Source organism: Paramisgurnus dabryanus, chromosome 12 (genome assembly GCF_030506205.2).
Source record: "Paramisgurnus dabryanus chromosome 12, PD_genome_1.1, whole genome shotgun sequence".
NCBI lineage: Eukaryota > Metazoa > Chordata > Actinopteri > Cypriniformes > Cobitidae > Paramisgurnus > Paramisgurnus dabryanus.
This window is the reverse complement of record NC_133348.1, coordinates 23,123,368-23,258,057: the sequence shown is the minus strand read 5'-3', so window position 1 is coordinate 23,258,057 and position 134,690 is coordinate 23,123,368. Positions and strand designations below refer to the sequence as shown.

Genomic DNA, 134,690 nt, shown 5'->3' with positions numbered 1-134,690 from the left:
CTTGCAAAAAATTAATTTAATCACAACAATGTGTGAAAATTCTATAATGAACAAAAAAAAATGTATGAGAATAAAATGTCAAAGCAATAAAACAACAATTTATTAGACAATTAACGTTGCTTTTATCCAAAATGACTTGCATTGGATTCAATCTATACATTTTATCACTGTGTGTGTGTTCACTGTGAACCCATGATCTTTGTGGTGCAAACACAATGTTATACCTAAACCAAAGGGACACATGCAGTCAAACCACCTGTTTATTTATTTTTTATGTATCGCTTACAAGACTCAGACAGGGCAAAATCAAACATTAGGCCATAAAATCCAGAACATGTAAATCGAATCCAGTAAAATCATAGACATTAAACGCAAATCACAACAATCTCTGCACACATCCATATAGAAAGTCCCTTAATATAACAAAAACAATTCTGCAAGCAGCTAACTACAAACTACTTCAGCAACATTTATATCAAATAGCTTTTTTTTTCTCGCTTAAGTCTTTGCACCAGTAAAAGACAGATCACAGTGTTTTTGCCCCACAAAGGGCTTTTCGTTAAATATCATTTTCAAAAAGTACAAAATACATTAATGCAGAACCTATCCTATTACCACGCAAATTTTAAACATGACAAACGAAGATTTTGGCACACCTTTTGTTTTTTTTTTAGAAATTATGAATGGTAGTACATTGTGCAAAATGCAGATAAGCTAAATATCCTACAAGTCTCATCTCTATCCTGATTAGCTTACATTTATCATAGTGCAACACAGAGGTAGTTTGAAAAACTACCTGCTTCTTTTTATTAACACTTAGTTATGTCAATCTGCCAACATAATTGCATTTAACTACTTAACAAAGAAAACAGTAATGAGTAGGAAAACCAACAAACTCTAAAAGCAACTACTACTATTTCATCTCCCTTAAAATTTCTGTTTCTTATCCCACCACCTTAATAAAAATTCACTTAATGCAAATCCAAGTGCATAAAGCAAATACATTTCCTATTAAATAAACATTTTAAATTTAAAGGAAAAGCATGGGGATGCTAACATCTTTATTTCCTTGAACAATAGTTTGTTTTTAGATGACAAGAATCAAGTTATCACTGACAATTTTGCCAGAAGAGGGCACTATTGGTTCAGTCAGTTATTATTTCATTGATTGGGCTACCACTGTCCATTTGTATTATCATTCCCCATATTGCTTTTGGTATATTCAACTTTGGCATGGTACCATAAATACTGACTGAATACTACTGACTACAATTGGATTCGTGGCACTGGAAACCGGTCAGTGCTACATGTTTGATAACCTCTTAATGAGAAAAGTGACCCTTATGTCAAAATAAGAAAAGCTGCATATTTATTACAGGTGCTACAGTAAGGGCTGTGTTATCTCACTGTTGGAGAGATGAAGAGGTGGGAGCTGCCGCTGTGTCACCTGCTTTACAAAGATAAAAAGGAACCCGACCACGAGGGCGGAGCCAAGGATAGACCCCATAGCCCAGGCGTAAGAAGGCTCTTTGGGCACGGGTGGTACTGCTGGCTTTGGGGTTGATGTCTCCACTAAAAGGTCTTGCACGTTTGACAAAGAACCATTGTTGGGCAAGGGCTTAAGGCCGAGAATGTTGCACATGAGAGGGTAGAGGTCGATGGACGTCATGGAGGCCTTGGTGTAGTCGCAACGGAAAGCCGGTCCACGGGCAACAAAAACAGGTTGCATGCTGCGAAGGCTGTTGTTGTAACCATGGTTTCCCACTGTAAATAAGCATATATGCATTATATAACTGACTGTGATAGAAAGCGTGTTATCTCAATGCTTAGCAAACACAATAAATTGTTTAAAATACAATTACGCACACATAAAAGACCCATTTCTGTTTTGCATGACCGTCCATCCTTCTTTGACTTCTATTATCAGAGGCATTATCCTGACGTTGTGTCTGTAGTGATAGTGATCTGGAATCTCCTCCTTTTTATACACAACCATGTTCGGATTGGCGTTCTTCAATAAACTGTAGACTTCTTCAAGTTTGCCTAAATTAATAAAAAAAGATAATAGTCAATAAATTAACCAGCATATAACACCAATTTTAACAATGATGACCCTAATGCATAGTTACCTTCTTTAGGCAAAATGCCAACTACAGGGCTCTTGTCTATCCACGTGTAAAGATCGCGGCTAACATAGGTGTCCAGCTCAATGAGCTTATCATGTGATAACTGCGCCATTCCATGATCGCTTGTAACAATAAGATTGACCTTCTCATAAAGACCGGCTGTTTTGAGCTTTTCCCTGAGGAATCCCAGCTTCTCGTCGATATCTGCTATGACTACATCCATCAGTGGGCTCTCTGGACCCAAGTTATGGCCACTCTCATCCGGCTCCTCCCAGTACAAGACACCAAAATTGATAGCTTCTGGTCCCAAGAACCAGTCGATGAGTTTCTCAACCCGGCTCTCAAAGGGCATTGACGCATTATAAATCAAGTAATGCGTCGGGAACGTTCCACCAATCGCCACATCTGATCCAGGCCACATGGCAGCCCCGCTTTTCCGTCCGGCTTTCTGATTGGTCACCCACAACGGCACTGCCTCCTCCCACCACCACGCATCATACATTTCTGGCCCCTCCATGGAAAATGACCGGTTATGGACGGGGTCATACATTTCGTTGGCTACAATGCCGTGGGTTTCGGCATGCAATCCCGTCACTAAGGAGTAGTGGTTAGGGTAGGTCTTAGTGATGTAGGTGTTCTCCACTTGCTCCACCTGTACCCCTTCTTCCATCAGGGCACGAAAATTTGGCGTGGGCACTCGGTTCACATAATCCCACCGGAAGCCATCAAAGGACACCAGTAACAGCTTGCTCTGCTCGTCCTGCTGAGAGCGAGATGCCAGCAGTAGGAATAATAAGCAACATAGGAAGAAACTTCTCAACACTAGGGGGTCCAACATGATGTAAGATATTCTGTAAAAAGGGGACCTACAAAAAAACCCAAATGAATTAATTGCAAGCATGATGGTATTAAGCATTTTCTACCAGGTCAAATGTGAAATACTTAGTATGAATGTTTATTTTTATTTTTGCTGATAAAATACTAATATACTAAGTATAAAAAGCACATATTACTAGTATATTGGACATAAATGGTCATTTAGGGCTCAATGTAAAATTAAGAATACACTTATTATGCTAATATTCAATTTTGTATTAGATTTATGCATTTGACAGTCATTTACAGTGCCTAGCATGCTATGCATTTTATCAGTACTTGGGTTCTCTGCGATCGAACCTATTACATTTAGTGCATGCGCACTCGATCTACAGAACATGCAATAAGATAAAGGCTATAAAAAGTTTATTTTTTATAGTACACCTATGATTTTATACAAACAAATTCTGGTGTGCTGATGATATACAGAAAACGTTTAAAATAAATTGGAAAAATATAAAGAAAAGAAAATGTATAGTGTTTGAAAAATAGCCTACGCACGTTAAACTCATCTAAAATTAAGTAAAACACAAAACAGACGCATTTCTTTCAAATAAAACAGACCTAGTATGTTCGTTTTAGTCAAATGCTATCACAAACGCATTATTTATCCGAAATATATGATAAGCACTGCACTTCCGATTATTCATTTTATATATAGCCTACATCATATTTAGTCATGGCTGCCTGTGCATCGTACTTTCAGCCTGACTGCTCCGTTAACAGGTGCATTTCGCTAATACAAAACAGATTTACCAACACTATAAACAGTGATAGTTAAATCGCGAGTCAGATGAAACAAAACATCATTTAAATGTTACAATATTGCAGTGCGTCAGTGAACACGATGACATCATTCACAATGCAGTGCGTATATCTGCCTTTTGCATGCTATACCGCTCGCTCATTTGACTATTTTTATTTTAATCTACAAAACAATCCCAGTCAGATCAAAATGTATAAGATGTGTCATTAAAACTGAACCGCGAAATTCAGCGTTTAACGGAAGATGCTGCAAACGAACGAAACAAGTTAGCGCAGTGCACGGTGCATGACAACGCTGTATGTCTTGACGTTACATTATAAAAATGTCACTGATATGATAGAAAATGAGTGTCTAAAATAAGCAATGAATCGTTCATCTTACCTCTGTGGACAATTTCTGGCCTGGAAAAAAATAAACAGAGGGTTGAGCGAACACAGGAAGTCCCGCCCATTTCTCGCTCCCATAATCAACTCATTACAAAATGAGATGTCGAAAAACAAGTAAAACGTAAATTGATTGACAGATTCATTTATTGTTTATGTAATAGCTTGTAATATAGGCGTAATAGAGCTGCTGGGATATTTAAATGACATATCTAAAAATAGTAAGTGTAAATAAAAATACTCTACTGTTTTGCTTTACATAGTTTCAAAACTGTTTATATAAGCATTCATAATATTAAAGGCATACACTGCATTTAGAATTAGATAAAATTTAACATTATAAATGCTCGGCTTCATGTTGTCAGGTGAAAGTGACAACCTTCACCAGCAGAGGTCAGACAAACATAACAAACGCAGTTGAATTAATCCAATATAATATATTTTCAATGTCTATTAATAAACATCAGGATATATCACGGCAAAATTTGGTGCCCATCATTCATCCCTTTTAATTTCTTAAAACAAAAAATACATAACAAAAACGGACTTAATTTGCACTGCACTATAACGGGATGGAATAATATACTAATGCTATCTAATAGATTCACATGTTATTAAGTTCCTAAAATGTAAAATATTATTAATACAGGAGCACTACTAGTACATCCCATAACTTATTGTTACTGGCGATCCGGGTGATGCTGCTGTCCTCGAGGCTCTTAGTGGATTCTTTAGCGTCTCCACGGCAACCCCAACCTGACGTAACGCTCGCCCCTCCTCCATTCAAGCGTCTCATCTCATTGAAGAAACAAGTGTAGTGTAAAAGCACTGCTGATCTGCCGAGAGCCTAATAAACTACTATGAAGGTAATCCCGTCTTTAACTTTATTCATATTTTTTACTTAATAGTTTCGTTCTGTACGAAGTGGTCGACTTTCTGAACTCAACTAAATATTTTAATACAAAGAAAAAGTGTTTAGATAATATTTTTTTAGCACATTTGTACCGGCAACAGCTTAAGAGTGAGCTTTTAGCTGGTTGATACGTTTGTATATTTAGATCATTGCGGTTATTTATTTTATCTTAAATAAACATCTTTATATTATAATTTGTTGCATTTAATGGCCTTAAATACACCTATAATGAGTGCGGTTTAAAATAATCTTGTTTTTGTCAGTTTCGTGTACCTATATTGTCTTGACAGGTTGTTCAACACTCAAACAGGTTTACTTAAGCTGTATTTACAGAGTTAATCATTCTTGTGATAGATGATTAATTAATAAAGGTTTTGGTTGGGAATAAGAGGAAAAATACAACTGTTGCCATTACAACCGAAGAGCTTCAGTGAGAGATGGAAAAGACTGGTCATGAAATGAGACTCTGTCTGGATCGGTTCATTTTTATTCCAAATAGGATAACAGTTTTGTGCTGAGAGAACAAGATTTGTACTCCAGTAAATACAGTTCAGTTAACCACATCTAATTAGCCATGGACAGATTCTGTTACAAACTCTCTGTTTGGGCCAACAGCATTTAATATGTCTGGAAAATAGATATTTTCCCTTGCAATCTGCATTTTAAATAGGCTACTGCCTCACACAGCGTGGAAAGATACAGCTTTAAAGGGATAGTTCACAAAATAAGAAAAAAGAAACTTCTGCCCTCTTTCTTGTGTTAAACGCAAAGGATATTTTGATAAGAGTAACTGCACAGATGATGGTACTTATTGACTTTTACAGTAGGAAAAACAAATACTATGGAAATCAACTGCGTGCTTACCATCATTCATTAAAATATCTTCATTTGGTTTCAACAGAATAAAAGATCTTACAGGTTTACACAACATTAGGGTAAATTACGACAGGAGTTTTCATTAGGAAAAATGTGAATATCATATCTCGTCGCAAGTTATTTTGGAAAAACAACATGTAACCAAATGTAATTTTATTTTGGCTAGAAGTGAGTTACTCATCATGACTATATCAAGTCTATAGTTAACCCAGACAGTAATGACGGCTATTTGTTGCTGGGAAAGTCCCAGTCCAACACATATACACTCGAAAAACATTTGTTGGGTCATAGTTGAGTTATTAATGGAACGCTAGTTTTACGTTTGGTTAGCTTTGCCCATTTTAGACCAAATGTGTACCAATTTTTCCCAATTAAATATCATTAGATCTCAATAGGTCCACATATTGAGAAATGTGTTGGAATTTGTGTTTCTGAAAGGTATACAGTAAGAGTGGTCTGGGTTGAATGGTTCACGCTGTGAAATGAGTCACATTAACCCCGCCACACACAGAGCTTGAAAAGTAGAGGAGGTGGAGAATGAATGTTAAATGAGCCGAAACTTGAGGGTTTTGATTAGTCACAGGGGCCAAGGGGAGGTTAAACTGGTGCCAATTAAGTACCAGTGCTCTTCAACGTCTAAACCCTCTTATGGGCGGATGCATTCATAAAGCACCTGGGGTGATGAAATAAGGCAAGGCGATGCTCCAAACATCACACATACAGATCAAACAGAGATTTGTCTAGGAAAGTTTTCAAAGTTGGGTGGTCCTCAGACCATAATGGGGTGGATTCCGGGACAGGGTTTTTAGATTAATTCAGGGCTAGACCTTATATTAGGACATTTAAGTAGTTTTCACAAACATTCCTTACAAAAGAACAATAATGGCGTGGATCTTGAGATAAAACAATGGCACTGATATATATTGAAATATGTCAGTGCAAGATATTTTTAAATGAAGGCAGGTCAAACATGCATTTTAATCTGGGACTAAGATAAGATAGTGCTCCTGGAATACAGTATGGCCTCTTAATATGATGTTGTAATTAGTAGTTTTGATTATCATTATAATTTTGACTTTATAACGAAAGACTAAATCAGTGGCATTATATTCTTTAGTCATTGTCACAGGTTTGGCTGTTAGTGTGAGGTGACATTTCAGTTCTTAAAGCAGACAGCCCTTCAGTGCTGACTCATAGGCGCTGCTTGGTTGCTATGGCAACGAATAGTTTTCTCACATCCAATATGATACGAGACAGACGGAAAGTTTAAGCCATGATTTATTTCTCGTACACATAGATCTGGAGGTAGGTTATGCTTCACATTATATATGTATTTTATATCAAATCTAAAGAGCTTGGATGTTTGTCATAATAAAGTATTTTTAAATAGTTAAATGGATGGATGGATGAAGAAGCAACTGTGGAAGTCCTGTGGTTGCAGTGCATGTGCTAAAGAGGTGATACTGCTGGAAAAATGAAATGCCAATATCTTCATTGATTTATTTTATAGACCCACAGACGTGGCATCCTGCGAGCTTCAATCGGATCCAAAGGTCTACCACATCTTTATTGATCAAACAAGGCAATGAGATCGTATGACCACAGAAATTGATTTTCACAGTTTATTTTCGGCTACACCGTTCACTTCCTCAAAAGGCCATGGATGCCAGCTCAATACCTCAGATCAATATAGAGGATTATGATGGTCTCGAGGTGGCCCCAGATGATCACTTAAGAACGTTGAAAGCACTGACGGAGAAGCTAAGACTTGAAACCAGACGTCCATCCTATCTTGAGTGGAAGGCCCGTGTTGAAGCTCAAAACTCTAAAGGCTTAGCAGTTTCACAAGGGTCATCGGAGATGGAGAGAAGTGTTGGGCTGAAGTCCAGTGGAAAACCTCAGAGGAATATCACAAATGCAGGAAACAGCCTTACTACTAGAACCCTTGGGGAGTTTGGAAATATTGACGAAGCTCTTGTTTGGCTTAGAAAGGAACTGGTAAGTGAAACCTCATCTTTATTTGTTGACCATTTGGTGAGCATTGCAATTCATGTTAAAGTGAGCAGAAGGGATGCAGAGCAGATGGGTACGAGTCTGTTTCCTGTGTAATCACTTCGGTTCCACTCGGACATGCGGCTCATGGCATATTTGTAAGCACAGGTGTATGATAGCTGACGCAATTGGACTCCATTTGTTCCAGCAGAGCCCGCTTTCCATTGCTTTCGGCTTTGTGTATGTCCACAAACATTTGGGCATAGAAACTTGGATGCAACCATGTGAAACAGCAGGGACTTTTAAAGATCCTCTAAGCTCCATTTAAATGTAAAAAATTTAAAAAAAAAAAGATAGACATTTCAATAGGTTACTCAAATGGCCAATGGTAAAAAATCTACATAAGTTGTTACCTTACTTACTATATGATTTAATATCAATAGTTTGTTCTTTTGTCATTAGACACATACAAAGATTAAACAGCATTTCAACTGGATTTGCTGGTTATACTGTGAAAACTGCTAGTATTACTCGTGGACAGCTGTGCATACTGTGAACATGCCAGACAAGTTGACATTTCCCATTTCCAACCTCAAAGCTTTCCAGTCAATTTCAAGTCACAGTCAAATGTAAATAACATAAAATATTATTTGTAGATCATTAACAGGCAAAATTGGTCACAGTGGTTATTCACAAGTAGGAAATGGAGGAGCTGTCTGGAACGCACCATAAAGTCCAAAGTATTTTTCGGTTGTACGCTACATCTCACGCACAGTGAGCGTTTTTTCTTGTTTGGTTTCAGGGTGGGCAGTCTTTTATTTTTATTAACAAATAAATGAAGTATTATTCTTCATCAACCATAATGGAATTGCTTCCAAATTACATATTAACAATAACATACAAAAATGTTTGGAAAAGAATATTTTGAAAAATGGAAAGGGATAAAGAAATACATTTATGAGGTACATGTGTAGCAGCAACACATTTACAAGAAATTCTCTAAAACTTGTCATTTTTTGTTGATTCCCATTAAAGAGCACCTATTTCATTGCTAAAAGCAACGTTATTTTGTGTATTTTGTATAATACAATGTGTTTGCATGGTTCATGGTTTGCATTTTTTTTCCACACATTTTTTGTAGCTCCAAATAACTCTGTCTTCCTCAAACGCTTTGATTTTGTACAAAACTCATTGATCTGAAAAGCGCTGTGTCCCTGATTGGCCAGCAAATCTGTACGTTGTGATTGGCCTGAATACCTCTGGGGTCAGCCGCAAATGTGACGCTCCTTTTCATGTTTGAAAGATTTGATTACAATGCAATGCTAACAGGAGTTAACTTAAGGCTTTGAGTCGAAGCGGGAGGAATTATGATAATGTCGGTCTTTACTACATCACCAATCCCAGGAAGTAAACTGTTGCCTACAATCCGTGTGTTTGTTGTAGTCCAAGAAAAGAGATTTACGTTGGAAACGATAACTCGCATCATCGTTTACTTTGGGGTTTGTACCTTTTGCATATCGTTAACATGTACTAATACAAACTTACACACCAAAGGAAATGTAACCCCTCGTTCAGACAGACAGCGACGTTATCGCTGTGTGTCGCTTGTCTCTTTCAATGAGGCGTTTCTAAATCTTCTTGTCATAAACAAATGAGTACCATCCACGCCAGTAACTGATGAGAGAAGGGTGACGTGAACTCCACTGCTTTGTTCTCATTGGTAGTCGCTCCCGAAAGTCGCTCGACATTTGCATAAAGTTAAACTTTTCTTAACTTTCTCGCGTCGCTGGACACGCCCATACGGTCGCCAACGGTCACTGTCGCTTTATTAAAATTAAATATTAATTTCTACCTAGGGTTTTTTGTCCTTCTAGGAGTTTTTCCCACCGGGTTTTCTCCTAGGGGGTTTTTTAGTTCCAGGGAGAGTCAGCCAACTTTGGCTTAACTTAGCACTTTACTGTATACGTTACATTATTAATATGCTCGCTTACACGGTTTTTTATCCTTAGCCGCTATATTCTACTTCTTATAGTATGTATTGATTTTCAATGTTCTCCTCTACATCTACTCATGTAAAGCTGCTTTGCAACAATTAACAATTGTGAAAAGCGCTATATAACTAAAATTGAATTGAATGGACTCTATGCACGCTTAACTTCCGCGTTTGACTCAAGGCTGCTCTTCAGTTTCCGGTACGGGAGATTTAAAGTGACGGCAGAATCGCTAAATTTACTCGTTGTTTGCTGGATTTACCCAAATTTACAACCTGTGATGTGTGAAGAATTGTCCAGATGTGCAAACTCGAGAAAGGTTGCAAGTCGTCTTATCTCTGTAATCATTATGATATGTTCATCATACTAGCAGAGCTTACATTGTGCTGTTTTTATGATTCAGGATTAATGTCTTTGTAATGTTATCTTAAAGTGTCAGGTAAATTAAAAGACGTAAATGAAATCTCACTGCTATATGAGGAAAAAGCAACACGAACTGCAGCAGGACTTATATTAAATGTGACGTTTAATACCTTTTTTTTTTTTTGTATATTCACGTTGATTGTCAAAACATTTTTACTTGGATATTTTTGAGTCATATCTTGGAACTTTATAGGATATAAATAACAACGCAAAAAGAACTATTGACTATGGTAAAGTCCATTTAAGAAATCTATTCCATTATTTGTTTATTTCTTGTGCTGTTTGTTTATTTCTTGTGCTGTTTATTTTAATACCCTGTGTATTTAGTTTGTTGTGTGTGTGTTTTATTTTTCTCTGAAGTTATTCTTGTTATCATTGATATGAATTTTCTATTTGTCTTTTGCATTTGTTATTAATAAAGCATAAATGCGCAAAATACACGTTTTTTACTGTTTTAACATTTTGCTTGTATAACCACAGATGTTATCTTCGCTAGTACTGATGATAACAATTATACAAAATTCATAAGTATATCAACAACAGATGAATAGCACTGTTATCAGTGCAATTTCTATCTAAAACTAGTGTTAATGCAGATACAGGGTAGCAGTGTAGAAGTTGTCATGCTTGAGTCTAATGCTGTAAACACTATGACACACACCAGTGGTGGCTAGAAGTTCGGTTCTCCCGTCTATAAAAATATACTTTCATACGTTTAAATGTCATTATGGTATTAAATGTGAAGTATAAGTTATTTCTATGTAAATTAAACAACCATCAACAAAATTTGCAGTGTTATTTTGGCTATTGTGGCAACCAACGTTCCTGAATATCATTGAGCTCTATGACTGGCGGAAGTAGTCCAGCATCCTGAGATTTCACCGGAAATACGTCAAGCACCGCCGTGCATAGAGTCCATTGAATTGAATCGCTCGTGTCGCCGGAAGTCGCCAGGTTTCCATTGAAATGAATGAGATCGCGTCGCTCTGCTACTGCTTGTCGTTGGCTGTCTGAACGAGGGGTAAGACCGTAAATCAGACGATAGGTGCTCTTTAAGGATTTACCCACTGATTTATTTCTAGTAAAAAAAATTAAATTTGGTTGCCATTTTTTAAAATCATAACATATTTAAAGTCCCAGTTAACCAGAAATTGCGATCAACTTGACTTCCGCGTTGTGACGTATGAGTGCAATGGAAAAACATGGAAAAATAAGGAAATTAGCAGGCTTGGCTTGTGTTGTCCAATGTAAATTGATTGGACCCAGAAAAGTAGACATTTCATTCACTGAGAAACTCACAGCAGACTGACAGTTGGAGGGGGCGGGGTTATGGATGCTCCGCCCAAGATGTCTAACTGATGCAATCAAGAAAGTCCAGAAGTACATTTTCCGACTTTTAAGTTTATTAGAGCACATTCATTAAAAACAGACTTGCACAGATAAACTGTTTAAAATAAACACTGCAATATATATTTTGATTTCATGGGGACTTTAAACATTTTCCTCCTTTAAGGGGCGATTTCCCAGACAGGGATAAGCTTAAACCAGGACTAGGTCTTAGTTAAATTAGGACATTTAAGACCTTTTTAAAAGCATCATTTATAAATAAACATTACTGATGTGCATCTTCAGACACAACACTTGCACTGATATATTTTAAGATATGACAGAGCAAGTTGTTTTCGGTCAAGACAACACTAACATTTAAGTTAGTCTTGGACTAGGTTTAGGCCCTGTCTGGGAAACCGCCCCTAAATGTAATAACATATCTTTTACTGATGATTAAAATTTCATGTGACAATTAAAAATGAATTTACATCAGACAAAAGCGCACAGTAACTGAGTATTCCATTATCAGCCAATAGTGCGATCTACCAATGGACCGTTACATGCATGCACTGTGAGACATAACACAAGCATTCCCCAGCCTCAATACTTCGAGTAGCCCTTAGATTGATTCCTTTCTCTGTTATGAATCCATAGATGGAGATGCGTATTCAGGACCAGCAGTTGGCCCGCCAGCTCATGCGACTGCGTGGTGACATCCACAAACTCAAAGTCGAGCAGACATGTCACCTGCATCGGCGCATGCTCAATGATGCCACGTTTGGCCTGGAGGAACGTGACGAGCTTTCGGATCTTTTGTGTGATGGACCTGTCACTCCAGGATTTGGCCTCTCATCACCACTTCGTCTTATCGGTGTAACGAAGATGAACATCAACTCCAGACGGTTCTCACTTTGCTAGGGTACAAGTCGGTTTTACAATGCATGTAAAAAGATAGAGAGTACTAAAAAGAAGAGAGTACTATACCGGTTGAAGAAAGTAAATAACCAATCATTGACGCAACAAGTAACATGAATTGTGAGAGAACGTCATGTGCCTGTTATTCTATGTACTTGTGCCAGTAAAACCACTTGTATTGGTCCAATAAACAAAGGATAAACAATGTCTGAGCAATCACACATGGCTATATACCTTAGATACAATCCTTGTTGTGGTGATAACAGATCAACACTTCTGTTATGAATCCCTATGCCTTTAAACAGATATCTATATGGAGTAGATTAAGCAGTTACTCTGTCAGAAAAAACTGTACCTCTTCTGTCGCAAGGGTGGTACCTTTACAGGTATACAAAACATAATACAATGTCATAATACAATGTTGTACCTTTTGTAACCCCAACATTTAAGTGGTACAAAATTGGTCCTTAAAGGTACACAATAGGGTATAATATTGTACCCCAAAATGTACAGCATTTAAATCTGTTGTATACCCAATTAAGGTACAAAAATGAACCTTTGAGGGTACCTCCCCAATGACAAAAAGGCATTTTTTTGTGTACAAGCAAGCATTTAGTTTTACATTTGCTTTCACATTTAGCATTTCCACATAACTGAACTCTTAGGACTTTAAAGGGACAAATCTTTATATAGAAGAATATACTGTATATAACTCAGTATTACTTGGATACAGCAAAGTATATATACTTTCTATAAAATAATACATACCTGCACAAAGTTGTATGCTTATTGTATAACTGTGCCAATAACTACATACAAGCAAAAATGGTATGAGGAGTATTTTAAAGATTCGTATACTTGCAAAGTACAGTAAGGATGTTATTTTCAGTTTATCTATGGGAAAATACAAAAAACAAAGTGGTTTTATACAAATTCACCCATGTAATCTTATAATAAAGTTTTTTAAGTACATTGCCGTCGAGTTGGTCTGTTAGTATGGAAGTCGAGAGTCATCATTTTGCTTTGTGTACATTGAGCTGATGCAGATCTCTAAATATGTAGCCAATTACTTTAATTGGTTCCATTTAGTGCAATCTGGGACTTTGTAACAACGTCTTTGTAGCTCTGCGTTATTTAAATGGCATGTTGCAGTAAACAAATGGTCCGACATATGTGCGCAAACACTACAATAATACAGGACGTAGCCTATCTTATCTCTGGGTTTTTAGATGTCTGTTTGATAATCACAGCAGCGTAATATTATGGCTCATTGGATTTTGTTTAACCATTTAAGAGCTTTATAAAAGCAATTATATTTAATGGTGATAATATAATGAGTGAAAAACGCACAGAAAGACCTCAGAGAAATGTGACTCTGCCTGTAAAATCCAGGTTAAAGTCTCAATCTAATGTTGTAGAAGATAAGGAGCATCAAAGTTTGATTTCAATCGTTAACATGACCTTACTTAGTCAGTATTTAAAATATCAAAGTTTTATGTTCACAGAATGTTGTTTATATTATGTAGGATGATTTTTATGAAGAAAACAGTAAATCACAAAAATATCTAGCTAGGATTTCACAGGCAGGGTCACAAATGTCTTGCCATTCTCCTTCATTCTTTAAAGGATGGAGTGAAACCAGCTCTGCAACAAAAGCTGAATGGGGGTGTTTTCAACCCAAGTCTTTCAAAAAGGTAATGTTTCACATCCCTTCCCAATAACACAGTTTCGCGCAGGGCCGAAACCATAACAATCCTTATTTAGACACAATATGCAAACTGTGTCACAATTAGCCGTTTTAATACTCCAGAAAATCTTTTTTTACAAGACACCTTCCATTCTGAGCTATTGTTTGCCACACATTTCCTCTTTATGTCTTTATGACTTTATGTCTATGCATCATTGTCTCCAATGCAGCTGTCTTATCCTAATAACATCTAACATGACATACGCTCCCAGCTCCTTGTTAGCTCGGGTTCAGGGTACTGACCTATGGCACCCTTTGTGTGTCCCTACAGCAGTGTCTTTTGTCAGGTCGGGCTCCTTAGCTACAGTAAGGAATGAGGGTCTTAGGCATTCATGCATCCTGGAATCACAAGTATGTGCTTTGTGAATGTGGAGGCCAGACAGCAGCGTCTATCAGCAGCCAAGGTTTGTCTTTCTCCGTGTTGCCTTCGAGAGCCAAGTTATAAATGAACAACGCTGCTGAAGCCAATACTTTCTGCTTGAATACATTTCTGGCACAGTAGTTTTGATGATCGCCAATGGGAGAGGGTAATAAATAACAATGTAATTTGTATGTAAAGAGTTTCCATGTGGTAATATTATTGCACTTATCTTATCTAAAACAAGACCTTCACTTGCAGGTCACCAGAAGAGTTCACTGGGCAGTGGCTCAGAGGAAAGTCCACTAATAAGGGAGAAGGACATCACTGTATGATACATTTAATCCTCCTTATCGTTCCGTGATAGATAAATGGAGCGGGCTTATTCCTGTTAGGGATGCCGGTTACGTGCTATTAATGTTAATGAATCCTTTCCTAATTTTCTTGCAGATTGTGTATTTACACATGATGTTACAGTTGTAAAAGTGATTTCTAAACAAATAACATCTGCACGAGCATGCAGGGACAAACTTGATAAGTAGAACAAGGATGTTAAGGATTAATAGGGAATTATTATGCAGTGCAATCTGTAATACTGCTGTGGAGTGCCACCTGCTGGTAAACATCATGTTTATCTTATTGATAGGAATTGAGGAGCAAAATGTGTTAGCTTGTTTAAGATGATTTACATAAAACACGCAGTTTCTGCTTATCTCATATTAATCTTGAGTACTATACTATCTTGAGTATTATAAAACGGTTAGTTCCAATCCTTGATGCTGATTGGTCAATAGGTGTGCTTTATTCACAATTAGCAACCACACGTATCGTTTTTTTTTTTTTTTTTTGAGCTTTCATGCATATTACACATTGGAACGCATTTTTGTTCATGGTCAGGGACTATTTTTTCTAGCGGAAAGAATGCTTTTTATTGATTTAACTTCATTAAAGTTGCACTTATATTTTTTTTACTTTAATATTGTGTGGTAACCGTTTTATAAAAGCAATGAGGTACTTGAGGCAAGTGCTGTATCGTGAAAAAGTAACGGCTGAAGGGGTTGCAGGCGATACAGCACAGCCTCTCGTACCTTATTGCTTACGTATTGCATCCCTCATATATTCAAAGTGTCTTTAGTTTTATCAGATTTATAAAAGACAGATTAACTATATCGATTTTTACCAAATAAGCCCCAAGCTCCTGGAGGCGTAGCGTGGGTGCAGCGAGTCATGAGCAAGCAACACACAAAACATGAATAACTTATGGGTGTCATTTACATTACATGTAACGTTATATACGCGCTGGTTGACAACAAAGCACAGACGTTTAAAGCAGTTTTACTTACCGCCTGGCGTCTGTGAACCATGACGCGGTTGTGGCAGCCCCTTTCAATGAATTCCAGCGTTAAACAATCACACACACACATAGACCCTTTTACTGTTTGTACACAATGATGACGTGGCAGCGTATGCGCGCGCATTTAGGCAACGGTAAAAATCAGCAGTGAAGCAACACAGACAAGAGAAAGTTATTTAAAAAGTTGACTTTATCAACTTATGGTGTACTATAGTGGAGAGGATAGAAGACGTTAGCAGATGGCGAAAAATAAAGTTGCCAGATACATATATACGTATATTATATTAGTGCAACCAAACGCAACAACCAGACATTTTGATGCTGGGAAACCGTTTTAATAAACTTTCTGATTTGCTAACAAGTTAGAACCAATGGGGAATAACAGCTCTTCTGTTGCCGAAATGCGCGCGCAGGCTATTTGATCACGTGAGCTGTAAAAGGGTCTATATCCCGGATATACAAACTATACTAGTCAACATTTGAAGTGGATCAAAAATGTTCATCAATGTTGTCCTAAGACAAGAACGGGTATTGGGTAGCGGTTTTAGACAACTTTTAAGAAAGGTTTTGATCCACTTCAAATGTTGACTAGTGTATATATATTGTTTCCATAATACTCTTTATATAAGTTAAAAATTATATAAAGCTAATAAGCTAAAAAAGCTTACATTTTCCTCACAAACAACACCACGCTTCTTTGATGACATTGATTTTGTGTCCGCTCTTGGTTGGTGTATGCGCTATTGAAAAAAAAATATTTCTGAAACTTATACAACCCTGGCTAAGTGCACTCTGTCATACGTCCAACTGCTTTTTTGATGCTTCAATAATTAAGCATATTTCATGGTGCAAACAAAACGATAACAAAAAACACAAATAAAATAAACTAAATGGATGTAAAAGACAACGTTAAATTAGCCTATATTTTACTCAACCTTATGTGGTGCATGATTTTTGAAAAACACTTTGGAAAAGGGAGTCGAGCCAACTACCAAAGACCACTTGTAGCAGTAAGGGCCGTGTCTACCAACATCGTTGCCTTGCGTATGTGTGGGGCGGGTCTATCAAAAGAAGGTCCAGATTCTATTGGGGTAGAGTTGTGTTTGTTTAGGTGATTTCAAATATCAACATTGGCTTTCAGAGATTATGCACCCCGCCTTCAAGCCATCCTAGGTGTTTATGACTTTCTTCTTTAAGCAAAACGCAGTCAGAATTAGATTAAATAATATCCTGACTTTTTACAGCATTATAATGGCAATGGATAGTGCCCCACAGCACATCCATCCATCAAAAACTATTAATGGTTATTCCAGAGTCTTCCAGGGATCTTCAAGGCAAAACATTTATATTTCAAACCTTTGAATGTTCACAAAGAAGTTAAGGTCAGGTGAAATGTTAACCTCTGACCCAACATTACAAAAATCTATTGCTTCACCTCCAAAGACATTTAATAACTGTACAGATTTGTTTTTGATAGATGGATGGATGCGCTTTAAGCTCTAAAAAAAACTTGTGCATGAACACCTAGTTTTGAGGGAGAGTAAAATATGGGCTAATTTTCATTTTGGGGTAAGCTACTCCTTTAAGAGGTATAAAAAGTAAACCTGAGAAGTTAAAGGGATAGTTCGGCAAAAATTATATTAAAACCATACTCACCCCCAAGCCGTTTCAGATGCATATGTCCATCATTTTTTAGACGAACACATTCTCAGTTATTTTTGAAAGATCTAAAACATTTTCTGTTAATCACATGTAAAGTTACAGGGTCCGCAACCTTCAAGTCCAAAAAAATGTGCATCCATTCTTCACAAACTAAATACAAATGGCTCCACGATGATAAACAAAAGGCTTCTGAAGGTAATCCGTGCAGTGTTGTTGTAGAAAATCCATATTTAAAACTTTATAAACAAAAATAACTAGCTTCTGGCAATGCCACCATCTTGGTCGTGTCCACATTCAAGATAAGAGCGTACGCAGTTTACAGAGGTTTCTCTGCTGCTGCTTTGTGCCCCTGCCCTGTGAATGTCGTCATACGTCTCTAAAAAAAAGTGCGCACACTACGCTGATACCCTCTCCTGAATACATAGGAGTGTAAGATGGCAACGTTACCGGAGGCTAGTTATTTTCGTTTTATAAAGTTTTAAATATGGATATTTCTACAACAAAACAGCGCGGATTACTCTCAGAAGGCCTTTGTTTATCATCTTGGAGCCGTTTGGATTTCTTTTGTGAAGGATGGATGCACATATATTGGACTTGAAGAAGTGGACCTCCTAACTTTACATTTGATGAACTAAAACATCAAATACATTTTCTAAAATAATTGAAAATGTGTTTGTCTGAAAAATGATGGACATATGCATCTCGGACAGCTTGGGGTGAGTAAATCATGGGTTTAATATCATTTTTGGCCAAAGGAAACACTATAAGCAATGTGAAATGTTAGAGGAAGTCAGTAAATCTGCTTTTGTAAAAAAAACACATTTAGTTTCACTAAGAAATGTTTAAATGAGCCTTGAAGCCATAAAAATTGAGGATTTAAGTGCTGCACTTTTTAATAAACTCATACTTCAGTCACTTTCTGTACAGATTACAGAATTACATTTCTTACATCCGTGTTGGATGATACAATGAGCAGTTATTCTGCAAGGCACTGACCAATGTTAGATTGCTGAAATTAATGGTAAAACATGGATTTAATGCAGTTTTTGATCAGTCAGACAACTGACATTGTCATATCCAAATTTTCCACGTTTTCAGTCAAAACCAAAAGTACATAGTGCTACATTTCCTACCTGAAGAAACCCACACGAAAATAATAATAATAATAATTGGGTAACTATAACCAATCCTGGCAAGAATAAAAATAAAGACTCTTATGCTCGAGAGTGAAAAATATGCTTATAACGTTATAAAAAAAAGTGTAACAATAAACATTAACCAGATAATATATATATATATATATAAAAGTCTAAAATGAACTCTATGGATCAGAACTTCAATAGGAAATACACTGCATTTCCTTTCCATCGGGTCACAAACCAAATATTAGCATTTTAAAGGCATCCAGAACAAGAAGGTCACCTGGCAATGCTCCACACTCCAGGTAGAACTGACTTCTTCACGCTGATAAGACAATATATTTACTCCTTAAACCACAAACGTATTAACTTGATCTCAGATCAACTGGTCTCAGATCAGCATGAAAGAGCGACATCTACCAGCCCAACAGTCCTCATTAGTGGTAGCAGATACTGCCAATAAACCTAGGAATATAACTGCTGTCCACAGCAACAGATGATGCTCGTGCAGATCACAGGTTATCAAATCTGAATCAACGTTGTGGTCATATGGCACAACACAAAGTGGTATCCATACAGTATCCAAGTACAGTATTGAAATCCAGCATTGTAAGATTTGATGGACAGCAATATGGACCGTGTGATTATATCAAGTGGTGATTGGCTAAAGCACACTAGAAGTCCCTGACATACTGCTGTGACATCAAGAAGATACACCGTCCTGGTCCATACTGCTTCCTAGCGCTTCAATGTCATTGCTTATGTCCGAAATCATGCGGTCCCATTCGTCGCCCTCGGAGGGTGCGGTTCCCTCGTCGGAGCCACCCGCAGCTCCGTTGCCATTGGTGGTGGAGTCTGACGCGGAGCTCGCCGTGCGTCTGTAACGGCCGAAGCTGTCCGTTATAATGCCGCGACCATCCTTCACGCCGATGGTTTCCAGAAAGTTCTCAAAGTGCTGGCTGTCCTTCTCAGGAATGAAAGGCCTCAGTCCTAAAATAAAAAAAGGGGATTTAACAGATGAAGAGATTTTAAACAAGTGTTAGACTTTAAATTCAAGCTTTAGGTAAGTGTTATTACCCAGTAAAAAATGTAATTGACTGCTTCACACCAGACTTGAGACTTAATTAACATTGCAAACTTACCGAGGAGGAGAAACTTCCTGCTATCTCCATACAGCTGCCGCAGGTTGATGCAGAACTCGTGGATGGACGCCCCATTTGTGTACTCGCGTAACAATGTGGCAAACTGCTGGATCTCCTGAGAGGACAACTTTGTCCTCAGCTATCACAGAGAAATGCAGGATGAACCGAAATGCATGATGCGCTCAGTAAGTGAAACCATAAAAGTAGAAGACAAAAACAAAAACAAACACTCACTGTGGTCATGTAGTCCTGTAGCAGTTCAGTAGTCGTTGTACTCAATTCACTCTCACTCACTGTTTCGGTTTGCGGCGAGGTGGGGGTGGAGGAAGGGGAGGGGCATGAGGAGTGCCCCGCCTCTAGAGAACTTCGAAACGAACTGCGATTGCCCAAAAACACGGTTGGTCAACACAATGGTTAATGTGCCTTGTTAAAATAATGTCGAACATCAATTAAAGCAATACTTACATGTCAGCCTCCGTCTCGAACACTTCCTTCACATCTCGGCTGGAAGAGTCCTCTTTCATATGGCAAAAAAAGAGATATATTTAAAATGAAGCCATGCTGATGCTGATAAATTTAACAAAAACATTGCATTTGATACATTTTCAGTCTTGGAACATAACGTATTGTGATAACATAACAGCAATAAGCCTAAAAGGCCAATTCACACTGATCTATCAAACAACAACCAACATATTTATAATACATGTTTTTGTTGGATCAGTGTGAATTACCCTTACAGCACAAAAAATGTGTTTTTGCATAACTTTTGTTCTTTTTTTAAACCATTGGTTTAGTTTTCAGAGAATAAATACAGAAACCCGCTTGCGCATTTGTGCCACAAAGGACTAAAATCGTTCCAAAGAAAGCAGGCCGTCCACCGAAGTCAATTTCTGCCGAGGCAAGTAGAAATGATCTCTCTGCTTGCAGTGCGGCAGTCCCGCTTGTAGCCAATGTAAGCGAGCATTCAAAGACACACCATCATGCAGCAGTTCACTCCCATCATTTATAACGATAACATTCAGCAGCAAATCAGAAAACACCGTTTACATCATCCAAAAGAACCAAGTGACAGCCCAAAAGTGCTAGGGTGAAACTGACTGAAATCTGCACCGCAAGAAATCTGGTCGAGTCTTGCAGCTCTCCAGGACTGCAGCTAACATCCACAATGACTCAAAAGGAAAACAAAGTTTTTCACTCACCGCTACACATAGAAATATGCCTGGTGGGGGTAGTGGCTCCATCAAAGATGGCCCTGTCCAGGAAGTCAATGGTAGACTCCGTGTAGACGATCTGGAAGACTTGACTGAGGAGAAGACAGAGCTCTTCTGCTGCAGCCTGTGAAACCAATGCTCATATCAATAATCACACCACTGCTGTTTTAGTACATTTGAGGTAACATTATATTACAAGCAAACCTCAGAAAAGTCGTCACTTCAGCTTTTTTAATACAAGGCCTTAACCCTTTAACTGCCTGCTCGACCAAATGGTTGAGCACATTTTGAGCGACTATATTTTATTAAGAGGAGTACCTATTTGGTTAGGCTATGTTATGCAAAAAAAAAACACTAGATGTCAGTGTGTCAATCAACAGCACTTGTCACAACACACCTTCTTAGATGGATGTCCGCCATATGAACTGTTCTTGTTGAAATTTTGCAAGGTAAACATATTTTTTGACACATTACACTTTAAAAAACACGTTACTTGGTGCCATGAAATTTTTTTTTTATGTTTTTAATAATTTTTCGAAAACATGCTCAACCAAACGGTTGATTTGCCACTTTATGGAAAAGTAGACAAAGCTAAAGTAATGTTAAAACAAGGCAAAACATTTATGCTATGAATGTGACACAGATATTGTGATTTCTTATTGAATATATTAGGGAAGCCGAGAGAGGACATGCACTATTATTATTTTTGCTTGCTTGTTTTCTCGTGATCATGACTATCTCGAGATAACAAAAGTTGTTTTCTCGTTATCCTGACATGATAATCCAAATGTCATAATGTAATTTCCTGTCCATAATATTTAGTCTTTTTTGAAGTGGACTGGTAATGTGTATGAGTTGGGGTTACCACACTTGTAGCTAATGTGTAGATAGACTTAATAAATAAATAAAGTTGGCCGGTCATGTTCGTGAATTTAGGGACCATCTCTAAAGTACAGTTGTGGCCAAAAATATTAGCACCCTTGGTAAAAATGATCAAATAAGGCTGTGAAAATTCATCTGCATTGTTAATCCTTTTGATTTTTCATTAAAAAAATTCACAAAAATTTATTCTTTTATTGGATAATAAGAATTTAAAATGGGGGGAAATATGATTATGAAATAAAAGTTTTTCTCTAATACACATTGTCCAAAATTATTAGCACCCTTTTATTCAATACTTTTTAAAACCTCCATTTGCCAGTTTAACAGGTCTAAATTTTCTCCTATAATGCCTGATGAGGTAAGAAATCACCTAACAAGAGATCAGAGACCATTCCTTCATCCAGAATCACTCCAGACCTTTTAGATTCCCAGCTACATGTTGTTGCTTCTTCTCTTCAGTTCACTCCTCTCATTTTCTGTGGGGTTCAGGTCAGTAGAGTGGAATGGCTTTAGCAGAAGCTTGGTTTTGAGCTCAGTGGCCCATTTTTGTGTTGTTTTTGAGGTTTGTGTTTTGGTTATTGTACAGTTAGAGGATCCAAACATGGCCCATTATAAGAATTCTAACAGAGTCAGTCACTTACGGATTTTTTATCTGTTGGTATTTGATAGAATCCATGATGCCATGTATTTTAACAAGATGTCCAGAACCTCCAGCAGAAATATAGGCCCACAACATCAAAAACACAGCAGTATATTTCATTGTACACATGGGGTACTTTTTTTCTCTGTGTTTACCAAACCCATCTTGAGTGTTTGCTGCTAAAAGCTCATTTTTTAGTTTCATCTGACCATAGAAGCCATTCCCATTTAAAGTTCCAGTCATGACTGATAACTGAATATGCTTTAGTTTGTTTTTGAATGAGCTAGGAGAATTTTTCTTGTAACCCTCCCAAACAACATGTGTTGATGTAGGTTCTGTTTGACAATTTTTTAAAAGGTTTTCTGAACCAGAGGCTCAACAATTTTCTGCAATTCTTCAGCTGTGACCCTAGGAAAGTCTTTAGCTACTCAAACTCTCCTTCTCACCGCACATTAGGACGATATAGGCATAGGTTCTCTTCCAGGCAGTTTTGTAACATTTTCTGATGGTTGGAAATTCTTAATGATTGCCCTGATGATGGAAATGCTCATTTTCACTGCTCTAGCTCTTTTCTTAAAGCCACTTCACCAATTTGTGAAGATCAATTATCTTTTGCTGCACATCAGAAATATATTCTTTGGTTTTTCTCATTGTGATGGATGATTAAGGGAATTTAGGCTTTGTTTCCCCTCCTCTTTATATTTCTATGAAACAGAAGCCAGAGCTGAATGATTTTGTGTTTACAATCATGCTGGAGTTCTGAAAATTGTGAAAATGAATGGGAATATACTTCAGAGATATTTTACCAATAAGAATTTCTAGGGGGGCTAATAATTCTGTCCAATGAGTATTTGAGAAAAACATTCATTTCAAAATGATATTTCCCCTCCATTTTAAATTCTTATTATCCAGTGAAAGGATACATTTTTGTAAATTTTTTAAAAGAAAAATCAAAATGATTAACAATGCAGATGAATTTTTTACAGCCTTATTTGATCATATTTACCAAGGGGGCCAATATTTTTGGCCACGACTGTAGTACTGTACACTTTTCTATCTTCAATTGTATTTAACAGTTCATTTAAATAAATATCAACAATCTAAAAAGCTGACAACCACATAAACACGTTGGTTTTGTGACTGTTTGTTGACTTTCAGTCATTCCATTTAAATGCTGTTAAAAGTAGAAACGTGTATTGAGTAACTTAAAGACGGTCCCTAAATTCACCACTGTAAAATTGTAAATATTGACAAATCTATTTCAGCTTGAGCGAATCTCTGATCCAAGTAAAATCTCATTTGTTCATCCATGCTAATTTAGCAAAATACGCTTTTGCTGTTTACAAACAAAACAACAGGTTCTATCGAGTACACGTAAGCTTTAATCACATCTCAAGAATGCAACTTTTGTTATCTCGAGATCATGAGAAATTAAGTCGTGATCACGAGATAACAAGCAAGCAAAAATAATAATAGTGCATGGCCTCTCTCGGCTTCCGTAATATATCAAGTTATATTTAATATATAATTTTTTAAGTATGTATTTTTGCCACTTCTGGATATTTTTTTATAAATACGATGAATTCATTTAATTAATGTATGGAAATCATAATTACTGATTAATTACTTCTTAAAGGATGTTTTATATTGTTTGAAGGATTGTTTCAAGTAAGAAAAAAATCTGGTTGCACACTTCTGACAGTGTGTTTCTTGAATCATAGATAAAAGCCTAAAATGACATTGTATTAATATCTATTGCCTTCTTTTATTTTAGGTTTTGAAAGAATTTAATGACTTTATTTGTGTTACTTTTAGTTACTTATTTCATTTCCTGTGTTAAAATGAAAACCTGAAATATTTTTATATTTTATACTTCAATAAATAAAATAGTTTTAAATATATTTAAATATATTTGATTATGTTTTTAAATAAATAAGTATTATAGTTCATATTTTCTGATTTCAATAGTATGTGTATGAATTCCTTTAAGTGACATATCAACCATTTGGTAGAGGCCGATATTTAAAAAATGGGATGTGTTGAAAAAAATACATTGCGCAACTAGCGACATAAGGAGATTAAAAAAATTTCAAATGCCTTTTCTTGGTGGGGCTGAGATTGTGCCGGGGGGTCTGGTTTAATGACATTTTATCAAATATATTATTTATCATAAATTCTGTGTAATTAAATCTCAGTAAAATAAGGCTACCAACCAACAGCACTAAACTGAATAATTTAATATGTTTTGTTTAAAGGAACAGTATGTAAGAAATTTATATCAATTAATCATTAAATGGCCCTGAAATGTCACTAGACATTAAGAAATCATTTTCATTTCAAATACTTATATCACTGACAACAGTGGTATAACCAGGATATTATCATTGAAAAAGTGGAGTTGCAGCCCTCAACTGATGTTTATGTTGTCGTTTTGTATATTGGCCACCAGCTGTGTGATTGCAGTACCAGTTTTAGCCACATGTTTTGTGATTGCAATACCAGTTTTGGCCACAATCCTACATACTGTTCCTTTAAGTTATGTTTTGTGTCAATTTTTCTTTGGGGGCCCACAATGGAGTTGCACCGTACACAAGGGGGGCAGCAGCACGCTGAAAAGGTTTGAGAACCATGGCCTCAAAGGACCCCAAATTGACAACTCGGAAAGGGCAAAGCAACAGCTCGGATAGGGTGAACCAAGGTGTCAATGACCTCATCAATTTCGAACGCTATTGGTCCTTGCAAGTTGCGGGTGTACACAAATGCGAATGAGATTCCAAAACCAAACCAGAGGTCTCAAGATTTTCGGTTAACTTAAATGTGTGTGTGTGTCAGACAAACCTATTTTGAGACTTCAGTAGAATTGTATTTTTAGATTTCAGTAGAATTTTATTTTAGGTTGAACCGTTCCTTTAATGTGAATTTTTACTGATGTCATTTTTTTATCATGTCACACACACAAAGGGTGACAGTGAAACTATAATTTTATTTATTAACAAATCAATTTACTGTTAAATATATATGTAGCTAAGGCTCTACTCTACTGTACTCACATTACACATAATGGGCGTTTTACAGTATCAACAAAATTAAAGCCTACCTTGTTATCGACGGCAAGCACAAGCAAGCAGCAGACCTCCACTAACACAGCCCCACTCTCTGACAGAGAGCTCAGAGTTGGAGACTTTGACATCTCTGTGCTGTGACATGGAGAACCTCCAGGCTCCTGAGCTACAAACACAATTACACAACTTATTTAGCATAACCATGCCCTGTTTTTAACAATACACTATAGCACTTGTTGGTGGATCATATGATGTACCCGTTTTAAGCACCACTAGGTGAAGTGAGTCATCTCTGATGTAAGACACGGCCGCAATGTCGTGTATGGGAACGCGAAGAATAATGTCCTCTCCGTCACGCCACACGAGCTTCACATTGTATGCAGATAGACTGACAACAGCGTCCTGCTCTGATGTCAGCTGTCCTGCCAACTGATGAGACTTCTGCAAATGATAAAAGAGACCACAGTGGTTTATTTGAGAAATGTACGCCGCATTTTGGTCAAGCCAATTACCCAAAATCTCATTTAGAGCATTACACAACTATAAATGAGACCAAACCAACATATTACGTTATTCACATCAACTAAATGAGATAGCATCTCTGATAGGACAGGCTTACCCTAGCATTGTCGATAAGTTGCAGAACTTCTGTGCGACTGGAAGGATTGAGATATCCAGGAACTGAAGTTAGCTGTCCTAGATACTAAAATAAGAACAAACACAGAAATAAATGTTTAACTTTACATATAGTCATTCTAGAACCTGAGGTTGCTTTACAATGCATGACAAACAGCAGCATGATAAGCAAAGAAAGCAAGAAAATATGTGGATGCTTATTTTTACCCATGGAGAAAAACTGATAGGCCTTGTGGTCATACTTCATTTTTTAACACGTCAGCAGCAGCATACAGTACGTCTAATGCAAATTTTTTCATCAGAATCGCAAGCATTATGCAAACTGCCCGATTTTTATAACCACACATACTTTGTACAGGCGTGTTGCGCATGTGTGTACAGGATTATGTAGCTTGTTCGGCAGGAACATTATTTTGCAATTTGTGATAAATAGTGGTGTACCCATGGTTTGGCTCGCATGCGATTCGTGGATTTATATGCAAATTTAAATAGGGAAAGTTTATCATTTGCACATGTATTAAAGGCTTGCAAATGTTAACACTTAAGTGATTTTAAACAATTTAACCACAAAAAGACGCTAAAGTGAGCAGTTTTCTGTACGCACAGACGGTTAAATATGTCCCGTATAGCAGACGATCCTGTTCCCCTCGGAATGTCTGTTCCCCTTCTTGCTGTTTGCACACCCAGCTCTTTTTTTCTTAATATTTATTTTATAGTTTTAATTGTTGTGAGCTGTGTTAGTTTGTACAATTTCCATGTAAATGACAAAAACAAAGATCTGTGAAAACTGCCGTCAGGCGCATGCGTTTTATGCGTTGTTCAGTCTACATGTACTTGACAACCATAAAAACATTGGCAGACTACAGGACTGTAGACTACAGACTGTTTATTAACACTTCTCCAACAAAATTTACAAATTTTGCCACTTTACAGTTCAGTGTCACTTGTAGTAACTGATCTCTAGGGCTGTCACTTTTGTGAAAAAATCATTTTCGATTTTTTTAATATACAAGTGTTCATTGAATCGATTGTAAAATCGATTTTCCATGTCTAAAAAGACTTTTCCATTTTCAACGCCAATAGTGCTGTGTTCAAAATATCGATACGACGATACATCGTCATGGACGCCTGACGATGCGCGCATCGATACAGCACCTTCCGCATTGATTCGGATGTACTTTTGAAAGTAACGTGACGAATTGCTGTTGATCCGTGATCCATATGGAAAGGACGCATGTGTCCCACGGAGTACGTAGAGTTAAAGGTGGCGGGGTATACTTTCACTTTGCGTGTCTGTCTCGCTGGCGCACGTGTCTGCATAGTGAGCCACGTACTCACGCTCTCTCTCGCGCGCGCGCGCATTAAAGTCAATGAGTTCAGTATGAAAGCGCAGATATCTTAGCCTATACTACTGCATAAGGCTTTATTAGCCATGCTCTTATAAAACAGTACTAACGCATTTGAGAAGAAACACGACAAAGATTTGCATGTGAAAAGTGTACGTCTAGAGAAGAGATACAGAGCTACTTCAAACTATAACTGTCACATTAATAATCTGATTTCTATTAAATAGTATTAAGTCTGACTGCATGTTTATAGATATATTCATAGATGTAGAATAATGAGAAACAAGAGTACGACACCATCTTTGTAAAACTGAAACATAAGTTAAGTACTAACTCTGGGATTTTAAATATTTCTAATAGCTAATAAATGAATGGCAAAAACACAACTGTTACACCACTGCTTATTCAATGTACAATAAACAAATAATAATAATAATAATAAAAATAATGTTACTAAATTTTGAGCAAAAATGTAATTCAAAATAGTCTTGTATCGTGATGCGCATCGTATCTGGACCCTTGTACCGGGATACGTATCGTATCGGGGAATTGTTGGCGATACACAGCCATAAACGCCAAATAACAGACAAACGTAAAGAGAGCGCTAGAAACGCACAAGTCAGCAATATTTCTTATTTATTGTCATTAAGTTTCGTACAGAATAAAAAACAGCAATAGTAGTGCAACATTCACGAAAAAAATATGATAAATGAAAAACATTACTGCAGGCTTCAACCCGCTGCTTTTATGATTTAGGCAATTCAAAAATTATTTTAAATAATGATTCGATCCATTTCAAACAACTGTTCAAAAATGAAACTTTAAATAGACTTACTTGAAGTTGAGAACATGCTGTGTGTTTTTTTATTAAACGTAACAATACCTAGGTGCCACTAGGCAGGCATAATGAAATGCGCAAAAAGGCTAGGGCCATTACAAATTATTGGTCAGGAAAACAAGTCGATCAACGTTTTAGGGGTCAAGAGCAGAGCGCTTTTCATTCACTATATGTTCATCTGTTGAGAAGACGCGCTCTGACCGCACTGATGTCCCAGGGAAACTCGGGTACTTCGTTGCCAGCTGCGCAAGGAGGGGGTATTTCGTACTGCCAATCTTCCATCACAAAAGCGGGTCGCTGTCAGCTCGCAATAGTGGCTCCTTGTAATAACTCATAATCTCCTGAAAGGTCACAATTTCGACGCTCTCTCGTGTTGCACAGGTTTATTGACGTTGTCCTCCATTTTCTTTGCAAAACACTAGATGCAGGGATTGAAAGCCTGAAACTATAGGTGCGTAAAATTGCTGGGTATCTTCTGTCTAGCTTTCGCAACGCCTACTGCACTTTCGGAATTCTTTATTTTCTTTTTCTGCTTGTTTGTGAGTTTTGTTACATCTATATTTTTAATTGTTTGATTCTTTTAAAATTAATAGTGTACATATTTGGTTAAAATCGATTACTTATTTTCGTTTTCGAAACTTTTTTTTGTTGGTCCGATCGATTGTGCAATCGATTTTCAAACAAAAAGTGACAGCCCTACTGCCCTCATGTCCAACCTAACAAGAAAGCTTGATGCTTCTGCCATCTTGATTGTTTCTATTTATTTCTATTATCGATTTGTATGAGAAAGTGTATGTGTGCTGGTGCGTAGCACACATATGGCGCTTTTTCCACCCCACAGTTTAGGTCAGATCAGCTCACCTCACTTTGGCTTGGTTAGCTTTTCCATCAAGTTTAGTAAAACTTCGGAGTGGGAGGGGTCATAGGCGTGTCGTAATATTTGCGCTGCCTACTGCTGTGAAATCATACAAGTGAGAGCGTCGTTGGAATGCTATACATCCCTTTACATTCATTTCTCATTTCTCAAATTAAAATTGGCCACCACAAATAGATGTTTACACATCGCGTTTATTACTACCTGTTTCTCACATCACGGTTACTGTATGAACAAAAGTCAAATGTGCCGCCACAAACTGTAAGTCTGGAAAAACACTGTTATGGTGTCCCTGATTGTCAACCTGGGGATGTTTTTCATCGCTTAAAGGAAGTTTACAGCAAAGCACAGATGACAAAAGGTTTACTCAAGCTAGCACGAAGGTGAAGCTAATCTTTTACATTACAGCGATGACGCTGGTAGTGACGATTCTCTCAGACCAATCAGTGATCTACAGTGTTTTTGCATCATGTTTTTGGTATCAGCTCGGGTCGCTTGGAAACCAAACCGAGGTGGTACTAAAAAAAAAAAGTATCGGGTACTACGTACTGCACCCAGTGGAAAAGCACACAAAAGTAAGCTGACCCGTCCCAAACCGTAGGGTACTATGCAATAGAAAAGCGCCAATAGTTAAATGTTTTTAGGTATATTCGCTGATCTGTGTAAATGGCACAGTTTTGACAACGTTGTAGTGTGTGCGTGAAATTGCAAAGGAATTACAGTTTCATTTCAGTCGTTAGGTATTAAAGCTTTATTTATAAATGTATCTATAGTGTTTTATGATTTCATTTTTGTTTTTCAGACGAATTATTAACTCTCAACACAAGCAACAAACCATGAATAAGAATGAAAGTAATATACCTTAACTTCTTTTTCTATATAGTCATTAAGCAGGATGTCTGGGTCGATGCGGTGGTCCGGAAGGGAAAGTGCGAATGTGTGGAGGGCTCTGCGCTCTGTGGACTTCTCCGAAGCCTTCTTATCTCTTCCCTTCTCTCCTTTCAGAAACACCCGCTTGAACGGAGACACAATACCTGGCTGAAGAAAAAGAGGAAATCATGTCACGACTAGAGGAACACACCAACACCATGATCAAAATTTAATGCATTTAGTAATTTTCACCAAAGAAAATGATGATGTTCTGTAGAAATGGCACCTTTACTCCATACTAAATTACCACTAAGTATATCTTTGAATCCAGTGATTTGCGCTGATGAAGCAAACCGTTACCACAACAATCTCAAGCCTGCGAACACATCAGTTGCATTTACATTGACAAGACAAGTTCTGTAACGTGCGGTTTCTTTAACATCCACATCTTGTTCAAACAGAACTAAAATGCAATGCCCTTCCTCTTAAAAGTACCACTGACTTAACCATTAAACAAGAAAATGTGACCTTGTCAGGGAAAACCCAGCTAAAGTTGGTTATTTGTGATTTAATGTTTTACATAAAATCATTGTAGATTATGTAAAGGACATAATCTTGCAAACTGGGGCAAAATACTGTTCTTAGTAGGACATATTTAACAATAATGAGGAACTACCAAAAAAATAAATATGCAATGTCAAGTCTGTAATTCAAACTAGTCTAGTATAAAAATCATCATTTTGTAAAAATATAACCTTGATATCTTTAATACTGACTGAGTAAGGTCATGTCAAAAATTGAAATCAATGACAAAAATCCATTTTTGATGCTCCAAATCTCATGATTAGATTATGAGACTTTAGCCTGGATTTCACAAATAATCAACTAGTCTCTGCTCTACATTAACTTGTCTTAAGGGGCTTTTTATAAAACCATATACCGCTCCAATAGAAAATATGATTAACATTTCTGGACAAAAGGCTGCGATTTGTTGTGTGGTAAACCCCACCACTAATGTCAGCATGCAGAAAAAGGTTTAAAATCGCAGGCGACCAAATGTTAAGGCAACCACACTGTTTTTCAAAGTCTAAGTAAGTATTGGTAATAATGACCTGCACATTTAAAATAAGAATCCTGGTTTGCTCCAGACAAAAGAATACCCTACCTCCGTCTCCATGACCGGCCACTACAGCAACACAATGAAAACAGGCAACGCTCGGCAGCTGTCCTTTACAACAGACTACTCGTCTACTGTTTCAAGATCAGTCCCGAGCAACAGGTCGCATGTGGCTCGTGACAAATGAGAGCAGCCAGCTCCCTCCAAACAGAAAGAGAAACCACACCCCACGACAAACACGCGTCCTACCACACAAACGCTCACATTCTCAAACTATATTTCATGCAGTCAGGAAGAACAGAAACCACCACTTCCTGTGATGAAACACCCAAACAAACATAAAAATTAATGCAGATCTGCTTTAGGTTTCCATTATGACATTTTGTTTAAATGGAGGCTTTGTGAAAATATGGATTGCATATGGGTATACATAAGTGTGTGCGCGCTGCAAAATAGCAAACTGGTGCAAATACCATACTAAGTTGGACATATTTAACAATAATGAGGAACTACCAAAATACTTATGTGTCTTATATAGAATAAAGAAGTCTGTTAATACAAACTAGTCTAGTATAAACTCTACAAATGCAGGCGTTTAAAATTCTGCAAAAGTTTACATTTTGTCTAAGACAAACATAACAGGCACTTGCTTAATTATTGAAAAGGCAAGGAAAGATACACTAAAGGTACATAATTATTTTATGAGTCTGTCCCACTGACATTTCAGAAAACAACTCCTCTGGTGACCATCACCTGGACAAAACAGAAATGGTAAAGTCATATTTGTTTATTAAAGGTTACCAAGGTAGAGATTGTCTTGACAGACGTGTGTGACAGAGGCTACGTTTACACGTGGGCGGCTATTTTCATAAATGGACATTTCAACCTCTCCGGTTTCAAAAATAACTTCGTGCACACATGTCAATTTTCAGAAAAGTGTTCATTGACACATCACATACCCGGGTATATACAGGTGTAACGAGAAGCTTAATCCCACGTCAGCGGAATCCCAAAAACAGCAACAAATCACTTCCTGTTCCTCTTTTGAACAAGGTTGAACTTTTGACATAGGTGTGAGCTCTGGCACATACTGTGACGTTGGCTGCCTAAACATCCCTTTGTCTCTGTTTACCTGCAACCGAAGACTTTCAAAATCTCCACTCTGGCCGGAGTTTTAAAAAGAATCGGATTCAGAGGCGAGTTCTCCGTTTGCGTGTAAAATGTCTTAATTTTTCAAAATAACCATGTACTTGTAAACAGGTCGTTTGAAAATCTGTGAAAAAAATAAGGTCATTTAAAAGTACCTGCACCATTATAACACAATGATATGAGTGAGCGAGCTGCCTGTGGTAAGATGGCCGCCAAATGCGGACGTTCCACTCAATTGGCCAGCAGCACGGGCAGGACATCTAGCCTTTATTATACATATCTATGATTACAAACACTATTCCAGGAAATGTCTTTAGGAATATTTATATCGCTGTTCTTCAAATTGTTTCGGGTATTTTCATGATAATAAAGAATATTTTGAATGATTTTGTTTAAAGAGTGTTGCTTTTTTAAATGCAAATTATAAACGACTCAGACTCGTAATGATTTTAAATTGATAAGGACTTCCTACTGATCAAATGCCATAGTACACGAACAAACTGTGCATAAAACACAGAATCGCAGCCTTGCAATTCAGAATCGATTTTAGACAGGTGTTTTTAACGGGACACAAGATTAATCGTTACAGCCCTACACATGACACTTTTTACTGAAAATATTATACTGTTATGACCTGTAACTAGGGATGCATAACGATTAATCGTGATTAATCTATAGCAGAATAAAAGTGTTTGTTTACATCATATGTGTGTGTGTGTGTGTGTGTGTGCGTGCGTGCGTGCGTGCGTGCGTGCGTGAACTGTGTATAATAATTATGTATAAAAAATATGCACACGTGCATTACAATAAGTATTTAAATATAATATTAATTATACATAAATATACAAATGTAGATGTAAACATTTCTTAAATATATACATGCATCTGTGTGCATTTATCTATACAAAGTTATTTTTATACACAGTTCACACACATATGATGTAAACAAAAACTTTTATTCTGCTTTAGATTAATCGTGATTAGTCGTTATGCATCACTACCTGTAACAACTTGTGATCCACGGCAGTGAGTACCAAATTATTAGAATTATTAAAAACTATGTACCAGACATAATCACCATTTGATTTCCTCCCTTCAGCTAAACACGAAGTTTAGATTAATAAAATATCTGTCACTGTATATCCATATGAACTGTAGGTAGCTTTAAAATGCACATCCGTCCAAAGTAATCCAAACGACTATTGTCAGACATAGTGTAAGCGACTCAAAGGCCCCATCCTGTGGCCAATTAGGTGAACATCTTATGTTGTCAGTTCACATCATAACAAGAATTCTCTACATTCTATCTAGAGATAAAGAAAACACACCATTCACGCTTTTATTGCAGTAGCAAATGACAGTTCAACTCCTGAAAAATCCCACAAAAAGCGTCGCACAAAATGATGAGCTAAATTTAGACTCTGGGAAAGCAGTAATGAGTTTCAATGCTGGTTAAACACAGACAGACGCAGGGGGCGTCACATCCTGTCTGAAACTTTAAAGGGTCCAACCCTAGCTCTTATTCCTACCGTGTATAAGAAAAAAACCCATATGAAAAACACGACAAAAGACTGAGGTGATCAAAAAGTTACATTAGAAAACGATGTGATGCTGCCTCCCTAATCTAAGGAAACATAGCTTTAAGCTAACAAACGACAGCCACTAGGGAAAATTTAACTTACCACAGTTTTATTTTACTAACGTGTGTTAACCATGTTTATTTGCGGATTATCATTTGTATCAACATAGTTTTAATACTGATATCATAAACAGTCTTTATAGTTAATGAATAGTACATTTGTGGTTACAATACTTTTCAAAACAAATATTATAGCTTACTGTAACTGTAATAAACCCATAGTTACATTTCGTTAAGGAGATGTGTGACAATCAAATTAAAATGACATGCTGAGATTCTCCGATCAGTTTTTTCTTACTTTGGTAAAACGTGCACCTATTTACCTTCTAAACCAATCAAATTACGAGAGGATATATTTTTCAAGACAATAAAAGTGATATAAATAATACGATGGTGAGAGTTTTCGGGGTTTCGTTCAGCTGTTGACTCGTAGCTAGGCCAATACTTTACAGTTACTCACTTTGCATATCAACTGCACGTACGGTCCCACTGCTGAACATTACGCTAGGGGTAACTCACCTTTTTAACTTTCTTTACATCATCCTCCATCTCTGCGTGCAGATGCTCTTCATTTTAACTTAATTTGTTCAGGAGCAACGTCCACGGGTTCAGTGCCATCTGCCTCATACACGTCAACGGTGGCGCTTTACCAACCTAAACTAAACAAACCGCCCCGGCACAAAACACACTCACACACAAATCCATATCACGCGTCCGTGGATCACAGACAAACCACTCACTCTCGTTATTGCGCCCCAAACACGGACTTATATAGAAGTGGAAAGAGACGGACCAAGTACGATAAAATAAAACAAAAACAGCTGCAAACTTTTCAATAGTGCCGCCATTTTGGGCGTAGGATGTATACCCAGAGTGCTTTGCGAGACCGAAAACCTCATAAGTAGATTTACAAACAATTTTTTTGTGGAAGTTTTACAAAATAAATAAATGTTATTATCCTTAAATGTTGAATATCGTCTTTTTATAGTAACATGTTGTTGGAAAAAATGATGTACTAGCAGCGCATTCATTTACAAACTTTTATAAAAATTTAAATGGTTAAAGTAAACATAATAAAACCAACCACAGATTTAACTATGATAGTATTTGAAGTTAAACTAGCTAGTAAATTAAATATTAATATGCCACAATGGTAGTACTTTTACTATAGTGTAATAAAGCCAATATGGTAACTAACATAAAATTATTATTACACTCAATTTCATTTTGTTTAATCGTACTAAATCAGGTTCAAGATACTAATGCTCAGTGTCTTAATCAGCTACCATATTCAGTAGGCAGGGAGTCTGAAATTTTAAGGGCTGTCTCAAACGCAAAATCTTGCGAGTGCACTGGAACGTTCGTTCCCTAAAATTCCCACAACACAATGCAACGCAAAAACCAGTGAGCATCGGTGGTCCCATGTGGTCCCTTAGCGGAAATCACGTGACCTTTTCTGATTGAGACACACCCTATGTATCTGTTAAATTTTTTGATGTTTAGCTTAAAAGTAACCTAGCTGTAGCAACTGTTATGGGAACAATGTACACAGTAGGCCTACTATGTTTATTTTCTAACTTATAGTTTTAACTTCAGCCTAAAAGGATGAGACAAAAATAGTTGGTATTGTCTCATCATGAATCTACCTGTTCGGTACATTTAGATATGTAATAAAAGCAGTGGTTCTCAAACTAGGGGGCGTGAGATGGTGCCAGGGGTACTGACCTTTTTTTATGGATTAATTCAATAATCTGTGCAATTAAACCTCAGACAAATAAGGCAACTAACCAACAACACTACATTGTTTAAAGGTGACATAGAATGATTGAACGGGATATTTATCCTTGTTCTGTGATGTGACATGTAGACAAAATTTTTTTTGTTTGGGTCTGTAATGCCTTAGAAGCTTCCTAAAAACCTCTCTCAGATAGCTCTATTAGGGTGGGGGATTTTAAACAAGTGGTTTTGCACCTATTTGGCTCCCCCTACTGGCTTAACTTGCAATCTTATGACTGATTGGCTGACTTTGCTGCCACTCAAAAAAATGTAGCCAATTATTTTAAAGTGGAGGGGCAGTGAGATGCCTGTGATGTCATAAGCATCAGTTTTTCAGATTGGGCTGTTTTCTGGCTGACATTTCTAAAAGAGGATTTCTATGAGACTGAGATGTTGCATGTCTAGAACATTTTGTATGTTTGTGAATGCGGGTAGACTACCATTATTCAACAAAGAGAAGGTAAAAAAAAACTTCATTCTCTGTCCCCTTTAATGTACTTTTTTTCACATTCTAAGTTTGAAATTTATTTATGTCATGAATTTTCTTTTGTGGATGCCCTCTACATTGGGAGGGTGCACGCCAAAAAGTTTGAGAACCATTGAATTAAAGCAATTTGATGATAAAAGAATTCTAATAATTTAATATCTTTATTAAACAACAATTTGTTACTCTGGGAAATCTATCTCTATCATATCAATCAGTATACATTCACATACACATCTGAACATATACATTACCACTTTTGATCTGTCGCTGGGCAAATTGTGCATAAACGTAAAGCATACAATTTTGTATAGGTACTCAATTTCAAATACTTATTTACTTATTTTTCCAGTCTTCAGAGATGAACAGTCTCATATATATATAGATCTACAGTAAGGCTCACATTTTCTTTTTTCAATATGATATCCTCTTTATCGTCTAAAAACCAAAGATTACAAAAACAACATTAGCACCATATGTTGTAAGTATTACTAATATTTTCCCCCCAAAATAAGATCTTATGCATTACTGGACATCAGTGTTGTTTTTAAATAATGGCAATCAAACCAAACAATTGACTTTCATTTGTATTTGACCACATCAAATAAATATTTTTTTTCAACATAAGTAATGAGTACAGTCAGTTAAGAAAAGAAATGTTACAGTAGTATCAAATAATTTACTTAATACCATTGTGCCGTCTTTCTTAAATATCCCATGTAAGAAATACAATGACAATCTAACACAGTCAGGTATATTACCTGTCTCCAACAGCATGAATAATAACTCTAAAATCAGCAGCAATTCATCTGACAACCATATAAGATCATATTCCACCAAAATATATAACCAGAGCTACAATAACAGAAGAAATACATACAGTTTCAGGACATAGAGATGACAGGAATATACAACACATCGAATTCCTTTTATCAGAACTACTTTTATGCCCGTGAATGAATGTCAAAATGATGCATTTTTATCTTTTTTCTCCAATGAGAATCCCTAGTGCAGATTTAAAACATCCGTACATTATTAAAACATAAAAGATACATAAAATAAACAAAATCTGGGGAAGAAGCAAACAACTTATTTTCTGCACCAATGCTTCTTTGTGCAACTTAAAACATAATACAATAAATGGCACCATATTTTCATAAAACATTGTTTGGCTGTAAACTGTGTTGAGGTGCTTCTTTTTCCAAAGAGGAAAGTGTCCGTGAGTCAGGTCTTTCAGATGGTGGCCCTGCTTAGTGGGCTACAACGTTGAGTCCTGCAGTCCACATTCAGTGGTAGCACCTTAAGGAAATGTTAAAAGCACCAGGTCAAGAAACAAAAATGCACCGTTTTGTTTTGTCATCAGAACATTTGGCTCTGTGTTAATAACAACAATTATGTGGACCACTGCACAGGTCAAAACCTAACTGGATGCAATGAATGCTCTTAAAGAACCCTGGAACCATGAGTGGAGCGTTGTATTGAAGAAAACATGCAAGTGTGTGCTGGAGGGATTACTATAGGATGCATTTTGTGGGCATGCTAGAATCCAAAAGATGTATTTAAGCAGTCTGAAGATGGTAGCACTATAGGCCTTCAAAAAGACATATACTCCAGTGTGTCCAATGCCATCTCAGATTTAGGTTCAAATGGTTTACCCACTAAGCACCACTTTTATTCGTATTGGTCTACACACATTTTTTTTCTTTTTTCCCCCATTTTTGCAGGCAAAAATCCATTTGGGTAGACATTTTTTGTTCACAAGACAAACGACAGAGAGAAAAGATTAACTTGTTGGCACTACAGCTCATTCATTTTGCAAGACAGAGGAAGGCATAGACAGAAGTACATTAACAATCATTAAATAAATTGCTAACTTCATCGTAACTCTCCTCTAATACCCAAACAAATACATTTTTAAATCATTATACTGCACAACATAATCTCATGTCAATATGTATCTATTTTACAAACTGGCGAATCCGTATAATCTCATACGGTTTTAGTACAATCTGCTTTGGCCTGTGATGTTGGGGTCAGTACGTTTTTCTTCAATTCACATCATACAAATTCTTACGACATTACCACTACGTAAAATAGGTACGTTTTCCCATGAGACCAGGTTGGACTGCATCATTCCCTTTTGAATCCAATAAAAAAATGTTGAGTCATATGTAACCGGTCTATAAGGGGGAGTTCAGATGCAAAACCCTCTAAGTGCATATGACATGTTTTCTTGTAAATGAAATGTTTAGTTCACTTTAATGGCAATATAAATGTTATGCAAAATCACTAAAGATGCAGCTAGAAACATTGCAAATGATGAAAGTCAGAATGTAAAAATGAAGAAACTGAAGCACACATTAGGGGGGGATATGATCCATGTCACTGCCACATTCAGGTTGTATTTAGGTCTAAGTACAATGTAATCCATGATCACTTTACGCAATATTGTGCATCCTTTCCATAATGACTTCTCTGAAAAATCGATGTGGCATTTAACTGATTCTGCCAACAAACTGGTATTTCTGAATGGCCTGAGGCTGGGATTAATCTGTACCGAATGTATTTCACAAACATACAATAATACGTGCCAAGAGCATTCAGTCAATAATATCATTATCTCATATTTGACGGAGGTGACGTTAAGTGGCTTTTGCATCTGAGCTCCTCTCATTTATTAATCTGAAAAGGTGTGGAACCCAACATTCAAGTAGATGTTAAGTATTGCCTTTCATTTATAATACGCTGAACCATTGTGTTTCACAAAACCAATGCTGAATGCATTTCCTGTGCAGATATGGGACAAAATCTATTGGCTGGTTACAGTACTGAGTGAAATATGAAGAAAGATAGAGACACTGGCATTGTTGTTTGCTGCAATGGCTGCCATGGCTACACAGAAGCACCCAAGAGGACAAGGCACCACAAAGTATCATTATAGACTGGTCCCACTTACCCACCCAACCCCGAATATGAATAAATAGTGGCGTGAATTTATTATTTATCGGTCTTGCTTAGAAAACACAGCTGGATGGAAATACAGCCATGTAACTTGTTTGGCTAGTAAGGCAGTAAAACTAACCAAATTCAGAATTCTATGTGTAATATATGGGATTTTTTGCACCCTCCCCCCAAATCTATTCACAAATTGACATTAAACTAATGATCAAGATGAATTAGAAAAGAAAACATCACAGTGTAGTTGAAAATATTACCTGGTCAAGAGCTCAAGAGCCTTACACTTTTAAAAATAATCGTGCCACTCAATGCCACAGAAATAACTTTTTTTTTGCACCTTTATTTTTAAAAGTGCATTTGTTGCTGATTTTGTTATTGGACTTTAAACTTAGCATGGGATGCCAGGCAGCCAGTCACCCAACCATAGGCATAAAACATACATTTACACATAGTAATATAATAAGATTGGTGATATCCCAGCAAACAACAGTGCATCCTTGTGCCAAGCACCTGCAGGAGTGGAATATCTTATACAGGCGCAAAAAGGGAACGGGAAGAGGCTATGGCAGGTTTGTTTGGATGAAATTGTTTAATTTAACAAGTAGTAAAAACCAGAAACCTGATATTGCACGTATTATGGAATTGGTTTGCAAACTGATGTTCTGGAATTAACATATTATTTGCATGAAGTTGCCTGCCCTTCCCAATTCCCTCTGGCCAAGTTATAAATCCAAGTTGTTCTCCTAAAACATAGTCTTTGCATCAGAATATCCCAGATGACACACACATGAGAGAGGTGGAGGGCTCAGAGCAGCAACCAAGGATAGAGCTGAAGTTTCAGAGGTAAGACACACACACACATATCTATCCTCGAAATCTTTTCCATCCATGGCAAATAAAACCCCCCACCTCATCCTCTACAACTAATCTGAAATCTGCGTTTAAATATCCGGCAGGCACAAGGGGATTTCTAGCAGTTCATGCAGTGAAACTTGGCATCCCATGTTAGTGTTTGCAATAAACCTGCTGAGACAAACTGAATAGCTTACTAAACAATATGGTTTTGAGGAGTTTAAACAAACCTTGGCCCTCATTGAGAAATTCATTCATTATTACTGTAGTTAAAAATATGAATTTGGGGGAGATTAGCTTGAGTTTACAGATATACAAACTCATCTGGCACCTTGTATCAGATGTAAAAAAATGAATAAAATGGGATGTTTTATCCAATTACAAATAAGGGCACATTAGAAGCCCTGGCAATCCAGTCAATACTCAGTATGTGCAACCTTACCATGCATTCTATGGTGTAAATGTATCCAATATTAGGAGAAAAAATACATTTTCTCCTAAGGGGATCTTCAAAAAATATAGCCAACATATTAAAACTTACTTTGAAAATAAATAAAATTTTTCAATTGTATAGTATATCAAGGAACTGGTGAATGACAATATTATAGCATTTACATACATGAATGTGTCTTTGAGACTCTTTAAGCTTTTTTTGAATACAAGTTTAAGTGGATATAGAAATGCAGTATTCATTTATACAGGGAATGATGGAGGATTACTAAAGGTAAGATTTAAGCACCACAAACATTTCTCTTTATTATTATTATCAGTGTTTGTGTTTATATGTTTATGTATGGTATAACAAAAAAATTGGTTTTCCCACAATCTGTGTTTCAACACGTCCATGCTATTACAAATTGGTTTCAAATATAACAGAGCAGTAACGACTTATATAGTAAACACTTTACCTATATCATTTTATTAGTTACCTTCATGTCTCATTTGATCACTCCATAGATGTGAGCTGATAATGGGGTGTCTATATAAATATTTAAGTTTTGGGACACCCCTCCAAACCATTGAATTCAGGTGTTCCAATGACTTCCATGGCCTCAGGTGTATAAAATCAATCACCTAAGCATGCAGACAGCTTTTTGAAAGAATGGGTCGTTATCTGGAGCTCAATGAATTCAAGTGTCGTACAGTGATAGGTTGCCACCTGTGCAATAAGTCCATTCGTGAAATTTCCTCACTACTGAATATTCCATGGTTAACTGTTAGTAATATTATAACAAAATGGAAGCAATTGGGAACAACAGCAACTAAGCCACGAAGTGGTAGGCCACGTAAAATCACAGACCGGCGTCAGCTAAGGTGCTCAGTGCACAGAAGTCTGCAAAGTCAATCACTACAGACCTCCAAACTTTATGTGGCCTTCAGATTAGCTCAAGAGCAGTGCTTAGAGAGCTTCATGGAATGGGTTACCATGGCCGAGCAGCTGCATCCAAGCCTTACATCACCAAGTTGAATGCAGTTGCCAGGAGAATGGTACTTGCCTGACTGCATTGTGCCAAGTGTCAAGTTAGGTGGAGAGAGGGGATTATGGTGTGGGGTTGTGTATCAGGGGTTGGGCTTGACCCCTTAGTTGCATTGAAGGGACTCTTAATGCTTCATCATACCAAGAAATTTTGGACAATGTCATGCTCCCAACTTTGTGGGAACAGTTTGGGGATGGCCCTTTTCTGTGCACCACAAAGCAAGTCATATAAAGACATGGATGAGCGAGTTTGGTGTGGAGGTACTTGACTGGCCTGCACAGAACATCTTTGGGATGAATCAGAACAACATCAGTGTCCTTCTCATCCAACATCAGTGTCTGACCTTACAAATGTGCTTTTAGAAGAATGGTCAAAAATTCAATTAAGTGTATATATGTATATGATTTTTTGTGTTTCGAAGATGAACGAAGGTCTTACGGATGTGGAACGACATGAGGGTGACTTATTCATGACAGCTTTTTCTTTCTCTGGTAAACTAACTCTTTAATGTAAAGTGTTAACCTTATATACTCATTACAGAATAGAAGATAGCATCAAAGGCCATCAATGGCCAAAGACTATCTTAGAAATATATAAAATGTTAAGGCCCTTATTATGTTCAAAATGCCAGTGGCAGTGTTATATGGTAGGTAAACACACACATTTTCACCAAATAGGACATCATTGCTCTTCACCTTTTGGTTTTATGTTTTCATTTTTATTTAGTTTTAAAGTTTTTGTTTAAAGTATCCCCGTTAGCCGCAGGATAATGTGGGCCATTGTGTCTAGCTTATAATGATCTTTTGCCATCATTTACGTTAGCTGTATTCTATTTTTCATCGCATCCGCTTGGAAAAAAGTAGGCACAAAATGGTCAAAATGAAATCAGAATGAGGATGTTAAAGACTATGTTCCTCCATCATTCCCATCATGCATTGCAAATGTCAAAGTTCACAGGGCCATAAACAACATTACACACTGCACACACACACACACACACACACATTAGTAGAACACTCACACCATAACTATCCAAACTAGGGAATGTTGTATATCTGAATATTTGTCCTCCATCTGTATACTGTGTTTGTCAAAATATATGTAGAATATTCTCTGTTTAGACTCTTTGTAGACCTTAGATGCACTCTCTTAACTTGAGAGTACAACTAAATAAAATTTTCGAAGAAAAAAGCACCAAGGGAAGTGGAGAACCAGAGAGGGCATGGAAAAGGGAGGCATTGGACGCCTTCATAGGGAGGACTCGTATTGGAGCAACTCGTAGAGCAGGGGTCCATCCCTGTACCTGATGCCCACTGCGTTGGGGCTGATGTACTGGAGAATGTTTATGGTCCTCCGCAAGCGGCGGTCCACAAAGTGAGCATCCCAGGCCGGGTAGCGCTTTCTGGGCATGTCAATCTTGATTAGTGGCCCTTCTTGAGGAATGGGCCTGCCCGCCGCATCGGTGGGCTCTGTGGATCTCACCTGAAACACCGGCAGGCAAGTATCTGTGGCAGCTTCCTCCGACTCTACATAGTCTCCTGAACCCATGGCTCTGGTTGGGGTGGCTTGGGAGCCCCGAGGCCCTGGTGTGGGTGCCATAGGCTCGGCCTCTGGAGGTAAAGGGAGACCCCAGAGCAGCTCAGCACAACAGGAACTGGCCAGCACCCTTAGCCTGGGCCCCATGGGATGCAGAACCCCGTAGTAAAGGACCATGCAGGCGACTCCAGACATGAAACAGAGGAAGACGCCGCAGAGAGCCGATGCAGCGTAAGAGTCCGTTGTGACCGGGTCTCTGTAGGCATACCACAGAGCAGTCAGAATGGTATTTTCTACCAGCACCAGCGAATAATAAACCACCATGCGGTATCGGGTCCTTCCCTCCTTGACGTTAAACCAGCAGAAGACGTAGACCACGCCTACCAGCATGTTGAATAGCACCTCCTCCCATTTGGACATGCAGAAGTCGGTGCCTCCGTGGATTACCCAGAAGGCCATGGCACACCAGTGCAGCACCACGAAAATGCCAAAGTAGAGGTGGAAAACTGAGGCGAAGAGGGCGAAGGATAGAGCCCGGGAAGAAATAGTGAAGAAACGCCACATGAGATGCACCAGTGCTCCCCGATAGCTCATGCTCTTTTTGTCGTCGCGGGAATCACGTAGAAGCTTGTGGTACGAGGCCAGAACCCAGGAGAGAGAGAGGAGAGACGCAACCGCTGACACACCTGCATGAAATAAAAGCAGAGACAGGCAACTATTAGATTATTATTAAAAAATCGAAAATGTTAACGCTTGACTTTGCTTTTTCAGAATTATTCATTTAAAGGTGCCAAAGAATGCATTGATACAAAAGGTTACATTGTTCTCTGATATCTACATAGAAGGTATGTAACTTCATTAAAGGTCCCGTTCTTTCTGTGATTGTGTTTACAGTGCACAATATAAGATGTGTTCATGTTTCACGTGTAAAAAATGCGGTATTTTTCACACAATTTACTTATCTCTATAGCGCTGTTTTCACTGTCCTAAAAATGGTCTGATGTCTTCCTTTTTCTATGAAGTCCCTCCTTCAGAAATACGTAACGAGTTCTGATTGTGTAGTTTGTTTAGTGTGTTGTGATTCGATAGCAGCTTAGCTTGCCGTTAGCTTAGATTGCCGTTAGTTTAGCTGGCGATTGACGTATTCCTGTGGGCGGAGTTTAGTCAAAAAACTGTTTTACAAGTCCATTTACAACCGTAGGATTTGTCCCTAGAATTAAATGGTCTATTATTACCTTATTTGAAAGAGTCATGAATAATAATGTTGTGTTCTGCTCTGATTGGCTGTTTCTCAGAGCGTCTCATTTCAGTAGCTCTGTGTGTGTGCAAAGACTGTGATGTTTGAAGATTTTGATGAATAATCAATTATTTGAAGATTGTGGACGTTTCTGAATGGTAAGTTTGTAAGCAGAACTTCAGCCTAAACGCTAACTAGCAGTAGAATATAACATTAACATTGCACGTTACCTCATAGCGTCAGCAGTCATAACTTTGTTTTTAGCGTTGTAACAATATTGTAATTAATTTAATGTTGGGATATGTACATCCAGACTGTAACGTCACAATCGGTTTTAAGATTGGCCTGTTTTTCAGTTTCCTTTTGCATGCACAAGGTTTACATAAGAAGAAGGAAACAATAGTTTGAGGCTCATGATTTCATTACCATGTACAGAACATTATTCATCTTTGCCTATGTAAATAAAGCTTTACATTCTATGGCACTTTTAATGATTATCTAAATAAGCATGAAATCTTTTTACATTGCAAATAGGTTCAAATGCAGTGGCGGCTCGTGACTGCTCATGTGAGGGGCGCAAATTCAAAATATGTGTTGGAGTGTCATGTGTATTGCTTGTGTTTTCAAAATATGTGTTCTGCGCGTCAAGTGATCCTATGTGCATCACATGTTTTGTCAAAATAAGTGCCTGCTGCACACTCGTCAAAACCGTTTATGATAGAAGAGACGCTCACGTTCACAAAATACACGCAAGACACTCCTTTAACAGTAAACTCTGATTACACATGACATTATGCGAGTATCTGGCAAATGCGATCTGTCTCTTAACATAAACCTTTAGACGCATCTGCAGCAGGCACTTATTTTGACAAGACACGTGATGCACCACGAACCACACACGATGGGCTAAATACATGTTGGGACGAACTTCGCATCGAGCATCCTCGAAAAAAGAATTTACAATCAAAATATAAAATATATAAAAAATCTAAAATAAAGCATGATAAGACATATAGAAATAAAGTTATCAGATGTTTAAAATGTGTGTTTATATATAACGCAAAATATTTGCATTGAGTACTGCTATTGAAAAAATTATTATTTCTAATAATTTTAAGCATTTTTGGAATTGTTTTTTTAAACTTATTTCTTGGATGTACTAAATATCTTTCATCTCGCATAGAGCCACTTTTACTATTCATCCTGTTGACCTGATACTTCATAGTGTTCATAAAGCCTTCTGCATCGCTGGCATAGCTGTCAAATCAGATTTGAGAAATGATTCTACTCTACACCTCAGATTATCTGCAGCGCAGCAGAAAAAACCCTGTCCTCCACAAACACAAGTCTCGGGCAGGAAGGGTATTATACACAGATTCAAACACAATCAGCCTTTTCCCACACACACTGTATGGCTTTGCCATCATGTGTCCTATTCCTGAATGATTGAAGTACTTGGACTTGATGAATTAATAAAACACAAAGCTATGAAGTGCAGTTGGTCATATTTTGTTGTCACTTAAACTAACCTAACTACAGATTTTGCCATGCATCATGCTGTTCTGGAGTTTTGGGCCACGCTCATGAAAAATTAAAGGTGCATTTTCAGCAACATTTCTAATCAGAGAACAGCAAGTCTTTGGTGTGAAATACATTTGACAAATTACCCACACTACTGCAAAGTAAATCAAGTCGATTTTAAAACAACTCTTACTTCTAAATAAATATCCGATAATTGCTTTCTGCTACATCGCAATCAAAATATTCAAAAACATATCTTTCTGTTGAAAAGCTTAAATTATGTATTATATTTATTCTGTTAACATTTCAGAGTTTTCCCAGTGACCTTAACACATTTAATTGCGATCTCATCTGTCACACACAGGCTGTGCTAGTTACAATGTCAGTGGTCTCAGTATAAAGCCTTGCGGCACTTCTTACACTGCAGCTTTTCGGCTCGGTTCTTCTGGATCATGATGCAGAGCTGAAGCACCAGCTGTGGAGCGCTCTCCAGAAATGTCTCCAGTAGACGGAGCATGTTGACATCGGCATACTCGTACATCATGGCCCAGTAGAAGCGTCGCTGGTTCTCCTTCTGTCTGCGACTCTGGATGCCGAGGTACATGGTTCTGATGTACCTGCAGAGGTGCAGACACAGAAGGAAAGAAAAGCAGTAGTGGTATGAGAGTGGAATAAATAGAGAAGACTTATAGATTACATTTCAGGTGGAAAAAATTACGAGCAAGCTGGGGAAACATAGAGACAGAAGAGAGAGGGGAGGATGTTTTAATGACAAATTAATTAGCATAATACATAAAACATTTAACTAACTATCTAAAAGTTCTTAGTATTTCATATTTACATGAAAATGACCATGTGAAATTCTGAGATTAAAGAATGCTCTCAAATGTTTGGACCACACTGTGCTTTTTCTCAGTGCTTTGTAATAATAATAATACAAGTACTCCTGTGTAAAAGTGGAGACACCACTATACAAATGAGGCCAGTGGTTGACTGGCGTCTGTCTGGGTGTGGATGGAGACAAGGTGTTCTGTGTCTGCAACTGTCCGGGATTGATTATCTATGATATCTTCTAGGGTTCAATACTGTGCAACCACACAATATTTAGCACATTTCTTTCTGGCACATTTGTTACCTCAAACTCAATTATGACACTTAAACTTATAAACTGAGAAATAAAGAATGACATTGAGTCATAATAGCAGGAATGTGAGTCTGAGGTCAACCGGAAATGTAATGACATCATTACGCCACTAGAGGGTTCACTTCACTTTTGCTCAACATAATCTATAAAGAGTAGACATTTTATTACTGAAAGACGCTGCAATAAAAAAAAAAAGCTACCACTAAAATGTCACTACTACTTTAACAAATATCACTGAAATATGTGTTGTGAGAATTCACTTGTGTCTTCTTTGGGACAAACTCGAGGTCTGTAAACAGCATAAACAAGTGATGCGGCCCACAATCCCTTAGCCTTGGGCTTTTCAAACTGTGGTTGGCACAGTTAAATTTGGTGAGTTGTGTAACAGTTTGAATAACACAAAATCAGTTTCGACGAGTTAATGACAAGCAGTGGTTTTGATATCTTATCAAAAGGTATTTTGGTATTGCATTTAAAAGGTCGCACTTGATATTAGGTGTCTGTAACCACTGTCTACATTAAAAAAAAAACATTTAATATATTGTGCTTATTTTCTACATGCATTTATGTTGAGGGTATGTTTAGGGTTAGGGGTGGGTTAGAGTCAGGTCTTGGGTCAAGTGTGTGGTTACATGCAGATATGCACAATTATATAAATTCTTATTATGTAAATATATAATAGTTTATCCAATTGCAAGGAAATTAAAACTACGCTCTGCTGAATGTGCACTATATTCATTTTATGTTAGTGGGTCTTGATAAATTTATTTACTTTGGTAGGGTTGTTTGAAGTTTTGAAGTCAGCAAAAGGGTTTACAAAAGTTGACAAAAAAAATCACTAACAGCACTTTAACCAAAGTCTTAAAGGGACACTCCACTTTTTTAAAAAAATATACTCATTTGTAGTTATACACTACATGGCTGCAGGAGGCGCAATGATATTACGCAGTGCCCGAAAATAGTCCCCTGCTAGTGAAAGTTACTAAGGGGACTATTTTCGGCTGCGTAATATCATTGCGCCTCCTGCAGCCATGGTACGGCAGCAAAGTCCTTGATTATTACGCCGTAATGAGAGTATAGTTCCTAGCCCATATCTGCCTAGAAAACCGCAACTTTTAATTTTCTGTTGGTCTTAGTACATCATGTAACTACAGAAGAGTCAAGTTTTAAATAGGAAAAATATCGAAACTCTTTGGTAATTTTTGAGCGCAATGCTAATGGTTTTATCAGATTCAATGGATTCTGGATTCTGCTAAGTTAAGCCAAAAGTGGTAACGCCAGACCTGGAGATTGGCTGAATGGATTCCAAAACGGTAAAAAAAAACTGGAAAATGAGATTTAAAACAAAAAAGTGGAGTGTCCCTATAAACCAAATTATTTAAAATCAATAAATGCACAAAATATTGCTAGGAATAATTATTTATACTAGGAATGCACCAATACAAAATTTCTATGCTGGTACCGATATTCAATTACTTAATGACATCTACCGATAGCAAAAGATACCGATAGTTTTGGTTTTATCTCCTTGTTTCAACATATTATGTTGGAAAATCCTTGAAGTACAGAGCGTACTAACTGCAATTCTGCTGTCACCCAATTCAAAACAATCACAAAGCATTAGATGTAATGCGTTTTTCTACCACTTTTCATTACCAGAATATAATTTGCCATTGCCATTCTTTAATCTCATGTAAATGCAGACATCAAATAGACGTCTCTGAGATGTATGTGTATCTGGAAATATAACACACAATACAGTTACAGAACCCATGGAAATTATGCACATACGTATGCACAAACTTCAAAGTTAGTCGCAGATGCCTCTCTGCCTCCTTGGCTTTAGTCCATGACAATGTTGACAACCCTAATCTCTTGCCATCGTAGCTCTGTGTTTCTTTCATCTCTGCTTTTTCCATTCTGTTCATCCAATATGTTTCTTGTGGTTTACTCATCAACACCGTCTGTAAGCGCAACCCGGTCCGCCTCCCTACTCTCCAGATCTAACTGGACCATCAAGCGCATTAAACAGCATGTACAGTAGTTACATCGAAATCTAATCTACACTGAATTTTAGCTGATTCTCATTTTTATAGTTTCAGGTATGAGTTTTGATTCCTAAAACTTTTCAGCAGCAGGTCCTTATTCAGAATTAAAGGTGTGACATCACTTCTCTGACTACCATAACTCTACCATCTGCTTATACACTGAGAGAGCTTCACTCGCACCAGTCACCGAATGCTACTGCATCTGCTCTCTAGATGAATGACTGTACACATTAAGTACACAACACCTATACAGCTGCTCTGTAGTCACATGCATAATAACTATTAAATACTCACACAGATGCTATGGGCTCATGAAAAGCCTATGTTGGTGTAAACCTGAGATTTTTGTAACACTGTGTTACCGTCTAAAAGAGATACTAATGTAGTAGATACACCTTACTAAAGTTCAAATGTTAAGGGTCACTTATTTCATATTTTTTTCCCACATTTTATAATAAAAGCAAACTCTTTGAAACTATAAAATAATGTAAATGCATAATGATGTAACTACATGAATCATGTTTTGACTATAAATCCATAAAAAAACTATGTACACTGTAAAAAGTAAAAAAGTTGGATCAACATAATAAACTTCAATTGGTAACACCTAAAAAACAATAGTTTTAGCTTATATGTTTAGGTGAAAAATACTTTGTTTAAATTTTAGGTTGAATCAACTTGTAACACTTTTTAGGTGTTACATTGTAGGTTCCTTTAACTATTAGGGATGTAACGAATAAATCATGTGTCCCATTAAAATGCCCGTCTGAAATCGATTCTGAACCGCAAGGTCAGTAGGAAGTCCTTATCAATCTAAAATCATTATAAGTCGGAGTCGTTTATAACGTGCATTTAAAAAAGCAACCCTCGTTAAATAAAAATCATGTAAAAAATTATTTATTATCATGAAAATACCTGAAACAATTTGAAGAACAGTGATATAAATATTCCTGTAGACATTGCTACTTCTTCTGTGCCACAAAGGGAGTTTCTGCATTAGCGCGCCCCCTGGCGTTCGGATGTGCCGGGATTTCACCGTAATTCATTCAAATTCATTCATTGAGAAAACGCGCATTTGCATGGTTAATCGTTACACACCTATTAACTATTGTGTACTTGCATTAGAAAATAATTTATGTCACTTTAAAAAAATGCAGCATTTTATTTCAAATCAACATATATTTCATGTTACTTTAACTTAAGTTAAACCATTAACTTGTGTCAACTTATCACAGGTCAAAACTTAAAATAGTATGTTAAATTGTCTTGCAAACCAAGTGGATCTATTTCATTGCTAAAAACAAAGTTCTTTTGTGTATTTGTTATAATACAATGTGTTTGCGTGGTTTATGGTAAAAAACACATTATTTTCCACACAGCGTACATTTTTGTAGCTCCAGATATCCTGCTTTCCTCAAACGCTCTGATTTTGTACAAAACTCATTGATCTGAAAAGCTCTGTGACCCTGAGTGGCAAGTTAATCTGTACGTTGTGATTGGCCTGAATACCTTTGACGTCAGCCGGAAATGTGACGCTCCTTACCATGTTTGAAAGATTCGTCGCAATGCTAACAGGAGTTAACTTACAGGCTGTGAGTCCAAGAGGGAGGAATTATGATAATGTCGGTCTATACTACATCACCAATATCTGGAAGTAAACTGTTGCCTACCATCTGTGTATTTGTTGTAGTCCAAGAAAAGATATTTACGTTGGAAATCGTATATCTGTATATGGTACAATCATTTACTGTAAAATGCATAAAGACATGTACAGTAGGCTAATATTTTCAAGTATCAAAATGATGTTTTATGTTTTTACATTCTTTTTAACAATTTCACATCCTGTCCATCAAATTGTCTCTAACAATAGCCTAATTATCTTATGACCAGTGTATTCAGAAGCTTCTGTCGTAGTTTTTCCCAAATGACAGCTTATCTCAATGACAGGAGAAACCGCTGGTTTTCTGAAGCAAACGTGCCTTTACAGTCTTTCACTGGTGTGTTTTCAATGGATCCTAATCTTCCTCTGTCATGCACCGCTCTCGTGAAGTTAATTACAACTATAATAATCTTTGTATTTGTCGCAAAGCGTAATGGCTGCAACAGGAGTAACTAATTATGTACAAGTAGGAGGAACTTTGGTGGCAGGCATCACTAAAACGGCAACAGAAAGATATTATTATATTGTTCTCAGTGGCAAAATGCATTATGCTTCTTTGTGAGAGTTAATTTTCCACAACAGAGTTTGATGCTACACATCACAGCACGTAATGGTACACAGGCATGTTTCTTTATTTTATAGGGGACATTGCACAAGACTTTTTAAGATGTAATATAAATCTTTGGTTTCCTCAGAGTACGAATATGTGAAGTTCTAGCTCAATATAACATATATTTATTATAAAATGTTAAAATTGTCACTTTGTAGGTGTGAGCAAAAATGTGCTATTTGTGTGTGTTCTTTTAAATGCAAATGAGTGGATCTCTGTACTAAATGGCAGTGCAGTGGTTGGATAGCACAGATTAAGGGGCGGTATTATCCCCCTTCTGACATCACAAGGGGAGCTAAATATCAATGACCTATTTTTTCACATGCTTGCAGAGAATGGTTTACCAAAACTAAGTTACTGGGTTATTATTTTCAATGACCATGACAAAGGCTGTCCCAATTCAAAGGCTCCATCACATGTATCCCCATAATGCGGCCTTTGTTTCCCCTAAACCAAGGATCCAGCATGTTCAATAGCTGAAATTACTATATAAAAAAAATTCAATTTGAGCTTAAGAAACAAAAGTTATGGTCCAGTTGATGTGTTGTTTAATTATGATTTTTGTGATAGGTGTCTTGTTTCATTCAAATATATCTAAAGAGACTTAGAGTGCATTCAAGGTATACATTTTATCAGTATGTGTTTTACCTGGGAATCAAACCCATGACCCTTCACACAGGTAATGTAATGCTCTACCAACTGAGCTATAGGGACGTAAAAAGAATATCAAAGCTAGTAAGGTCAACTTCCAGTTTTCCATCTGAAGCTTGTCTGATTCAGGTAGAGCTCAGAGCATTTGTCCCCGTCATACATTATTCATCTCGTCTTATTGTATAATATGTAGACCGCTCATGTAAGATAAAGCTGCTCTTCCCGAGCATGAACACGTCTCGTGCAATATCAATGGAACTCACATAGGAAAGTAAATGCTGACTGTTTCAGTCAATATGTGAATGAGATCCATTATTCAGACCTGACTTCTGATCTTTGACAGGTGTCGGAATCGGATGCCCAGCAGCACAGAGCCTCGAAGGGCGGGAGAGAATGGAGAGAGAAGAAAGTGAATGGCCGGTGTGAGAGGAGAACTGAATTGGGTGAGAAGAGTGAAGCTATGGATCAATAGTTCTCAGGCTTTTCAAGAGATGCATCATAACCAGAGGTAACATCTGGCATTCACTGACATTTTCTGTTAGCTTGGTAAATGTCAGGGGTGCTAACAAACAAACCAGCCAATATGATCCTTGCCCCCCACGTTCTCACATGCTCCTTAAATGCTGAATCAGTGTGACCACGTTAGCCCACTTTTGACTGTGTGCTGTAGGCCTGAGTGGAAGGGAGGATTGAATGAGTGATACAATACGTTTGTAAGAGAAAACTATTGATATTTTGAGCTTATTTAGTCACAAATATGTCATCTATTCATAGCAACATACACTTTATAAATCGCAAGATGTTGAAACCTATGTTTGGGTAAATAGTGGACAGAATAGATGACACTGTTGTCACCAATTTCATTGGTTCTCGATAAAACATGCATGAATTCAATCCTTATACGCAAGAACCAATGAAATATAACTTCTTTAGACCTTCTGCCACCACTTTTGAGCTTTGAACGAGGGGAAAATGGTCTTATACGACAACATGTTTGTTCTGTAGCAGTCACCGTAGCTTCACAATTCGTTTCAAAAGGGAGGGGTTAGCTGTGAATTGTAACCAACGGCCCTTCACCACTAGATGTAGTCCACTAGTCCGCTTTTCCATTGCATAGTACCCCACGGTTTGGTTTGGGTCAGGTCGTATCAGTCACCTCACTTTGCCTTGATTAACTTTTCCATTGACTTTTCGTAACACTTCGGAGTGGGAGGGATTATAAGCGTGTCGTTATATTTGCGCTGCCTACTGCTGCTATGACCAGAGTCCTGCACGGGTCCATTTTTGAAGACCCGCTCCCGCCGGTACCCGCAAAGTTCAGCACCAGATCCGACCCGTCACCAGTGATAATATCAAAATTAAATCGCACCTGCCCAGACCCATTAATATGTGGCCCGTTACCCGACCCGCACACGCATAAATCACACACGCTAAAATCATTCCAGTTTAAGTGCTATATTTTTTATCTCGTACCTCTCTCAACATCACAACAACGACATGAATGGTCTAATGAAACAAGCTAAAGTGCGCTTTGTTTTGCACCATTCAAGTAGTCTACCATTGGCATCCAAACAGGCTATGGAACCTGATAACTATACACAAATAGACCTATTAATGAAAAAAAGAACAAGAAAAAATACAACCTACCTACACAACCCCTGCTGTGCTCCTACAAGTCTCGAAATGCAAAGACGTTCCTAGCTTCCGGCTAACAGCGGCAAAACTTTATGCAACTCCTGCAACTCTCCACCAACTAAGCTACGAGAAGCATCAACAAAGGTCGCGCACTGTCGCAGTGGTGGTGACGTGATGGGTCAAATGTCATATGTTGCGCGTGTAATGGTAATTTAAATATTTCATATATTTTCATTTGCGCTACTACCCCCTGCACAGAGTTAATAATCCGCCCGCATCCCCGCCCATGAATTTTAGGTATGTCACAATCCACCCAATTTGGACACTTTTATGTGGGTATCCACGGATACCCGACTCGTTGCAGGACTCTGGCTGTTATATCAAACAAGTGAGAGCGTTGTTGGAATACAAACCCTATACATTCAATTAACGTTATTTCTCAGTCCGCCACAAAATTAAAATTGGCCACCACAAATAGATGTTTACACATCGCATTTATCACTACCTCTGTCTTACATGACAGTTTCTGTACATACACCCGTGGCGTCAGTCGGCACGCTTTGCCTCATTTAAGTTACATTTAAACATATATATGTGGACGTGCGCGTCGTGAATGTCCAGCCACAAACTGCAAGTCTGGAAAAAAAAACTGGTGTTCCTGGTTCTCAACCTGTGGATGTTTTTCATTGCTAAAAGGGAGTTTGGGAGCTAACAACAGAGCACAGATGAAAACATGTTTGCTCAAGACAGCGCAAGCTAGCATGAAGGTAAAGCTAATCTTTTACATTATAGCGATGACGCTGGTAGTGACGATTCTCTCAGACCAATCAGTTATCTACATTGTTTTCTGGTCACATTTTAGTATCAGCTCGGGTCACTTGGAACCAGGACCGAGGTGGTACTAAAAAAAGGATTGGGTACTATACTGCACCCAGTGGAAAAGCCCCCAAAAGTAAGCTGACCCGACTCAAACCGTGGGGTACTATGCAATGGAAAATCACCATAGATGCCGCAAAAAATCTACACAATGGACCTTTAAGTGATAAATTGAGATATATTCACAGAAAAAAAACGTACCTAAGTTACATGATGGGATTTCATATGAATTTGAATCGTGCAATAACATAAGTGAGTATCTGAAAAACATGAATGAAGCCCCACCACTAAACTTATAGGTTGTCACTGAAACAAAAGCAGATTGCATTAAAACATACAAATGAGATTCTATGAATGAATACAAATTAGCCACTGGATAAGTTAACATTAAATTCCGTTGTCAGTCACCCAAGTCTGTTTATTTGTTGCTTTAGGTATTAGGTATATAAGTACGCTATCAAAGTATCCTACAGTAAGTCTGATTTCAGCTTGTACTGAATTTAAATACCTGTGCGCCGGCTCAGATAAATGACTCCCCTTCAATTATTTGGGTAGCGCTCGCTCACGCCTTGTTTGCTAGCCTGCACGGCCTCGGTCGTTCCGGGTCATGCCAGAACGTCTGCCCATCTGCACCGCAGACACAGACCATTTCTTCATTCATGCAACAGTGTTAATGCCTAATGTCTAGCGGGACATATGGTGCATCAGCTTTGCCTAATTAACTTGTGCCTGAGGACAAACATTGTTTGGATAGATATGAGTGTATAGGTTCATCAGTGTATTCAACAAGCAGCATGGATGAGCTAAGTGTAACCAATTAACTAATGTTTTTTAAGTAATTATTTTACTTGTTTAATGTTAAAGTGCATGCATTCTCCTATCCCAGTGTAGATAAGTAAACATGATATTCCTGTAAGTCACAGCATGATGTTACCAGTGCCATGGGTTTAATAAAACTGTAACTAATTTCATTGCAAGTTGCTTTGGATCAAATGTGTTAACATGATGATCCTTTCCACAAATTTTAGCTCCATCCACTTGGGATGCAAGGAAAGATACACCTGTGTATCCTCACTCATGACTTCTCAGGAGGCTTTTTCGCTCCTCATTGCAAGCATCCTCGAGGTGCAATTAAAGAACTGAGATGTCCTGCAAGACAGCTGAGCTCGATCGGTTTCCGGGTCACGGGCTGGAGGACAGAGGAGCGAGGGAATTGAAGAGCACCCAATCTGTTTGTCTGAACAGGGATGTTACTAGACCAAAACAATTGACGAACAGGTAAGGGGCATAAAGAGTGTTTGAAAATTATTTTTACAATTTGATGGCAGCATACAAATAATTAAAGATTAAATGCTGCCCTTTCACTTTTATATACAGTATTACTCAATATTTTTTATTTATATTCTGCAGTCAATTAAAGTAAATAAGCCGTAATTGTGTGTGGGCTTTGTGTGTGTTAGACAATACACAGATGAGTCACTAAATGACTCGTTGAGGGAAACACTTTCTTTACACCACCTGCTGAACGCTCCTCTGACTTCCCTTTTATTGTTTTTTTTCTTTAATATCTGTTCGCTATTGATTTATGATGCCATTTTTCCCCCTATTCCTGGTTGTAATCATTATTTATCGCCTGCTCCACTCCTGTCTCATCCTCTCTCTTTCCTCTTTGTACCATCTCTCCTGCTTATTTGTCTCTGCTAAGGTCTCTTTGATTATGCAGAACATCTCGGTCCCTGTGCATCTTGAGTATTTATAGCTGCGGTCCTATTCACCGTTAGGGAAAAAGCACGCAAATGGCTGCGAATTAAATTTGAGCTTTTATAAAACTGTGACAGTTTTGGATTTAGAGACGATCGGTTTTCCCTGGAGAAGAAGCATGAGAGTGGCTCACATTATATCACTGAAGATGTGGGGCATAAATGGTTCCCGATAGAGCACAATAACTTTCCATGTATCAGACCAGTACACAACACTTTTATGACATAGTATGCAGTGAATCAAAACCACAAGAAGAGGCCTTAAATCTCTGCCAACTAGTTACAGCCAAAGCATGATATTGTGTGAATAGAATAGGACACATGCCTTTGAGACTGACAAATACACCTCTTTACTGGTAATGTGCAGAAAGTGACATTTGTGAATTTGTTTGAGTTTGTGCATGTTTTCCACTGCATCATGGCTCACAGTCAATGAAGCTGTGAGTCTCTCACGCTCTGATTCTCTTCACGGTCTTGTGTCACTATTAGCAACCGCCGGCTCATATCTCAGCTAGAGTCTACATCACATGAGTTCATGCTGAGAAGAGGGAGGGTATGTTAGCAAGAGGATGAGGTCACTGTGATGATGGCATGTCAAAATGTGGGGTTGAAGAAATGATCAACCTCTATTCATTCAGTGGGTGAAATGCATATGTTGATCATTAAAAAAAGTCCTAGAACATCTTACAGCTGAGTGCACAACACCTGCATCTAGCAATGGTAGAGCATCACACACTTCTTCATTTGAATGGAAACTTGGCGACTTTCACGACACAAGCAATAGTGGTCGATGGAAATGGCCGTGACTAGTTGCGCGAAGAAGCTGAGAGAAGTTCAACTTTATGCAAATGATGAGCAACTTTCACAAGCAACTAGCAATGGGAGTAAAGAAGTGGCCTCATTTAATCCATCTCTTGTCTGTTACTAAGAGGACACTAATTGATTTGTTTATAATTGTTATAAGGATAACCACAATTAGGAACACCATGTAACAACCACATTGAAAGAGACAACAGCATTAGAAGACATTGGCGTCAGAACCATCATATGTGGATGGGACAAGACCCGCCCACTTTTTATGACCAATGATGTTGGACCCACTCACTTTTTCTCTAATTTAGCGCGAATGTCTGTTCACTTGTTGGAGCGCCGTCAGTCAAATCCATTCCACTTAAAGGAGACATAACATTACAATCAGACTTTATCCATCTTTAAGTGCTATAATTAAGTCCCAAGTGCTTTTATCAACCTAGAAAATGTGAAGAAGATCAACCCAGTAACTTTTGGTAAACCATTCTCTACAAGCATGTAAAAAAAACTGTGATTAAAATTTGGCTCCTCTGGTGATGTCGGAAGGGGATAATACAGCCCCTGAATCTGCACTATCCAACCACAGCACTACCATTTAGGGCAGAGATCAACTCATTTGCATTTAAAAGGACATGCCCAAAACGACACATTTTTGCTCACACCTACAAAGTGACAATTTTAACTTAAAATTATTTATTAGATTTTTTTGAGCTAAAACTTCACATATGTACTCTGGGGACACCAAAGATTTATTTGACATCTTTAAAAAGTCTTGAAATGTCCTCGTTAAAGGCACACAAGGCAAGTCTAAGTATTATTTCTCTACTAGCTCCCCCTAGTGTCTGGGAGTAAATGCGTTCTATATCTTAGACTATACGAGACTGAAGGACACCGGGTCGGATACAGCGAACTTGCAAGTGGGGTATTCTTCCTACAGACGGTAGGGGCGGGCAAGAGAGTCTTCATTCGTCATGTAATGAGTCATTTAACCATATACCGACTTACGAAGATGATTTATTAACATAAAAATACTGCCTTGTGTTCCTTTAAGGAATGCCCTAATAAGTTAAACTCCATTCCGCATTTCAGCTACAGCCTTGACTACCACACTGCTGCTTTCTCAAATCCATTCCACTTGGCTGGTATAATTTAAACTCCATTTCGTGTTTTCACTACTTTTGCCTGAACGCACGTGTAGTGGGCAGCTTTCCGACATGTGGTGCTTTCGCACTTTCAGCAACCAGAGTTCGATTCCCGACTCGTGGTCATTTGCCGATCCCATACCCCTTTCTCCTCCCTGTACTTTCCTGTCCTCTCCTGGCCAAAAAAAAAACAATTGTTTAATTTAAAGGAAAATCGCATTTACTCCAGTAAATGTTTTGGACCTAATCACATTTTTTTCTGATGTTAGAAGATAAATTTACTTGAGAGGCTAAAGAAGGAAAATAATTAGACTATCAATAATAAAATAATTAGTTAATATATTTTTAATTAATTAATTTTTAATTTAATGTTTAATTAAGTTTACTATATTCTCTGACTTAGCCTTTCAAGCTAATTCATCTTTTTTAATAGAAAACAAGAAAAAGATTAAATTGGGTAATTTCTGCAATGTACAAATCGGACAAGGCAAGAATTTGTTCCTCTGAGTGTTTTTTTCCAGAGAGTTTTTTCCAGCTTTACCAAAAAAATAAATCATACGTCTGAAAATGTTTCAAAAATTGGTCCCAAACTGTCACTGGGTTGGTACCTTTAAAAAAAATCCTAAAACAGATTTGTATACATTTTGTACCAATATGTACCCCTGAGGTACTAATAGAAACTCTTTAGATGTGAAGGTGTACTGTAAACCCGGACAAGTTGAATTTATTTACAAAATTGGAGGAAAGTTGATGCCCTAAAAAAAATGTAGTAAACTAAAAAAACAGGACATTTAATTTTATCTGTTCCCTATCAGGTAATATCTCATATACATTGGAAACTGTATTTTTTTACCATTTCATGCATTTATAGTGTAACCATTTCAATTGTAACTTTAAGCATAAAAACAGGGGTTGGTTATAAATGTGAATGATATCTGAATGTTTGATCATATTCCAAAAACGGTGTGTGCAAGAATCTAGCAGTAACCCACTTCAGTCCTTTACTGTTCAAAACACCTTAAATGTCCTTGTAGGTCGCCATGTCCTAATTCCACAGCAGAAATCTTCGACAAAAGTGCCTTACATGCTAGTCCATCATCTCGGTCAGAGGATATTCGCATCGCTGCTTTCTGCCCTGGGGACCCTGAGAAAAGCTAATTGTGTAGAAAGCGTGGCCTTTTCAGTCAGTCCTCCACACAGCCAATGGGAGGCTGCCGTGACTATGTCGGGATATACTCTGATTCTTCACTCTGATGTAAATGTAGTTTAGTGCCTATGGCGATTCTTCTAAATCAAATACGAACATAAACAGTCTACTAACAATGGGCCAGTATTAAGTTAACTTTTGTTGGCTAGCTTATTTGAAGTCTTATGTAGGCAAGCTTTCATGCTTAAAGTTTCTTGATGCATCTACACTGTCAGGAAAAAATGGTCCCAAGCTATCACTGGGGGAGAACCCTATCAAAGGGTACTAATATGTACAATTATGGTCAAGATATGTATTAGTACCAAAATGTACCTCTGAGGTACTAATATGAAATCTTTTGGTAAAATTTTTATATTTTTATAATTTACATATATCTTTGTTCAGTGGAGGCTTGTGCATATGTGTGTGCTTTGTTTTACCAAATATGGGCACAAGTGATTGGAGTGGTTGCTGAGTTTTAAAGACTTTCGAGTGTAAAGAGAATTCAGAAGTGACGTATTGAAAGCTGAGGGTACTTTGATTCCAAACAAAAGGAATATAGACAATTTTTGGAAGGAGAGTTGGATTTTCCATGCCTCCTTTGGGGCTGTGAGAGTTTCCATCTCCCAGACATGGGCATAAGCCAGGATTAAAAGAAAGCAGTTGACCTACTTGCTTTTTAGGAGAACACTTTGACTACCCGTCTTTTCATTTCAGACACTTTAATATGTGTTATATGTTTACTGTGTTTGAGTTTGTATTTATTGTGTCTATGCCACAATTACTATACAATAATTCCTAATCATATCAATACTGTACTAATACTATCAATACTATCACATCTCCTGGAGGCTGAGGGGTCATTACATTTCTGCTTGATAGTTTGCAGTCAATAGATGCACACTAGCTGAGCACACAGAGCATTTGCTGGTGTCTGCATTTATAAGCAGGCAATTTGTCATTCTAAGTAGCGTGGCTTCAGTGTAGTGTTTTGCACAAAGGCTGAGCTAAATTGTCTCAAAAAGGACATTTTTTCTTGAATAACAGCTGACTTGAGAGTACTGGTAAAATTTATACTCAGCAGTGGGAATGCTAAAATTTGCCTATACTTGAACAAACAAAAGCCAGAATCTCTTTAGGGGTTTTATGAGGCAGATGAGAAAACATTAAACATGAAACATTTATGCATGTTTTGTTTTAAGCTAATCTGTGATGTTACAGCTTTGAGGGAAAAATTCAATACTTGTGAATAGGACCGTAATACGGGGTTAATTTGGAAATTGGAATGTTAGGGAATTTTAAACTGGAAAATAGAATATACATCTTTTGAGGATAGAAATGCCCTACTCGTGATTATTTTATCAAATATATATTGCTCTTAAAAGACTTGTAGTGTACAGATAGATAGATGAATAGATACATAAAGCAGAAAGAAAGTCAGACAGACAAATTTGCAACACTTGTGACACTTTGCAACCTCTTAACAATAACATTTTCCTGGTTGGATGGTTCTGCAGATGGATGGATGGCAGTCTCAGTCTAAGAGGTCACACCCACGCCACGTTGGCTGAATGTCTGACGCATGCGGCATACTTAAAGGAACAGTATGTAAGAAATGTATATCAATTAATCATAAAATGGCCCTGATATGTCACTAGACATTAAGAAATCATTTTCATTTCAAATACTTATATCACTGACAACAGCAGTCTGGTTTTTAAATATTGTTATTTAAAAAGTGGAGTTGCAGCCCTTAACTGATGTTTATGTTGTCATGTTGTGTATTAGCCACAAGTCTTGTTATTGCAATACCAGTTTTGGCCACAATCCTACATAGTGTCCCTTTAACTGGAAACACTTCAGCAGATTCAAAGTTGTCCTCTGATTGGTTGAAATATAAAGGATTTTCGGGGGATGTGTGTTGTGTTCTTTAACAGTCTGCCTGGAAACTACCCAAGGCAGGTTTACACCATAAAAGACATCCAAGAGTTTTTCTTAAAGGGGACAGAGAATGAAAAACCATTTTTACCTTGTCTTTGTTGAATAATGGTAGTCTACCCGCATTCACAAACATACAAAAAGTGCTAACATGCTAAACATCTCAGTCTCATAGAAATTCCTCTTTTAGAAATGTCAGCCAGAAAACAGCCCAATCTGAAAAACTGATGCTTATGACATCACAGGCATCTCACTGCCCCTCCACTTTAAAATAATTGGCTACATCAGTAATGAGATTGCAAGTTAAGCCAGTAGGGGGAGCCAAATAGGTGCAAAACCACTTGTTTAAAATCCCCCACCCTAATAGAGCTATCTGAGAGAGGTTTTTAGGAAGCTTCTAAGGCATTACAGACCCAACAAAAACATTTTTGTATGTCACATCACAGAACAAGGATAAATACCCCGTTCAATCATTCTGTGTCACCTTTAAAGCAATTAGTGGAATCTAAAAGAGGTTTAACGTGTTTGCCACTGTTGTTATAAACTCATGAATGATGGTTGCACACTGGTCTGTTATCTCCACGCCCCTAAACATGACAAGGGACAATGTGAAGCATGAATGGTTGCGTTATGTGTCAGTCAGATGGACTTTTGGGAGGTCCATTTAAAGTGGCCATGGTTCCCTAAATGGGAGGGTAGATGGATGGATGGACGAAGGGGTGGTCAGGTGGGTAGATGGATGAATGTAAAATGGATGGTTGGACAGATGGGTAGGTGTGTAGATGTTTGTATGTATATACAAACAGAACATGGATAGATAGATGGGTGGATGGGTGGATGGATGGATGGATGGATGGATGGATGGATGGATAGACAAATTAATGGGTGGGTAGATGGATGAATGTAACATGGATGGTTGGACGGGTGAGCGGGTGTGTAGATAGATGTATGTATAGATGGATGGATGGACGGAAGATGGATGGATGGGTGGGTGGTTGCATGGATGGATGGATGGACAAATGGATGGGGGATAGATAGATAGATGGATGGGTGGATGGGTAGGTGGATGGATGTAAGATAGATGTATGTATGTATGGATGGATGATGAATAAACGGAAGATGTGTGTAGATGTACACTCACCTAAAGGATTATTAGGAACACCATACTAATACTGTGTTTGACCCCCTTTTGCCTTCAGAACTGTCTTAATTCTACGTGGCATTGATTCAACAAGGTGCTGAAAGCATTCTTTAGAAATGTTGGCCCATATTGATAGGATAGCATCTTGCAGTTGATGGAGATTTGTGGGATGCACATCCAGGGCACGAAGCTCCCGTTCCACCACATCCCAAAGATGCTCTATTGGGTTGAGATCTGGTGACTGTGGGGGCCATTTTAGTACAGTGAACTCGTTGTCATGTTCAAGAAACCAATTTGAAATGATTCAAACATTTGTGACATGGTGCATTATCCTGCTGGAAGTAGCCATCAGAGGATGGGTACATGGTGGTCATAAGGGGATGGACATGGTCAGAAACAATGCTCAGGTAGGCCGTGGCATTTAAACGATTCCCAATTGGCATTAAGGTGCCTAAAGTGTGCCAAGAAAACATCCCCCAGACCATTACACCACCATCACCAGCCTGCACAGTGGTAAAAAACATGATGAATCCATGTTCTCATTCTGTTTACGCCAAATTCAGACTCGACCATCTGAATGTCTCAGTAGAAATCAAGACTCATCAGACCAGGCAACATTTTTCCAGTCTTCAACTGTCCAATTTTGGTGAGCTTGTGCAAATTGTAGCCTCTTTTTCCTATGTGTAGTGCAAAGAGTGGTTTCTGGTGGAGTCTTCTGCTGTTGTAGCCCATCCGCCTCAAGGTTGTACAAGTTGTGGCTTCACAAATGCTTTGCTGCATACCTCGGTTGTAACGAGTGGTTATTTCAGTCAAAGTTGCTCTTCTATCAGCTTGAATCAGTCGGCCCATTTTCCTCTGACCTCTAGCATCAACAAGGCATTTTCGCCCACAGGACTGCTGCATACTGGATGTTTTTCCCTTATTACACCATTCTTTGTAAACCCTAGAAATGGTTGTGTGTGAAAATCCCAGTAACTGAGCAGATTGTGAAATACTCAGACCGGCCGTCTGGCACCAACAGCCATGCCAAGCTTTAAATTGCTTAGATCACCTTTCTTTCCCATTCTGACATTGAGATTGTCTTGACCAGGACCACACCCCTAAATGCATTGAAGCAACTGCCACGTGATTGGTTGATTAGATAATTGCATTAATGAGAAATTGAACAGGTGTTCCTAATAATACTTTAGGATAGTGTATGTATGTATGTATGTATGGATAAACAGAAGATGGATGGATGGACGAATGGAAGATGGATGGATGGAAAATGGATAGACACATGGAAGATGGATGGATGGACAGAAGATGGATGAATGGGTTGGTGGTGGTATAATGGTTGGACAAATGGGTGGGTGTGTAGATAGATGGATGGAAGAATGGACGGATGGGTGGTCGAGTGGGTAGGTGGATGGATATAAGATAGATGTTGGGATTGATGGTTGAATGGATGCGTGGGTGTATGTATTTATGTATGCATGTATGGGTGGATGAATAGGCGGACGGACAATAGACGGATATGGTTTATTTTTCTAAAACAGACAAAACGAATATAAAAAATATGGAAGATAAGGGAAACACTGTGGCAAAAAGATCTGAAGAGAACAGGCGAGCAAAAGGAGGAAAGAGACCTATGAGGTAAACTAATCACCAAACACGCAATGCAATTTTCTGTCTCTGTGCCTTCATCTCAGCGTTTCTAGGGTTCCTTTACTATTCCACTCACACACATACTCTCATGCCCACTCCATCTATCAGACCGTACCATTTCACCCAGACAAACCCTACTGGACACATCCACTCTGCCCTCACGCACAGGGGAGTTTGGGAGTGGGAAAACAGGAGCAGTATGAGGAACATGAGGGTGTGAGGTTCAGAGGAAAGGTCGGTTGTTATAGGAATAATTGACTTTATTTGAGCATCGCTGTAATGTAGCAGTGATAAAAAGGCGATGTGAGAAAAGAAAAACAGCTGCTTTACTCGGCAAAGGTCTCTGAGGAGGGAGCGTGTGAAGTGTTTGAGAGATTGTTGATAGAGCTCCTCTCTCCCCTGGCACCTCATGTCTTAGCAGTGCCTTTGTGCCGATGATAAATGTTTGCTTGAAAAACACCTGCATGATCTCGCAAACACTTTCATGAAAACGTTCAGACGTTTGCTCTCTCTCACAAACGTGAATCAGGGTGCCTCATGTGTCCCATTTTCCAACATCCTTAGCTTATAGAAACCTGTGAAGTTTAAAGAGGAACACACTTGCTGTTTTTAACTGATTCTCATGGGGAGGAAGCCTGGGGAGCTCAATGAATCCGTTACAAATGATTCAGCCAATAAATTAATACACTGTCATGCTTTATGTGGATGTTTGATTTGTGTACCTTTTACAAAAATCGTCAACACCACTGCCTTGTCACAGTCCTGACGTCAGGCCTGAGCCAGGTCCTCTCACCTCAATGGGATAATCAGATTGTTGCTCATAGGTGGATGAGGAGGCATGCCGACCATATGGCGTCTCCTGACACCAAGCGTATGTCACATTCACACAATTTATAGGCATGTAGTAAGAAAGCAAAGGTAGCACTTTGCAAACTATCTGTACTAATAAGTGTGCAAGATTAGGATTACTGCATCCAAAATCATACATTGTGGATAGTTGAAGGAATAGTTAACCCAAAAGAGAAATTTTCTTATTTACTCATCCTCATGCTATCACAGATGTATATGATTTCCTTACTTCAGTAACACCAAACAAATAATTTTATTATAAAATGGCTTCATGCTATTTTCCTATTTGATTTTTAAAGGGGTGAAGTTCCTAAATGCATATTTAGTAAGGTGACCAAAACGGGTAGAGTTTTTTTGTGTTTTGTTATCCACAAACCAACAATAATATAAAGACCTTCAAAGGTTATTCCCCCAGTTTTTAATTAATTGATAACAAATAAGATTTTAATAATATTTTGGAGACTGTCCTTCAAATATAATGACCTCATAGGTTGTTGTGTGTGTGTATATATATATATATATATATATATATATATATATATATATATATATATATATATATATATAAATATATACATACATATATATATATATATATATATATATTATTAAACAAATGCCATTAAAACAAATAAGAGGAAGAACTCTTTGGGACAGTTTCCCTGATTGGGCTTAAAGGTGCCAAAGAACGCATTAATATAATATGTTACATTGTTCTCTGATATCTAGAAGTAGGGCTGTGCAAAAAAATCGTCTGCGATTCTCATGTGTGTTTCATCAATAAAGCCGGTTCGGTGATTAGTATTAAATCGCTATCACCTGCTTTCAGATGGAGCGGCATTTACTATATAGAGCCGTAGATCACAGAGATGTTAGGCAAAATCAGGTGTATAATCGAGGAAAATCGACTCCGAAAATCTATGCGAATTTGCCTAGCTTCTCTGTTTAATGCTATTTCTTTATGCTCATTGTTCACCATGTTTGTTTACTCCACACACCATATTAACAAACATGTTAAATCGTCTATTTTTTATCATGTTGTGGTTTCTTACATTTTGAAAATCTGATAAGATTTAAAAATTATTTTGGTGTGGCCCTAGCTTAAGGCCTCTTCCTGGATTAATATAAACCCTGTCCGGTAAACTGTCCGGGTAGTAAAATTATTGATGTAACTGATCATACAGGAATTAATTGAAATTGATTCAAACTCTGTAGTCAAAGTATTAATTAGAATGCCCGTCTGTAATGTTTTGATACCCATTTGGAAGATTAAAAATAAACATCTGTTATCTTCGTCTAGACCCCTGCAAGGATTTATCCTGCAGATCACAAACAGTCTGACAGTATCTCACTGCTAATGCAACATATTCACACATACAAGGTATACAAGGTCTCTCTCTCTCTCTCTCGCTCTCTCCCTCTCTCTCTCTCTCTATCTCTCAAACAGATAGTAAATAGTAAATCCTAAGCATGTGGATCTGACTCAGTGTCATTTCATTCATAAAAAGGCCTTGGGTGTAGATTTCATTTGTGCCTGGTTGAACACAAGATTGATGTATGCATGTAACATGACTCATGAGCATTATGATATGTACTGACTGTATTTATTTTTGCAACATAGATGTCCATTCTAATTCTTGCATTATGAAACAAAGATATTTGAGTAACTCAATTATTGATTTTAATATCAAATTTTCAGACTTTTGCTCACCAGTCAAATTTCATATAGAATAACATACAGTAATCTGCTATTTGACTAGATAAAAATGTATGTAAAATCATAGTTTCATTTTATTCAAATTCATTACGTTGATGTGCTGAAATATATATATATGTCCATTTGACATACATTATAAAGTACCACCTTGGTCTGCATAACTTATTTATTTTCTAGCAATTCAACGGCCCGTCATCAATTATTCCTTACATGTGCCAATTTAAAGTGAAGAACGTATCATCAAAATATCAAACTCTTCCATACCCTATCTGCCATTTGGACCTTTCATTGATCTTTACATCACCAGAGAGATAAATGAATGAATAGGGTAACACTTTAAAATAAGGTTGTATTTGTTAACATTAGTTAATCCATTAGCTAACATAAACTTACAATGAGCAATACTTCTACAGCATTTATTATTATTAGTTCATGCTAATTTCCGCATTTACTAATACATTTTTAAAATTTAAAAGTTGTTTCCGTTAACATAAGTTAATGCACCATTAACTAACATAAATAACTGTGCTGGCATTAACCAACATTAACATAGATTAATAAATGATGAAAAACTATATTACTTGTTATTACTTCATGTTAGCTAATGCATTTACTAATGTTTACAAATACAACCTTATCGTAAAGTGCGACCTTGAAGAAAATCAGAGAGTCAGATGGGACAAAAACAAGAAAAGAGAGGAATAAAAAGAGATAAGTAATAGATAAAAGTGACAAGTCAGGTTATAGGTGGCTAAACAACACAGTATATGAACATCAATACAGATAGCAGGGGAATGCGAGGCGAGAGAAGGACAAAAAAGGTCAAATAAACATTGGTGACAGAGCCTTCTGGATCATCAATCACCCACGTCTGAGTCAACTACCATTCTGTTCCAACATAAAAAAGCGAGAGTGCGCCAAACACGCTCCCTGTCAAAAATTATGAATCTTCCTAGCACAAACTGGCCATAGCGTTCCCTGTGAATCACACAGGCAGATGTATCATATCAGCAATCCTTATTAATACTGGAATAGCGATATTAAAGGTCAGGTGTTCATGCTAAGCGATGGAGAGGATTTTTCGTAAGTCCCCAGAGGAATGGATCTCGACAGCCGCAGGAGAAGGTGATAATGGTTCATCACTCCAGTAATACGCCGTCTATTCTGCAGGTAACAGAGGCCGACTATTAAGCCCCCTATTTTGAGGTAGATTGCATTATAATTTCCTGCTGAGTTCAGCCACCTACATGCTGGCCTGTGATTCACTGTGAGTCACATCACCAGCTTTGCGTCGGTGTGCACGCTTTGAACGTGCATTGACAGCCAATTTCAGCTCAAAACAAATGAATACATCTGTCTGGGTTTGTTTAACACAGTTCGTGTCCGTTTGATACAAGCCTTGTTGCCTTATGTTCATTCATTAGGGCTTTATAGTCATGAATTTGTAATTTTAGTGTTTGGCTACCATTAAAGGGCCAGCTCACCCAAAAATGAAAAATGTGCTGTTTATTTACTCACCCTCAGGCCATCTGATATGTTGGTGACATTATTTCTTCAGTAGAACAATAAAGAAGATATTTTGCATAAATGGTAATGGAAGGAAACGGTTTCCGCCACAAAAGCAGATTTATCCAATACAAAAGTAATCCCCACAACTCCTATTGACGCCCTGTGAAGCCAATCGATCATTTTTTGCAAGAAATGTATTGCTATTTACAACATTATTAGCGTTAATGCAGAGATTCGGCTAAACATGAGCGCAATCTTATTCTTGTGGTCTTAGCAGTTGGCAAACCAGCCTCTTAGCACCACCTATAGAGCAGGAGGGTGAAGCGCACTTTTTATATATACATACACAGAAAGGATATACAGTAAGTGTGCTTTACTCTCAAACATTATTGCACACAGAATTAGTGGTGTAATGCTGCGTTTACACCAACCGCGGTAGAGGCGGCAAGCCCGAGTGATTTTAATGTTAAGTCAATGTGAAGACGCATTGGCGCGTCTGGAAGTCCCGCAGCGTGGATGAGGCCTATAGCACACTGCGGAAGAGGTGTTTCAGCCTCATTTGGGCGTCTAGTTCTCGCGAATGGCGCGAATTGAGCAAATTGAACTTTTGTGCATTTTGTGTTAGAAGCGAATTTGCGGCTGACGCCCAAGTTGAAAAATTTTCACCCCGCGTTAACCAATCAGGAGCATGTTAGCTGCTGTGGCGGCAGCCCCGCCCGGAGTTACTCATTCAGCATGAAAGCTTGATATTGTCGGTGAGCAGTCACAAGTTCTTATTTCTATAGGGACAGGAATAAGAGGACCTCGCTTGGAAGAGTGTCAGTGAGGACATTGGGCAACCTGGTAAGTTGTAAATACACATTTCACGTTTGAGTCATGTGACGTTTATCAACCCGCACCGTTTATTTTCCCCCTATAGTAAGGTGACGAAATACAAACCGGTAACTCTCTCGATAAATGCACAATCAACATCAGCCATCCTGCAAACAGACAACCGCATAGCACTTGCCCTTCCCACAAGAAGCGGATTTTGCCTCTGACGCGCGTCAAATGCAAATGTTGGTGTAAACGCAGCATAACGATACATCGGGCGATTCTACTTGCTATGCTTCTAAATGAATTATGGTGAAATGCTGCCACATCCAATAGCTAGATGGCGATCTAATGCAGAAACTCAAATGCACCGCAGAAGAAGTACCATTACACAGGCAGCTCCAGGAAATGTTTAAGCATATTTACAGTATATCGCTGTTCTTTACAGGTATTTCATGATAATACAGAATATTTATAATGATTATGTTTGACGAGCTTTTTCCAAATGCATGTTACAAACGACTCAAACTCACATTGATTTTCAGGATTTTCTTATGATCAAATAGCCGTAGTACATGAAAGAGTTGTGCATAATATTGCTTCACAATTGATATCGGACAGGTAGTGCAGTGTGTATTGCGAAATATCATTACACCCCTACACAGAATACATACAGTATAGCCTGGGTATGTGGTTTCCAAAATTCACCTCAAACGGATGACACTTGGCAAAATATATATGGCTGTAGGCAAGCAATAAGATGGATAAATGACATGATTTGATTTCGTTTTTGAAATGGTTGACAGCAATATTTCTATAAAGGAGACAGTGGGGTGAAGAGGATAAGAGATGAGATGGACATAGAGAGATTAAAAGAAAGTAAGATGAATGTGGGCCGTATTCTGAAAGAAAAGCAGGGTTACTTTTACCTTGCTATTAAAAACTCAAATGTCATTCAACAGGCGATTATATGCAAGCACTCAAGCAGAAAGCCTGGAATAATCTGAAAATATGGTCCTGTTTTCTTTTAAAGGAAATTAAATCACAATGCTATATGACTCCGGGGACCCTGAGTGAGACATCGTCGATAGTAATGTTAGACCGCTTTTGTTCCTAACAGGCTTCAAGAACTCCACATCCCATCAGACGGCAAGCCCCGAAGCATTTTATTCAGAAAAAAACCTGTCGGAGTGACACATTAAGAACAAACTGGAAAAGACAACCCAAAATCCAGTGCTCAGCTTAAAGCACGAGGAGAAGTCGCTGACGCCAGCAACGGGTGAAATACAGAAGAGCCCACACTCTTTCACACTGGCTTAAGCGTTCATCTTTGTCAATCATCCTCAAACACTTTCTGTGGGGTATCTCTGCTGGACACCTGCAAACAAACCATTCTGGAGCAAGGAGGTGACAGACTCGCCCTTCAGAGCTTAATCTGCATGCAGCAAAAGAAAAGGCCGGAAGTATAGTCTGTTTTTACGTGTACACAAACGCGGTCGAACGCACAGCCTTGCAAAGTATAGTTTGACTTGTACGTTTGACGCATACGCATTCTCCTGCATGTACGGATTATGCGTACAATGTACATGGGGTTTAAAAATCCGGCGGTGCACAATGGTACAGAGGTTACCATCAAATGTATCATTTACATTTAAAGTTGGGTCTGAGTGTTTGAGCTTGCTTTTCATGTTTATTTAAATTGTCTTATAATCTATCTGCATATCAGAAACACTTGTTTTTAGCGACACTGGTGGCCATTAAGTGAACTGCAGCCAGTAATTTATTGCGAGCGTACTTTGGCCAAAACAGTGGTTAAATGTGATTAACCAATATCATGTCTACACATAAGAAAAGGTATACTGTATTATGGCACAGCTCTCTACAGCTTCAGATCCTTTAGATTTTCCAGGCAAAACTGTCCAGTATACACATAAAACTAGGGCTGCCTAATGATTAGTCACGACTAATCATTTGCAGAATAAAAGTTTTTGTTTACATAATTATTATACATAGTACATCAACAAATATTATGTATATTTATAAATAAAAACACATGTATGTATAATTTTATGGGAAAAATATATTGATATAATAAATATTTATATGATATAAATTATATGTAAATATACAAATGTTTATACACATGCAAATATTTCTTTAATATATAAATGCATGTGTGTGCATTTATATATAAATAATTATTATACACATTTCATACCCATTTAATATGTAAACAAAAAACTTTTATTCTGCAAACGATTAGTCGCGACAGATTTTGCATTGCATGTAAACACATTAACCGGCTTTCTCGCAGTTTTGTTCATGAACGCATGTATTCACGTGTAACATCACAAATGGAATTAAATGTAATGCATAAAAGACTGGTCTGACTCCATAGACGAACTGTAAAAAATTATATCAAATCAACATATATCTTTATGTTACTTTAACTTAACAAATGAAGTTAAACAATTTCAAATTGTTTTTATAAGTTATGTCAACTTACCACAGGTCAAAACTTAAAATAGAATATTTAACTGACTTGCATAATCAAGTTGTTTTAATTTTTGCATTTTTTACAGTGTAGGAAGTCTGAATTTTTTTTAAGTTTACTAGCCATTCACGCATGGGAAATAAAAAATTATGTAAAAATGTATGTATATATAGGATTTCAATACATTTAATAATCATTATAGTATATAGTATAGTATAGTATAGTATAGTATAGTATAGTATATATATATATATATATATATATATATATATATATATATATATATATATATATATATATATATATATATATATATATATATATATATATATATATGTAGCTACAAAATTTGTGTGCTAAGAAATTTCAACCCTCTTTCAATTTTTATAAAAAAAAAATTACATACATTTAATAAATGACCTTGAAATGAAGTCAAATAAAATGTAATTTTACATCATAATGTTTTTTCATCATATTTTTTTCCGGTTAAGCTTGATTTTGAATTACTTATTGTACTCCGTGTTGCATTATGTTAATAAGTGCGTCTGTCAACTTGCATGCAAACACGTGGGCACCTAGTCCCATTTGGTTTGCATCAAGGATTTTCAAGCACCCATTGCCAGCTTTCCCTTCGGTGATGAAAGCATCACAACACATCCATGAAGCATGAACAGTCAATAACTCATTCGCAGAGCGTGACTGACGGGCTGTGATGCCGTGTTGTGACCCATTATATGCCCCACATCTCCAAGTCTCAAAAACCATTCAAGGTAGGGATGGAGAAAACAAAGGGTGGGAGATCATCTCATTCCAAAGTCATTATAACTTTCTTCAAGAGAACACATAAGAATACATTTGGACAACTAATAATAGTTTATTGAAAGTGAATAGGGCTAACTCCTATTGTATTTCACTGAAGAAACAAAGTCATATGGGCTTAAATGGACAAACGGTTGAGTTGATAATGACAAAAAAATTTGGTCTTGGGTTAACTGTCCATTTAATATTTAGTGCCTTAAAACATTTAAAAGATTTACCATGTTAAGGGACAATTATACTTCTGCATAGGACTTAAGATTCGTGTCAGTTTTCATTTATACTTCTGGGTCGTTGTCCACGTAAACGTGTATTTACACATGCAGACTGCTATCGTGTAACCCAAAGTAGCAGTGGATTGGAGGTAAATAGACTGCAGTTTGATTAAAATATTACTCCTCAACTTGACCCATCTTTGTTTTACCATTAAGTGAAAATGCCTATGAAGAAATGCAACGCAGACAGGAGGGGTTCTAGGAAAACACAGCACTTGCGGTTACATTTTTGGCGAGGTGCACATCAGGCTATGCACAGCCTACGGCGTAGATCCTATATGGGGGACTATATATTACCATTTATACAGTTCATCCCCATGTAACTTTTTTAATAGACTAGTGAGTAACTTTTAAACAAACATCGGAAAACAGATAAACAGCAGAAAGCAGATCCAACAACTCTGACAGAACAAAAAATCATTTAAAGATGAAAAGAAGCAATTCCATCATTCTCTTTCTCTGATGCTTGTGCATCTTAATGCCTTGATCTAATTTAGCGTAACTCAATTTAATTTTCTATTGCTCTTTATTTAACTCAATTTCATTAAAGCAGACTCCCCCTCTCTCTCATCTCACGCCCCCTCTCTCTCTCTCTCCCTCTCTTTCTCTCTCGCTCTATGTCTCTATCAGAGTGCAGACTGTGATGTTTTTAGAGATATAGCAGCAGTTCCCCGCACAGCCTGAGGCCATACAAACAGCCCACGACAGCCTCACAGGAGCCTTGTGTCAAAGTAACGATGATGAGCACAGTTTCACATCATTCTCAGTGGGAAATGCTGGTTTTAACCTTTCTCTCTCTCTCTCTTGTGAGTTCACTGTGGAAGAGCATCTACAACATCTACAATATAAAAAACTCCATTTAGGGGAAACTGTCTGAATTAAAGGGATAGTTCACCCAAAAATGAAAATTCTGTCATAATTCAGTTACTCTCATGTTGTTACAAATCTGAATAAATGTCTTATGATGAACACAAAGGAAGATATTTGGAGAAATGTTTGAAACCATACCAATCATGAGCCCCAATCACTTCCATAGTATACTTTTATTATGGAAGTTAATGGGGCTCATGATCGGTTTGGTTTAAAAAAATATATATATATATATTTTGTGGTGGTCATCTCTTTAAATCACACACATTACATTACACATGCTCAGTAGAGTTTTTGTTATATGAAAATACAATTTTAAATGTTTTTCCACAGATGTTTTTCTTTGTGATTCAATTTAGCAGCTTTTGCATCTGAGCTCCGCAGTCCTCATATATATCTTATATCAAAAGATGTCATTTATATTTATAATAATATACATGACAATAATATGTATAATGCGTGAGTAATAAATAATGAATAAAAACTAATACAACACCCCCCAAAATCCTTCATGCTCTCTCATATACTAACACGTGGTCAAATAATGTCCTATGAGAAAAGCATCATGGCGGCTATATAAAGGACGAAAATTAAAAGAGCCGTTTTAATGATCTTGTGGGATTTTACACTCTCAACTAGGACGTGGTACTTCACTGTCAACCCAACTGCACCATCTGTCGAATCTGTATTGCAAACACCCAACAGCCCATAAACTTAGACTCAGATTTGTTCCCCAAAGGATACAGATTCCCCAAATGAGGCTTTTCATCAGTCTATTCATAGTACAGGATTAACAGACTGTATCCACCTCTGTAGGGAGAAGCCTCTCATTTCCTTATTTTGTGATTGACATTCTCAATGAGACCTGCATTACTGAGAAGGGGATCCCATGCGTTCTGACTCCCTATTTTTTTTTGGGAGGGGATGCTTGTTAAAATCATGCTTTGATGTCTCATGTCTTCGGGGTAGACAAAGATGTTGTAATTGTGTGGGATCATTATTGGAACTGCCTTTCGTCATTTGTAGTAAAGACAGATGTCTGCTATGGCCAAGTTCTTCCCAGCCCTACTCCCAACCAATTTAAAGGAATAGTTCACCCAAATTTGAAAAGTATCATATATGTGATTTTTATTCTTTAGTTGAACAAAAATGTATAATTTTATATTAAAAGGCCATCATTATATCTTTTTATATGGGGTTAATATGAAAAAGCTCTTACCTCTATCATTACATCAATCTAAATGACACCAGTAACTTACGATTCCCTATATGTTCATGTCATTTACATTATATGCATTGGGTTCTTTGGAAAGCTTAACAAGCTTAAATATTCCTCACAAACAACAACACACTTCTTTTGTGAAGTTGATTTCGTGTTTGCTCTTGCTTGGGGTGTGTGTGTGTGTGCGCTATTCCAGGTGAAGTGCCCATATAAGGACTTCCACTGTACTTCCTGCACTGCTTACACAACATATTCAGTAGCCGATAAAAAGCTTGTACAAACCCTGACGAAGTGTATTCGGCACAGAAATACTCTGGTTCAAGAGTCATACTATGGTTCTTTGCCCATGTTGAGCATGAGGAATCCAACTCTTTAACTGTGTTAATACGTTTGAATGCATAAAAACTATTTGACCCCCGTTTAACATTGTGGCAACGTGTATATTGTTCTTCTCAAAAGAATGAGCAGGAGACAGGGCAGCATGCAAACAGAAAACCCGAATTTAATTTTTGGCATATCTGTACAGATTAACACGGCTATCAGGAGACCTGCAAAACACAAAAACAAAATAAACCAAAAGACACAAAACATATCTGACTCCACTCTGTCCCAAAGCCCTCCTTCTATTTCCCATTTCACACTACAGCACATTTACAGTATATATTTATACACAACATTAGGCTACTGTAACAGTAAAATTATTATTTTAGTCATTTCTGCACATCATTTCTGCTTTTTTTTAAATAAAGGTTTTAAAAATATTTCAATCTCTATATCCTGACTGCTCTTGTATCAGCTTTACTGCTCTGCTCCACTGCTGCATCTCAGTGGAGCTGAGCAAGAGTGACCTCGCAATCCACTGCTAATACAACTGTCATCGGTTTACAGCACCTGCTAGAAACAAGCACACAGAGAGAGAGGGAGAGAGAGAGAGGTATGAAACATGCAATGTGAGTTTGTATGTGACTGCATGTTCCTGCATGACAGGAAACAAGCAAAAAAGGATGAGAGAGGGAATAAAAAAGAAGCAAACAAATTGGTTGAGGTGTGATAGCAGCAAGTATCAAGGTTAAGTATCTAGTCTCCTGACAGTACTACGTCCTGAATCTTGGTACTTGTGGGTGATGATGCAAAGAAATTTTCAGCTTGCCGTTTCTCAGACATACTGAAATACAACCAGGGTCGCCTGTGAGTTTGTACTCACTTACTTTATGCAAAGTAGCGGCCAAAATGAATTTCCGAAACAAACAAAAAACATCAGGTTCCCCAACATCCACAATGAAAAACAAAGAGTACATTTACATCTGTTATTACGATGAGTGAAAAAAAGACAGGTTTGAATTGATGTGCACTAATACAGACTGCTGTTTGTGTCCATGTATATCTAGAGCACACCAAACACTGCGGGATTGCGCTATAGGTCAGGACCGGTGGACAAACATTGTATTTGTACATTACACATTAGTAGGCAGAGAGTAGGTGGTCTTCTGTAGACACATTCGAGCACGAGCGTATTTACAAAGCAATGCGTTTTCAACTACCTCTGACAGCGGACAAGCTCAAAATGTTTTATACCCCATTTACACCTGGATTTAGCGTCATCCACTTGTGATCCGATCGACCAAAACGCATCCTAATACCAGGTGTAAACAGGGCCAAAAGACACACACAAAAAAAGCAAGCAGGAGAGAGAAAAGGAGAGGTGGAAAAGGACTGCCAGACAAATAAAGTGAGCGAAAAATAAAGAGAGAAAGACGATGCTTCTGGCATGACTTAATACACCAGTGGAGGGCAGTGAGTGTGGTTATAGGGCATTACATTTAAACACTATCAGCCTGAATGGTCACCGTGATGCTCTCTATTAAAAGTAGGTCAGTTTAAGCATTTGGGGCATTACCTCTGAGAGGTCTTGTCCAGATTTAATGCGCTATCAAAAAATGGTTGGTTCTCATTGCAGGGGGGAGAGGGAAAAGCAAAGAGCATAAAATACAACCATGTTTCATTGCCTACAATAATCATCTAACCTGAATTCTCTTATTTTCATAACTTTGCATGACAATTTCTAATTTAATGTATTAGGTTGCATACAAAAACAGTTCTTGCTACTGTTTTTTTTTATTTCTATATACACCCACCTAAAGGATTATTAGGAACACCTGTTCAATTTCTCATTAATGCAATGGTGAATGGTGTGGGGGATTTTTCTAGGCACACTTAAGCCCCTTAGTGCCAATTGGGCATCGTTTAAATGCCACGGCCTACCTGAGCATTGTTTCTGACCATGTCCATCCCTTTATGACCACCATGTGCCCATCCTCTGATGGCTACTTCCAGCAGGATAATGCACCATGTCACAAACACCAACATCAATGTCACTCTATCAAAGTTACGGTCCAATGTGGATTTATTTTTGCACAATGACTCAATATTTATTAAAGTAACATTGAAATCTCAACAGATTGTTTGGTTCCATGGCGTCACTTTACTAAATCAATGCAACTTCAACTGAATCTGTTATAATCTGATGTTGTATCACTTTTGCAACACAAGTTAAACTTATTTCCAACCATTAAATATCACTGTTGCGACAATAAAACATCCTGCTTTATTTACAGCCAGGAGAAATTTGGTAAAAAAAACACAAAGCATTCACAGTTTCAAAGATTTCTTTATTTTCTTACTACGAATTTCTTTCATTTGATCGAGAAATAAAACATAAACTCTACAAAATTAAAAGTTGTCTAAAAAGAAAAGAGCATTTCATACCATACGGTGTCATTTTAAACTAGAGGAACTGGTGCAGATGTATGGTTTCCAGTTCCTCCCACAGTTTGTACATACTGGAGCCATTTCTGGTCTACATTAACTGTGTCAAGGCACCTAAAACAGAACAAATCACATCAGAAAGATAAAAATCCAGAAATGAAAATACATCTTCATTGTTTACAAGTGGATAATTTGTGTGTACAGTCCAGCAGAGTCATCTGTGTGTGGTAACAGTGTAATGCAGGATTTGGAGGACAGGGGAATTGGCAGGGGTGTGGCCAGCTTGATCTCACAGGAATTTGTTCATATTTTAAAGGTGCAATGTGTACATTTTAGAAGGATCTCTTGACAGAAATGCAATATAATATACATAAATATTTCATCAGTGATGTATAAAGACCTTTCATAATGAACTGTATTAGCTTAGAATGAGCCGTTTTTATCTACATAGTGTTTTAAGGGTCTCCTTAAATGGAAGTCGCCATTTTGTACCGCCATGTTTCTACAATAGCCGGACAACGGATGATGGATAACGGATAAACTGCTCTACAAAGTGCATTTCGTCACATTTTGTCTAAGACAACAACATGTTTGTCCTATCTCGGCTACCGTATAGCTTCACTATGCATTTCGAAAAGGAGGGGAAACTGCGGACTGAGCCATTGGTTGCAATTTGCAATCTCACCCCTAGGTGCTGCTAAAATCTACACACAGCAACTTTAAGAGTTGGATAATTTAAATACATTTGTATGTAGTGAATTGAACATAAGATTATGAAAATAAAACAATAGTGAAGCCCTTAACCAAAAAGCGAATCTTACAAAATGTAGGAATATGGTCGTATTGAATTAGCCACCTTGAAAAATATGAACAAATTCCCATAAGATTGTGTTGGTGGGACGAAGGTATGATGGTAATGGGTGATAACTGGGAATTAATAGTAGTAGACTTTCACTGTGCCAGATGACCTTAGAACAGAAGGGGGACACATGTAAAAACACTGGCTTTAAAACAACCACAACTGTCAGGGAATTACTGGCTTAATGAAAGGTTTCATAAAGTGTAATTCAATTAAGACTCTAATCTGATTCATTGCAATAAACATGTTATTGGTTTATATGTTAAGTTTTGGCTCTAAACTTATTCTTGCTCTAATGTTGATTACATGAGCTAGCTCACCTAATAATAACTGGTTTGATATTAAATTTTAATTGAGAATCTTTAAACCAATGAAAGGATGTGTAATTGTGAATACATTGTTATTTTCTTACCTGATCTTTACAGATAGAACAGGATGTGAAGGCGAAAGTCTTTTCCAATTGGTGATAACACGCTCGACCACAAATCAATGATTTTTCAATATCGTCATCATGCTTCTCAGTTCTGTCATTGTGCATCGGTTTTCTTCTGTCTTAACTTCTCCCTCTTAAGATGTGAGGAAGAGATGCTAGCAAGCACAAAGGAATCAAAGCACAACATATGTTAAATGAAATATCCTCGGTCAAAGAAAAGTTACCTCTCAGTCATGTACTTATGAGTTTTCACAAAGTGTTTTATGTCATGCTCTTATGTGGGTGATTTTAAATCAGCTTACAAATGCAAGATCCACTTTTCAATGTCTGAAGTGTTTTTATTTAATTTTTGCAAATACTTCAAGCTTTTGAGATCTTGTTGGATCGTTTCAGTTAAGCGGGAAAACGTGTACAGTATGCGTGTCAAATGATGCAACTGCCATCACACTCTTCATATTAAAGGATTAGTCCATTTTCTTAAAAAAGAATCCAGATAATTTACTCACCACCATGTCATCCAAAATGTTGATTTCTTCTTTGTTCAGTCGAGAAGGACTTATGTTTTTTGAGTAAAACATTCCAGGATTTTTTACAGTTTATTGGACTTTAATGAACCCCAACACTTAACAGTTTTACTGCAGTTTAATATTGCAGTTTCAACAGACTCTAATGATCCCAAACGAGGCATAAGGGTCTTATCTAGCGAAACAATTGTCATTTTTGGCAAGAAAAATTAAAAATATGCACTTTTAAACCACAACTTGTCTTCTTCCTCCGGCTGTGTGACGAGCCAGCGTGATCTCACATAATTGCGTAATGACATGGAAAGGTCACGTATATAAAACGCACATTTGCGGACCACTTTAAACAATAAACTGACACAAAGACATTAATTAGTATCATTCGACATACAACAACGTCGGAACGGTCCTCTTTCTCCACACTTGTAAACACTGGGGCATAGTTTCGATACGTCATCCATGACCTCCAGGCGTGTCACAGGACCGGAGGAAGACGAGAATTGTGGTTTACAAGGGCATATTTTTCGTTTCTCTAGATAAGACGCTTATGCCTCGTTTTTGGGATAATTTACTACGCATTCACATGGGGCGTAAGTGTTGACGCTTCCCATTCGCTTTAAATGGGTGATGTCAGTGTTGGCAAACTGAATTGTGGATCCGTCGGCGCCGCGTCACTGCCATTGCTCGCAGCAGAAGTTGAACATTTCTCAACTTTTCAAGCAGCAATGCGGGCGTCAGCCAATCAGATTGCCTTATGCAAATAACCTAAGCAGAGCCAGCTAATTACGTTTATGGAAGACCGGAGCATATGCTGCGGCCACTGTGATTGGCTGTTGGCCACCCTTCAGACAAGCCTTCAGTCAAGCGTTAACACTTTCGCCCAATGTGAATGTGCTGTTAGAGTCCTTTAAAACTGCAATATTAAACTCCATTTAAACTGTTAAGTATTGGGGTCCATTAAAATCCATTAAAATGAGAAAAATCCTGGAATGTTTTCCTCAAAAAACATAATTTCTTCTCGACTGAACAAAGAAAGACATCAACATTTTGGATGACATGGTGGTGAGTAAATTATCTGATTTTTTTTTACAGTTTCAATGCAGCTTCAAAGGGCCAACCTAGGCAAAAGGGTATTATTGCCCCCCCCCAAACAAATTTATTACGTAATACGTAAGGTCGCACTGACGCATCACCGGCTAGTGCAAGATGAAAAGTTGTGGTCTAAAAGTACATTTTTGCCGAAAAAGATGATAGTTTCAGTAGTTAAGACCCTTAAGCCTTGGTTGGGATCGTTCAGACCCCTTTGAAGCATTAAAACTGTATATCGTTAAGGTCCACTATATGGAGATAAATCCTGGAATGTTTTACTCACAAACTTTATTTCTTTTAGACTGGAGAAAGAAAGACATACAGCTTTGATGACATGGGGGTGAATAAATTGTCAGGATTTTTTATGAAAGTGAAATAATCTAATCCCTGCTGATGAGACTAATTTAGACCAGCATAAATGTTCGTTTTGGTCTAACACTATAAATGGCTGGGTTATCTTTAACCCATAATGGGTAAATATTGGTACACACCGCTGGGTTAAAAATGAACCAAGGTTGGGTTGTTGTTATGCAACTATTGGGTATAAGAACCCAACAGTTGGGTTAAAACAACCCAGCATTTGGTCAATTTCATCCCAGCGGTGTGTACCAATATTTACCCATTATGGGTCAAAAATAACCCAGCCATTTTAAGAGTGAAGGTGGCCTACTTGGTGGACATATACATCAATGCTGTTGATCCAGTTTTCCAAAATAACAGCTCTCACAACCAGTCCATATTCAGTGGTCAAACGTTATTGACCTGTATCCAGACATTGCATTAAAATTTACCACATGAATCAAGAAAAATGTTTTCTGAAGTAACACAACAGTAAAACAGCTGTTTGCCTTAAGCAAACTCCTTATCATCTAAATTATAATCAGATTCTTCCACCATGGTTTTATAAATAGCACACTTTCATCGTGGCTATCACCACTTCAACACTTTTTCAAGGTATTTTACAAGCCGACAATCACATTCAGGTCATCCTCTGATTCTCTGAATAGCAGGATTTCCTTGAAAGTATTTAATCTATTTATAGTGATTTAATATCACATGCTCATATAACGAATCATCAGGCTACATGTTGAGTTTTGCGAAACGGTTGACTGTTGGCGTCTATAGGATTTAATATTCTGCTTCACACAGTTTCGCTCTTGCTTTGCGTGATCTAATTTGAACGTCTCGTGTAGTGAAAGAGCAAATTTATGTGTAGAAGATGAGGATGAAGACATCAAAGAGCAGTGATTCACTTTTAGCTCTGCGGGGAGGTCCAAACCAGCTGTATCTGTCCTATCGACTCCTACAGGCAGAAATACTTATGTAAGTGGATGAGTGTGGTGTGAAGAAACAGAATATCATGAATATCTCCCCGTCCACTGTGGAGATGATCTCCTCGAGGTCTTATTTCTGGCTCGCGGATGAAAATGATTTCAAGAATAAAAGTCTAGTGTGGAAAAATAGGTTAATCCTGGTGATAATTTTAGATTTTAAAAAGCACAAGGATTCAAAGTGGCACATAGTAATTATTTCCTTATTAAAGCAACACTAAAGAGGTTTTGCTCTTTGCTCCCCCTACAGGTTAGAAGCGTAATTGTCCATTACCACTGTCATAAATACTGCAGCATAGCTGGCTCTGATTGGATTGTAGGTCTGCCGTAAAGCTTTTGTAGTTTTCACTCGAACTACAGGACCGCGATCTGATGGTTGGAAACTTCTTTAGTGCGGTTTTGGCCGATAGAGGGCTGCAAAGCGAATGTGAAAGTGCCGTTCACCCTGTTTCGAGTGGGTGAATGACTGAAACTTTTTTGGAAACGTTATTTTAAGGTAAAAAACTCTTTGGTGTTGCTTTAAAGGTGACAAAGAATGCATTGAAAAATGTGTTTAATTGTTCGCTGATATTTCCATAGAAGGTAACTTTATTAAAGCAACACTAAAGAGTTTTTGCTCTTTGCTCCCCCTACAGGTTAGAAGCGTACTTGTCCATTACCCACTGTTGTAAATATTGCAGCATAGCTGGCTCTGATTGGATTGTAGGTCTGCCGTAAAGCAAGTTTTTGTAGTTTTAACTTGAACTATAGGACCGCTACCCGACGGTTGAAAACTTCTTTAGTCTGGTTTTGGCCGATAGAGGGCTGCAAAGCGAATGTGAAAGCGCCGTACACCCTGTTTCGAGTGGATGAACGACTGAAACTTTTTTGGAAACGTTATTTTAAGGTAAAAAAAACTCTTTGGTGTTGCTTTAAGTGCAAAAATGATCCTGAAACGTTTTTACATGTCCATTTACAACCCTAGGATTTGTCTATGGTCTATTTTTGCCCTATTTGGAAAGGCACTCTTTGGATATTTGTAGTAAAAGTGTGTGATTCTGAGATCAGATTCATGCGTGTGTGTGTGTGTGTGTGTGTGTGTGTGTGTGTGTGTGTGTGTGTGTGTGTGTGTGTGTGTGTGTGTGTGTGTGTGTGTGTGTGTGTGTGTCTGTTTGTATGGGCATCAAGTGTGTTTGTGGAGGTGAGATCAGATTCATGCGTGTGTGTGTGTGTGTGTGTGTGTGTGTGTGTGTGTGTGTGTGTGTGTGTGTGTGTGTGTGTGTGTGTGTGTGTGTGTGTGTGTGTGTGTGTGTGTGTGTGTGTGTGTGTGTGTGTGTGTGTGTGTGTGTGTGTGTGTGTGTGTGTGTGTCTGTTTGTATGGGCATCAAGTGTGTTTGTGGAGGTGCAGTTGTGGGTCGTCGGGTGATGATGGCTGATAAGCTGAGTGAATGAGCTGACGGTTGTCTCTCTCTGTCAAGCCTCAGGACACAAATCCGTCTGTCATTACCCACACTGAATGATGTGATAAGAGGGAGATGTTACCAATGACTGTCAGCTGTGAAAGCTTATAACCCCTTCAGTTCCAAACTCTAAGTTACAAGTGAAAGTGACGTGATTGTCAAGTTTGGTAACCTAATAATTAATATCAGTCATGTGACCTTTTACATCATTCCAGTTGCCTGCCGCCATTTTGAGTACCTACGAGTACCAGTAGGCTACTGACAAGCATTGGCTAGCTTGCTACGATTTACAGATTTCTTATCTTTTACTGTCTATGATTCTTACTGATACAGGAAATGGATATGAAAGACCACATTTCGCACCTCTCACACACACAAAACAGTGGGCAACCATCACTGCAGCACTTAGGGAGCAACTGGCAAAGGGTGCCATCCTCAAGGGCACCTCAGCTGCTACCTCCCAGCCGTGATAATTGAACCGGTGACCCTTGGGTTGCAAGCCCAACTCTGTAACTATCAGAACACGACTGCCCGTGGACTTTTTTTTTAATTTTTCATTGATGAAAACCTGGGTGTTTTAATTTTTGGGTACTGTAAAAGAGCACAACATTTTTTACACAGCCAGTTATATCATTCCTTTTAAGTAAATGGATAAAGCAGCTTTATTAATAATAATAGTTTCTTTTGTGTTCACTAAACAAAATCATTCAAATTTTGACTCATATTTAAATGAAGGTGGGAAGATGATGATGAATGTTCACCAGATATAAGTGAGGGGGTTAGTTCTACCACAAACACTTTTAGGCATATACTTTCATCCATAATAAACATCCAATTTACTTAGTAAAGAAGTTTTTCTTTGGAAATTGTATTCAAAATCCACTTGGTTCACAAATCTAAGGGGTCCTGTGGGAAGTCAGTCCATTACAGGTAATGTTACGAAATGATTTAAGGAATGTAAGTAACGACTAATCGCTTTTTGGAGAGTCTGCAACTATTGTAGCTATTTACATACCTGAAAGATTTAAATACAATAAGACAGACTACACGTGGCTTAAAAACCATAGTGAAATGCATAAAAAATACAGATTAAAACTACTGAGTTGTAACCGTAAACCCAGCTGGTGTGATCAAACACATACGAATTATTCATAGAGCTCTGTGGTCCAATCTGTAAACATGTTTGCAAATGACTCATTACAATTTACCGCCAAGATGATAGAAGCACAAATAAATTACCCGGTATGATCTTCACACCAATACATTAACACGGGAAAACACACAAATTGGTCATAACATTTCATTGTGCATTTGGCTTTTGTACGCAGGACTGATTCCAACATGACTTCATCATGTAAATAATCTCTCCCGACTTCAATGCCAAGTTTGTTTTAGCACACAAGCTGCGACAATTTATCATACTGGCTTACATACAGTTCTGCCCATAAGTTAACATTGCCCTTGAGGAATGATAAACATGTTTCTTTATGTAGCAATGCCCTGATGAAGCTCTTCGACACAACAGATATGTGCAGACATGTTCCATATAACAAAATAAAAAATTAAATTACATATATGTTTAAAAGTTATTTATATCACCTTTCATGTTGGCTCTCTGAGCATCCTTGACTTTTAGATTTTTTAGGGAGAGACTATGTTTTTGTCCAACCAATGACAGACTTTTAAGAATCTGTATATGCATAAGAAATGGGGAATGTAAATGATGAAGCTTAGTTATCTATACATCACAAACATAAGTATGCATATTCACAGCAGATTTATATGACATGATGGTATATTGTTTCTATTTGTGTTGAAACCTCTGTTGTTTGTTTGTTTGTTTGTGTGAATGAATGTAGCCGTTCTTTATGTCTTTTCTTCAATGCTTGCAGTGAAGAAACCCTGGTAGAGTTTACTGTAAGCACATTTAAGCACATGTCAGCAGTGTAACACACTGAGCAGCCCACTCACTGCTGGATCTTCAGTACTCGCTTAACAATAAAGGCTGTTTAGCAGATAAAAAGCTATTGGGGGCCAGTTGAACTATGGAGTGATGCTTAAAAGGCTAAGCAGTGCTCTTTATACCCAGCACAGGAGACCAAGTTATTGTGTTGGCTGTTCTGAACGCAATTATGTGCATTAATGTTGTGTTTATCCAGTGGAGTAGACCCAAAGGAAAATGAGGAAAACTTAAAGTCCCTGTAAATACAGAAATTAAAGGACAAGTTTGGTATTTTACACTTAAAGCCCTGTTTTCAGATTGTTTATGATAAAATAGAACGGTTTTGACTGAAATTTCGACATATGCGGCTGCCCCGAGAATTTTCGGGTGTTTGTTTTTCACCTCCCACCTCTACAATGGCTTTATAGGTGCACTGGAACAATTCTTCCTAAAATGCATTAAACTTTCATTTACAAAGACGTGAAACTCACCGAGTGGTCAGGGGTGTTCACTGGTATGCTCACACAAAAATCGCTTCAAAAGATGCTTTCCAACAGGTGTTTTAGCATTCGTTGTTAACTTGTGGACCTATTTTTCCAAACGCCTCACACCCGTATATTCTTCCGTTGAGAGCTTGAATAATAAACACTCCAGCCCAGTTGGTGGCGATAATCCGCCTTTGCCAATTGCAAGAATAGAAACAAAGTTCCCGGAGCGGAGTAATACCGTACCTCACAGCACATCTAATACAAGTCAATGGAGTTGGACAAAACTACGATAAAACCTGTTGGAATGTGTATTTTGCAGCGATTTTTGTGTGAACATATCAGTGAACACCCCTGACCACTCGGTGAGTTTCATGTCTTTGCAAATGAAAGTTTAATGCATTTTAGGAAGGATTGTTCCTGTGCACCTATAAAGCCATTATAGAGGTGGGAGGTGATACAAGAAACACCCAAAAATTCTCGGGCCAGCATCATATGTCCAAATTTCAGTCAAAACCGTTCTATTTCATTATAAACAATCAGTGCTTTAAGTGTAAAATACCGAACTTGTCCTTTAAATGTGTTCTGAGTTAATCACACCACAGAAAAAAAATTTGTTATTAACCACCCAACCAACTTTGGATGAAAAAAATCGTAGATAAATACGCATGTCTGTTCTTGTCGGTGCTGAAACCACGGCCACTCACGGGAAAGCTGTCGTCGCTCAACTTTCAAATACAGCTAAAACCTGAATGGATGCTTGTGATTGTGTTAGGGGCGGGGCCATGCAACAGTTTATGATAAATACTTGCATTACACTAACTTAACATAAACCCCTTAGACATGTGTGCAGCAGGCACTTATTTTGACAAGACACGTGATGCACATAGGTTCCCTTGACGCCCCAACAAAAATTTCGTAATGACGAACCACACACATGACGGGCTACATACATGTTGTGACGAGCTTCGCATCCTGCGCACTCGAAAAATAAGTCCTCGGCCACCACTGTTTGTAACATGTTTCAGCGATACATTAACTGTATAATGTGTTTAAAAAAATTTTCAAGATTGATTTTACTTTAAAAGGTTGCTCATTTTAAAGCTCAAAAGACTTACTGGAGATCATGTTGCCTTTAAGTTTCAAGGTTGTCTCTATATAGAAGCAAACAGACTATTGTTGACATTTAATAATAGTATGGATGTACAAATGAATGTGTTCATAGTTCAGTTTAATGATGAGAAATATTTGAGTTTCTATTGCAGACACTGGTGTCTTGATATTGGAAGACACACATTAGGCTTGGCAAAAAATATGGGACAGAAGGCTTCTTGTATGGGACGCTGTAAATTTGTCCAAAAAAATAAAACAGTTTGTCCCATCTAATACAGGACACTTGGCAACCATAAGACAATCCCTGAGGTCTCAGTTAGAATGATTTCTTTTTTTATGTACAATACTTCAGTTTAACAAACAATTTAATTACTAATATTTTATCAAGAATTCAGTGGTCCTTGATAAGTAATACACAAGATTTTGGGTGGGAGGGCGGTGCTGCTTTTCAACGTCATATAAATACTTGCTCTTATACATAGCCTACACTACAATGCATTCTCAGTCAAAGATTTTTGTAACAATCTTGAACAACACTACCACACTCCCATGAAACACTGTGCAACACTCTTAAACACTAGGACTATAAGCCTATAAAAAAAACACCATATAACATCCTCAAACAAACACTATAACTCTCGTAAACAAATGCTATAACACTTGTAAAAACCTCCATGCATTATCAAACAAACAATACTACGCTTGTAAAAAACACAAGATCCTCAAACAAACACTATAACACTTGCAAACAAACACTATAATACACATTAAAATCACTATACTACATCTTTAATAAACACAACAACACTTAAAAACTAACACTATAGCACAAGTTAATTTCCCTTCGGGATCAATAAAGTTTATCAAATGTTAAATTAAATCAATCAAACAATATGCAACACTCTTGAACAAACACTATAATGCTCATAAACCAACAATATAACACCCTCAAACAAACACTATGCAACCCCCTCAAATAAACACTATGCAACACTCTTAAACAAGTTTTGCAAGTTTGTTAGACATATAATGTTTGTTTAAGATTGTTGTGTAGTATTTGTTTGAAAACAATTTATGGTGTTTTTCTCAGTGCAATGTTTATTTAAATTAAGGCAGCTCAAACATGCATTTTAGTATGAGACTATGATAAGACCTGTCTGGGAAACAGCCCTTATAAGACTTAACTTACCATAAATACCACACATTGTTTTTAAACAAACACTAAAATGCTCATAAACCAATGCTATTTACTTTCAAACAAACACTATGGCACACCCTCAAACAAACACTACACAACACTCTTAAACAAGTTTTGCAAGTTTGTTAGACATATAATGTTTGTTTAAGATTGTTGTGTAGTATTTGTTTGAAAACAATTTATGGTGTTTTTTTCAGTGCAATGTTTGTTTAAATTAAGGCAGCTCAAACATGCATTTTAGTATGAGACTATGATAAGACCTGTCCTGGAAACAGCCCTTATAAGACTTAACTTACCATAAATACCACACATTGTTTTTAAACAAACACTAAAATGCTCATAAACCAATGCTATAACACTTTCAAACAAACACTACAGCAGATTATTGCAGTGTTTCCAAGGCTTTTTGTCTTATGTACCCCCACAGCCCCATCAGTAAGACTCAAGTACCCCTTCATCAACACCAAGCCAGAATTGCATTCCATTTAGCTCTATCATTATGATGCATGTCATTTAGCATGATGGCTAAAGTCTCATAAACTCATTATAAGATTTAAAGCATCACAGTTTGATTTCATTCATTTATTTTAATCTTGGACATGGTCACTCAATATTAAAGATATTAAAGTTATATTTTCACAGGATGTATTATGTAAAAAAAGTACATTACAAAAATTACTTTAGCTGCAGGATCACAAATGGACTTACATACCTGATCAAAATGCAAAAGTTACAAAAGTCTATTTGGTAATGAAGCTCAGGCACTTTCTTGTCTGTGATGCCCCACTCCTGCTCCGAATTTATAATAAGTATCACAGTGTGATTTTCCTCAATATGTTTTAAATGATAAACAAGACATCCTGGCTATTCTAACTGAATCAAGTTGCCCTAAAAATGAATTCCCATTTAGGTTTATGCTGAATTTATGCTGATCCAGCCGGTAACGCATCTCAGCCAAGCAGTTTTTAAATGCAAACTCTGCTGATGAGCCGATGGCTTGGTCGGCCAGCAGTTTTCCAGTGATGCTTATTTACCAAAGAAGTCTTGCTGGTTAAGTTAGTCACGAAGCATCCAAAACACAACATATGCTGGTGAATTTCAGCAGGGAACGTTCAGATCCCTTTAGTGTTTCTATTTATGAGTGATACACAGAGCATTTCACTTAAGCCATGATAATTCTGAGCAAATGCATGTTTGTAGTCAGAGTTCGTGAGGCTTCGTGAAGCTTGATTTTTATATCTCAGCAGCCAGAGAGCTTGGAGCACAGCACATAACCGGCTAAGAAAGAGCGCCTCGGGCCGCTTAATCGAGCATTATCTTCTATTTATCTCTCATGACTCTTCTGTCGACTGACTTTCAAATAAAGGATGGTGGAAAAGGCTGGAGGTCTTGGCAACAGAGCTGGTGCCGCATCAGACTAGTTATCGAAGCCAACAAAGACATCAGCTTTTGTGCCAAGTATGAATAAATAAACACCCAACTGAAGCTTTTCTTATAGGCTGAGAATCGTTCTTATTAAATGCACGTGTTGTGCTTCTGACAGAAGGATTTGTCTGGCATGCCAAGGCCGTGCAGAGACAGATTTGTGTGATCCCACTTTATACATTGTGGGTTTTCACACAAAAATTATTGTAATAACAAGTTGCTGACTAATTATCAGTTCAGTTTCTGTGGTGAAAATAAAAAACTTGAAAAAGTATTGAATTGTTTCCTCAGCTTCATGTCGTTCCAAACCTGTATGACTTTCTTTCTTCTGCAGAACATAAAAAGAAATGTCAAACCCCCAAAACAGCATTGGTAACTAAATAACATTGACCTCCATTGACTTCCATTGGATGTGAGCATTGAGACATTTCTCAAATTTCCAGATGCTATGACATTAATTGCAATGACAATGCAATGTTTATTAGTCAATGCATGGTATTAAGACATAAAAGACATTCACAGCTGGATTAATTAAAGTGCACCTATTTCATTATGTTGTTTTATTCGGTATAATGCAATGTGTTTGTGTGGTTTATGGTTTAAAAAACACATTATTTTCCACATACCGTACATTTTTGTAGCTCGATACACCCATTGATTTTGTAGAAAACTCATCGATCTAAAAAGCGCTGTCCCCCTGATTGGCCAGCTAATCTGTACTTTGTGATTGGCCCGAATACCTCTGACATCAGCCGGAAATGTGACGCTCCTTACCATGTTTGAAAGATTCGGTCACAATGCAATAAAAACAACAGAAGTGTGATTGAAACCCCAAGCTGGTTGGCTGGTTAAGATGGTGTAGCAGGCTGGTTTTAGAGTGGTTTTGGCCACATTTAACTGGTCAGGTTGGTAGACCAGCTGATCCACTTTCTTAAACCAGCTTGACCAGGGTAGAAGCTTGGCCAGTTTGGATAAGCTGGTTTACTGGTTTTAGATAGAAGTAGCCGGTTTAAGATAGTCTTACCAGCGTGTCAAAGCTGCCTAGATGGTGCGTCAGTTGGTCTCCCAGCCGAACCAGCTAAAAAGTGTCCAAAACCCCTCTAAAACCAGCCTTCTACCACAGCTAAAACTGGTCAACCAGCTTAGATTGGTTTTAGCTGGTTTTATAGACCGTTTCATCGGGTGCACGTGCGGTGATGCGATAAGCGTGTGGTCCGAACTTTACTTCCGGTTTCTGTTTGATTAATGGTCTGACTAGTTGCTGAAACTAACTCTTAAACAAATACCTTGTTTGTCGAAAATAACAAATGTTTTGGGTTCCTATGTAATCTATGCGTTTGTTATATAGATAAACTACTTTAAAAGGACTTTGTTGTTATTTATTCTTCACAGAGTTTACCGGAAGTTACGTGTTGACCACGAAAGCCGCGTGTTTATGTTGTTACTGCTGAAACCGTCTATAGGGAAGGTTTTGTTTAATTTGTTTAGTCCATGCGTATTATACTTGTATTATACTTTTAACATTGTGAATATATTTATACATTATTTAAAAATATTAGATATAAAACACATCTCACATTATTTTCACATTACTTAACAAAACTGCCCACTTTCATTTTAAAGCTTAAAGTGAGTATTTTACCTCAACTATCTTTCTGAACAAAAAACAAAAAAAAAAGAGAGAGATTAATACAGCTTTACGCATACACAGCAAAAGTCTTTTATCAAGTTAGCTGGCAAGGTAAAAAGCATTTACGCTCGTGAGCACAAAATACTATCAAATAATATGTACCACTGGTTGCGTAGCAACCACAGAAAGTGAGCATCAGCAGACGGAAGTCTCGAAGTCTCCGAGGTTCAGGACTGTATACTAATCAAAATATTTCCACCTTAGACTGTACAAAGTAAGTTACAAACATATGAAATTACAGTTGGGGTTTTTGTGTTATTTTTAGGAAAAAAAATGTAAATGTACCAAATCAGGTTCGAGCTTTTCCCTCAGGAAAATCATTACATTTATAATAAAATACACTGTAATCACATGATTGTGAAATGTGAAGAGGAAATCCGTTTATACAGACACGTAGAGAGAGAGAGAGAGAGAGAGAGAGAGAGAGAGAGAGAGAGAGAGAGAGAGAGAGAGAGAGAGAGAGAGAGAGAGAGAGAGAGAGAGAGCACACCTTTAAAGCGATGACATCATAACAATTGTGAAGCACCGATCATAGAGGACCTCATCATTCAGCAATAACCATCAAGGGGAAAATATAAACACAAGCAACATGAATAATGACTGCCATCAAAATCATGCCACATTGCGCAATCGTCCAACCAAACACTGTGTGAATGCAGCCACTGCGTCTGTCTGCTGCGGGAAAACTGTCGCATCATTTCTATTGGATAAGACATCAAACACAACATGTCACGAGCGGTTCCCTGCATCCAAGTCGTGTTTTCTCTCTAAATCGCGTGTCAGGTGAAAGCACACACTGTGCTGCCTGATATTACCACACACTTCTATGCGACTTTATGATAACAACTAACGAAATATTTGCCATTAAAGGCAAACGTAGTGGATTGCAAATGATGTCGAATTTGTTCACGAGGGATTGGTATGGTCTAAGAAACCCAAATGCCTTCTCGCTAGTGGTCTCAAGAGTTGTGCAGCCCTGTTTTCCTGAAGGGGGGGGGGGGGTTGAATCCTCAGTTGCACTATGAGCGATCCTCGCTAATACACTGTGTACTTTACCACAGCGCCGGTACGCATACTAATACCAGTGATATCAAGTGAGAATTTATTATAGTCTGCTCCATTTTCATTCACAGAAAAGCACATGTTGAGACGTTTGGCACAGCACTGTGTGTTTTACATGCTATGCTATACATACTCCCTGAAGACAGAGATGAATTGATAGTAAACAGTAGCACTTACTCACATGGGTTACGTAAGGTGACAAACTTAAAGTGTCTTTAGAAGACAAGTGGCGCACTATTAAGCCTCGCACACAGCTTACCTCCACACTTGTCCCATCTGAAGGATGTGTATGATCGTCTGCCAAACCCACACAGACAAGCGACAGCATCTTGCCCTACTGCTCAAAGTCGCAGTGGCTCTCCGGCTGCTGAGCCCCTCCACGGTGCCCAAACCGCCCCCCGTGTAATCCTGCACGAACCACCTGAAGCTCAAGATCTGAACCAGAACCGACGGGACCAGCACGAAGAACAGCGTGAGCCCGAACCAGAGGTAGTCCTGCTTGGTATAGTAATCAACGGCGAGCCACACATCAGTGCCCACGTCCCAAAAGAAGACTAGCAGCGCTAGGACGATCCACAGGCAGTCCAACCACAGGCGCCGCTCCTCGTGAGGTGGCCGCCTGATGTCTCTCCCCTTCCCCAGGAGGTAATGCAGACAGGCGCTCCGACAGCCCCAGTAGCACGACGAGGTGTTGCAGCAGTGGCATATGTGGAAGGAGCTGCCCTGCCCGGGGTCGTCCTCGCAGCCGCCCACCGCCTCGTCCAGGTTATGCAGCTGGGCGAAACCGGTGACGACCCCCCGACCGTCGGATTTCGCTGCCATCTTGCTCTCCGAAGCTCACACCTCCGGTTTTCGAGGCTCGTGACGTCACTTCCCTGACACCTGTTTTTCCAGAGTACCCCTAATGAGGTAGCCATGAAGTTACGGTGCGACCGTAACGCCTCCGGAGGCGACCGTGCCACTCCGCGCCTGAGTGGCTCAGCATCCTCGTACGATGATGCGCACCTGATGGAGACCTTGCACCCGCACAGGTCAGAGATGAACTCCTCAAAACAGTTTGTTGGGAGTGCGATGCAGCTGTCACCTGCGCATTCTGATTGCACCCTACATAGGGAGCGTTGGAATGATCCCTGAGACACCCAAATGACAAGTGAGCCTGCTCCTCGGTCCAAGTCTCGACTGGAGACGCAGCTTCCTACTCATCGGTGATGCCACCTAGTGTTTCGCTTCGCACCTCGGATCTGAGTTTTGGTCAGTGATGTAATGCTGGGGTGAGCGCGCCACTCGTGTTTTTAACCCTTTGGTCCCCTTCCTTTTGCAATAATTACATTTAAACCACATTTAAGTGAGCTAAAACTACAAATAGGCAAAGACATTCCTGTGTTTTTGTTATCATTATAATCTTTCTAGATAAACCAAGCTGTGCAAATTTTTACTGGGTAGAAATTGTAAAAGGGGGGCAATAAAAGTCAAAAGATTGAGAACCACTGCCTTTATATGGGAATGTGTGCTGTCCATGGTGCTGACACTCAATTAAGCACTCGCTCTGGACTTTTATTTATCCCTAGCTTTCTCTGTTCATCCCATGAGAGTGTGTTATAAACTGTACAAGGTGTCGTGACTTATAAATTCAGCCTTTAGTCAAGTCAAGTCACACTTGTGCAATATCTCGACACCCTGCATCAGGTTTCTGTCAAACTCTTACATGACCTGAATGTGAAAAGAGAGGAGAGCACATCCGAGATAAAGTTTCATGCCTTGCCAAAACATTGCTGTTATCCTGAGACAAACCCGAGACTTACCACTATGTAGTTCTTAAGCTCTGATTACAAAACAAAGCGTGCATTGTCTGCCAGCATGGCAACACACAATGCGCTACTGTGGTCTGTTACCATCATAAATCCACAACACCTGTGAAAGCTCCAGGGATGCATTAGCTGGATTAAGACTGTTACACGACTACAACTGTACTTGCATTACTTCGATCCTAAGGCATGGGCATGGTGGCATTATAGTATTCATAATCTTTATAACAATGACCCCTCTTTTTATTTAATTTAGTGGGGTAGAGCGTGCAATGTCAATGAACGATATTACCCTTCAACCCATTTTTGTTTTCAATTGCACAGGTCATTTGATGAGACCTATTTAAATGTGAGATGTTCTCAGCAGTTCAGAAAATGTGGAGTGTGCATTAGCGCCTCATCAAGAATTCACAAATCGTTCCTGTACCTCTTCTCAGTTTGGCAATGATTCATAAATGCAACGACTGTAAATTCATTGCACAGGTCTAAGACGTTATTTATGTGAGACACATTGTCTCTTCTGGGTTTGATAGAGAAGTAAACTACACACAAAAAGTTTTTTCAACCAGCATAATTCAGAATAACTAGTATATCTCAGTCACTAATGTAAGAAGACTTTGTCTTAGTGACCTAAAACACCTGGTTTGAGATGTGTGTGTGTATATATATATATATATATATATATATATATATATATATATATATTTATATATATATATACACATATATATATATACTAGTCAACATTTGAAGTGGATCAAAAAAGTTTATTAAAGTTGTCCTAAGACAAGAACGGGAGTTAGGGATTGGTTTTATGTAAACTTTTATGAATGGTTTTGATCCACTTCGAATGTTGACTAGTGTATATATATATATATATATACACACATTAGTGTTGTCATCATGCAATGACACTGAGGAATGATATGCTATCATATGAACTAATGTATGGTTTTGTGTGCCCGCCTTTATAAACAGATATATATCCAGAGTTTCAAAAAATCATCTCTAAGTCAAGAGAGCATTTCCCCCACAAACGGCATGCATTTTTAATGAGAGCAAATGGAGCTGCATATTTTTGGGGGGTAGTGTGGGGCTCACGGCACACATGTAACTCAAGCTAAATAATGCAGCGACTGTAATCGCTTGGAGCCCTCGAGAGACGACATACACTCAGCACTATTTTCAACAGGAGGCTATTCTGCTCCCAGCAGGCTTCTGCTTAAAGCACAGCAGGGAGATTTGTTGTAGATTCTCACAGGTGTGCACACATACAAACATACAGTACACACACATGTATGTCAGTCACTGAGGTATTCTGTATTCTTGTTCCAATCGCCTCTGGATTAAAATAAATGCTGCACTGTTAAAAAGATTTAAAAATGTTTTCCTCACAGTCTTCTTGTAGTTCCTGAAATTTTACATGATGCTTCCTGTATATTATCATGCAGCAAAACTATGCTAAAAAACATTAGGATCTGTTTATGCGAAGGTACTGTTAAATGGTCAAACATCTATTTGTTTTGTTGCATTTAATACAGATGGCAAATGCAACATCAAGTCTACTTTGAAATGTATTTAATGTGTATATTTGACACAATTTATATTTGACCAATCACATTAATTATTAATTTCCTTAATTTTAAAAAATAAAGTTGTGTTTTGTATAGTGTTGTTGTTTTATATTTATCAATCTACTGCAGAGGCAGGATGGTTTTTGCTGGTCTAGCTGCTGGTCCGCTAAATGTCAGTCTTGATCTTAAGCTGGGTACACACTGTGCGATTTAGAATAATCCTTTGCGACTGCGTCAGACTGTACAAGCATTATCCCAGCTATAAGTCCTGTTACACTGTGGGATTTCATTTATTTATTTATTAATGTCAGACTGCACAGCGGTAAAGACAGACAGATGCAGGAAGACTCGTGCAGTGTTTTTTTTCTTCATTTGTTGTCTTAAGCCAGGTGCACACTGTGCGATTTTAGCCACAATTCAAAATTTTAATAAAGGATTCCTCGAATCCTAGGTTAAAATCATCATTATCTGAGATGTTCACAGAAAGCCGATTAATTGCAGTCGTGATCAAAATATTCCTACGACAAAATTCATATAGACAAATTCTTAGACAGAATTTTGCCACCAACAAGTGTCAGGGAAGATGATAGCATGGTTGTTTGGTGCCCAGCAGATAAAACCAAATCACTATTACACAAAAAGTATGGCAATTGTGGAACATTTTTAGCAGTCACTAAGGATCGGAAAACAAATAACAATGAGATGCATAGCTGCAAGGCTTTTCGAGTCAAAGCTTCAAAAGTAAAAATAGAAAATATCAACAAAACTTAAAATGGCCACACATTTGTAATGTTAGCTATATCAGTAAACTTGTGATTTATAGGAACATAACAGTTGAAATATAAAAAAGAGTATAATTCCTCAAATTTTCTTCACAATTATTTAGATTTTTTTATCTTATACTTTTTCTTATCCCATGAGACAACCATAATGCTTGCAACCCCCCTTACACAACTTTGGCCCACCTTACATCTCAAAGCTGGAGCCGTGCTTGTGGCAGAATGTTGTCTGGGGGAATATTAATGCAACAGTAATTTATTGGCTGTCTGTGAACATGTCAAACTAGAGATTAAAAATATGCATATTTTAGCCAAGTATTCCAGGAATCTTCTAGGATTTTAAAAATTTGTCTAAGGCAGCTAAATCGTGGCTAAAATTGCACAGTGTGCGTTGTGCACCCTGCTTTAATCATAGCAATGCAAGTGTAAAACAAACAAACAAACAAATAGACCCACATTTATTACATTAAGGTTCATTTAAAGTTAATTTATTCAAATGTGTGTGTTTTATGTGTAAATGATTCCAATATTTAACTTTATTTAAATAATTACATCTAAACTGTAAAAAGTACAAGTTGGAATAACCTAAAAAAATATATATATATATTTTCAACCTACATTTTTTCACGCGTTCAAGTGAAAAATTTAAGTTGATAAAACTTTTTTTAAGTGTTACCAATATAAGCATTTTTTTTAAGTTGATCCAACTATCACTGCTTATAGTGTATACGTATCATTTTTTATTATTGTAATATTTTTGCATTGAGAATTGCAACGCCTCTAATTTACAACGGGTTTATTATTTCAGCCAAACCAGTAGATGGCGACATTGCCTCAACTTTGCTTGCTGACTGTTGCCCAATCCAACAAAGCAGTCGAGATAAGGAAGTGGAGGTGTCAGGTGAGAGGGGCAATAATATAACCTTACTGCATGTTTTCAAAGTCTATATTGTTATTGACTGTTTACATTACATCTTCTTTCTTTCGTTGATTGCATGCGGCCTGTTTTGGATGTAGGGATGAGCTATTATGTTGTGTCGAAGCGATGTAAAGCTAGTCATCCCGTCTGTTTTCATATTCGGTATGATGTACAGCGAGCCAAAACAAATATGATAAATACAGTGATGCTGTTACAGTAACTGTTTGTAAAGACGTTTGTCTCTCCCATTTTATGTTGGTTGAAAAAAAAATTCAAATGTGTGTTATTGTTTTATTGTTTGTGCGTCCGTTCACTGTTGATGTGATCCGCAGGGGGTGTATTTCTTGTAGACTATGATGAGAATTACACAACTGCAAGACATGTCAAAAAATTATAAAACTAGTAATAAGAAATTAGGAATTAGCTTAGTGTTTTCGATTTCTTGTGTTTTGTCTGTATTATACTCGGGGTCCTGATCTTGGATTTGAGAAAGTGAGACCTTTTAAAAGAAACAGTCGTTGTTTCTTTCAAGTAATAGCCTTTCTTTCTTTATTGATATGTTTATTAGCTTTTGTTTATCGTGCACAAGGCCTTTTTTAAATAAACCAGTAAAATATTACTAAGTATAGATTTTGTAATGCACGCTTTGTGTCACGCTGTTTTATACACTTTTTACCTACAATAATGCATCACCTCTGTATGCAGAATGGAGTTCGCTGAGCTGATTAAAACCCCTCGTGTGGACGGGGTGATCCTTCACCGACCCTTCATGCCCAAAGTGGAGGGAACTCTTTGTCTGACGGGACATCACATCATCCTGTCCTCTCGCCAAGACAACACAGAGGAACTCTGGCTGCTTCATGCCAACATCGACTCTATTGAGAAAAGGTACTTCTGTACTTAAGGGAATAGTTCACCCAAATATGAAAATTCTCTCATAATTGGCTGAACCTCATGCCATCGCAGATGTATCTGACTTTATATTTTCAGTTGAATGCAGGTGCACAATTTTATATTAAAATGATATCATGTTATCTTCTTATATGGTGCTCAATATGGTCATGCTACATAAAGTACATAGATTATTCATTAAAGGGGACGTATCATGAAAATCTAACTTTTTTAAAGTGCTATAATTGGGTCCCGGTGCTTCAATCGACCTAGAAAATGTGAAAAAGATCAACCCAGGAACTTAGTTTTAGTAAACCATTTTCTGCAAGCATGTGAAAAAATAGGCCATTGGAATTTGGCTCCCCTGTGATGTCATTTTTGCTCACACCTCCAAAGTGTGAATTTAACATGTTATAATAAATGATCTATATGGTATTTTGAGCTAAAACTTCACATACGTACTCTGAAGACACCAAAGATTTATTTGACATCTCCAAAAAGTCTTGTGAAATGTCCCCGGTAAGCAAAACGTTACATTTGTGAGACAAAACGGTTAAAATATTTTGATCTTATTTATTGTTCAATATAGTATCTACGGCAACATACAGATCAGTGCGGTGAGTTTAAATATGACAGGACATCTTATAGCATTGAATCTCACTGTTTTTTGCATGTCTAGTCACTAGACAACGTTTATGAACAAGTATGAATTTGCAAAGCACAATAAGATCATTATTTATTGTTAGTTTGTGATACCTAATGCATTACCTTTTTTTTATTGAACCTTATCGTAAAATATGACCCTTTTTATAAAATTGTGTGCAGATTTGTCGGGCCACTTGGAACTATTATTGTAAAATGTAAAGATCTGCGAGTGATCCAGTTGGACATACCTGGCATGGATGAGTGTCTCAATATTGTCAGTTCAATTGAGGTGAGATGGCACACATTGTCACTCAATAAGGATAATATAATATTTTTCATTAAAAAAGGAGGAGTTTAGTAGTGATGGGGGGCAATTATGATTTTGTCTGAGCAATAATTAACTAAAAATAATAGAATTAATATTTCTTATTATATTTGGTAGAACGATTAACATAAGGCTAAAATATTTGAATTATTTTAAACCTTATTTGAAAACCAAGAAGCCCCATTCTCTCACTTATCTCAAAGTAATGCCATACCCCTGTCGGCCCATAGGTGCCCCCAAGCACAAATGTGAAACCAGCTCATGTTCATAAATTAACTAAGATAACCTCTGTTTATAGTGTCAATGTTCAGGGTGTACATGTTTGTCTTTCAGGCTCTGTCGACGCTGGACTCCGTCTCACTGATGTATCCGTTCTTCTATCGTCCTCTCTTTGAGGTCATAGAAGATGGCTGGCAGTTGTTTCAACCAGAAGAGGCTTTCAAAGATCTGGAGTCTATGGTATTGTTAAATCCCTGGAGGCCTTGACATTGAGGTCAACACTTTGTTTTAAAAAAAGTTGTTATAATATTTCTCAGTGTATGATGGATAATGTTCTCTCTGGGAATGTAAAGCATCATAACATATTATTTAAATACAATAACCTCTAACCTTTCACAAAGCTTTTGGTTAGCACGTACAGACTATGCACTATAAATGTACTTGGACAAAGTTGATACTGAGTTCTGCTTTCTCCTCACAGACAGATGAATGGAGACTGAGTGAGTTGAATAAAGACTTCAGTGTGTGCCCCTCTTACCCCTCTGTGCTGACTGTGCCGAAAGTCATCGATGATGAAACTCTATCCAAAGCTGCTTCTTTCCGCCATGGTGGCCGTTTCCCTGTGCTAAGTTACTACCACAAGAAAAACGGCATGGTTAGCGGTTTACTTTTTGAGATCATGTAAATCTGTTTGGTACGGATCCAATCACATTGTCCTCTGCTCTGTCTCAAGGTGATGATGCGAGCAGGGCAGCCGCTAACTGGAACCAATGGGCGTCGCTGCAAAGAGGATGAAAAACTGATCAATGCCACGCTTTGTGCAGGGAAGCGTGGTTACATCATTGACACACGGACAATAGCTGTGGCGCAGCAGGCTAAAGCCAGGGGAGGTGGATTTGAACAGGAAGCCAACTACCCACAGTGGAGGAGGATCCATAAAGCTATTGAGAGGTTTGTACTCACCTAGTCCCACATAACCAGACCTTTGACCAAACTGCATAAGGTCTTGTCCACATTTTAGCTTACTCTGGCCAAGCACTGCTCACTTAGACAGGAAAGACCATTTGACAGAGATGTGAAGTGGCATCTTCTTGTTTTTATATGTCACTTTATTGTGTTTAAAAATATATTGCAATAGGTATAATCTATCTTAAAGGTGTAAGGTTGCGAATTGCAACCAACCTCAATTTCGAAAAACACAATGAGAAGCTAAGGTAGCTGCCACAGGACAAACATGTTGTCATCTGAGGCCCTGTCCCAAATGGCACACTCCAGACTTGTGGAATTCCTCAGAGTCCAAATTTTAAAGGCATCATGTAGTGCAGACCTTAGGGACCCTTGACGCGAGTTCACGAGGGTGCACCAGAGTTGTATTTTGGGACAGACATGAGTGTCACGCCGGAAATAGTGAACTCCTACCATCTGTTGTCTGATTTCTATTTTGCAAGGACTTCTGGGTTGGTAAAGTGCGGGGTTTGCTGAAGACAGCATTAAGAGTGCAAAGGGGGTGCTGATGAGCACACTTCGGAGTATAAAAATGACAAATGGGACATATACCAGTTTTTACCCAACCTGCTTCCTGGCCCGCATTTTTAAAAAGGAGTAATTGTTTTAAAATAGTTAATTGGCAACTTTATGTCAAACAACCCGACTGACCACGACCCGAATATCCTTAAAATATTTTTGGATGACTCGTAACTAGGGATCGACCTATATGGATTCTTTAGTGCGGATGCTGATACCGATTTTTGTTTCATCAGCCTTGGCTGATGACCAATATAGGCTGCCGAATTTTTGTTTTTGTTTTTTTTTGGAGCCGATACTGCTTTAGCCCCCTCAATTTGCATAATAAACAAGACACGATTATGCCAAATGTTACAAGTCTCAATTTAAAAAAGTAACATTTATTGAACTTAAAATAACTATATTTAACTAATAGTAAAAACAGGTGAGGGTGCTATGGAACCATGAACTGCACTCTCCCACAATGATGAGGAACTATCAGCAAAGATCAGCTGTTAGGCTGAGCTTTCGATGTTGTCATGGAAAGGTTGGTTGTTTTAAGTCACGTGACCTGCAATCGTCTGTAAATAATGCCACGGTGATATATTGGTCTAACACTTTTCGTTACCCGCAGGGACCCGCTCATTTTGGATCACCACTGTCGTATACTAACCGAATACGCACATTTTAAGGCCACGATACCGAAAGTCCACATGAAGTGCGCCATTTGGGACACAAAGCAACGAAAAGCGCTCTACAGACGGTTTCAGTACTAACAACATAAACAAAGCGCCTTTTGTGTTCAACACGTAACTTCCGTTAAACTCTGCTAAAAATAAATAACAACAAAGTCCTTTTAATGTAGTTTTATTTATATAACAAGCAAAATAAACAACATGTAGATTACATAGGAAACCAAAACATTTTCTTATTTTTGACAAGGTATTTGTTCAAGAGTTCAGTTTAGAAACTAGTCAGACCATTAAAAAACCTGAAACCGGAAGTAAAGTTCTAACCAGACGCTTAACCGCGACAACGGACGTGCGTCCGATGAAATGAACAGTTTGTCCATTTAGGGCTACTGTAGAAACATGGTGGCGACTTCCATGTAAGTGGACCTGCGGTGTATGTAGATAAAAATGGCTCATTCTAAGGTAATAAAAACAATACAGTTCATTATGTAAGGTCTTTATGCACCACTGATTATATTAGTTATGTATATCAGTGGTTCTCATACTGGGGTCTGGGGCCCCCAGGGGGGCCGCGAGATGGTGCCAGGGGGCCCCAGTTTTATGACATTTACAAAATACATTAATTTATCATGAATTCTGTGAAATTAAACCTAAAAAAATAAGACAGCACTACTTTGTATAATGTAATGTTTTGTTTAATTAAAATGTGAAGTTTTAGAACTGTTTTTTGTCATGAATTTTCTTTGGGGGGGCGCGAAGGAATGCACCGTACACAAAGGGGGCCTCGCATTGAAAAAGTTTGAGAACCACTGATGTATATTTTATTGCATTTCTGTCTAGAAATCCTTCTAAAAGTCCCACATTGCACCTTTAAGTAGATTATGGCCGATTCACACCGGATGCGTGGCGTCTCAGCTGCGTGGCCTGTCCGTTTTTATTTAGGCTCCCATGTTAGCAGGTTTGACGGTGGTCACCGCCTGCATGACGAGCCGTGCCGAAAACGCGTGCTTGCTAGGAATAGAACCGACGCCTATTTTTCACGCCACACCCAATAGGGCTGTGTTGAAAAAATCGATTCATCGATTCTGAATCGATTTTCATGTTTATTTCTAAAGATCGATCCTTAACTCAGAGAATCGATTTAATAATTAATAACTTAAACTTGCCGCGTCATTGAATTCACGCATGCGCGCGAGGTGGAAGGACATTAAAACAACGAACATAGCAGTCAGTAACGTTAAGCAAGCGGTTGTTTTGAAAACTCTAGAAATGCTCAAAGCTGCGATCTATATGTAAAATAATCCACTCATAACAAATAAACGAGTTATTTGTGTTATTTTTATAATAAGCGCCAGTAAATCCACCGCAGGTCTCCAGCGAAACTCTCTCTGTCCCTCCCTCTGTGCTCATGCAGCCGGTCTCTGACGGGCAGAGGTTTCTTGAGGCGCGCGCAACGGGACACCAAATAAAGAGTTCTTCTTACACATGATGCTTATAGTTGTAAAGTTTTCTGAACTTTAAGCAAGCTAAGACCAAACTTGCATTTATATCAGTGACACGTGCGCTGCTGGAGCATTAGTTTGACGCCTAATTCGCTTATAGTACAAACATCTTTGATCAGAAAGACGAGAAAGAGACGCAAATGTTAAGGTCTAATAGAAAGTAAAGAGCATCAAGACCTTAAAACAGACTTCATCACATTATAGCACCCGTCATAATATATATATCTAGAGCTCCGACTCTCATATACAGGTATTTATCCTGTCTGTAGGTTTGTGCATATATTTATACCTGTTCATTTCACATACTGCCTATTTTTTTATGTAATGTATGCATAAATACAAAATACAATGCATACTATAGCTTCAATAGTCTACAAAATTAATAACTCAATTAAAAACAAGATTCTGTCTATCAAGACTTGTTGTTATCCTCTGGGCATTTTCACTTTAACATTATTTACTTTAAATTGTCCATATTTTAAAACTGTGGTGAGCAGTTAAAAGCTAGAGTGAGTGGCAAATAACTGCACATTTTTATAATCCAAAAACAATATAAACTGAAAAACATGTATATTATGAAATATACAGTTACCATGAAATAAAATGACTCATTCTGTGGAATAGATTTTTGGTCATCCCCCCCTATCTTGTACCATTTCGGGCTTTTTTTTTTAAAACACTTATCTAAATCTCGAAGATGGGATCAGATCGGATCGAATCGAATCGAACAATGATAATCGATTCAAGATCTTGAGAATCGGAATCGAATCGATTCTTGAAATTTGAATCGAAACCCAGCCCTAACACCCAAGCGTCTTGGAAGCGTTTCCAGACCAAATAGAACACAAAAAGTGGTTTATATGTTAATTTGACACAACGTTGTTTGACATAAATGCAGACTTGTAAATAAAAAATATTAAAAATGATCTATTTCCAACTATTGAATCTGTCAACAGGCTACAGAACGAAAGTCTTTGTGTAATCAAATCAGTATATGTATGTTTAACATGAAGTAGCCTATTGCAGGTAGTTCATTTCCATACGTCTCCCAATACGTCGAACAAGGGCGATCCAAATCACGTGACGTTTTTGTAGTTGAAACCAGACACTTTCAGGTCAGTTTATCAATAGGAAACATACATGTATACAGAATAGGCTAGCAGCAGCACCGCCGCATCAAAAACGCTTCTGGTAAGCAAGGGCATAGAAAACGTCACGCATTTGCCATGCGACAGACACGCAACAGAAGTAATAAGGACTGATTATTTTAGATATACACTACCGTTTAAAAGTTTTTAAACACTAATTCTTTACATTTTTCCAGATTTTAGAATAGTAGTAAACATAATACAAAACTAAAGTATAACACAAGTGTAATTATGAGAATTATGTTATTCAAAATAAATCAAAACTGCATTATATTTTAGCATCTTTAAAGTAACCAGCCTTTGCTGGGAATAAGCAGACAATATCAAACATTTATACATACACCTTCAGGTTAAAAGATTTTTAAGTTTCTGTCAAATGTTTCACGCTTTGAACAATAGTGTATAACTCAAGACAAAATGGGTGGGTACCATTAACTGGGTGACCTGTGATCTTTTACAGGTCCAGTGTTCTTCAGGAGAGTTTGATAAAGCTGGTGGAGGCCTGCAATGATCAGTCACACAGCATGGACCGCTGGCTCAGTAAACTAGAAGCTTCTAACTGGCAAAGTCATGTTAAAGAAATCCTCACCACTGCTTGCCTGGCTGCACAGTGTATCGACAGGTACATCTTTTCTCCATGTCTCTCTCACACACACACACACACACCCAGTGTCAGCATCTCTTAGGATGACTGCATACAACGTGTTGTGCTAATTACTGTTTTCCCTGCTTTAACACTATGCTTAGTTAATTACAGAAGTCGTTGTTGCCTTGTTTCTCTCAACATTTGTTGTAAAGCTCATTGTGGCGGTAATAACAGCTGTTGATCTACCATAATCATTATTAGGTTTGTGCCACCATGACTGTTTTGATACTTCATTATCGGGTTTGTAGTATTTGATTTAGTAAAAATAATCTACATCATACACACACACAGTTTTTTCCTGTGTTGAGGGGGTTCCAGGACAATGATGCAGGGACAGTTTGTTTTTTTGCTACAGTTTTTTTTGCCTGGTCACTGGGAGACTGCTGATATTAATAATAATAGTAATAACTTTAATTTATATAGCGCCAGCCTTTCATAAACCCAAGGACCCTTAACAAACAGCAAGGGAAGATGAGGGGAGGGGGGAGCGGAGCTAACGCCCATTGGCCTCAGTGAAGAGGTGTTTTTAGCTGCTTTTTGAAGGTTGTTGTTAGACAGGAGGAAGAGCGAATGGCATGAGGAAGTTTGTTCCAGAGTGATGGTGCACCCACACAGAAAGCTCTATTTCCAAACGTCCGGGACAGCGAGCAGGTCCTTGTCAGAGGACCGCAGGGACCGTGGTTGGTTGTATGGCTGGAGAAGATCAATAAGGTACTGAGGTGCAAGTCCATGGAGAGATTTGTACGTCAGAAGAAGGATTTTATAAATGATCCGAGATATAACTGGCAACCAGTGAAGCTTCTTCAGGATTGGAGTAATATGAAGTCCAAGTTTTGTGTGTGTAAGCATCCTAGCCGCAGAGTTTTGTACATATTGGAGTCTGTCAGTAGCCTTACTAGGCAGACCTAAAAGGATACCATTACAATAATCGAGTCGTGAAGTGATGAAGGAATGAATAAGGGTCTCAGTTGGAGAGGCACTGTCGGAGTCTAGAGATGTTCATAAGATGGTAAAAGGCAATTTTAGTAGTGTTTTTGATGTTTTGCTGCCGGTAGGAGAGAGTAGAGTCCATAATGACTCCATAATGATAATATTAAATAATAATTTACATTTTAATGAAATGGTCCGACTGCAGTCTTAGAAACCCTTCACTATTTTGTTTTGTTAGTAATGCTTATGTCTTTTATTTTTCTGTTTTCCAGTCATTACCTTTTTTTTCTTTCTTTTCTCTTGCTGAAAGCTTGAATGGCCTTTCTGGTTTAATATCGTGCTACTTGATTAAATGTCTGATATTCTTTTAAAAGCATATACCATTTATGCTTGATACATTGTGTGATCTTAAAGGACACACATTATGCCTATTTTAGCGCTTTAAGTTAAAAATAGATCTGATTGAGACAATAGTATCTTTAGCAGCATTAGCTAACTAGGGATGTGCATTTATGTCATTTTTTCATTTCGATTAATCCATAGGTCTGAAGAACGAGTACTCGATTAACTGGGGGCGGGGCAATCAAAGGGGCGGGGCGTACACGTCATGGTGAAAATTTTAATATTTTTATTAAAAACACTCAAATAAAACTTAATTTCAAAGAAACTGACAGAACAATGAACTCATACTAGATTCCTTATTAAATGTTTTTAACAGAAACCTCTAACAGGAAAAGCTGCGTGATGAAGTGAAACTAAAGGGTTAATAAACACAAACCGAAGCGCTTTCTATATGACGCACTCTGCATAATATTAATCCTTTATACAACATAAATGTACAACGTGCATCTATCTGCATAAAATGTAAGACTTCAACTAAGTTTTCAACTAAGTTATCTAAAAAAAAAGAAAGTTTAACTCCGTTTGTGGATGTGCATCATAAACAGCGCACTTTTAAACACGTCCAGTCAAAGCAAGCTTCATAACATTAAGCAGCTTTAAGTGTTTTGCTCTCATTTTAGCGTTTAGCTGTGTCGTGTCGTCCTCTTACCTCAGTCAAGATGTAATGTAAATGCTCGTATGGCTCTCTGGTATATCTTGACGTTTGATGTTTAAATATGAGATACGTACATTTTGCACCTGACTGACTGTATTTCCGAAAATCACGTCATCCTTTTAAACCATAGTCCTGCAGTGATGTGAGTCTTGAAAACGCCCAGATTTTTATCCTAGGTCTTAAATTTAATTTACCCAAGTCTTAAATTTCTTACCTCCGTTCATTCCCGAAAAGCGTTGTCTGCAGAAAATAAAATAGTAATGTAAAACGCTGAAGAACTAATCAGTGGCGGAGGCAGAAAGATGGGTGGGTCTCTAAAAAAGAAACCGGCGTCCGCACTTATCCACTTATCATAATCTACGCAAATCGTGCCATTACCTATATTACAGGTATTGTTGTCTGAATGTATACTGTGGGCTGGGCAAGAAACAAACCTTAAACTTAGTTTTGTGTAAGCAAAAATCTTTTCTGGGTTAATTTAACCAACTAGCCCATGGCTTATCTGAGTATTAGCCAGGTTCTGAAACAGAGGACCCAGAAGCCGGAAAAAAATCTACTTTATTGAAAATCAACTTAAACAGCCGGGCCGTCGAGTCACGAGCCACCAACAGCGAGTCAACTTTAGTGTTACACAGTTTTCACTTTGGAGGATTTTGTTTACCTCACTGCTCAAAGCGCGTTTACTTCTTTGACTTTAATATTGCTCTCTGCTGCAATGCACTCGAAATTAACGCGCTTCCCCTTCAGCTCTCAACAAACAGCAGCGATTGGCAGACGGAAAGCAAGAAAGTACCGTAATAAACCATATATTACAAAAAGCGCAATTCTCTTCTTTTAGGAACAATTCAAACTTTTTCATAGCGCAAATGCTTCATGAGTTATGGTTAAATGAATAGCGGTAGAATCAGAGCGTTTCTTAATCTGAAGGCTTTATCCTCCGGAGGTCGAATAGGAAGGCTGCTGCATACATTATCAAGCCTGGTTTATTAGTTAAGTTAACTGAGCATTACATTCCCAAGTCATAATAAGCATATTACAACAATTTACGATTAACTAAAAATAATAATCAATAATTTAAAGTTAAATTTTAATGTTAATATTCTGAAATAAGACCTAGAAATGGGACCTCCGGCTCTTCGTGGATAACGTTAGCAACACATAATAAACCACGAACAGCCTTTTAATGGTCAATTTTGTTTTCTTAATGCAGATAAACATGCATAAGCTCTATGGGGTGGTTTCCTGGACAGGGATTAGCTTAAAACAGGACTAGGCCTTAGTTTAAGTAATCTCTTATTAGTGGATTTTATTTGTCAAAAAACATTGTTGATAGAATTGTATAAAAAATACTACTTGCACATATTAGTGTGATATATAAATATTGTAAATCAATGCATTTCTTGACTATTAATTAAGAAAAATCACAGCTCTTTGCCTCTAACTCAGTGTATTTCAATGGCTCACTATGAGCTTCCAGGAACTAACTGAAGTCTCCATGAATCACGTGACGGCCCAGCTTTTTGGACTTCCATTGTCAGTCTCTTCCTAAAGGGCTATGGATAGAATTTGTCGGCGCAAACACTTGTGGTCTAATAGGGTTAAGCATAGTGTATTTCCGTGTATTTTGAGTATTTGTTTTAATAGTGTGTTTATTTTATATTTTTCTATAACTGAATCCATAAAAATAGAATGTTTTGAAAATTTCTGAGATCATTCGAATGCTTCAAGTAATGTGTCGTGTTGGTCTTAAATTTTACTCATAATGGTCTTAAAAGGTCTTAAAAAGGTCTTAAATTTAACTTGCTGAAACCTGCAAGAACCCTGCCTGAGCCCATGTTGTGATTTCCATTACATTAGCATTCCTGTATGTGATTTTATTGCTACCTGTCCCAACTTTTTTTGGAATGTGTAGCTCTCATGAAATCCAAAATGAGGCAATATTTGGCATGACATTTCAAAATGTTTCACTTTCAACATTTGATATGTTATTTATATCCTATTGTAAATAAAATATAAGTTTATGAGATTAGTAAATTATTCCATTCCTTTTTTCCTCACAATTTCTACAGTGTCCCAACTTTTTCTGATTTTGGGTTGTAGAAATTACAGATAATTAGCAAACTTCAGACGTAGGTGAAAAAAAACGACGAAGTGCAGGACTTTAAATACATCACGTCTCTTAATGGGATCTTTACTGTATGTGTGAATATTACAGAAAATCATTGGCACTGTGAATAAACCAAAAATTAAAATGATCACAGACAAATCCGGGACGCATTTTACTGTGTACATTCTGTAATCTGTGTGTGAAAAGGGCTTTATATAAAATACTGTATCTTATAAAAAATGCAATACTCATACTCGCTTAAAGCACTACAATATTAAAAGTCTGTTTGATTTTGTTCTCCATATTTCTAAAAACCACATACCTAAATCAAAACGTTTGCAATTCATATGGTACTTGCAGAATTGTATTTGGTCAGAAATGTAGTTCAACTATCAGCAGGACATTACTGGACAATGCTAGCTAGACAAACCTTGACCTATTGATACGGACCACATGCAGTACTGTCCCCAGATCACGCCACCTGACATGGTGCTGAAACAAACAAGCAAAATTTCGAACTACAGTACAAATGGGCAACTTATAGGCCCTGTTTAAACCTGTTATTAAAATGCATCTTGTTCGATTGGATTCACAAATGAATTACAGTTTTTTTTTACTTCTAGAGTATCTTAATACCAGGTGTAAACAGCATTTATGTGTGGTGTTTGTATTGTTTTATAGGGAAGGGGCTTCAGTTTTGGTTCATGGCACAGAGGGCACAGATTCCACCCTGCAGGTGACCGCTCTGGCCCAGATCATCCTTGATCCGGCATGCAGAACCATCCGGGGATTTGAAACTCTGATTGAACGAGAGTGGTTGCAGGTAAGAGAGGTTTCTGAGAAAAGTCAAATTGTGCTTTGTCTTATTCAGTTCCCTATTTTGCTATTATGAAATCAAATATCAGATGTGGTGGTATTGAATAATATTGGTTCTGTGTTAAACAATATCATGCATCTTTATTGTAGCTGTCAAAAAGTACAGTACCATTGTATTTATATAAACAATGAGATGGTTGTATTTAAATAACATTGAAATGTCACATGATCGGCACTTTTTCTTTGTGTAATATGTGATGGCCTACTCTGACCTACAGTAACCTTAATCTTTAGGCAGGTCACCCGTTCCAACAGCGCTGCGCTCAGTCTGCGTATTCAAATTGGAGGCTGCGGAGTGAAGCCCCTGTGTTCTTGCTCTTCCTGGATTGCGTGTGGCAAATCCTCCGGCAGTTCCCCTGCTCATTCCAGTTCAATGAGAAGTTCCTCATCATGCTCTTCGAACACACTTATGCCTCACAGTTTGGCACTTTCCTTGGAAACAGTGTGGCTGAGAGGTTAGCATTTCCATACATTACTCTCACTTTCCTGCATGGTTCTGTCATTACCACAACTGACATATTTTCACATACACCTTCACATAGCGTGCATTACCTTGTTGTAAAAACATCCATCACACCTCATCTCTAACCAGCCAGCACAGTTTAGACTTCACATCTGCAAAAAAAAACATGTGTAACATGTGTAACATGTTAAACATTACAGACCCTGACCGTAGAAAGATAGGGTTGTTGGCAGGGGGTCATCACCCCTTCAGTCAAACATGCCTCAGAAAAGGTCATCTTGTATCTGGCCCGGCATTTTTGTGTCTGAGGATAGTTTTATAAACATATTGGGTAATGTTTTTTATTTGTTAACTGAATGTGTGTTAGGTATGTGTGTAATGTTCTGGCATGGTGATTGGAGTCATTTACTGCCAATGTGTGGCACAATGTGGTATGATGTCACAAATCTGACCTTCAGACCCAAGATTTCACTTCTTTGTGTACTTTTATTTGTTTGTTTTATTTGGTTTTCTAGATGCAGTAACTCAAGAGCATGACATCTTTATTTTACTGTATTAAGTATCTCCAAGACTTTGGCTTTTTGTTCATCCTTAAAGGGATAGTTCACCCAAAAATAAAAATTATGTCATTATTAATCACCCTCAGGTTGGTACAAACCTGTATTAATTTTTTGTTTGGCTGAACACAAAGGAAGATATTTATAATCAAGCAGGAAACAAGAGCATCATTGGCTTCAATAGTATTTAAACAGGGCCAATCTTTCAGGAACTGTTTTATCTCTCGGTCACATTGTCAGACAAACATTTACTCTTTGGTAATGTTTATTGAAGAATCCCTGTTTTTTTTTTTTAACTGTTGTAAACATAACTTTACAGAAATATACAGGTGCTGGTCATATAATTAGAATATCATCAATAAATATATTATATTTAAAATGTTTATTTCTTTTAATTTTAATGATTAAAAGTGACAACTAAGGATAATCCCAAATTCAGTATCTCAGATTAGAATATCACTTGAGACCAATACAAAGAAAGGATTTTCAGAAATCTGGGCCAACTGAAAAGTATGAACATGAAAAGTATGAGCATGTACAGCACTCAATACTTAGTTGTGGCTCTCTTTGCCTGAATTACTGCACCAATGTGCCGTGGCATGAAGTGGATCAGTCTGTGGCACTGCTCAGGTGTTATGAGAGCCCAGGTTGCTGTGATAGTCAGTGGCCTTCAGCTCTTCTGCATTGTTGGGTCTGACATATCGTCCTCTTCACAATACCCCATAGATTTTCGCTTTCTTTTTTCATTTTGCACCTTTATTCATGTAGACAGACCTCCATGGTGGCTTTTATTGGCCAAAGACTGTCCAAGAGGCCATCTGACTTATATGTAAAGCAACCAATCACAGTTTGGCTTTGTTTCCAGTTGTACCATTAAAGAATGCGACACACGTCACCTTGAAATCCTGTAGTAACTCCTACAGTGTTTTCACTAAAGATTCAGACATTCAGCCGGTGGTCTTGAAGTGTGGACTCCCTAAAAGACTTTTAAATGTAATTGCAAGATAATGGATGAAAACTGTGTTTTTATGTTTCAGGGAGAAGCTGCAGCTGTCTCAAAAGACTGTGTCTCTGTGGTCATGGGTGAACAGACCTCCGGAGCTGGAGAGATTTCTTAACCCATTGTACGAGCCAAATAACCTGGTCATCTGGCCATCTGTGGCACCTCAGAGTCTTCTGCTTTGGGAGGGTGAGCACCAAACAAACTTCATTTCATCATTATATACTCCTTTTCGTATTATAAATACAATTGTTGTTTAAAACTGTATGTTAAGATTAAATGGTAAATAGCCAGTAGGTGCACATTATCAATAAAATATTTGATATTGTTTTTATGATTTTAACCTCTAGAGGGCAGGAGTGTGATGTTTGTGCAGTGTTCTTGCTTTAGGTCTGCAAGGTGTTAAAAGAATGTGTGTGGATTGTAAGATTGAAGTATGTTTTGTAAATGGTCGAGATTGTGTGTCTTATATATTGAAAATACCTTGTATCTTCTGTGGCGATCATTGAGATATTTTCCTCTATAGTATAAATGTTTATGGTAGTTTTTTTAATACATACCAGACCCTGCAGCTATTGCAAACAGTCTGGTAGCTTGGAGATAAGCCGTCATGTGACTAATGCATAGTTATCTCCGAGTGTTAGTGAGCCAACCCAAAATGGAGAAAGAGTAAAGGGGCGGTTTCCAAGACATTAATAAAAAAATACTAAATGTATAAGTTAATGTTGATTTTATGTATAAAATATTTAACCAATTTCAGGTTTTGTTTATGATCAAGTGACAATGCAAAGTCTGTAAGCAGTAAAAAAGATACAAATTTACTTTAGCTTAACTTCATTTGGATCCAGAAGTAACATAATTAAAGCGTTTTTATAGTAATAATCTGGTTTTCTATGGTATGCGTGTGCAATTGTCTCATATCTTTCAATGCAATAGAGAGCCTATGTGGCACAAATGCATTATCCTATGACCTCACATATAAGCCTTTTAAGCCTCACCTATAGAGCCTGTCATGCCTCTTGTTTTAAAGGTGCAGTGAAAGCAAGTCAGTCAGTTAAACCAGCCAAGCAGACTGAGTTTAATACCACGGGGGGTTACTTTCAGTCACATGAGCAAACTCACAGATATGTTTAGAACGTATAACTACACTACCTGTAAAAAGTTTGCACACACCTTGCAGTAGTTTATTAGCATTCACCACATACAGTATAAGACTAAAGGTCAGTTCACATTATAATCGTAACTATAATTATAAAAAAATTTGTTTTAAAAATTGTTTAATATTAAAGAGAATAGCAGAGTTCACACCACAACTATGATGATACAAATGCAGTGAACAATATTATTGGGATTACTTTCTGAGCCATTTTTTCCACCTGATGAACAATAAACCATTGACAGCCAATCAAATCTATTTTAACTTTACGCGCATTTGAAAGATGACAATGTGGAGATTAAGAAGCTCATTGCTGAGGTGTATAACATAAAATGACCTCTGGTATCCAGCACTGATGCAGTTGCTGTGAAATTCACTATGTAATGCTTTTTCCTACCACAATGGCCACGCCAAAAGGTTATGTGAAACGCAGAATGTTTTGGAAATCTGCTGGTTACCCTCTGTGTAAATGCAACAACAGCATATTTACAAATTCAGAAACATGTAAATTGCAAGTTTTTTACTCTTTCCCTGCCACCATTTTCATGGTTTTCACAAAAGTTTAATGCCTTCCAGAAAATTTTCTTATTTGAATATACACTCACCTAAAGGATTATTAGGAACACCTGTTAAATTTCTCATTAATGCAATTATCTAATCAACCAATCAAATGGCAGTTGCTTCAACACATTTAGGGGTGTGGTCCTGGTCAAGACAATCTCCTGAACTCCAAACTGAATGTCAGAATGGGAAAGAAAGGTGATTTAAGCAATTTTGAGCGTGGCATGGTTGTTGGTGCCAGACAGGCCGGTCTGAGTATTTCACAATCTGCTCAGTTACTGGGATTTTCGGGCACAACCATGTTAGATCTGGTCTCCACACCACAGACAAAATAAAAAACGATCCAGCCCCAGACGTCAGATCACGTCAGAAAATATAAGTTTACTTGTTTAACAGGCATCTGTCAGTTAAAAGGTTGATCAATCGTTGCTAGAGGAGAGCACAAACAGAGGCGTGAGACAAAGGTTTTAGATGATAAAAATAGAACAGAGTTTTATTGATGGACAGTTTAGTTTCAGTTGCATACGTCCCAATGTTCAAACCTCGTCTACCCACATGAATACAGCATGCATGGTTATATCCAAATTGCTCAGCTGCAACATCCCTTAGACCTTGGGCTTCCATAAACATTCTCTTTATCTATCTTGTGTACACACAGACAGAACAGCTCTATGAAACTGAACCACCAAGAGATATAAAAAATATAGAAATACAATGAATTAATGAATGATATCATAAAATATAGAAATATAATAATGAATAAATGAAAAATAATGTAATAAAAATGATAATAATATAATTGATAATGATAAAATGATATTAAATAATCAAATAAACAATTATATGGATAACTAATGATTATGAAATGATTATATAAATAAACTAAAAACACAATAATAAAAATATTCTGCACATGAGGATCTAAGGTAGGATCTTTCAACCATTTCTAGGGTTTACAAAGAATGGTGTGAAAAGGGAAAAACATCCAGTATGCGGCAGTCCTGTGGGCGAAAATGCCTTGTTGATGCTAGAGGTCAGAGGAGAATGGACCGACTGATTCAAGCTGATAGAAGAGCAACTTTGACTGAAATAACCACTCGTTACAACTGAGGTATGCAGCAAAGCATTTGTGAAGCCACAACACGCACAACCTTGAGACGGATGGGCTACAACAGCAGAAGACCCCACCGGGTACCACCAGGGGCGTTGCTAGACATAAAGCTCTACTGGGGCACAGGCCCCCCATTTTTTGCTGACTTTTTTTTGAAAGCCTGCTGTGTGCAAGAGGTGTGCAACACTTCTATACTATGTCCTTTGCTTAACCCACTATTCTACAGTGCAACAGTTACTGCGAAAGATACAAGTGTATTCTTCATCATACCTAACATTATTAACATGTTTGGAGGCATAAATGGCATAACATATTTGGAAATAATGACAGCAGAGAAATATTTTCTACATTATACAATGATAGCAATGATTAATAACTTATTTTTACAAGAATATTTTAAGAAACCAGTCATTTTATGACTGCTATACTATATAATCTCAGTCACAGTTACTGCTAACTGTTTGTGTTATGTCCTAGAGTTAAATATTAGTAAACTAAATATTAATTTCATATCTGAAAATACAGAACAGTATAACACATACATCTGTTGATTTTCTCAGCAACAATGCAATTCTTTAGACTTGACAAGAGGTTTCCAGAGATTTTTCCTCTAATGTTTGAGACCTGACAGGGTCAGGATGTAGTTTGTCTAACCTCCCTTAAACGTTTCATCTCTCCTTTCTTCTTCTCTTTCCCTGCTTCGCACAAAACATTTCTGATGTCCATCTACAGAAGCCAATAATGATCGAGTCAAAATAATATTAGCATTATTATTTAGAAACTTACTTTAGTTTCGTTATGCTTTCATAAGCACTCGCGTGGCGTCACCTTTTGAATGCGGTTGTGCGCGGTGAACGCAAACGCGCGCGGCCATGGATACGTGCGTGCACGCGTCAATGCGAACGCATCGTCGCTTTTACAAGCCTAAATTGATTAACTACTTTGCATAAAGATCCGTTATTGCCGCGATTGTCTTTGTAAAGGATTGCACTAGTTAACTGCTAAAATTTAAACTTGAGATTTACACTGGGGCACAAAAGATTTACACTGGGGCACGTGCCCCAGTAAAAGGGGTCTAGCGACGCCCCTGGGTACCACTCATCTCCACTACAAATAGGAAAAAGAGGCTACAATTTGCAAGAGCTCACCAAAATTGGACAATGGAAGACTGGAAAAATGTTGCTGGTCTGATGAGTCTCGATTTCTGTTGAGACACTCAGATGGTAGAGTCATAACTTGGCGTAAACAGAATGAGAACATTGATACATCAGGACTCGACATTAAGGCTTGTCCGGGTCAAGTGGATTTTTTGAAGGACAAGTGTAAGAGAAAATTAGATGTCCGACTGGACAAGTTAAATTTCAAACAATGTTACTTAAAGGAACACGCCCACATTTTGGGAATTTAGCTTATTCACCGTATCCCCCAGAGTTAGATAAGTCCATACATACCTCTCTCATCTCCGTGCGTGCTGTAAAGGGCGATTTATACTCGTGCGTAGGTCCTACAGCGTAGCAGCGACGGCGTAGGTTCCGCGTCGGTTTTCATTTATACTTGTGCGTCGCCGTCCGCGTCGACGTGCAAAGACACGCGAAACCGCTGGTTGGCAGTAATCACGCGTGTAACCACAGTAGCAGCAGAAGTCGTCACAGAAGAAGCTAAGCAAGTTAACCCACAAACGAAGAAAAAATAGCAACTTGTTGTGTATAATTTGAGAAGACCAGCAATGATGTAAGTAAATAAACAGCGACTTATGTTGCAGTTTTAGTTAAATCACTCCTCGACTTGGCTCATCTTTGTTTTCACCGTCTCAACCGGAAATACCTATGACGCAGTTTTTTGTACCTGACGGGAGGGGTTCTGGTGGACCAATCACAGAGCTTGCGGTCCGCGTAGGTCCGACGCGCTGTTAGGAATTTTGTGAGGTGCGCGTCAGGCTACGCAGAGCTACGCACAGGCTACGGATAGCCTACGCCGTAGCTACGGCGTAGCACCTACGCACGACTATAAATCGCCCTTTACTCTGTCTGACGCAGCCCCCGCTAGCTTAGCACAAAGACTGGAAATGCATGGCTCCAGCTAGTATACTGCTCCCAATAAGTGACAAAATAACGCGATCATTTTCCTATTTATGTGTTGTGATTTGTATAGTCAAACCGTGTACAAATAACAAGGTGATATGAGACACAGCGATCTTTTAACAGTATACATACTGAGAACTATATTCTCTGAAGACGAAGCACTGCCGCATGGGCGGAGTGATCTGCTCGCAGCACACGAGAAGCCCCTGGTGAGGAGCAGAGAGTTCGGTCAGAGTTGTGCAAATCACTCCGCCCATGCGGCAGTGCTTCGTCTTCAGAGAATATAGTTCTCAGTATGTATACTGTTAAAAGATCGCTGTGTCTCATATCACCTTGTTATTTGTACACGGTTTGACTATACAAATCACAACACATAAATAGGAAAATGATCGCGTTATTTTGTCACTTATTGGGAGCAGTATACTAGCTGGAGCCATGCATTTCCAGTCTTTGTGCTAAGCTAAGCTAGCGGGGGCTGCGTCAGACAGAGTTACAGCACGCACGGAGATGAGAGAGGTATGTATGGACTTATCTAACTCTGGGGGATACGGTGAATAAGCTAAATTCCCAAAATGTGGGCGTGTTCCTTTAACGTTATGTGCCGTTAACGACAGAGCAGAATACGCAGCGCAAACACCGAGCGGAATATTGAACAGAGAGCGCATCGCGCCCACGCACACACACACACACACACACACACGTTTACACCTTGCTGTTATTGTTACTAAACAAGCTGCGATGAGTGATGTTTCTTCAGGCTCCGGCGTGAATATAAATGACAGACACTTCAACCGCATTCTTTATTTTTTCTCTTCTAAAGTTCGGTAAAAAACATAATGGGCTTAAAATCTTGTTTAAGAATCTGTTTTATAATGAGAATCTATCTTTTAGCGCGCCTACGTGTGTTTGCGCCGTGCGACAGCCGATTTGAATCTGACAGAATTCGTCACTGTACATTAAAAAATCCCACACAAACATTACAGCGTAAATGCTAGGATTAAGATTGATTTTATATATAACAGACAATCTGGATACATTTACCCTAATACGTTTTTTAAAACATGGTTATGTTTTAATGTTTTGCTTTAGTGTTTTAATGTCAGACAATCATTGAAATGTGGGAAAAATGAAGAGAAAGGCAGCAGATATAGCATCCTTCTTCAGAAAGAGTAGCAAGAAGCAGCCAAATGAATCTTAGTAAAATAAATTTCTATGGCCTACAAAATTCACGTGATTTTCTGGTCTCTATAGTTTTTTCAGCAATGGGAGGTATAAATTCTGGTTTCAAAGTAAATTTCAAAAGTTTTATTTGATTAAATAGTTTAAAAAAAACTTGAGGTTGAATTATGACTATAAATTGTATGTTAATCTCATTTCATTTTTAATGGAAATTAAAGTATTGTAGCAATTGTATGTTATACATCATTGTGATTAATGCACCTATAATACTTAAAAGTATTTTAAGGTTGGATGATAGAGATTTTATATGCCACCCCAGAGTAACTGCCGGCCCCTGCCTGCCACCCCTATGAAAAATCCCTTGCTCCGCCACTGATTAGCAAAACACAAAAAATTAATTATATTATAAATCTTTACCCGGACAAGTGACTTTTGTGCATGGACAAGTGAAACATAAATTTACTTGTCCGAAGGACAAGTTCCTCAAAAAGTTAATGTCAAGCCCTGATACATCATGCCTTGTTACCACTGTACAGGCTGGTGGTGGTGGTGTAATGGTGTGGGGAATGTTTTCTTGGCACACTTTAGGCTCCTTAGTGCCAATTGGGCATCGTTTAAATGCCACGGCCTACCTGAGCATTGTTTCTGACAATGTCCATCCCTTTATGACCACCATGTACCCATCCTTTGATGGCTACTTTGGATGGAATCATTTCTAATTGGTTTCTTGAACATGACAATGAGTTCACTGTACTACAATGGCCCCCACAGTCACCAGATCTCAACCCAATAATACATCTTTGGGATGTGGTGGAATGGTAGCTTCGTGCCCTGGATATTCATCCCACAAATCTACATCAACTGCAAGATGCTATCCTATCAATATGGGCCAACATTTCTAAAGAATGCTTTCAGCACCTTGTTGAATCAATGCCACGTAGAATTAAGGCAGTTCTGAAGGCGAAAGGGGGTCAAACACAGTATTAGTATGGTGTTCCTAATAATCCTTTAGGTGAGTGTATAAACATACAATATATAACAAAATAATTTCCAAACAAAAAAGTGTCATCCAACCTTCATTAGTTCTCTTTTTATCACCTCTCAAATATGGGTAGGTTTCTTCAAAAACACCTAATTTTGAGCAAAAAGCTAAGATAATTTCATTTTTGTAAAGGACTTTTGGTGGAGATCAGATAAAGAGCGATCCTCATAACATACAAGGACATACAGCTGTTTGCCCTAGGGCGATGCTTCCGGGTTTTATAAGTTGCAAAACAGCACCACTTTGTGAATATTAGCTGAAAGCTTTAAGGGAAAGCAAGAAATACTCGTTATTGGCAGAGGAGCGTTTTCTCTTAATTGACGAGTAACCTCGTCAATGGCGGGGAAAGAGTTCATTCAAGAAATATGCAATATTAGTTAATGCCATTAAAGGCAAGTGCTTTGCACAAGTGCCATGCCTGTGACCGAAATTAGCATAAAGTTATCGTTATCATCCGATGATGTGGACGCTAATGTAGTTATCGTTGTAAAACTCCTATATTTCAAAATGGACATCTTTTGCCAACAGTATAGATTAGTTGTCCCCAACCCTGTTTCTGTAGATCAACCCTGCTGCATACTTTAGATCCAACCCTGCTTTAGCACACCTGCGAAAAAAGCTTGATTAGCAGGTTTAGGTGTATTTGACTGAAGTTGGAGGTAAACTCTGCAGGAAAGTAGATCATCAGGAACAAGATTGGTGACCACTGGCCTAGATCAATCAATTGAACTTCTTTTGTAATATTGAAATGGTGTCTTTGTATTTTTTATGAAGCTTGAATGCTTCGGTCCCCATTATTTTAATTTCATGGAAAGCAATACAAATGCTTAAATTGTTTAGATGTGAGTCTTTAAAATGTAAAAAAAGAAGTAGCATATTGTAAATTGCACATTCCACAGCATATAACAGGAAGCACAGGCTATATTCCAGTATGAATGAACTTGACTCATACTGGGCTGGGTTTAAGGAAGAAATTTTAAGAATTTAATTAAAATTAGGTGGTTTAAAAATACATTTTCTTTTAAAATTTAGTCTTCATTCTTGTAAGAATTGCACACAGAGAATGTAAGAGTCGGAGTAATTTGAAAAACAACATCATTTGAGTGTTAATTTCACAGTTGGGTGAGTATTGACCCGTATGCTCATCATTAAGAAACATGGGACCAATGATGTCACATGTCATTAAAGATTCCAGTATTACTACACGATTGCATAACGCTAATTTAATCCAGGGTTTGTGCAATTGAAATACTTTATATAGAGATTGGACAACATAAATGTTTGTATGGACTTGTGTGGTATTCTGTAATGTCTTAAGGTACTTACACAACATCAACTTTTAATTCTGGAAAATTTACCATTCAACTAAGATTATTGTTAAACAGCACATGATCACATCTCCAGCATCTTATCGATTTTAGGTGTCTGCTTTACACTCCTATTCAAACGTATGCACTTTTCCTTCTATAGGAGTATTTCTTCGCTGGAATCGCTCCACCAAGTGTTTAGATGAGGCCAATCAGGAGATGGTCCATATTATAGAGTACAACAAGGAGCTGCAGAACAAAGTGAACAGCCTGCGCAGGCAGCTGGCCCAGCTCGAGACCGAGGACGGCCCACTGCAGACACCGTAAAACAAACCAGTCCAACGTACTGAGAGATTTCAACACTCCTGATTCTCCTTATCTTTACTACTGAAGAGGCTCTTCCATGCACATAGTGTATGTACACACATCCCTTCTTCTTCTGCCCATGCTTCCCTTTCCTTACTCAATTGCTTAACTTTATCCATGTTAATGTCGAATTTGCCTTTTAACAGGCATTATACATTTATTTGAATATATTGCCACTTGATTCGCAGCTGTATTAGTGTGTCATTGTGGTTAAATATTGTCATTCAAACACTATGCCAATATCAGAGCACCTGTTATTCTTGCTTGGTTGTTTCAATCAAGCTGACACTTTAAAAAAGTGTTCCAGATCTGGATGTCATTTCACTACAAGACTTTGTTTAGAAATTGTGTTTTGGTTTACACGAGAAAAGGGATTACTCATGTGCCATAGTTTAGTTTAAGTCCTGTGCCACACAGTGCAATAGACAATATAGCTATAAACCAATAGCGGTCTTAAAAGGGAAACAATTTGGAAAGAATCTTACATAATCTATAACTTCTTCCAAAGAGATGCTGTACACATAATAAATAAATTGCCGAATTTGATAGGTATAAGATCCCTCCCCCTTTTGTGCATGGGTAAACACACATGAATATATTAAAAGAGTAAATGATTGCATATGCAAAATCAAAATGTATGCAGGTGAATGAAAATTTATGCTTAAAGGGGTCTTGGTCCAAATTTCAGATATTCAAGACCACTCTAGCCTACACATTTCATAGGTTATCAAATAGGTTACGGCATGTATGAATGGTTTTGAGTTCATGGAAGGTTTTGATACTGGAAATAGACTGGACGTTGTTGTAAGGTGTTTTGGAAATGTGCACAAGTTAATCATTTTTTAATTGATGTCATTCTGGCACTTAAATAGATTCACTGACATATATCATTAAGATTTGCCACTGTATAAGCGTCTTATTGTTTGTATTGTTTCAGGCCTTGATGTACAAAATGTATTACTGATAGAATTGTTAAGCTGAAGTATGTTACATTATGTGGGCATTAAAATTATCATTTAATGTACAGCCATTTGATGTTTGCATGCTTGAAATGACTATATCTATAAACATCCTGATTCCAGAGCGATAAATGGTGATAAAGGGTTAATTATTAGCTGTAAATTTGACTTATCAGTATCTTATCAGCTTTACATGATAAACACAGATAATAGTCTTAACTACTGTTTGTAAATACATTTCAGGGTAATAGGATACAATGGTGTCTAGACTGAGACATTATATATTAGTATACTGTATGAAATTATATTGGAATTATTAAAATAATGTATTTGAATGTGATCCTAAAACTGATCTTGTTTAAGCAGATGATAAATTGTCAAAAAATTATAGATCCAGACTCCAGAGCAACATACATTGATGTTTTGTACTTCTACATATACATATATATATAGACTCGACTTGAGCTGTTTAAGGCACCATATCTCTCATCATATAAACATATGTGTGCTTTCCCCGCCCATTATCAGCAATGTGCAGTATTTCCTGGGGGTTTGGCCTTATATACATGCACTCAAGTTTCAAAAGCACCCTATACAGGACCTCCCATGCGTCTGTGTTTCCGTCACTATGTTGATATTGTTAAACGTCAAGTGACCAGTGTCACGTACCTAATGCCACACAGATGATCAGCGATTTCCTCACATCTATTCCTAGAAATAATGTCTGGACTGTGGCACAATGTATTCACGTTTCAATTTGCAAGTACCTTGCCACAGATAGATTTAAATCATCGTACACTTTTCAAGAACACTGTATTAAAATATAACCTTGATATATTTAATATTGACTGAGTAAGGTCAAAAGATTGAAATTAAAGTGAAATCAAACCTTAATGCTCATTATTAGGATACTTTAGCCCGGATTTCACATTGAAAGACTAACACTGAGAAAATAACCAACCCCTGATAACCCCTTAGGCAAACAACCCAAAAATAACCATTATGAAGAGGGCTATGCTTCAAAATTTTTGTTCATAGTTTTTGTTCACACAATCCTTGGTCTGAGATTGGGAATCTTCAAATGCACCTGAAGTACTGGTATTGAATTTTAAGACATTTTTAATACAGATTAATTGACTTTAAAGCGAGCTGTCAAGAAAAGTGGAAATTGCCTTCAAGTTTTACAGAAAGGCTTGCGTTTTATTAACAGAATGGCAGTTGGCAACCTCCAGTATGAACTTCCATGTACTTACACAAACAGCTAATGCAAATTGAAATGCTGCTTTAAAAGTGTGTTATTTCCATGGGTATCTCTCAGATTTCAACATTCTACTACACTGTCAAAGTGAAAGTTAGATCTTGGTAAAACGTAAAAAAAAAGAGAATTAAAATGCATCCGTGATCGTTAGTTTTTTTGTTCATTCACACTGCTAATGATTTGCCCGAATGTGTGTGCGCGTTCACACAGATACCATAAACCCGGAAAGACATGTGACGTGTTTAAAGTCCTGCACTTATAGTTTTTTTCTCTGCAGTGTCTGAAGTTGGCTTATTATCCATTTATTATGGCTTATTATCCATTATTTCTCTCTCTAGAAAACATTTTTGTTTATGAAAAGACTTTAAAGGAGTGCATGACATGCCCGATCTCTCTGATGAAGCCAATACAGAATCAAAAATGTCAGACAAATTATTTCAACACAAACCGGACATGCACATTCAATACCGTGGGCGTAGGCAAAGTCTACTTAAAGATGAAAAATATGTGTTAGCAGCCTGTTTATTGTTAACAATTTTGGACAAATATGATGTTATTTAATGTTAAACTGTGAGTGGCGGTCTATGGCGCGGCAGGGAGCCAGTGTGTGTAAATTCATTGAAAATTGTTTGGAATTTTATTAATTACTGAACCTTTATTTGCAGTGGGATTGTTTAACTTATATGTACCAGCTAGCTTGTTGTTTTACCAGTTTTATTTTTTATCAGTTAGCTAATGCAACAGGACTGACATTAGGCTTATTTGTGACCAAAACTAAACTTTGGTAGAGGAAAAATTGGTTTATTAGCAAAACACAGACTCGCTCTATTTCAGCTATGGCTAAATAACACACATGGATAGTAATAAAATATTTTTACATGGGTATATTCTTTAAGTATCTGTAATATGTCAGAGTTTTTTCTTTCTGAAGCATAATCACCTTTTACTGTATATATTATTTTTACCTTTTAAAGGGGACATTTCACAAGACTTTTTTAAGATGTCAAATAAATCTGTGGTGTCCCTAGAGTACATATGAAGTTCTAGCTTAAAATATCATATAGATAATTTATTATAACATGTTAAAATTGCCACTTTGTATGTGTGAGCGAAAATGTGCTGTTTGTTGGTGTTTCCTTTACATGTAAATTAGTTGATTTCTGAACTAAATGGCAGTGCCGTGGTTGGATAGTGCAGATTAAGGGGCGGTATTATCCCCTTCTGACATCACAAGGGGAGTCAAATTTCAATGACCTAAGATCCTGGGTTATTCTTTTTCACATTTTTTAGGTTTAAAGAAGCACTGGGGACCCAATTATAGCACCTAAACATGGAAAAAGTCAGATTTTCATGATATGTCCACTTTAATACTTGATCACGTATAAAAGTAGGTAAACGTGAAATAGATTTTTAATTTTCTTAAGTACACATAAAAAGCAACTTGTGAAATGTAGTGGACTAAAAACTATGATGTTATGCCTTTAAATGTAATTAACTAAAAGTCTGCCAAAGTTAAAACACAGATACTGGAAAAAAATTCCTTTTTTTTTTTTTAAACCAATGTGCCAAAGAGGGAACATTCAAATGGATTTGTAATTCTGTCACATCTTTCATTGCATGAAAACAAAAAGTCATAAGTATGTAATTTGTGGCAGAAAAATGTGTCTATATTTGAACGTTTTACATTTTTTTAAATTTGTATATTATATATTTATATGGACCAGTGAGTTCTATTTGAAGTTCTGTTAATATGTTTTTATTGTGCTACTTAGTTTTTATTTTATGAAGGGTTAAATCAAAACAAACAAACTACAGTTTGATATTAACTGGAATGCACAATGAAAAAACAAGATTTTTGGAAGAAAAAACGTATCTCGTTTTGGAACTGAACCCTTTATATATTCTCCTATAAAAACAACATTGCATATTTGTTTAACAGAGTACACTCCCACCACTTACTAGATGTACACACAGCCTTGCTGTCTCTCTGCCTCCCAACCCCCAGTTCTTCTAATTAAACACACTGTCCCTGTTAAGTGCAATCAATGTGCACCCTGAAAAGACCCACTCAGTTGTCGAGTTTCAATGGCATCAGAAGGGAGGGAGCATGGTGGTGGGTGAGAACCTCACCTCCACCGCTGGCCAATCAGAGCGTCGCCGGTTCTCTTGGAAGCCTCTTGGTCGGCGAATATAAAACCTCCGCTGTAAGCTGATGCAATACTGAAGATACTGAGCGAAGCGTCAGTGAGGAGAAACCAGATAAAGGAAGCTGCTCAACTAGCACAGAAGAACACGGTTTTATTTTATATCTGAATCATATTCTGTATACAGGTGAGTAAGTGCAATGTACTGAAATTATTGTCATTTTGATATTTAAAAAAAAAAAACGATTTGCCGGGATCAGCTGCAGAACCTTATCTAGATGCCGGTTTCATGTGGCCTGTACTGGCAAGTTACTTAAAACGCAAGATCATGTAGTTTATTATATATTTATCAACACCAGCTGTTTAATATCTAACGTTATTCTTCGGGCTGTGGGGGCTACAGAGATTTACGGAAATGTATAGGTATGTATATAACGTTAACCGTTTCCTGATTGTTTCGCGTTACAGAAAATGCAAGATCAAATTGTAATGTAACACTAAAAATGAAAAAGAAATCCGTTTGAAATCCATACTAACATAAATAATTATTCAGACTGATATTTTAAAGTGTTCGTTCGTTTGTTGTAGTTACGAGTGCACGAGTTTGATCACGTTGTCCATGGTTACATTTTTAAAGTTCCTGCCAGAAGGTGTCAAAGCTGCGTGTCACTGCTTCTCTGTGTCGCTGTTCAACGATATGCCAAACAATAATCCAGTCTAAAGAAAATATAGCAGTGGCAGAAATCTGCAAATGTGATTAATGTTCTGCTCAAGCTCCATACCTTTTTATTTGAAACAGTGCAGTCCCAGTTTGACAAGTGTGAGGGGCGGACCAGCCATCTAGACTAGGGCAAGGGGGTTTTCCTGGATGGGCGCCGGGCATTGTGGTCTGGCTCACTGTTATATAATTGAATAATAAGAATCACAATAATGTGTCTTTATCTTTGGGCCCACTTTCAACTTGCTGCTGTCATATCTGCCTGCTTCAATCAAAATACACAGTCGCGTAGTGCAGCTGCAGCGGTCTGACAGCGAATGTCAGAACCAATCACGTAAAAGAACGTCGAATTCCAACCAATCAAATTACATCCGAGCAGGAGTTGTAACCAATCAAATGAAAGAAGGCCTGAGTTTCGGTTCACAAAAGCCAAACCCAAATTCCATTAATTCAATTTAATTCACATTTTGCAAACTAACGTGTATTAAAGCACTATGGGGTAATCATAACAGTTACATGTTAACCCCTTAAAATGCCTTAAAAAAAAGGCTTTAAACTGACTATAAAGGACACAAATTGTACCTGCTGTGTTAATTGTATCTTAAAACGGTTTACATCATTCGAGTCACAAGAATTTCTTGTCTCTCCCACGGTAACGTTACACTGGAATTTTATGTACACCGTCGTTCTTTTTTGTCCTTACACTTGTGTAAACTTTTCTTGGAAAACGGATGTAGATTCCCAGTAGCCTCATGCATTTCAGGATCAGACCGGCTGAGTCTGTGTGCAGTCTTATTGTGAAACAAAGCAGGGGGCTCGTACAGAACAGCCAGAACTAAGTTAACTTGGCACACAATGAATACTTTAGAGGTCCGGAGTAAATTTTTGTTCGAATCGTGTATTTGTTGAACAAATATATAACACACACAGGGACCAATAAAAAAACTGGTATACGATAATCATATAAATAATCTTAAGAATGAATGATGGGCTCTGCATCTTTTTTTTTTTTTGGCTCTGCATCAAGTTGGCACTGGCAGCACTTTGATGACGTGCTGCCTCGCGCACACCAGTGTGCTGATTGGCCGATTGTGAAGGCAGGGCACTGCGCAGTAAATACTCTCAAATTACGCTCCACCTTTCTTTCAAGCCGCAAAATCCGCAAGCCAAGTTTTTTTCATATTGACAGCCTGACGTTGTACGAATTTCGTTGTTATTGGAATGATGAAAGTTTAGAGAAGCAAATAATTAAATAATTATTCTGTAACTCGCTTTATTTACTTCATAAATGCACTGTTTTATGCACCACATGACTTCAAGGTTTAAATAGCTTTGATGTGAGAAACACATGTTCGATGTTTGACCCAGGATATCGCATGTAAATCCAAATATAGATTTACCATGTAGCTCTAATGTGTTTGCTTTCATTAATTTTCCCGTCCTACTAACTGGACTGTTTAAAAATAAAGGTGCTATAAGGTTCCATAACGGCAATGCCAGAGGAAAAAAGGTTATTCTATGGCATCGTGAAGCAGATTTATTTTTAAGACTGTGTTATTATGATATACTTACACTTTTTGTAATATAATATTCAATGAACACGCATACTAATGAAAAAAGCATACCTTTGGTTAATAACGTTTACCAAATAAATGTCAATGTAATGTTGTACAGTGAGTCCACGTAAGGGACCGTCTACAAAGTTCAACCTGATTGCGTTTATATTGTTGCATGAGAACAGAGAAGTGGCAGACAGTTTATATGGCAATCGAAGAATTGTGATATTGTGTGTTTACATACAGAGTCAACGTTACACCAATAAATAAACATATAAAGTGTAAGGTAATGTTGTTGTTTTTTTTTGTCGAAAGCTTATAAACGGCTAAAGCTAAATAAGATTAGCACAGATAGATTTATGCCCATTAACTTCCCGAATCTCTGTTGCATGAAAGCGCCTAGCCTAGACGGGGGTTTTTTTTCGCGGTTTTGTTTATGTGTGCATGTCTTCCTGTGTAACAGATAACATCTCAAACTAAAGTAAAAGTAACACATAAAAGTCTGCTCTTGACAGAGAAACTGTGAAATTTAAAATGTGTTACATTTACAGTTTCCGTAGAAATGAGAAGTAGCTTTTCGACAGATTTAATGACAGCTTTTTGCGGTGTGTCGAATGACCTTATAGACGGTGACATCACTGCCTGCATTTTTAACAAAATCGTGTTAAAAGCATTTTTCTGCATAGCCGGTTTATTGATTTGCATGGAAACAGTTTTCTATAATAAGCAAATTTTTGATCGATATTTGCTTATTTTGTGCATGTAAACACATTCATTGACTCAGTCCTCTTGTATTTTCAGGCAGATAGTATGCCAGTTGTCCGAGTCTTGAGCAAAGTGGCAAAGCAGGCCCTATTGGCCCCTGCATGTGGATGTCAGCCTTTGGCTGTGACGGTACGCAACATCAGCTTTTCCCCACGCCAGGTCACCGCCGGATCAGATGCCAGCTTTCACTCTGTGTCCTTCTCGGAAACGGACCACCCTAAAGTTCTTATCACAGGTATGACAAATACCTGAATGTCTTCAGTTGCATCAGTTGAGTCTTTTCCTCTTATCAGTGTTTTCTTTCATAATATAAGATTATTCATGTGTCTGGGTTTCTCTATTTTTTTCTCCCTCTCTTAGGCGGCCTTGGACAACTAGGGGTTGGGCTTGCTAAACTCTTGAGGTAAGCATATGGCATAAATTAATGTATTATAGGTACAAGTGTATTCATCTTAACGTTTATACAAAGAAGTAACACCGTTTTAAACTGGACACTTCTGTTTCGCAGGAAGCGATATGGAAAAAACAATGTAATCCTCTCAGATATCAGAAAACCCCCAAGTCATGTCTTTCATAGCGGTGAGTCTTCTGTCCTTCTCAGATGGAGGGATTTTCATTATTCAACATAATTCATATGATTTTCTGTTATTTAGATATCTGCACCCGACCCCACCCCGATAGTGACATAATATTAATTGTGAGTCAGCATTAGGCGTACATATTACATTAATGTAGACTGCTTTTAAACGCTTCCATTTTTATTCCCTTAGGCCCTTTTATCTACTCTGACATTCTGGACTACAAGAACTTGCGAGAGATTGTGGTAAACAACAGGATCACCTGGTTGGTGCATTACAGCGCTCTTCTGAGTGCTGTCGGGGAAGCTAACGTTCAACTGGCTCGATCAGTCAACATCACAGGTAAGTTTGCTTATGTTTACACTTTCATGGTAATTGTATTCAAATTGAAACCTACTTGGCTCATCTTGTATAATATTTGTCGTAGGTCTCCACAACATCCTGGACATTGCTGCAGAACATGGGCTTCGGCTCTTTGTACCCAGCACCATTGGTGCCTTTGGACCAACTTCACCTCGAAATCCCACTCCAGACCTCTGTGTGCAAAGACCACGCACAATTTATGGTGTCTCCAAAGTCCATGCTGAGCTCATGGGGGAGGTGAGTTATAGCTTATCCTTCTGTGATGCAATAAAATCTGACATTTGCACTTGAGCGACAGGAGCACTTCTTAGTTCTTGGATTAAATTTATAAGAGTCACCCAGGATGTTCCTCGAGAACTAAATGTTTCCTGCGTAATTTTCCTGGTTGTATTCGCGCCTCTATTAGGAACTCTAAAGTGAGGTATCGCTACTGATGGTTAGTAGGAGATCAGCTGAAATGACCATAGCATTCACACAATGATGGCCAATACAAAAAGCATCTGCCCCAAGCAGTTAGCCTTTGTCCCTATAATTTTATAGATTTCATGCTGCTTTATTACAGTAACACATGTGTAGTTTGTGGACTAAAAGTGCAAATGGATGTTATATTGTGAACACTTGGCGTTCGCTGTTGCGAGTCCTTCTGGATTCATCATAAACAGTGCCATATGAATGCACTTGTTGTGATTTGTTAAATTTTTTATATTACTGTTGATAGAGCATATTTTGAGTGCCTTGATCAGAGCTCTTTTTGTTGTGCGTCATGGGTTTTAGAAAAAACACAGATTAAATATATCAGGTACATGATAGAAAGCGCAAAAAGGATGACTAAGAGACGACATATCCTATGACAACTCGCAGTGCTATATCATCAAGGCTGAGACAAGGACATGTTTATGTTTGTCCTGCAATATTAGTGGAGTAGGTATAATGCTGAATTTTTTTTTATATATAGCTGCCTGTGTTTTGTATGTACTGTCATTGGCCAAAAGCATTTACATCACAAGTAGTTCCTTTTGTGCAGGGTTAACCCTACTAGCAAATTTTGTTCCTGAAAAAGGCATTTACTGGTACTATGATCATGCCTAGTTCAAGCAAAAAGCAGGCATTTCTACAAATAGTTCAGGAACTGAAAAGGTTCCTGTGGTGTGAAAGGGGATTGAGATCACATTTACACCTGGTATTAAGATGTGTTTTGGTCAAACGGATCACAAGTGGATAAGTGAAACGCATGTCCATTCACACTTGGTGTTTTAATCTCTTTTGTCCACTTTCGATTGATTCTGGTGGTCTGTGGTAAAAATTAAAGATGATGCACACTAATATGTGGGAGTACCACTGCTTATGTTGTTAGTAAACATGCTGCACAGCGTTTTGTACATGCATATGTAAGTGCTTTCTCCGATATTTCAGAGGAATTGATGAAACTTTAACTCCCAAACCTAACCATAACCAAGCCCTAAAATCAGAGGGACATGATAACTGAAAAACAATTGTCTAGAAACAGCTAATCCTGGACGTAAGCTTAAACTTAAAACAAACTATAAACTTATTTCTGAAATCTGATTGGTTGATCGAAACGTTGTCCCAGGGTAGACATAATGTTGCCCTGAGGACATCAACCACTTGGCAAAATCAGGAGAGCCGCCTAAAGACCGTGGCAAATGCTGGGTTTGTGCTAGAAGTCAGGACCGATGGAAAAAGAGTATGCTTGGTACATCACATTACATCAATAGGCGGGGAGTAGACAGTCTTTTGTGGTTGTTCAAAAACGCATTCAACCACATGAACATCTACACCATAAAAGCAATCTGGTCGAGCTCAAAACCTTTCGCACACTTGTATTTAGCGTTGTTCACTTGTAAGCCGATTGACCAAAACGCATCTTTATAACCAGGTGTAAAAGGGCCTTAGACTCAGTATATCTGAGAACTAACTTTCACCTATCTTAATTTACAGTATTACCATCACCGCTATGGTCTTGACTTCCGCTGTCTGCGGTACCCTGGCATCATATCTGCAGACTCTCAGCCAGGCGGTGGCACAACAGGTAAGGTAGAGAACACATTTAGTTAACTTAAATAATTCAGAAATTGTCAAATGAAAACTAAAACAAACGATTTGTCTATCGAGAACTGATTTAATTGTTGCTGCTTGCCAATCACTGCAATCTTTTCCCGGTCTCTGCCCACCTGCCATACCCTGTGACCTGAAGTAAAAAGAGAGTAGGCTTGTTCGACTTCATTGTGGCCCTGCAAGAATCAACAACGGATGACATTAAGATACCACAAGAGCGATTGGAGAAATCATACGAGGAGTGTGTTGTCGAATCGCTCTTGTGGTATTTAGATGTCATCCGGCTGTTAGTTCTTGCAGCACCACATGAAATCGAACAAGTCTATTGTTTCGAAGAGGGGAGGAGATTCATGTTTTTGATTCAAGATTATGATGGCACATAATTTTTTTTATTATATAATTTCACAGATTTTACAGTAATTTGTAATAAATATCACAATATTCCCCCATTTTTTTTTTTCAATTTCATTGGGACTTTAACATTTAAAGTCTATATACTACCCGGCTTCAGTAAACATGTGATTGCCACTAGGTAAAGCCTTTGAGAAGTTTAACTTGTTAACTTCGCAGAGCCTAAAATTGTTTTGCTGTTGTGTTTAAAATATAAAAAACACGCTAAAATTGCAAAAACTTTTATAGGTTGAATACTAATAAAGGTATATTAAAAATAACTTGATATTTAGACTAAATGCAGAACTATACTAACCATGGTTGGCAAGTGCACATAATGTTATGCAATTGATCGGAATGCTGGACATTAAAACTTCGTTGTTTTCCAGACTATGCCGTGCAGATTTTCCACGACGCCGTCAAGAGCGGCAAGTTTGAATGCAACCTAAAGCCCGACACACGGTTGCCCATGATGTACATTGACGACTGTCTGCGGGCTACACTGGAGGTGATGGAGGCCCCGGCAGAAACGCTCAGTATGCGAACCTACAACATCAATGCCATGAGCTTCACACCAGAGGAACTCACTACAGAGGTCCAAAAACAGCTACCTGACCTGCAGGTCGCATATGAGATTGACCATGTGCGACAGGGCATAGGTATGATCCAGTCAATTAACATTTATTTACCTCTTCAATAACACAAGTGTTAAATAAGATTTTTCTCTCTCCATAGCTGATAGCTGGCCCATGAACTTTGATGACGCCAATGCCCGCAATGACTGGGGTTGGAAGCACGAGTACGACCTGCCAGAATTGGTCCAAACAATGCTCAACTTCATCGGCTCAGACTCTCGAGTCGCCCAGGCCAGCTGAGTTTGATCTTGGATGTTGAAAATTGTACATATCAGAACGATTGTTAGCTACAGAGAAGAGAGATCCATGGTCTGTAAATAGTCATTTTCCTTATTGGCTAACACAAAATAACGTATAATTGTAGATTATACATCGGGATGTGGTCTCTCTTTTAATGGTCATGGCAGAAAACCCTACACGGGGGTTTGTATCAGTAATCCACAGATCTTTCGAAAGTTGACTGGTTAAGAAAGATAAGGTGGAATGGGTTCAATGCCTACGTGATCCTCTTTCACTTTGCATTTAGTGATAGAAGGATCATGTTGTCTGTCTTCAGGCAAAACAAAACAAACCAAATAGAAATCCAAAAATGAATATGGCAGCTCTTAATCTTTGTTCCCATGCTCTTTTCTGATGTACGTATAGCTTTCCATGGTTCTTTACCATTCAGAAGAAACTGCTTTACTGTACTAGGTTAGTGGTCATGTTCAGGTTATTGATGAGTTGATAAAATAATCAGTGAAACAATTCAAAAAATGAATCCTATTCTGAACTAAGCAGCCAAAAAAATTGTGGACTAAACAGGGTGGGACTTAAATGTAGGTCGTCTGGGGAAGTAAAGAGTTTTCCTGATAGATCAAATCATCCAATTTCTCTTGGCTGCCTTTCTATCTTCTTGCTATTTATCTATTTATTCAGTCTGTTAACAAGCAAATGAAATTAAGTGCGAGATTCGGTCTTGCTCTGCACAATTGCTGTGCATGTCAACTAGGTCACATCTGGTCAAATGCAATTTGCTTTTGCCCATAAACCCACAGTGAATATCTTATCCCATTTGAAGGGGAAAGTGGGAAAACTTTAAAGTATTATTTTTTAATGAAAGCTTTGCATCCACAGCTTTTGTTCTTCCGATTACAAAACTTGTGTTAATAAAGCTTTTTTATTTCAAACATTTTGGACTGTCTTTCATTTACACATTTGCACTTTGGGCAAAGATAAAACCTTGCGGGTACCACTCAATGAAAAAAATGAGTCGTCGTGCAGGTGTACTTGTAGCTCACCTGCATTAGCAATGCAAATGGTCATGGGTTTGATTCCCAAAGAGCTAGCACACTGTAAAACTATAGCTTGAATAGATTGTAAGTCGCTTTAGATAATGTGTCTGCCAAATGCATAAATTAAATAAATCAATACAAAAATACCATGTGGGAGAGTAATGAACATAAGTGCTCTTTGAAATACAAATAAAAGTTTTCATGCAATTACAAATGATGGGAAAGTCACACAAACATTTTAGTCAAAAGGTATAAAAATATGACACTCGATGATAAAAATGAAACTTTAAAACCATTTTATAATAGAATATTTTTTAATACATTATTTCATTTTAATTTAATGTTATAATGCATTTTTGTTGCATTTTTTTTTAAATAGAAAAATAAAATGCAATTGATGATTTGACATTTTATTTTCAATACACAAAAATAAACCACAAATACATTTTTAAAAGGGTTTTTATAAATGCTCACGCAGACTATATGAATACCTTTGATTAGTTTACAGTGTGTTGGCTTACAACTGAATTTTTCTTGGATGTCTCTAAGCAATTTGAATGTCATTTGCATGTTTTAATTGTAGACATGCTATGTAAACCGCTCTCCAAGACTTTGCATCCAAACAAATGTTTGATTATTCAAAGCAGGTTATATAATAATAATAATCTGTTTAAACCTTGCTGTATGTAACACATTACTTTCTTTTTATAAAGAAGGGCAACAGTAATACAAGCCCCAGACAATGATGTTATTAGTTATGTAAGTTTTTGGCAATGATGCCAAACTAAATATAGGTTGTGTTTTAATCTGAATAGGTTGACTTACTATAACCTACTATAAGATATTTTTTTTTACTTATGCATTTGTCCAAAGAACAACAGGTTGCGAGTTCACACTGCACAGTGTTTGTGTGGTTCAAGCAGGACGTCTCCACCTGTAACATGAGAGTTATGCCTTACCCATCATTCAGGTTTTATTGGGGGGCGTTTTAACCATGAGGGAAATTTAATCTCATGCAACTTGTGATCAGTGGACACAAATAACGTTGTTTGCTGTCCTCTTGCCAAATGTATTGCAATAATGTGACTAAAACGATGCACAAATCACATGGAATAAAAATGTAAGTAACAAATTAGTTTTATCACCCAAAATATCAAACTTGTTTACATTGTTACTGTAATCAGAATTTTTCACAATTATTTCACAATAACTTTTAACACTGTTGTGTAATGACTGCTAACTTCCATTATTGCATAAATTTCTGTG

General features: G+C 37.7%; 7 protein-coding genes and 1 long non-coding RNA gene across 12 annotated transcripts; 4 read left to right on the top strand and 4 right to left on the bottom strand.

Moving 5' to 3' along the window:
• Positions 1–242: 242 nt before the first annotated feature.
• Positions 243–4,242, bottom strand: enpp5 (ectonucleotide pyrophosphatase/phosphodiesterase 5). Its single transcript, XM_065257250.2, has 4 exons — positions 4,150–4,242; positions 2,130–2,992; positions 1,867–2,043; positions 243–1,764 (listed from the first exon to the last, which is right to left on the bottom strand). Exons 1-4 carry the CDS (start codon positions 4,230–4,232, stop codon positions 1,382–1,384), a joined length of 1,506 nt encoding a protein of 501 aa, XP_065113322.1. The 5' UTR covers positions 4,233–4,242; the 3' UTR covers positions 243–1,381.
• A 15-nt stretch (positions 4,243–4,257) lies between these two features.
• Positions 4,258–13,845, top strand: fam167ab (family with sequence similarity 167 member Ab). Of its 2 annotated transcripts, none has more exons than XM_065257252.2 (3): positions 4,258–5,017; positions 7,451–7,938; positions 12,330–13,845. In XM_065257252.2, exons 2-3 carry the CDS (start codon positions 7,600–7,602, stop codon positions 12,591–12,593), a joined length of 603 nt encoding a protein of 200 aa, XP_065113324.1. In that variant the 5' UTR covers positions 4,258–5,017; positions 7,451–7,599; the 3' UTR covers positions 12,594–13,845. The 2 variants fall into 2 exon arrangements, with proteins under 2 accessions (XP_065113324.1, XP_065113325.1); XM_065257253.2 differs by lacking the exon at positions 4,258–5,017 and adding an exon at positions 7,154–7,245.
• A 4,734-nt stretch (positions 13,846–18,579) lies between these two features.
• ccm2 (CCM2 scaffold protein) lies at positions 18,580–35,116 on the bottom strand. 2 transcript variants are annotated; one of them, XM_065257248.2, is made up of 10 exons: positions 34,779–35,116; positions 30,346–30,522; positions 26,410–26,493; positions 26,048–26,231; positions 25,826–25,956; positions 21,195–21,330; positions 20,458–20,509; positions 20,227–20,368; positions 19,993–20,131; positions 18,580–19,840 (listed from the first exon to the last, which is right to left on the bottom strand). In XM_065257248.2, the coding sequence occupies exons 1-10, from the start codon at positions 34,806–34,808 to the stop codon at positions 19,554–19,556; spliced, it is 1,362 nt and encodes a 453-aa protein (XP_065113320.1). In that variant the 5' UTR covers positions 34,809–35,116; the 3' UTR covers positions 18,580–19,553. The 2 variants fall into 2 exon arrangements, with proteins under 2 accessions (XP_065113320.1, XP_065113321.1); XM_065257249.1 differs by lacking the exon at positions 34,779–35,116 and adding an exon at positions 31,520–31,653.
• Positions 35,117–41,384: 6,268 nt separating this feature from the next.
• On the bottom strand, positions 41,385–46,705 carry LOC135739001 (XK-related protein 6). The gene is made up of 2 exons (XM_065257244.1): positions 46,522–46,705; positions 41,385–44,029 (listed from the first exon to the last, which is right to left on the bottom strand). Exons 1-2 carry the CDS (start codon positions 46,703–46,705, stop codon positions 43,056–43,058), a joined length of 1,158 nt encoding a protein of 385 aa, XP_065113316.1. The 3' UTR covers positions 41,385–43,055.
• Positions 46,706–55,761: 9,056 nt separating this feature from the next.
• On the top strand, positions 55,762–71,017 carry LOC135739003 (uncharacterized). Its single transcript, XR_010528814.1, has 3 exons — positions 55,762–56,003; positions 63,292–63,348; positions 70,358–71,017. It is a non-coding gene; the product is annotated as an uncharacterized lncRNA (long non-coding RNA).
• A 6,613-nt stretch (positions 71,018–77,630) lies between these two features.
• Positions 77,631–93,765, bottom strand: LOC135739002 (XK-related protein 6-like). Of its 2 annotated transcripts, none has more exons than XM_065257246.1 (3): positions 92,527–93,765; positions 78,952–79,127; positions 77,631–78,648 (listed from the first exon to the last, which is right to left on the bottom strand). In XM_065257246.1, the coding sequence occupies exons 1-2, from the start codon at positions 93,087–93,089 to the stop codon at positions 79,067–79,069; spliced, it is 624 nt and encodes a 207-aa protein (XP_065113318.1). In that variant the 5' UTR covers positions 93,090–93,765; the 3' UTR covers positions 77,631–78,648; positions 78,952–79,066. The 2 variants fall into 2 exon arrangements, with proteins under 2 accessions (XP_065113318.1, XP_065113317.1); XM_065257245.1 differs by having other exon boundaries at positions 77,631–77,794.
• A 3,468-nt stretch (positions 93,766–97,233) lies between these two features.
• Positions 97,234–121,732, top strand: mtmr9 (myotubularin related protein 9). 2 transcript variants are annotated; one of them, XM_065257243.1, is made up of 11 exons: positions 97,234–97,326; positions 98,050–98,232; positions 99,061–99,169; positions 99,539–99,664; positions 99,906–100,079; positions 100,158–100,375; positions 104,730–104,891; positions 109,691–109,832; positions 110,120–110,340; positions 111,943–112,094; positions 120,506–121,732. In XM_065257243.1, exons 2-11 carry the CDS (start codon positions 98,051–98,053, stop codon positions 120,667–120,669), a joined length of 1,650 nt encoding a protein of 549 aa, XP_065113315.1. In that variant the 5' UTR covers positions 97,234–97,326; position 98,050; the 3' UTR covers positions 120,670–121,732. The 2 variants fall into 2 exon arrangements, with proteins under 2 accessions (XP_065113315.1, XP_065113314.1); XM_065257242.2 differs by lacking the exon at positions 97,234–97,326 and adding an exon at positions 97,381–97,506.
• Positions 121,733–125,032: 3,300 nt separating this feature from the next.
• On the top strand, positions 125,033–133,321 carry tdh (L-threonine dehydrogenase). Its single transcript, XM_065257241.2, has 9 exons — positions 125,033–125,256; positions 128,145–128,343; positions 128,469–128,511; positions 128,617–128,687; positions 128,879–129,028; positions 129,114–129,286; positions 131,009–131,099; positions 131,905–132,174; positions 132,251–133,321. Exons 2-9 carry the CDS (start codon positions 128,154–128,156, stop codon positions 132,388–132,390), a joined length of 1,128 nt encoding a protein of 375 aa, XP_065113313.1. The 5' UTR covers positions 125,033–125,256; positions 128,145–128,153; the 3' UTR covers positions 132,391–133,321.
• The last annotated feature ends 1,369 nt before the right edge of the window (positions 133,322–134,690 follow it).

Excerpts from the sequence above, each read along its gene's own strand:
- tdh (XM_065257241.2), top strand. The coding sequence starts at position 128,154 with ATGCCAGTTGTCCGAGTCTTGAGCAAAGTGGCAAAGCAGGCCCTATTG. Across the intron at positions 128,512-128,616 it reads GGGCTTGCTAAACTCTTGAG|GAAGCGATATGGAAAAAACA; the intron begins GTAAGCATATGG and ends TCTGTTTCGCAG. Across the intron at positions 129,029-129,113 it reads TCGATCAGTCAACATCACAG|GTCTCCACAACATCCTGGAC; the intron begins GTAAGTTTGCTT and ends TATTTGTCGTAG.
- enpp5 (XM_065257250.2), bottom strand. The coding sequence starts at position 4,232 with ATGGGAGCGAGAAATGGGCGGGACTTCCTGTGTTCGCTCAACCCTCTG. Across the intron at positions 2,993-4,149 it reads GCCAGAAATTGTCCACAGAG|GTCCCCTTTTTACAGAATAT; the intron begins GTAAGATGAACG and ends GTTTTTTTGTAG. Across the intron at positions 2,044-2,129 it reads TGGCATTTTGCCTAAAGAAG|GCAAACTTGAAGAAGTCTAC; the intron begins GTAACTATGCAT and ends TTATTAATTTAG.
- mtmr9 (XM_065257242.2), top strand. The coding sequence starts at position 97,421 with ATGCGGCCTGTTTTGGATGTAGGGATGAGCTATTATGTTGTGTCGAAG. Across the intron at positions 98,233-99,060 it reads ATCGACTCTATTGAGAAAAG|ATTTGTCGGGCCACTTGGAA; the intron begins GTACTTCTGTAC and ends AATTGTGTGCAG. Across the intron at positions 100,376-104,729 it reads ATCCATAAAGCTATTGAGAG|GTCCAGTGTTCTTCAGGAGA; the intron begins GTTTGTACTCAC and ends GATCTTTTACAG.
- ccm2 (XM_065257248.2), bottom strand. The coding sequence starts at position 34,808 with ATGGAGGATGATGTAAAGAAAGTTAAAAAG. Across the intron at positions 25,957-26,047 it reads CCTAGTGGTGCTTAAAACGG|CTCAGGAGCCTGGAGGTTCT; the intron begins GTACATCATATG and ends TTGTGTTTGTAG. Across the intron at positions 19,841-19,992 it reads CAGGAAGTTTCTCCTCCTCG|GACTGAGGCCTTTCATTCCT; the intron begins GTAAGTTTGCAA and ends TTTTTATTTTAG.
- LOC135739001 (XM_065257244.1), bottom strand. The coding sequence starts at position 46,705 with ATGTACCTCGGCATCCAGAGTCGCAGACAGAAGGAGAACCAGCGACGC. Across the intron at positions 44,030-46,521 it reads CCGAGCCGAAAAGCTGCAGT|GTGTGTCAGCGGTTGCGTCT; the intron begins GTAAGAAGTGCC and ends TATTTCATGCAG.
- LOC135739002 (XM_065257246.1), bottom strand. The coding sequence starts at position 93,089 with ATGGCAGCGAAATCCGACGGTCGGGGGGTCGTCACCGGTTTCGCCCAG. Across the intron at positions 79,128-92,526 it reads CAGATGGGACAAGTGTGGAG|CATCTCTTCCTCACATCTTA; the intron begins GTAAGCTGTGTG and ends TGTGCTTGCTAG.
- fam167ab (XM_065257252.2), top strand. The coding sequence starts at position 7,600 with ATGGATGCCAGCTCAATACCTCAGATCAATATAGAGGATTATGATGGT. Across the intron at positions 7,939-12,329 it reads TTTGGCTTAGAAAGGAACTG|ATGGAGATGCGTATTCAGGA; the intron begins GTAAGTGAAACC and ends ATGAATCCATAG.